At 38.8% G+C, this 121,896-nt stretch overlaps 6 protein-coding genes across 42 annotated transcripts; 4 read left to right on the top strand and 2 right to left on the bottom strand.

Annotated features, from left to right (window-relative positions):
- The first annotated feature begins 541 nt into the window (after positions 1–541).
- plpp6 (phospholipid phosphatase 6) lies at positions 542–13,115 on the top strand. Its single transcript, XM_051875914.1, has 2 exons — positions 542–1,206; positions 8,662–13,115. Exons 1-2 carry the CDS (start codon positions 726–728, stop codon positions 9,027–9,029), a joined length of 849 nt encoding a protein of 282 aa, XP_051731874.1. The 5' UTR covers positions 542–725; the 3' UTR covers positions 9,030–13,115.
- A 3,618-nt stretch (positions 13,116–16,733) lies between these two features.
- si:dkey-239i20.4 lies at positions 16,734–25,270 on the top strand. Its single transcript, XM_051875843.1, has 9 exons — positions 16,734–17,108; positions 17,379–17,519; positions 19,783–19,971; positions 20,212–20,377; positions 20,867–21,009; positions 22,562–22,761; positions 22,870–23,225; positions 24,457–24,529; positions 24,622–25,270. The coding sequence occupies exons 2-9, from the start codon at positions 17,388–17,390 to the stop codon at positions 25,007–25,009; spliced, it is 1,647 nt and encodes a 548-aa protein (XP_051731803.1). The 5' UTR covers positions 16,734–17,108; positions 17,379–17,387; the 3' UTR covers positions 25,010–25,270.
- Positions 25,025–62,741, top strand: si:dkey-239i20.2. 35 transcript variants are annotated; one of them, XM_051875828.1, is made up of 11 exons: positions 25,025–25,430; positions 25,541–25,620; positions 26,404–26,555; positions 26,714–26,902; positions 27,016–27,181; positions 27,450–27,592; positions 27,700–27,896; positions 28,011–28,230; positions 35,862–35,997; positions 61,734–61,806; positions 61,923–62,741. In XM_051875828.1, exons 3-11 carry the CDS (start codon positions 26,424–26,426, stop codon positions 62,350–62,352), a joined length of 1,686 nt encoding a protein of 561 aa, XP_051731788.1. In that variant the 5' UTR covers positions 25,025–25,430; positions 25,541–25,620; positions 26,404–26,423; the 3' UTR covers positions 62,353–62,741. The 35 variants fall into 35 exon arrangements, with proteins under 35 accessions (XP_051731788.1, XP_051731792.1, XP_051731793.1 ...); XM_051875832.1 differs by lacking the exons at positions 35,862–35,997; positions 61,734–61,806 and adding exons at positions 36,404–36,476; positions 36,594–36,784 and having other exon boundaries at positions 28,011–28,366; positions 62,114–62,741; XM_051875833.1 differs by lacking the exons at positions 35,862–35,997; positions 61,734–61,806 and adding exons at positions 29,320–29,392; positions 36,594–36,784 and having other exon boundaries at positions 28,011–28,366; positions 62,114–62,741.
- Positions 62,742–63,640: 899 nt separating this feature from the next.
- On the top strand, positions 63,641–89,361 carry prrc2c (proline-rich coiled-coil 2C). Of its 2 annotated transcripts, none has more exons than XM_051875781.1 (33): positions 63,641–64,018; positions 68,135–68,304; positions 69,795–69,972; positions 70,115–70,227; positions 70,358–70,483; positions 70,645–70,946; positions 71,086–71,165; positions 71,481–71,617; positions 72,759–72,846; positions 72,937–73,108; positions 73,240–73,822; positions 74,403–74,578; positions 74,789–75,035; positions 75,287–75,497; positions 75,621–78,044; positions 78,872–79,032; positions 79,274–79,428; positions 79,597–79,981; positions 80,170–80,255; positions 80,404–80,598; positions 80,946–81,197; positions 81,693–81,785; positions 81,872–81,973; positions 82,151–82,337; positions 82,442–82,639; positions 83,109–83,230; positions 83,365–83,507; positions 83,598–83,832; positions 83,952–84,260; positions 84,641–84,744; positions 86,057–86,204; positions 86,292–86,516; positions 87,486–89,361. In XM_051875781.1, the coding sequence occupies exons 2-33, from the start codon at positions 68,190–68,192 to the stop codon at positions 87,735–87,737; spliced, it is 8,304 nt and encodes a 2,767-aa protein (XP_051731741.1). In that variant the 5' UTR covers positions 63,641–64,018; positions 68,135–68,189; the 3' UTR covers positions 87,738–89,361. The 2 variants fall into 2 exon arrangements, with proteins under 2 accessions (XP_051731741.1, XP_051731742.1); XM_051875782.1 differs by having other exon boundaries at positions 63,642–64,018; positions 86,078–86,204.
- Positions 89,362–89,478: 117 nt separating this feature from the next.
- On the bottom strand, positions 89,479–96,982 carry myoc (myocilin). Its single transcript, XM_051875848.1, has 4 exons — positions 94,905–96,982; positions 91,953–92,018; positions 91,674–91,772; positions 89,479–91,088 (listed from the first exon to the last, which is right to left on the bottom strand). Exons 1-4 carry the CDS (start codon positions 95,371–95,373, stop codon positions 90,301–90,303), a joined length of 1,422 nt encoding a protein of 473 aa, XP_051731808.1. The 5' UTR covers positions 95,374–96,982; the 3' UTR covers positions 89,479–90,300.
- A 5,886-nt stretch (positions 96,983–102,868) lies between these two features.
- vamp4 (vesicle-associated membrane protein 4) lies at positions 102,869–119,026 on the bottom strand. 2 transcript variants are annotated; one of them, XM_051875920.1, is made up of 9 exons: positions 118,841–119,026; positions 116,723–116,855; positions 114,375–114,476; positions 111,649–111,695; positions 111,452–111,502; positions 108,513–108,613; positions 105,577–105,656; positions 104,078–104,129; positions 102,869–103,939 (listed from the first exon to the last, which is right to left on the bottom strand). In XM_051875920.1, exons 2-9 carry the CDS (start codon positions 116,723–116,725, stop codon positions 103,914–103,916), a joined length of 462 nt encoding a protein of 153 aa, XP_051731880.1. In that variant the 5' UTR covers positions 116,726–116,855; positions 118,841–119,026; the 3' UTR covers positions 102,869–103,913. The 2 variants fall into 2 exon arrangements, with proteins under 2 accessions (XP_051731880.1, XP_051731881.1); XM_051875921.1 differs by lacking the exon at positions 116,723–116,855 and having other exon boundaries at positions 118,841–119,025.
- Between the last annotated feature and the right edge of the window lie 2,870 nt (positions 119,027–121,896).

The following is a 121,896-nucleotide window of genomic DNA, read 5'->3' as shown; positions in this document are numbered from 1 at the left end:
TTTATGTATTTTTTTATCATAGGATTCAAACTGGGGCCTGGGAGTGCTTTGGGGGGTGGGGGGGGGTAGAGGTAGAGAAAAGCAATGTAAATAAATAAATAAGTAAATAAATAATGAAAAATATTAAGTCAAATTAACTAAATAAACAAGTAAATTTGATTAAAACAATAAATAAATTTAGATTTAAATAACAAATTAAATAAATGAAAACATTTGATTAAAATAAATAACATTTGTAATATATATGTATATATATTTATATATTAATATGTATTAAATGTGTCGATACGTGTGTTTGTGTGTGTGTGTGTGTGTGTGTGTGTGTGTGTGTATATATATATATATATATATATCAAAACATTTGTAATATAATTTCTTTCCCCACAGTATATAGACTGTAACTTCCTTTCAAATTTTAAGATGGGGGGTCCCTCGTATTAGGATGATAACATTTAGGATTAAATCATTAATTATTTAATGTAATTATTACTGTAAATTTAATCTGTAATATAGTCACATGGTTGATTAATATTTTTTCTCCCAGTGTGCACTGCGCAGAGAGCTGCTGTTCAAAGATGGCGCTGCAGGGTAGTTCAGTCAGACGAGTTCTCTGTTATCACCTGTAAAACTATGACCTGAAAAAGGACGCATCCAAAAGCTATTTAATTAAACAGAAGACATTCCAGTAACATCGGACTAGCTTGTCTTGGCATAAGTGAAGTAAAATGCCTTCTCCTAAAGCACGGAGCAGCTCGGGGCGCAGCGGCAGCGTTCCGTGTACCGGTGGAAACGGGCGCTACGAATTCATTTCTCTGAGCCGAACTCCCCCGCCGCACCTGCTGCAGAGGCAGGGCTCCGATCCCACATCGGCCCGTCTTCGAGCCTCCGAGAGCCCCAACCGACGACGCGGCTCGGGTTCGTCCACCTCTTCCACCGGCGGTCAGCAGTTACCGGAGGAAGACTGCATGAAATTAAACCCGTCTTTCATTGGGATAGCGCTTAGCTCTCTGCTGGCCATCGACCTGTGGCTGTCGAAGCGGCTCGGGGTGTGCGCCTGTGAGGACTCGTCCTGGGGCAGCGTGCGGCCGCTCATGAAGCTTATCGAGATCTCCGGACACGGGATCCCGTGGCTAGCCGGTGCCGCGTACTGCCTGTATAAAAGCGACAGTGCCGCCGGTCAGGAGGTCATGCTGAACCTGCTCATGGGTAATGCGCTCTTATTATGTTACAAACAAATTTTCGTATTCAAAAATTGACCAGGGGTTTTCACTCTACCACGGACCTCCAAAATATGATCATCCACATGCGATGGACCCCCATCCTAAAATTTAAAAGGCAGTTGTATATTTTCAAGCATAAAGACGCAAATAATACCGTTTGAAAAAAATATCATTATGTTTCGATTTCGTTACATTGCTTTTTTATGTGTTGTTTAAATAAAAATGTAATTATTTTTATGTATATATTTGACACGTTATTTAATTTAAAGGGTTAGTTCACCCAAAAATGAAAATAATGTAATTTATTACTCACCCTCATGCCGTTTCACACCCGTAAGACCTTCGTTCATCTTCGGAACACAAATTAAGATATTTTTGTTGAAATCCAATGGCTCAGTGAGGCCTCCATAGCCAGCAATGACATTTCCTCTCTCAAGATCCATTAATGAACTAAAAACATATTTAAATCAGTTCATGTGAGTACAGTGGTTCAATATTAATATTATAAAGTGACAAGAATATTTTTGGTGCACCAAAAAAAACAAAATAACGACTTACATAGTGATGGCCGATTTAAAAACACTGCTTCAGGAAGCTCCGGAGCGTTATGAATCTTTTTGTGTCAAATCATGATTCGGATCGCGTGTCAAATCGCAAAACTGCTGAAATCACGTGACTTTGGCGCTCCGAACCGCTGATTCAACACAAAAGATTCATAACGCTCCGAAGCTTCATGAAGCAGTGTTTTGAAATCGGCCATCACTATATAAGTCGTTATTTTGTTTTTTTGGCGGACCAAAAATATTCTCGTCGCTTTATAATATTAATATTGAACCACTGTACTCACATGAGCTGATTTAAATATGTTTTTAGTACATTAATGGATCTTGAGAGAGGAAATGTCATTGCTGGCTATGGAGGCCTCACTGAGCCATCGGATTTCAACAAAAATATCTTAATTTGCGTTCCGAAGATTAACGAAGGTCTTTCGGGTGTGGAACGGCATGAGGGTGAGTAATAAATTACATTATTTTCATTTTTGGGTGAACTAACCCTTTAATCAAATGTTTTGGTTTATTTATTTAAATCAAAATGTATTTATTTTAATCAAATTTATTTGTTTAGTTAATTAGTTTTTGGATGAATTCAGTCATCTCAATGGCAAAAAGTGTCCCAATCAACCTGAATTCACCCTATGTTTTATACTGCTTTTCTATAAACTTTTCCACAGACCCCCTAGTATTCTCCTGTGGCCCCCTGTGGTCCCCAGGCCCCAGGTTTGAAACCTCTACTATAGACTCAAATATAAAAATCAAACAGAATTTACAAACGCAGTGATGCTTTTGCAATAGAGGTCATTCAGAATTCATGGAGAGAAGGCATTCAGAATGTTTAAAATTAGAAACGTGTAGCCTTTATTTTTTATTCATCTGTAAAAAAAAAAAAAAAAAAAAAAGAATTGTGCTGTAAAGTATAAATAGCCTTTTGGTCTGATGTTTCGTTCCTATAAGTGGATTTTTTCCTTTCCTCAGATCCTTGTGTATATATCATGCAGTTACCATGTTTACATGTTAAAAACAGCTGAAAAAAAGATATAATTTTACACAGACCAAGTCAGTGACCAATTCTATCACAGTTGTTCGATGAGATTTACTTCTTATGCTGATATACTTTGGAAACTCTGTATTTTAAAGGGTTAGTTCACACAAAAATAAAAATTCTGTCATTCATTAATCACCCTCATGTTGTTTCAAACCCGTAGGACCTTTGTTCATCTTTGGAACACAAATGAAGATCTTTCTGATGAAATCTGAGAGCTTTCTGTCCCAACATAGACAGCTACACAGCTAACACTTTGATGCCTCAAAACATTCATAAAGAGATCGTAAAACTAATCCATATGAATTGAGCGGTTTAGTCAAAATTTTCTGAAGAGACTCGATCGCTTTATCTGATAAACAGATTGAATTTAGCCTTCGTAGTAGTATAGTGTTTCCCACAGGATTTTTGTGTAACTATGGTAGGTGGACCTTGGTCCCTCTAGGGGGTTTTGAGGAGATTTTATACATTTTAAAGTTAAATTCATCAATCTAGAGCACTTTGAGAGTTGTAGAGCTCCAACTCATATTTAGTGTGCAAATTAAACAAAGAAGAGTCTGTGCATTGACTTTGCTTGTACCTGAACTTTAAAGGGTACTCAGCCTTTTTTATTTGTGATATAGTGTCTCAGTCTACATTACACTAGGCTACATAATAATAATAATAATAATAGTTATAATATTATTTCTGTGACAGTAATAGCCATATATTGTAAAACAAATGCACTGAAAAATAAATGAAACTTTCATAATTAGTTTTGTCCTAATTTCTATACTTAAAAGAGATAAACATATGACCTTTTATTTTGACGGAAACTGCAGTGGAGCTTTTATTTTGGCGGAGGAGAACAAGTTTACAAACTAAACGCTTCTCATTACAAATGCTGTAATCGTCAACTATGCAAATGTGAAAATAATGCGTAACTGGTGCCAGCTACGTTCCCAAATGCACGCTAAACTCAGTACATGTAGAGATGGAGTTCACCGCATTCATTCACTGTGAACTGAGACGCGGAGCTGATCGTGTAAGTGAAGTGCGCAAACGGACAGTCTTTTTTGCGATTTGATGAGGACACAAAGCCTTATCACGCTTTCGATTTTAGTTTGTTTGACAGCAATGGCGCAAAACATGACATTAAAGACCTTTTATGTTATTATTAAAAGTTTAAATATTTCTGGCCGCCACAGTCTAGTTAATGAATGGGAAACACTGAAATCTTCTTGTGGCGGTCAGTGTTGATATTGTGGTGACAAATAAATCAATGTATGGGAAACACTGTGGTAATTGATGACAGAATTTTCATTTTTGGGTGAACTATCCCTTTAACATTGATTCTTGGTGCAGTGTCTTGCCTCATAGACTAAGATAGTCCTCACTGCAGAACACGAGATCCAGGGGCGAGGTTGGATCCAGATCCAACTCCTCCCAATATATATATGAGAAGTGTCTCGCTGCAGCCTGCGGTGGACATCCAACCCGGCACACATCCAAGTGTGACGTCAGAAGCCAGGCCTATGCCGCCCTACAGCCGATTCTATTGGTAAGATTTTATTGGTCATGTCAATCACAGTACTGATTGCCTCCACCAAACACTGATCCCTAAACCTACCCGTCTCCACCCCCTGGATTTGGATCCAACCTCGACCCTGGATCTCGTGTTCTGCAGTGAGGACCTACTGCATAGACTTGCATTAAAGGGTTAGTTCACCCAAAAATGAAAATTATGTAATTAATTACTCAACGTCATGTTGTTCCACACCCGTAAGACCTTCGTTCATCTTTGGAACACAAATTAAGATATTATAGATAAAATCCGATGGCTCAGTGAGGCCTGCATTGCCAGCAAGAACACTCCCTTTTTCAATGCCCAGAAAGCTACTAAAAACTTATTTAAAACAATTCATGTGACTACAGAGGTTCAACCTTGATATTATAAAGCGACTAGAATGCTTTTTGTGCGCCAAAAATAACAAAATAGCGACTTTATTCCACAATATCTAGTGATGGGCAATTTCAAAACACTGCTTCATGAAGCTTCGAAGCTTTACGAATCATTTGTTTTGAATCAGTGGTTCGGAGCACCAAGATCCCGTAATTTCAGTATGTAAGCTTCATTATGTCGTAAGTGTTTTGAAACTTCAGTAGTTCACGTGACTCTGGCAGTTTGATACACGTTCCGAACCACTGATTCAAAACAAATGATTCGTTAAGCTTCGAAGCTTCATGAAGCAGTGTTTTAAAATTGCCCATTACTAGATATTGTTGAATAAAGTCGCTATTTTGTTATTTTTGGCGCACAAAAAGTATTCTCGTCGCTTTATAATATTAAGGTTGAACCACTGTGGTCACATGAACGGTTTTAAATATGTCTTTAGTAGCTTTATGGGCATTGAAAAAGGGAGTGTTATTGCTGACAATAGAGGCCTCACTGAGCCATCGGATTTTATCAAAAATATCTTAATTTGTGTTTCGAAGATGAATGAAGGTCTTTCGGGTGTGGAACGACATGAGGGTGAGTAATTAATGACAAAATTTTCATTTTTGGTTGAACTAACCGTTTAATGTCCATGTGATATTCGGTTTGATTTTACGAATTGAGGAAAGAGTCAAAATGATTTAGCCACTAATCTTTAAAGACCAGCTTCAGAATTCACATTTGAGGTATATCATTTTTTTGTAAAGTCATGACATGGCCACCCATATATCTGCATCTGCCCTTTTGTTTAGTCACAAATATCCATCTTAGGCTGGCTTCTCTTTTGGTTTCTTAAACACTTTTGCATTCCCCATTCTTTTTGGTCCTTTTTTCAGGCTCATTTTCTTCTCTGATGTAAGAAGCAAATCATAACCCACTTACTCTCCTCCTGCTTTCCCTATGAAACATCCCTGATCTTTTCTTTTGGACCTCTCTTTCCTTCAAGTGTTTTCAGTGCCAGGGGGATCTGCAGGTGAGGCAGTTTTCCGTTCATTCTGGCTTTTCTTTGTTGATGTGGCTTATTGGCAACCTGTTTGTTGCTGCCAAGAGATCCAGATTTATTAATCGTGATTCTCAGCAGTATTTTCAGAGGAAAAATGGAGTGATAATCACTCACTTACCGATCCCGCTACGGCAGTTGTGTCATTCCACTGACCCCCTTGTTGCTTTGACATCCCATTCACTAATGTTGACAGGGTTTAAAACTACAAGCTGGATGGCCTACTCAGCTTGTGTCTGACATACAGAGATATGTCCTGCAGCCATGCTTGATCTCTATCCAGAAGTAATCTGTCACAGCTCGTCTTTTCACCAAGTGATTCACCCAATTTAACATCTTTTATGAAAGATTCATTCATCCTGGTAATCACAAGCCTTGTGTTCAGAGACGGCTGTAATCAATCATAAAGTATTTTGAAAAGACCTTTCCACTCGTCACTGTGGAAAAAATGTCTTTCATATAAAATCAGGTGTAGTTGGCCATGATGAGTGAAATGGTTCCCATAAACAGGACCTACTGAAAATGGGTCTGTATATCATATTCTCTGTTGTTACAAGAGTACCTTAAAATATATCAATTCAGTCAAACACGATTGATCAGCTGTAGAGCTATACAACACAATAAACAAATGACATTTGCTCTAAGAATTAGTGTGCATTAAAAGCTGCACTGTAAAAAATTATTTTCATGATTTATCACAACATTTTTTTTGTCAAATCAACTTAGATAATTAATGTGGTTCAGATAACAATATTTTGCATTTCTGTTAATTAAACCAATCGCCTTCATTGTATTAACTCAAATTTTTAATTTCAATGAACTCAAAATTTTAAGGCAACCAGGTCACTTACTTTTTTAAGTTGAACCAACAATTCTTTTTTTACAGTGGGGGTGTCATTACAATACTTTCCCTCCAGAGAGAGAAAATTAATACACTGCTTCATTAGCTATGTTTCCATTCTCGCATTTTGCGATATTGCATAAACGCTGGTCACTGGATGGAAACACCAAGATGTGCATAAATCTTAAAAATGCACATAAAAAACATATGTGCTCATTGGAAACACATTTACCGAATAAATGAATCAATGAGCAACAACAAACTCACGTAACTTTGCCTCAACAATGGATGTGATTGGATAACTGGACCAATTTCATTGTACAGCTTCTCAGATGTCGGTGTGGTCATTCTGAAATGCCTGAGCCAAAGTCTGTCATCAAAATGGCTGGGTGTAATTATTAATGAACTCCCAGAAATATCTCACACCACTGTGTTCGCAAAAACCAGGCATCAGAATGGCTTGCTCTGAGGCACAAGTCATTTATAATGAATGTACAAAGAGCCACAGTGGCAGAAACTTCCATTTTTATTACAGATATTTTGCACCAATTTTTCCAAGAAGTGACCATTTTGTTCTGTTGAACACGTGGGATGGAAACAGTGCTTTATTCGCAAATGTTTTATGCGATATTCCAATTTTGTGCAAAAGTTTAATTTGTAGCTTTGGGTGGTAACATAGCCATTGACTACAGTGAGTGTGCTGTGTTATTTAGAGAAAGGCAGTAAAGATTGTATGTGTGTTATTGGCAGATAAATCATATTAGGAGCTTGCTGCTGATATTGTCATTGCTGCATGGGATTATCATTTCTGAACATCTCTACATGCAGAAATACCAAGATCTCCAATGTATTTCTGGTATTAATGGTGCTTGCTATGGAAATTAGGGCAAAAGCAGTTATATTAGTCATAGATGTGCATTTAAATTCGCAGAATGTGATTCAATAAAAATATAGTATACTGTAAAACTGATTTAAGAACAAATGACTTATGAGCCATATATTTTCATAAATAATTAAAAAAAAAAAAAAAAAAGTTTCTGGTTTGAATCGGTATGAAAAGTAATTTACATCATGAACAGAAAGAGAATTCTTTCCATACTGTAAGCACAATGATACCCAAATGAATCTGAATTGAATTGCATCAAGCACTTGTGAATCGAATCAGGAAATCTGTATTGATACCCAGCCCCAAGGTTTTGGCCATTAAATTATCCATCTTCTGCAGGGGTTCCCAAATTACTCGATCCACTTAAAAGTAAAATATTTACTTGAGGTACCCCCCGAGATTTCAAGCTAATATTTCAATAATTTAACATATTGACATCCAGACACAAAGAAAAAATACTCCACTGCTAATGAAAATAGTTACTTGCTTTAAGGGTATTCACTCTTTACAAGAACCAACTAACACGAGTTACAGTACAAATGTTGTAAATCTTCACTTTCAAACGTTCAAACTCTTAAGGTTTTAATATGTCAGTATTCTCAAGCTTTTATTTTGGCAGAAGATTGGTGAAATGTAAATTTCTGTCCTCAAAAATGATGTGCATGTGAGTGTAAATAAAGTGAACCTAGTGTATGCTGCGCTCCCAAATGCACGTTAAATCAGAGATTTGTGAGAAGCAGCATTTACTGTGAACCGAGCCGTCTTACAAGCTGCTCAGAAACACAAAGCGCAACTGAAATGACTATGTAGTTCTTTTGATAAGCTATATCACTATTTGTTTTATTTCGATTAATTGTGCAGCCCCATTTGTTTGTTAATGTTGCATTTGTTGCAAATCCTGATCTATGTAATCTAATATGGGTTGCAGATTTTTTCAATATAAATATAAATAAGGCATGTGCAAAAATACATATTTCCGGAATTGACTAGTCAGTCTATTGTTTGAGCAGTTAGTTGACTGATCGGCTTTAAGGAAGCCTGTAATATTTAGGTTGGATACGGGTTTACCTCACTTCAATCTAATCCAACAATTTCTCAGCTGTCCAGTTTTTCTTACATATATGTCATTTTCTATTTCAGCCTTGGTACTGGACCTGGTCCTGGTCGGCGTGGTGAAGGCTGTAGTGCGGCGCCGACGTCCTGCCCATAACCGTATGGACATGTTTGCCACATTTTCTGTGGACCGCTATTCCTTCCCATCAGGCCATGCCACACGTGCTGCAATGTGTGCCCGATTTCTGTTGGCGCATCTGGTGCTGGCGGCCCCACTCCGTGTTCTTGTCCTGCTCTGGGCCTCTTTTGTTGGTTTTTCCAGGGTTCTCCTTGGACGCCATAATGTAACGGATGTCGTGTTTGGTTTCTTCATGGGCTACTGGCAATATAATTTGGTTGAGGTTCTCTGGTTGTCTCCGGTCATGTTGCAAAGCATGATTGGACACCTTCACTGAGAAGTTAAAGGGTTAGTTCACCCAAAAATGAAATTTCTGTCATTAATTACTCACCCTCATGTCGTTCCACACCCGTAAGACCTTCGTTCATCTTCGGAGCACAAATTAAGATATTTTTGATGAAATGTGAGGGTTTCTGAACCACACATAGGCTGCAACATCATTGCACCTTTTGAGGTCCAGAAAGGGTTTTCTCTTCCCTGTCAGCCTCCTACACAGTTGATGTAGTAAACACAGTGCAGCGCTTCTGTGTTCTATGTCAGAACGGTATTGGCTAGGTCCTGCGTCAGCATCAAATGCATGACGTTGCTGCCTACGTGTGGTTCAAAAACCCTCGGATTTTATCAGATATCTTAATTTGTGTTCCGAAGATGAACAAAAGTCTTACAGGTTTGGGACGACATGAGGGTGAGTAATTAATGACAGAATTTTCATTTTTGGGTGAACTAACCCTTTAAGACTGAAGAAAGGGAGCATTATTTGGAGGATCTAGACTATTCTACAGTGTCTGTCAAGTTGCTTTATGTGAATTTACCACGTTTTGTGTGTCTGCTAACTTGAATGTAAAAAATTAATCTCGCAGATCATCTGCCAGGAATGTTCAGGTTCATATTAGATTCCATTGAACAGATAAACGAGTTGAAGTTGGAGTGTTAGGGAGCAATGAAAACAGACATCTTATTTTCCGCCAATTGAAGTTTTTATGCCTCTCACTCTCTTTCTCTACTTCTTTTGTGTCAATTAACTACTTCTTATGAACCATTTGCCATTGTGCTCTGCTTTTTTGAGGATTGGTGCTTACCAAAAAAGGATGATGGCTGGGGAGATCTCTGGCTTTTGACATCAATGTTTTTGTTTACAGAATAAAACCTCACCATTGTGATACTACATATTTTTAGCACCTGAAACAATAGGCATCATCTTGAAGATTTTGCCTCCGTTTTAATCAAAAACCAGCCAGATCTCTAATTAATATGAAAATCTCTTCATAAATGAATGTTTAATTAGGCGAGGGAGAGGATTTGAAACATCGGGGTGAATTTCAGCGCAGCTCTAATACCTTTAGGGTATGCGGCGTCCTCAATACATATTCACGGGGGAGTAGTTCTGTTATCTCTGAAGGGTTGTGTAGGGTTCCTAATTGCACTGATCTATCCTCTATAAAAGTATTTTGAGTGTGTTTTAAAGCTCTATTCTGTGTTTCTCTCTCAAAAGAGTGAACTAGTTTGTTCTGTTTTTCTCTGCTTTAAAGGGGACCTATTATTTTCCTTTTTACAAGATGTAATACAAGTCTCAGGTGTCCCCAGTGAAGTTTCAGCTCAAAATACCCCGCATATCATGTTGTAAATGCCCATTTTTTTAGTGTAAGGAAATCATGCTGGTTTCGTGCATGTATCTTTAAATGCAAATGAGCTGCTGCTCCCCACCCCACTTTCCAGAAAAGAGCAGAGCCTGTACAGCTTGTGCCTCAGATACTCTGCCAAAAACTAACAAAACATCTGTTTGGTTTTGATTAGCATCTCAATCGCGACCGTGCTCACGTGACATTGCAGTTCTTCTTCATCATGAAAGTTTATTATCCGAATGCGTTTTAAACTTCTGATATATAGTTTTCTGAGCGCACACATCCGAAGCATGCACACAGAAAGCTGACTGTCAGACAGCGTGTCCCGTGAGCATTAAACTAAGTTCTCTTTCACGTGTTATAGCTCTTAAACTGTCAAATACGCACAAGGTTATGTCAAAAACACAAAGTTCACATAAACACAGTCCATTATGTCTGTGAACATAAACAGCATGTAAAGAAATTGCATGTGTACATTAGATCTGTGTATTAAAGTGACAGCAGCATAATATACAGTACCTACTGCTGTTAATATGAACCAAACAACAAAAGAAAACAATCACTTACTGCTCTTGACTGGATAACTTAGTAGCTTTAATAAGAATGAATTTCTTACTTGAATGCTGCTGTTAAATGCTCTAGTGAGGAGATAAACATAGGCAAGGGAGAGGATTTGAACATGGCGGATTGTGTACAGCTCACTCAGGGCGGGGTCTGTCAGCAGTCGTGGGCAGTGCCTTAAGCATTTGTGACCTCACATCTGCAGATGGCTTGTTCTGAGACACTGCTTATGATTTATGGGTGGATTTTTACCTTTTATAGGGTGGTTGTTTACACACACTGCCGACACATTTATGTTCAAACGCCATGTAAAAGTGAAATTTGCATAATAGGTCCCCTTTAATTGTCACTGTGCTAGCAACTGCTACATTTTATTGCACTTTTTTTGATGCAGTCTTACTGGTCTATGAAGTAGGAGTTTTCTTTATATTTTGCTATGGTCTTAATACATTTGCTGGATTTTAATTGGGTTAAAGCCACAACTGTGATTATAGAGCCATAAATCACATTATATGCTGCAAACTGTTGCCATATATCACAGGAGAATCTGTCATAATGACCATTTGGTAGCATTATTAAGCAGGTGTAAATTGCACCATGATGGCATTAATATTGACTACAGGACAACCTGTGCAAAATATGTAGTGGGGCCGTACTATGGTAACCGTAGCACTTCGATATGCCATTTTACTGAGTGATTGCATATTTATGTACCATGGTTTTTACATGGCACTTATGCATATGTCTGAATGAAACGGTGTTACCATGGTACATGTTTAAAAGCCATGGTCTTACCATAGTGCAAATGGCAATAATGCTTGTTTTCCAACATTTATTTCCCCAATTATTAAAGTAAAATGTGAACGAGGAGGGGTTTTGTGGTTTAGACTTTCTCATTGCCCTTTTTTTTTCTCATGGACTTTTCTCTTGCGACTCAAGAGTTGTTGAAAATTTAAAACGATTCAGTTTCATTCTACTCCACCATTCTTTTTGTGTGCTTTTATATGAAACCCCTTATATAACAAAGTTTGGCTATTCCAGTAATTCTAGTGAAGACTAATCTTAATACAACACGTACAGTAACATTATAGAGAAATCTTTGCTTCCAACATTGCTGCAACAGTTTGAGGAGATTTGTCCTCACATAAATGACTAGAATAGCCAAATCCATTAATTAGAAGGGGGGTGTCCACATATTTTGGCCATGTAGTGTATCTTATTACATTCCACTTATTAACTGGTTATCCAGTATTGCACAGGAAGGATCTCATTTGTTGGAGATATAGTGATTGGTAACTTTATTTTAGTGTCTCTTCGCCCATATTACATGTTACTCTAATTACTATTGTTGTAATAATAATAATTGAGTAATAATTCAGTTTAATTCCACACATGTTTTCCCTCGGTCACCTGATGATTGACACACACTCCATTCAACCCATTCAAAAAGAAGTAACGCACATAGCCTTACTGGAGTAGTTGAAACACTGTCAAGCTGTTTCACTGTCGGCTTTAACCAGTCATAGGTCTTCCTCTTTCAAAGTACAGTGGCATCAAAGATATTTTTGACAAATCCACCCCAAAATTCATTCATTCTCTGAAATATGTCTCCTCTGGCAGCACACGCCCTCAAAATGATTTGCAGTAATAAATGGAGAAGGTTGTGGGTGTTTTGACTGTTTCAAGAGAGCCATATGCACTTTTTTTTTCTTTGCAATAACGGAGTTATTTCTTGAAAGTGCAGTCGTTTGATCATTTGTGCAATATCGCAATACAAGTGACAGATGGAAACCAAGAAATATAAAAAGTTATTTTTAAATTGCAAAAACTTTGTGCTGTTTTGGTGATGTGTTTGTTTGCTAGGGACCATGTGTATAAACTTTTTTTCCCTTTTGGAGATGGAGAGAGAATATGGGAGACATTTTTATTTGATATTTCAGGTGTTTTGGGTATACAGTCATTTTAAATGGCTTCACCAGCTATTTCAAAATCTGACATTTGATCATTGTGTAGTCTTAAGTGAAAAGTAGCAATGTACATTCACCAAAGCGAAAACTACAAGGAATTCATAAGCTTAATGTGGTACCTGCTATGACTGTTCATTATATTTGTGATGTAAAATATACGCTACATTGATCATAATGTGATTGTATTTTCTAAATAAATATGAAGATGTCATGGCTTTGTCTTGGACTTATTTTTTCTCCAAATGTGTAATCTTGTGTGTAAAACTGTAACGCAAGAAAGTCCACTTTTCTTAAGCTTAATCTGTTTTACAGTGAGTTCTGAAGATACAAAGCCCAGTAATACCTTGCAGCACTTGCAAAATATGGTGTTTTATTGCTATAGATGCTTCCATATGAAGATGTGGGACAGTTAAATTTAAATTATATAGAACAAAAAACAAAACACAATCTGGTTCTGTAATGTAATGTGAACAGGATCTGAGACAGAGACTCGGAGACTTTGTTCCAGCTTGTACCAAAATATTTGTTTTCTGCCCATGTATTTTGGTGCATACATCATTTTTGACAGCTCCCATTTTTGGTGCGCCAAAAAAAACAAAATAATGACTTTATTGATGGCCGATTTAAAAACATGACTAGCAACTTCTGCACTGGTGGTGACACCATTCCATAGCCGAGGAGACAATCCTGCCCCTTACTGGGCACTAGAACGTCCGGAAGCCTTCATCACTGCAGTTGAACCTCTCTCCTTGAAGTTCTTGATGATCCAGTGAATGGTTCTTTCAGGTGCTACTACACTAGCATAGACAAAACTTGCATGGATCAATAAACATAACAGGTTCAATAAGCCTCAAGGAAATACAAAGGTGCTGAAAGAGACAGGACCCAAAAGATCGATCTGTCTGTCTGTTCAAAGTGAAATTTAGTAGAATACATGACTTTTTTCACCTGTAGCTTCATATGTACACCACTAGATGTCCTACCTAGTAATAGTCTTCTCTATAACTAATTCTTCATTGCCATGGTTCTGAAAATGAACACCTTGTGAAAATGGTACCAAAAATATATTTAAAAAAAAAAAAAAATTAATGCTGCAGTGACCTCTGCTGGTAATATATAAGGATTACACAAATTTGTAAGGAATACCAATCTCAGTAAAATTGTTTTATGGCTTTCCAGTTTAAAGAGCAAAATGAGCAACAAAATATATTTTCTTTTTTATTTGTTGAATACATAAAGCATTAGTTCACCCAAAAATGAAAATTCTATCATCATTTACTCCCTCATGTCATTCCAAACCTTTATAACTTGCTTCTTTGCAAAAGAATGTTGATAATCAAACAGACTTTTATACTCATGGGCGCTCTGCAAGTGACGTCATGGACTGCCATCTGCCAATGATTATTGGCTTTTGTTTTCACGTGCCTCAGACACTGGTCACACTGATGGCGCAAAAAAACACCACTGGGAGTGTAAAGTTCTGTGCGTAATCTACTGACAGCGCGCAAATTAAACTCAGCCGGATCATTTCCATAATGACGAATGCAATCTACCAAAAGCAGCACAAATTAGTGTCTGGTTCAAGACATGCCTTTTTTGGGTGGTAAATAATGGCGCAAATACCAATAAATTGACTAGCGCAAACCCTAGTAAATTGCATTGCGTGATTCATTTAAATACTCTCCTCCCATAAATTTTGCGTCTGAAAGGGAAATTCCTACAAATGCATATGCAATAAGGTCAACCGCAAAAAATAACCCTGTCCATGCCTTTTCAGTGCTAATTTTTCACTGTGTGTCTTTGGTAAATCCTGACAATAGTTTTTTAGTACCAAAAGAGGGTTTGTGCTGGTGCAAGCTGTTAAATCTGGCCCTAGATCCCAGTCAGTATCTCATAGATAAGGGCCCTAATCAATTGTATCTTGAATTCATACAGTGGTGGTCAGAATGATTGGCACCTTTTTTAAATATGATCAAAGATGACTGTAAAAATAAATCTGCATTGTTTATCCTTTTGATCTTTAATTCATAAAATTAGCAAAAATCTAACCTTTCATTGAAGGAAAAGAATTGAAAGTCGGGGGAAAATCACATTATGAAATAAATGTTTTTCTCCAAAACACGTTGGCCACAATTATTTGTACCCTTTTATTCAATACTTTTTGCAACCTCCTTTTGCCAAGATAACAGCTCTGAGTCTTCACCTATAATGCCTGATGAGTTTGGAGAACACCTGACAAGAGATCAGAGACTATTCCTTCATGCAGAATCTCTCCAGACCCTTCAGATTCCCAGCTCCATGTCGGTGCTTCTTCTCTTCAGTTCACTCCACTCATTTTCTTTAGGGTTCAGGTCAGGGGACTGGGATGGCCATGGCAGAAGCTTCATTTTGTGCTCAGTGACACATTTTTGCGTTGGTTTTGATGTTTGTTTTGGATCATTGTCCTGATGGAAGATCCAATCACGGCCCATTATATGACTTCTAGCAGGGACAGTCGGGTTCTGATTTTTTATCTGTTGGTATTTGATAGAATTCATGATACCATGTTTCTGAACAAGATGTCCAGGACCTCCAGCAGAAAAATAGGCCCACAACATTAAAGATCCAGCAGTATATTTAACCGTGGGCATGGGGTACTTTTTATCCATGTGTGCACCTAACCCATCTGGTGGGTTTGCTGCCAAAAAGCTCTTTTTTTAGTTTCATCTGACCATAGAAGCCAGTCCTGTTTGAAGTTCCAGTCTTATCTGACAACTGAATATGCTGGAGATTGTTTCTGGATGAGAGCAGAGGATTTTTCTTGAAACCCTCCCAGACAACTTGTGGGGATGTAGGTGCTGTTTGATCATTTTTTTAGGCTTTCTGAGACTCAACTAACCTCTGCAATTCTCCAGCTGTGATCCTTGGAGAGTCTTTGTCCACTCAAACTCTCCTCCTCACCGCGCATTAGGACGATTTAGACACACGTCCTCTTCCAGGCAGATTTGTAATTTATTTTTTTGTGGAAATGGGGATTTTCAATGCTTTAGCTATTTTCTTACAGCCACTTTTTATTTTGTGAAGCTCAACAATCTTTTTGCTGCACATCAGAACTATATTCTTCGGTTTTACTCATTGTGATGAATGATTAAGGGAATTTGGCCTTTGTGTTTCCTCATGTTTATACTCCTTTGAACAGGAAGTCATGGCTGGACAATTTCATGTTCACGATCACCCTGGTGTGCCAAAAAAATTTTAAATATGAATGGGAATATACAGTACTTCAGAGATATTTTACTCATAAAAAATTCTAGGGGCGCCAATAGTTGTGGCCAACGTGTTTTGGAGAAAAACTTTTATTTCATAATGTGATTTTTTTGCCCCCACTTTCAATTCTTTTCCTTCAATGAAAGGTTAGATTTTTGCTAATTTTATGAATTAAAGATCAAAAGGATAAACAATGCAGATTTATTTTTTCAGTCATCTTTGATCATATTTACCAAGGGTGCCAATAATTCTGACCACCACTGTATATGTTCCAGACTATTATAGAAAGAAATTAGTTGGCATACATTTGATTTTCAATCTTAAACACTGATTTCTGCCAAAAAGTCATCAGAATAAGTCATATAAAGGGTTAACATTTACATATATCACCCCACCCTCTAAAAGCCTTTCAACTTATTCGTTGTGGCCTTTCAGCTTTAGTTCAGGTTCTCATGTGTGTAAAACATGTGATCTGTGTCATTATTACCCAAAATGTTGGAAAATTAAAGTGTAAAAAAAGATATGCATTTTATTGGTATTTAAATATAGGAGACCTCTGCATGTTTAAAATGTTAGTTTTATTGTTAACACCAGGCTTTAGACTATTTGTGAAAACCACTGAACTCATCTTCTGTTTTATGATAAGATTTATGACAACACTCAAAAGATAAAGACTTGCATGTCTGTGATAATGAGAAATGACTGAACATTCTTGATAGTCCTGAACACCTAACCTACGCTTTTTTCTTCTTAATTATTCATTCCAGTTTGATCCACCTTAAACCAGTGCCAGCTGAGACCACCCTCCTCTTTGAGACTTCAGATCGTCTCAATTGGTTACATAATAGGCTGATTTCAGTGAGACGGTTGCAGGGAAAGCTGCTCTAACTAGGAACAGAAAAAAACATTTTTTGGCATTTTTTTTTTCTCTGAGGGCTTGAGACCATCTTCAGTTAAAAGGTAAGATCTCTCTTTTTGTCATAAGAGTCAAGCTTGCAGCATATGTTTAGACTGGTGTCTATCTTTGCGTCATCATCTGTTGGCATGTGATTTTTTTTTCTTAATGATTAACCAGTAAATGCAGCACATCCATGCTAAACATTTTGAATGACTCCTGGAATACCTTATCAAATACACTTCAGAATTAACTAGAAAACACTAGTGTAACAGTGTGTCCTTTTTAATAGCTGTGTGCATTTTCACATGATCTTGTCTTTTCTTCCTATGCAGACTGACAGCATGGCTAAGCGTGTGGCTGTGATTGGAGCAGGCAGCTCTGGGCTGACCGCCATCAAATGCTGTCTGGATGAAGGGCTGGAGCCAGTGTGTTTTGAGAGCAGTGATGAAATTGGAGGACTCTGGAGGTTTAAGGTTGAAATTAAACTAAATTTTAAACATTTAATGTCTGAAACGAAACAGCTTAACAATAAAGGTTAAGTGTGTAATTTCTGTGCCATCTGCCATACCACTCAGAAAAACAATGACTGATATAATGATAATTGAAAATAATGATTTTTAGCACATTCTCTATTCTAAACAAAACAAGATTAGGAACCATTAGCCCATGCCTCAATTTTTAAAACACTACCACTACCATTCAAAAGTTTGGGATCGGTAACGTTTTTGAAAAAAGTCTCTTATGCTCACCAAGGCTGCATTTATTTGATTAAAAATACAGTACAAAAAGTAATATTATGAAAAATATTATTACAAGAATTTAAAATAACTGTTTTCTACTTTTATATAATGTAAACTAAATTATTCCTGTGATGCAAAGCTGAATTTTCAGCATTATTATATTTACAACACAAAAATCCTATTTTTCCGGACAAGCAACCTTTTTACTCATACAAGCACATGACAAGGCTTAATGTTTATACATTTTTAGTTGTGGTGCTTCTAAATTTTTGCTGGTGTTTCTAACTTTTTGAAGTTGGGAACACCAGTGCTACCAAGTAAAAAAGTTCATTTCGAGCCCCGCCTATGGGTAAAAAGTAAATACAGTTGTTCAGGTGTATAATTCACAATGTTATATACCTAATCACTTAACAGTTTGTTTTGATATTACAAACCTGTCATTTTTTATAATAGATTATTAATTTTTTGTTTTAAATTCAAGACAATTGCAAATATAGGCCTTTTATGTTGACTTCAGGCAGTGAGGCAACCTTTTTGTTTACATTTAGATCCTTTAAATGAAATTAATACATGACTAGAACCATACTCACTCTCAGGTTATCTTTTAAACAGAAAAGTTAGCAATGCAGTCGCTGAAGGTCTGAAGGTCATTATTAGTACACCAAGACCTCATGCTGAAAGCTTTTTTCCATTTTAAATATTGACATTCTAACTGTTAAATTCCAGGTAGTATCTCAACATGTTAATGTTCTCATGTCAGCATGAGTGTCGGACTGGCTTTTTAGTCACGAAATGAAAGGCTGCGAGACAGACACCGAGCTGGCCTTCTTGCTGTTGGACTGTTAAGTAATATTAGCTGGCCTGCTATGTCTTGTGTTATTGCACTTGCTTAAAGGGACAGTTAACCTCAAAATCAAAAATACACATTTTCCTCTTACCTGTAGTGCTATTTATCCATCTGGATTGTTTTGGTGTGAATTGCCGAGTTCTGGAGATATCAGCAGTAGAGATGTCTGCATTTTTTGTATATATATGTTGCTCAAAAAAATACATTTGAAAAACTCAACAGCAATGTCTCTTTCCAGAAATCATGACCTGGTTACTCAAGATAATCCACAGACCTTATTGTGAGCAGTTTCATGTAGGACCTATCGGTAGAAATATAGGTTCCATACATGAAACTGCTCACAACAAATCTGTGGATGACTTCTTGACACTTGAAAATACATAAAAAATGAGGAAGACATCAACATGACCTTGGACAATCAAGTGAGAGGTGCTTGGTAGTGTCACAGTCCCTTCAACGTCAGTGGCTGTGGCACAAAGCTGCAAAAATAATATATCAATAGAATAAGAGTAGAATAAGACTCAGCTGTTAATAATCTGCACCTGTAGTAGCACAGAGTCAAACTCTGCGCACAAATCATCCCTTGCTCCAAACGATTTATCTTAGATAAAGCAGTACACATTTATCAGTCAACTAGGCAGACAACGGCTGCTCCATACCAGCTAACGTTACTAATTTAAGATGAATTTACTCTACCTTTGCCCTAATCCACGACACTATCATTTCTCTGGCTGATAATAACGGTCATAATGCCTACATTAAGGCCACAGTTTACTTTACAACTTTATTCCCCATTTATTGGTCACCGCAGAAAAATGCTGTGGGGAGAACCAATAGCAGGGAAAGAGAGAACGCTGTTAGCAATAAGAAAAGCTAAAGTTAACAGATAATGAACACTTTTTTCGAAATGAGGCTCCAAAAACATTTCCGACGGTGTAGCTAATGTCTCAGTTAGCTATGTTACTAACTTAATATTGTACAATTAACACTACTTAAGATGTGATATGAGATATTATTTTTACATTAAACTATTACACACTTCACCTTTAACCAAAAATTTCAAAGCTGGTTGAGGTTTGTTTGTTTGTTTGTTTTTTTCTTATCAATCTGCTAACAAGTGATCAACCGTGTCCCCCTGTTCATTCACAGGAAAAACCTGAGGCAGAACGTTGCAGCATTTATCGTTCTCTCATAGTGAACACCTCTAAAGAGATGATGTGCTATAGTGATTTCCCTGTGCCGGATCATTACCCAAACTTCATGCACAACTCTCTGATCATGCAGTACTTCAAACACTATGCCGAGCACTTCAATCTGCTCAAGCACATTCACTTTCAGGTAAATAACATGACATCACCGCTGAGATTTCACCAAGAAAGATCAACATCCATATTGGTCCTGGAATAACTTTCTTTTTTAATCAATAAGATTTTAGAGTTAGGAGTATTTGTTTGACAATGATGATCTAGGAAATTTATTTTCACATTATTGCAAGTGTGTGTATGTTCTTTTTGGAGTGTTTGAATAAGAATTATTCCTTTTATAAAGATCAGCACTTTGTGGTTTTGTGTATTTCAGACCACAGTTCGCAGTGTGAGGCAGAGGCCTGATTTCTCTGATTCAGGTCAGTGGGAGGTGGTGACCGCAGACAAAGATGGACAAGAGGAGAAACATGTGTTTGACGGGGTGCTTGTGTGTGCAGGACACTACACACAACCCATCAAACCCCTCTCAGACTTCCCAGGTGATCTGTTCATATGATAAAAGAAAGTTAAAAAGACTTTACTCTGCAGAATTCAGCACTGTGTGCAATACTAAATCTCTGTGTTGCTCTATACATATTATGGCTCTATTTGTATAGAAGCATTAATATATTGGGTAACACTTTATTTCGAAGACATTCTACTGACTATAAGTAGCTTTGCAACTATGTCAACTAACTCTCATTAGAGTATTAGTAGACTGTCTTAATATCTGCTAACACTTTACTTTGATGCTCCCCAAAAGACAGTCTGCTAACTGTAAGTAACTTTACAACTACTGTACATAAACTAATTCTACTAACCTGAACCCTAACACCTTAACAGTCTACTAACAGTCTACGTATACTCTAATGATAGTTAGTTGACATGTAGTTGCAAAATTACTTATAGTTAGTATGCCTAAAGCGGACCATCGAAATAAAGTGTAACCATATATGGTATAACGTTTACTGTAATTTTGTCTACTTCAGGTATTGATACATTCCCAGGCACAGTAATTCACAGTTGGGAATATAAGGACCCTGATCCTTACTTTGGGAAGAGAATTGTGATCGTTGGGATTGGGAATTCTGGTGGAGACATTGCCGTGGAGCTTAGCCGAGTGTGTGAGAAGGTATCTAATGTTTTTTCCAATATATTTTTTACAGATATTTTCTCAAGTTTTAGAGTCTCAGCACGATCATAATCAGCATATAAATGGAGGGGGCGCATCCCACCAATAAACAAATTAGTGATTGAGTAAAACGAGTTCATTTTATGAACCAATTGACCCTTCACATTAAATAATAAATATTATTCCAATGTTCTGACAGCAAAAGGGAAAAAGATATTTTTCAAAAGAGGAAAAAATAAGAGAGCGATGGATTACAGTAGAATCAAAAGGTATACAACCAAACTGTAATGGATCCACTAGAGGCAAGTCTTGACAAACCCAAGTGCAGTTTATTTTACACAACCATGAACTAAATACAAAAACAAAGACTTGACATGACATGGCATGGCATGGCTTGGCAAAACTAGAACTAAAACAGAAAACTCACAAACAGTGGTTACACGTGACAATACTTGACAAAGAACAATGGCAAACAGGAGGGCTTAAATACACAGAGACTCATGACATAACAAAACACACCTGAAAGCAATGATTGAACCAATGAAAACCTAACACATGAGACCAAGGGACTCACATGACATGATCACATGGGGACATGGGAAACACATGACAACAGGGAGCACATGGCAAACATGGAAACAAAGCAATGAAAACATAACAATAAGATTGACTAAACTAAACCGTGGGGCATGGGCAATGCTGGCAGGCTAGGTAACCTCCTGGGCGGTGCCGGCTGTTCAGGTGGCCATTGGAGGTGCAGGCACTTCAGGGGGCCAGAGAGGCGTGGCCTCCGTGGCCATGGCAAGGTATCTGTACTATCTAGATAGTCAGCTTGCTGATGAATTTCGTTCAAATACATGCTATTTTCAATGTGTATAAAACATACAATACTCTTCAAATGATTATTCATGTGTGTAAATATGCACTACTTTAATGACAAGACAAGGTGATGTAGCTGTTGTGGAAAAAATGAATACCAGTCACAGCAGCAATCGTTCTCCCCTCCACCATGCTTAAAGTTTGTGGCCCGCCCAACTCGGGAACTTGGGTATCAAAATTATCTCAGAGTTTCCCAGTGGTAAATATGACTTGAGAGGGTATAACAAGACACAAGATAACAAGACACACCTGGGGGAGACAATCAGGTAGAACACAACATGAAAACTACAAAAGAACTACAAAGATGGCAGACAGAACAGGAAACATGAAGCATAACAAATGTTCAGAGACAAACACAGAGAACATATGACAGCTATCAGCTAATAAATACTAGAGAAAAAATCACATTTATCCTCATAGTAGAAGAGATATACCTCATAAACGAATTTGTACCTCTTTTTGGCTTTAACGGTTTATGTTATTAAATATATACACAAACATACACGTTACAGGTCATAGTCTTAACATTTAAACCATACCAATTCTGAATATGTATTACTTTCTTGGTTCTCATTAATATTCTGTAATTCGATAAGTTCAATTGCACTCTAGTCTATCCACTAATTCAGTTTTCCTTTCTCACCCTACTTTGGTCTCCCTATTCCTCACTTAGACGTTCCTGAGTACCCGTAAAGGGGCGTGGGTCATAGGTCGCATGGTCGGTAAAGGGCTTCCTTTAGATATGACGATGGTTAGACGAGTTCGAGACCTGATTTACTGCCTCCTGCCTAGACCTCTGCTCAACTGGATTGGCGAGAGAAGCCTAAATCAGAGACTTGACCATAAACTGTATGGACTACAGCCTGAGCACAGGTGAAGGGCCAAAACTTTATCCTTGATGGTTAAAGTAAAGCCCTGACAGATTATTTCAAAATTAACTCATCATTCACAGTGACCTTTGGCAATCTTTTGTGATTCCAGGATCCTTGACCAGCGTTCTGTTATCAACGATGACCTCCCAGGTCGCATTCTGGTAGGAGAACTGGTGATGAAACCAAATGTGCAGAAGTTCCAAGGATCGACGCTTGTCTTTGATGATGGGACCGTTGAAGAGAAGATTGATGCAGTGATCTTATGCACAGGATATGATTATAAATTTCCCTTCCTCCCCGCCTCCTTAAACTCCGGTGCTGATGGAGATCTGAGACTCTACAAAAGAATCTTTCCTCCATCTCTCGAGCGTCCAACACTGGCCATCATGGGCCTGCTGCAGACCAGAGGGCCAATCACGCCAGCTGTAGAACTGCAGGCTCGCTGGGCCACCAGGGTCATCGCAGGTACAGAGCAAACATGACAGGTCATGAAAATTTCTTTTGAGAGTTATAGGAGAAGCAAATATAAAATTTATAATCAATAAAGGTAGGTTAGCGGTGCGCTAGCAATAGCAAGCTAGCTTTGAAAGCATTAGATCCCACCCTCCCTTCAGAGCGCTCTCCAAAGCCACGACTCCTCCAAAACAAATGACACAGCCAGAGCAGATTCAGCAAAGCATCATAAGAGACGGAGTTAAATTATTTCATGTCTCAAAGCACATAACATTACAATAATAATGAATGTAACTTAGTCTTACAGAGCTCTGACCACCTGACTGCTGCAGATTCTAAGGACATGAGCAGCTCCGAGTAGAATGTCACAGGTTGCCATCTCTAAATTATGGTTACGACATGGCGTGAACACAGCATAAGATCGTTGTTTTGATTCAGGAGAAATTGTAAAAGGCGGCTACTGTTTGTTTGCGGCGCTCAGTGACTTTCTGTCTACAACTCTGCATAGCCTCATTGAATGCGCTGATGACGTGTGATGTCTGTGTAAGCGGGATGCACAGAGGTATGGAAATACATGCGCTGACAGGCATTCGGACCGAATGCAATGATTGGACGAATATTTTTTGGTCCTGAGACTTCCACAGATGATATATGTACATTTTTTAATATTTAGACCACTATTATTGATTGCTATCAGGATGTGAAGAGAGTTCTAACTAGAATAGCAAGAACGTGTTTAAAAAATTGCCTACCCTACCTTTATTCATATATATATATATATATATATATATAATATTTTTGTAATGGATTTTCATAATTTAAGATTAAAAGTCATTAGTTAACATGAACTTACAATAAAACATACTTCTAAAACATTATTTTCTAAGTCAATGTTAATGTCAACATATACTTATTAAAATTAAAAGTTCTGTTAATATTATTTAATGGACCTCAGCAAACATGAAATAACAGTGAACAGTTAACTAACGTCAGAAAAGATTAATAAATACTATTTAAAAAAATGCTCATTGTTAGTTCATGTTGGTTAATACATTAACTAATGGGACCTTATTGTTAAGTGTTACCAATAAATCTGTATATAAAATTTTTTAAAATTATGAAAGCATGGTAAACACATTTCCAAGACAGTTTTAATGTGACTTTCGTATATGATTTAATAATTTATATATGATTATGGTTTGAAAACTTTTTGCATTTATTAATTCTCCTTCTGTTCTTCAAGGACTAAACCATCTTCCTCCAGCTGATAAAATGAATAAAATAATTGAGAAGGACATAAAAGCGAATTTAAAGAGGTAATTATTTATTGACCTTGATGGTAATTCCAAACAGATTTTGGTTTGACAGTTAATCAATACCCATTTTGAACTCTGCTATCGCTCTACAGTTACCCCTGTCCTAAGCTGGCTGCTCTTCAAGTGGACTATATCCCTTACCTAGACACAATAGCAAAGGAAGTGGGTGTCTGTCCCAACATTGCCTGGCTGCTCCTGAGGGACCCTGCTGTGGGACTGAGGGTTTTCTTCGGCCCCTGTACTCCCTACCAGTTTCGGCTAAGCGGGCCAGGGCACTGGAGAGGTGCCCGCCAGGCTATTCTTACCCAATGGGAGCGTGTGGCCAAACCCATGAAGACACGGCCCATTCCAGAACCTTCATCCTTCAGTTTGTTCTTTTGGCTGGGCCTATCAGGAGGGGCTGCTGTGATTTTAGCTATGGCAATGCAAAAGAAGATCCCACACTTCCTGAGAATCAAATCTGCTTCTTGTATCTTATAGATATCCCAGTTTTTGGTAGCTCTGTTTTGCATTTACACTTTAACCTTATTATTCTAATTTTTGGAATTCATTATCATTTATAATACAATTTATTTTAAATCCTTTAATCTTTGAGGAAAATTAAAATTAAACATTACCTTTGTGGTGTAACAAGTCTATATATATATATATATATATATTGCGGTGATAATTGTTGCAGTCATTATCAATGTTATCATTTTAATTTAATGTTTTAATAAAAGAAAGCATGGTAAACACGTTTCCATTCGTTTTAATGTGACCTTCCTATAACATTTTATTTTTTTCCCCCATGAAAGTGCTAAAAGTTGAAGAAAACCCCAAATATAATGTCCATACAATACGGAGCACGGAGTATTCACATTCATCTATGCAGGTCTACAAAAAAAAGTTGTTTGTAGAGGTGCGATCCAACACCAAATATTTGTCAAAATTAAACTAATTCAACGCTATTGACTAGATTTATTACCAGAGTGACGGCCATGAATCTCCGCCTCTTTTACATCTATGCAGGGGTCAAGGGGTGTGGTCAAGTGTTTGTGTGGAGAGACCAACATCTATAAACTTGCTCATTGCTTCACACTAGGCACTAGGTAAGATGGTTCGCCACAAACTTTTATTGACACAAATATCACTCCATTATCGTTTGGCACAGGCGAGTCCGAGTTGTTTGTCCGAATCTGACTGGAATCGTATTATATTTTCGTATGTTCTCTTCTTGTCAGAGCTTTAACAAGTCGATTTCACAAATACACCTCTTGGACACCGCAGTAAAGATAGTTTGCGGTTTAAAATTCAGATTTCTTTTGTTTATAAATCCACAGTGCGCTGTCTTAGACATGTGAATAATATTGCGTCATGTCATTCTTCGTGATATATGAATTCAGTGAAATCGCGACTCTTCATTTTATAAGCCATAGCACCAAGACGGCGGTAAAGTTAGTTTAATGTTTGACATTCGTTTCACATTCGGTTTTTAATACACATTTCATGTTTTCATCTCAAACCAACTCAGTTACACATAAACAAATGCTCTTTGCATAGCACAAGCCTTAATTTCAAACCCTATAGATCAATTAAACAATTTAACTATATGACATTATATCAAATTAATAGTAAAATGTTCAGAAAAATCTCCTCTTTATTGCTCAAGGCTGTTTTTGGAATGATTCATAATTGTAACAAACATAACAAAAACTCATTACTACAACAAAATGCTATGTATAATTTTAGATGTGATGGAAATAACACTAATGGACACTTTGATGCTTTGGAAAATGCCAAAAATCTCTAAAAGAGAATTAAATCATATGGTTTCATATGGAAATATTTCTCATTTTAAATCTCATTTTTCTATCATCTGCATCTGCCTTAAGTCTGACAGTTGTGGATCATCATGGCTAAACGTGTTGCTGTGATTGGAGGAGGAGCCTCTGGGCTGACCTGCATCAAATGCTGCCTGGATGAAGGCCTGGAGCCAGTGTGTTTTGAGACCAGTGATGACATTGGAGGTCTTTGGAGGTTTAAGGTGAGATATGTCTATAATATCGGGCCCACTGAAGTTGTACTTATGAAGAAAAGAAGGGGGCCAAGCACTGAACCCTGAGGCACAGTTCATTGCAGACCATCAATAAACAAGATGCTATGAGATACTGATGCAGTTTGCTTACTGTCTTTCCATCTCAGGAAAATCCAGATCCTGATCGTGCTAGCATTTACCACTCTTTGATTATCAACACTTCAAAGGAGATGATGTGCTACAGTGATTTCCCCATCCCTGCCCACTTCCCAAACTACATGCACAACTCCCTCATCATGGACTACTTCCAAATGTATGCTGAGCACTTCCAGCTCAAACGGCACATCCGTTTCCAGGTCTGGCTTGAAAGCGTATTTGAAGTGTGAAGTTAGAAATATACTGTACCTCATATTTATCTTAGGTTTTTGGGGTTTCAAAGATTCACAAGGTTATGTTTTGTGTTTCTTAGACAAAAGTCCTTCATGTTACACCAAGGCCCGACTTCCCTCACTCTGGACAGTGGGATGTAGAGATAGAGTCCAAGGATGGTCAGAGAGAGAAGCAGGTGTTTGATGCTGTGATGGTCTGCACCGGTCACCACTGTCACCCTCACCTCCCTCTAAAGGACTTTCCAGGTGCGGTACATGTGATGACTAGGCAAAGAGTCTATGTGCAAAGTGCAACAACATAAAGTCAATAAAAGCCAAACTGGGACACTCATAGTAGACTTTAGCTGTACAAGAGTCATTAGGCCTAATCACAGCTCTTGTACAACTGTTGTAGCATTAAGCAGAATCTCAGGCAGTTGTACAGAAATATTGTTTTTCAGAAAGTATATATATATATATATAAAATACACACTTGCTATATTATAATGGATAATTGTTCAAATCCTCTTTTTAGGAATAGACACATTTAAGGGAAAATACTTCCACAGCCGTGACTACAAAATCCCTGAAGAATGGCGAGGGAAGAGGGTAGTTGTGATTGGCATTGGGAACTCTGGAGGAGATATTGCTGTAGAGCTGAGCAGAATGGCCAAACAGGTGATATGCCACAACTACAGTATAAATTATTATAGTGTAATTATTATACTCTTATTAAAGCCTCTGTATTCCACATTGTTTCCCTTTCTTACTTTCCTTTAATCCAGGTTTATCTGAGCACCCGAAAGGGATCTTGGATACAAAATCGTGTAGGAGACAATGGTGTTCCATCAGATATGTTTAAAAACAGAATGCGTGGTTGGATTTTTCAAATGTTGCCTGTTGGATTTATCAACAATATGAGAGAGAAAAAACTTAATAAACGGTTCGACCACAAGCTCTATGGGCTGCAGCCTGCACACAGGTACTCTGAACACTGGAGGACACAAGACTCTGCTGACTTTGGTCCATGAATTTGTCTTTGCTGCAATTCAATTTTTTATAGTGTACTATATAATGTCTGTTGTTTATTTCCCAGAGTTTTCAGCCAACATCCCATGGAGAATGATGATTTACCAAACCGGATCCTCTCTGGTACTGTCTCGGTCAAGCCGAATGTACAAGAGTTTCGTGGATCAAGTGTGGTTTTTGAGGATGGCACAGTTGAGGATGACATTGATCTGGTGGTGTTTGCCACAGGCTACACTTTCTCATTCCCCTTCCTGTCTTCACATGTAATTCCTGTCTCAAAGAACAAGGTATCCCTGTACAAATACATGTATCCACCAGCACTAGAGCGCCCAACTTTAGCTGTGATTGGTCTGGTCCAGCCTCTGGGAGCCATTATGCCAATCTCTGAGATGCAAGCGCGCTGGGCCACACGTGTTTTTAAAGGTATCAAATCATAATTCTGATCTTCTACACAGAAAACTAAGGGCTTTTCTTAATACATATTCATGTTCATATTCATACAATTCAGAACAACAAAGATGTACTTATACTATTATTCAAGATTTCTATCACCTAAAAATGTTGTTTTTCATGAGCATTTTCTCTCTGACATTTAATTAAAGGATCAGCTCACTTTAAAATGAAAATTTCCCCAATATTTTCTTAACCTCAAACCTTCCTAGGTGTATATGACTTTCTTGTTTCTGATGAACACAATGTGAGTTATATTAATAAATATCCTGACGCATTCGAGCTTTATAATGGAAGTGAACCGGACCAACGAGTTTGAAGCTCAAGAAAGTGCATCCATCCATCATAAACGTACTTCACACAGCTCCGGGGGGTTAATAAATTCCTTCTAAAGCGAAGCAATGTGTTTGTGTAAGAAAAATATCCATATTTAACAAGTTATAGAGTAAAATATCTAGCTTCCGCCAGACCTGCCTTTCGTATTCAATTTACGAAAAGCGTAACTGACACTTTTTTCATAAAATGAATATGGAAGGTGGTCTGGCGGAAGCCTTCAGAAGGCCTTTATTAACCCCCGGAGCCGTGTGAAGTACGTTTATGATGGATGGATGCACTTTCTTTAGCTTCATACTCATTGGTCCGGTTCACTTCCATTCGAATGTGTCAGGATATTTATCAGTATAACTCCGATTGTGTTCATCAGAAAGAAGAAAGTAATATACACCTAGGATGGCTTGAGGGTGAGTAAATCTTGGAGTAATTTTCATTTCAAAGTGAACTAATCCTTTAAGCAAAGACTTTTGAGTTACAGTATGATGACATAGTACTTAAAAATATTTTTCAGGATATTCTTATTCTTTCTGTACATGTCAGAACATTAAGTATAGAGTGTTTTTGTACGTAACAAACTGTGATATGCTCACTAGGACTGTGCAAACTGCCTCCAATGAGTGCAATGATGAAGGACATTAAAGCAAAAGAGGAAGCAATGGCTCAAAGGTTCTCCACACTTCATCTCACATGACTATATAACACAGCATTTACACAATTTCTACAGTTATGTAGAAATGTCATCTTAGTGTGTCTTGATGACTCTTAATCACACTGTCATGCAGGTATGTGGCCACCCAGAGACACACCATCCAGGTGGAGTACATCCCCTACATGGATGAGTTGGCTAAACAAGTGGGTGTCCGTCCCTCTATCCTGAAGCTGCTCCTGACAGACCCTAGACTGGCTCTGAACATCATCTTTGGGCCCTGCACCCCATACCAGTTCCGCGTTCACGGACCGGGCCAATGGGAAGGTGCGCGTCAGGCCATCCTGACTCAGTGGGATCGAGTCACCGAGCCTCTGAAAACACGCTGTGCACCGGAGCCGCAGTCACAGCGCTCCTCTCATTCACTCTTATTCTCAGTGTCTGTTGCAGCGCTGCTGTCTGCTCTGTATTACAGCAGGGCCGGTCTGCACACGCTCATAGCAGACCCTTCATCACTCCTGGACAAGATCAGGACTCTTGTCCCATTGCCAGTGACCACACAGTGATCATGAATATGTATCAGAAACTTAACATAGTTTATATGAGATCTAATATCGTAAGTGTGCTTCAATTAGGGTAAATTGTAGTCAACATCATGAAAATGTTATAATTGACACATTACTTATATAAAATACTTGATACTGAATCACAAAGTGCCTTAACATTTGAAACACAGTTTGTGTATAATGAACATTTAATTTCACTGTAAAATAATTGATTTTATGTGCAGTTTTGTATGTAATTATGTTGCACTATCAAACTCTTTTGTTGTGTTAAAATTCCAAGTATTAATGGTGCATCACTCTCAACTGCTGCAGTTGTTAGCATGTCTGTTTAGCATGTTAATTTACTCAAATTTGTTGATATTGAGAATAGTAATGTCCGATTAAATTGTGTTGCTAAACAAATCTTAAAAATCTATTTTTAAAACAATGTAATTATAATATAATATTAATGATATAAATGATTCGTTCCCCTGAGAAATTTACATTCATTCTCAAAACTTTTTGCAGCTTTGAGAAATTTATATTCATTCACAAAACTTTTGCACCCAACAGAGAAAACCCTCAAAACGTTTGTGTTCCCTGAGAAATTTAGATTCGTTCTTAACTTTTACAATCCCCTGAGAAATTTACATTCATTCACAAAACTTTAGTTTTTTATTCACTTCCTGAGAATCAAATCTGTTTCTTGTATCTCACAGACATCCCAGATTAAATTTTTGAGTAGCTCTGTTTTGCATTTGCACTTTAACCTAATTCTTGGTATTCATTATCATTTATAATACAATTTAGTTTAAAACCTTTAATCTTTGAAGGAAATTAAAATTAAACATTACCTTTGTGGTCTAACAAGTCTATTAGCCATAAGTGCTCTGCCAAATTCCCAGACAAAATAATCATCTTTTTTGTTGTTGTTTTGTAAACAGGGAATAGTGTCCTTATCTTTTGACAATCATCACATAAAGTAGCAGCATTTATTAGACTTTTATTATATGCTTTTAAATCATTGTTGACGCCTGAGTCTGGCAGGACTAGTATCATTTTGTGATGATGAACAGCTCAAAAAGATGAAGGCTCTTATAGTTGCAGTAGTAGTTGTTGCAGTCATTATCAATGTTTACTCATCATTTTAATTTAATATTTTAATAAAAGAAAGCATGGTAAACATGTCTTCAACCGTTTAAATGTGACCTTCATATAACATAAAATGTATTTCTTGGGACGTGAAAGTGCTAAAAGTTGAAGAAAACCCGAATATAATTTCCACACACTACTCTGAGCATGCAGTATTTCCATGCATCTATGCAGGTCTACAAAAAAAAAAAAAAGAAAGTAGCGTAGGGTGGGGGGAAACGCCCCCTTTAAGGACTGTCTCATTGTTTTTTTGTTTTGTTTTTTCTGTGAAATGGCCTGGGCCGTTCTGAAACAATCACAGAATATGTACGAGGTGGTGCCTTGTTCTAAATGTATTTTTTAATTAATTTAATTTATCTTTTTTTAATGTAACGTATTAATAATTAATTTAATGAATTATATTAATAGATTTAAATTACTTTTAAGTTATCTCGCGGCCCCCCTGGAGTAATATTTATCATATTACACAATATATTCATTGTTTTAAAAATGTCACCTGTTGCAGTTAATGCTTAACATTGAAACTTCATTACCGTTTCGAAATAATCCATTAAACGAGTTCAATTTGAGCACTAATATTTTCAGTTCCATTCGTCTGCGCGTTGTCTCAAGGCCACGCCCACAACAGGGGAAATATAAATATTCACGTATACTCCAGCCACTGGAACAGTTTTTCACGGGAACTGAATATTACACAACACCGGCCATGAATTTCTGCCTCTTTTACATCGCTGCAGGGGTCGAGGGGTGTGGTGAAGTGTTTGTGTGGAGTGACCAGCATCTATAAACTCATTGCTTCACACTAGGCACTAGGTAAGATGGTTCGCCACAAACTTTTTATTGACACAAATATCACTCCATTATCGTTTGGCACAGGCGTGTTTACGTAACGTGACTCAACGAGCGGGGGGGGGGATGCTACCATTAAAGGAGAGAATATAAATACAAAATAAAGAGTTCGACATTAAGCCTTGTTTTGTGCTTGTCCCTTGGACAACTAAATTGGTCATTTACTTGTCGGAGTAAAAAAGAAGCTTGCCTGGAAAAAAAATAGGATTTTTTTTGTGTGTTGTTAATATAATTTATTCTGAAACAAGCAACATTCTCATCAGTGTTTTATCAGCAGTGACATATTTAAATCTGCATATTTATGTTATTTACCCTGGGGGTATTTTATTAACCTTTATAAAGGGCATTCCCGCAGTCCCGGACAAGTATATGTCGAACCCTGGTAAGCCTATGTGCCGGGGCTCAGCCCTGCCTATAGGTAACACTTTACAATAAGGTTCATTAGTTAAACATTAGTTAATGTATTAACTAACATGAACTAACCATGAGCAATACATTTGTTTCTGTATTTACTAATTTTCGTTAACATTAGTTAATGAAAATAAAGTTGTTCATTCATTGTTTGTTCATGTTAGTTCATAGTGCATTAACTAAATTTAACAAGATTTTAATAATGTATTAGTAAATGTTGAAATTAACGTTAACAAAGATTAATAAATGCTGTATAAGTGTAGCTCATTATTAGTTCATGTTAACTAATGTAGTTAACTAATGTTAACTAATGAACCTTTTTGTAAAGTGTTATCGCCCTATAAATCAATTAAACAATTTAACTATATGACATTATGATATCAAACTAGTAAAATGTTCAGAAAAATATCTTTTTTATTGCTCAAGGCTCTGTTTTTGGAATTGTAAAATCATAATTGTAAAATTATGCAAAAAAAAAAAGGTGTAAAATATAATTTTATTGTGTATTATGAATACATAAAATTCTGGCTATGAAATTAAATTTAGCATGACAAAAATGTTTCAAAACTCATTTCTACAATACAATGCTATGCATAATTTTAGATGTAATGGAAATAACACTGGTGCGTAGTTTCATGCTTTGGAAAAATGACAAAAATCGTTAAATCTCATTTCTATCTATCTATAATTTTCTTTCATCTGCATCTACCTTCAGTCTGACAGTTGTGTATCATCATGCCTAAACGTGTTGCTGTGATTGGAGGAGGAGCCTCTGGGCTGACCTGCATCAAATGCTGCCTGGATGAAGGCCTGGAGCCAGTGTGTTTTGAGACCAGTGATGACATTGGAGGTCTTTGGAGGTTTAAGGTGAGATATGTCTAAGTTCGGGCCCACTGAAGTTGTACATATGAAGAAAAGAAGGGGGCCAAGCACTGAACCCTGAGGCACAGTTCATTGCAGACCATCAATAAACAAGATGCTATGAGATACTGATGCAGTTTGCTTACTGTCTTTCCATCTCAGGAAAATCCAGATCCTGATCGTGCTAGCATTTACCACTCTTTGATTATCAACACTTCAAAGGAGATGATGTGTTTCAGTGATTTCCCCATCCCTGCCCACTTCCCAAACTACATGCACAACTCCCTCATCATGGACTACTTCCGAATGTATGCTGAGCACTTCCGGCTCAAACGGCACATCCGTTTCCAGGTCTGGCTTGAAAGCAAATGTGAAGTCAGAAATATACTGTACCTCATATTTTTCGTAGGTTTTTGGGGTTTCAAAGATTCACAAGGTTATGTTTTGTGTTTCTTAGACAAAAGTCCTTCATGTTACACCACGGCCCGACTTCCCTCACTCTGGACAGTGGGATGTAGAGATAGAGTCCAAGGATGGTCAGAGAGAGAAGCAGGTGTTTGATGCTGTGATGGTCTGCACCGGTCACCACTGTCACCCTCACCTCCCTCTAAAGGACTTTCCAGGTGCAGTACATGTGATAACTAGGCAAAGAGTCTATGTGCAAAGTGCAACAACTTAAAGTCAAAAAAAGCCAAACTGGGACACTCATAGTAGACTTTAGCTGTACAAGAGTCATTAGGCCTAATCACAGCTCTTGTACAACTGTTGTAGCCTTAAAGGATTAGTCCACTTTGAAATAAAATTTTCCTGATAATTTACTAGCCCCCATGTCATCCAAGATGTTCATGTCTTTCTTTCTTCAGTCGAAACGAAATTAAGGTTTTTGATGAAAACATTCCAGGATTATTCTCCTTATAGTGGACTTCAATGGACTCCAAACGGTTATAGGTCAAAATTAGTTTCAGTGCAGCTTCAAAGGGCTTTAAACGATACCAGACGAGAAATAAGGGTCTCATCTAGCGAAACGATCGGTCATTTTCTTAAAAAAAAAATACAACTGTATATGCTTTATAAACACAAATGATCGCCTTGCAAGTGCTTCCACCATTCCGCCTTCCGTATTCTTCAAAAAGCTTGCGCTGTATGTCCTATGCCTTCCTTATTCTGCTTACGAAAAAAATGGAACTGGCGCCGCGTTCGTTCCGTAAGTTGAATAGGGAAGGCGTAGGACATAGAGCAAAAGCTTTTTGAAGAATACAGAAGACGGAAGCACTCGCAAGGCGATCATTTGTGTTTATAAAGCATATACATTTAATTTTTTTAGAAAATGACCGATCGTTTTGCTAGATAAGACGATTATTCCTCGTCTGGTATCGTTTAAAGCCCTTTGAAGCTGCACTGAAACTATAATTTTGACCTTCAACAGTGGAGTCCATTGAAGTCCACTATAAGGAGAATAATACTGGAATGTTTTCATCAAAAACCTTAATTTCTTTTCGACTGAAGAAAGAAAGACATGAACATCTTGGATGACATGGGGGTGAGTAAATTATCAGGAAATTTTCATTCAGAAGTGAACTAATCCTTTAAGCAGAATCTCAGGCAGTTGTACAGAAATATTGTTTATGATTAGTAAGTTTACAAAGTTTTGCAAAGAATGATTCAACAAGCTTAAAAAATAATTCAATAACAAGTCAATGACTATACTAATTTGTTAATTTTATTGTTTACAATATATACAAATTGTATATGCAATGGCAGACTTAAGGAATTATATAGATAAGTTATATTTTCAGAAAGTATATTATATATATATATATATATATATATATATATATATATACTTGCTATACTTTAACAGCTCATTGTTCAAATCCTCTTTTTAGGAATAGACACCTTTAAGGGGAAATACTTCCACAGCCGTGACTACAAAAACCCTGAAGAATGGCGAGGGAAGAGGGTAGTTGTGATTGGCATTGGGAACTCTGGAGGAGATATTGCTGTAGAGCTGAGCAGAATGGCCAAGCAGGTGATATGCCACAACTACAGTATAAATGATTATACTGTATGAATTATTATACTCCTATTAAAGCCTCTGTATTCCACATTGTTTCCCTTTCTTACTTTCCTTTAATTCCAGGTTTATCTGAGCACCCGAAAGGGATCTTGGATACTAAATCGTGTAGGAGACAATGGTGTTCCATTAGATATGATTAATAACAGAATGCGTGGTTGGATTTTTCAAATGTTGCCTGTTGGATTTATCAACAATATGAGAGAGAAAAAACTTAATAAACGGTTCGACCACAAGCTCTATGGGCTGCAGCCTGCACACAGGTACTCTGAACACTGGAGGACACAAGACTCTGCTGACTTTGGTCCATGAAATTGTCTTTGCTGCAATTCAACTTTTTATAGTGTACTATATAATGTCTGTTGTTTATTTCCCAGAGTTTTCAGCCAACATCCCACGGTCAATGATGATTTACCAAACCGGATCCTCTCCGGTACCGTCTCGGTCAAGCCGAATGTACAAGAGTTTCGTGGATCAAGTGTGGTTTTTGAGGATGGCACAGTTGAGGATGACATTGATCTGGTGGTGTTTGCCACAGGCTACACTTTCTCATTCTCCTTCCTGTCTTCACATGTAATTCCTGTCTCAAAGAACAAGGTAGCCCTGTACAAATACATGTATCCACCAGCACTAGAGCGCCCAACTTTAGCTGTGATTGGTCTGATCCAGCCTCTGGGAGCCATTATGCCTATCTCTGAGATGCAAGCGCGCTGGGCCACACGTGTTTTTAAAGGTATCAAATCATAATTCTGATCTTCTACACAGAGAACTAAGGTCTGTTCTTAATATATATATAATGTTCATATTCATACAGTTCAGAACAACAAAGATGTACTTATACTATTATTCAAGATTTCTATCACCATTGTAGTTTTCCACTTTTTTCTCTGACATTTAATTAAGCAAAGTTTTTTGACAATTAGACAGTGACTTTTCGTTTTGTTCTTGTCTTGGTCCTTTTGGACTGGTTCTGAAAGTTACAGTATGATGACATAGTACTTAAAAATATTTTTCAGGATATTTTTATTCTTTCTATTCTTATTATTCTTTCCCAGTTTTACTTTAAGTAATATATGAACATGTCAGAACATTAAGTACACAGTGTTTTTGTACGTAACAAACTGTGATATGCTCACTAGGACTGTGCAAACTGCCTCCGATGAGTGCAATGATGAAGGACATTAAAGCAAAAGAGGAAGCAATGGCTCAAAGGTTTCTCCACACTTCATCTCACATGACTATATAACACAGCATTTACATAATTTCTACAGTTATGTAGAAATGTAATTTTAGTATATCTTGAAGACTCTTAATCACACTGTCATGCAGGTATGTGGCCGCCCAGAGACACACCATCCAGGTGGACTACATCCTCTACATGGATGAGTTGGCTAAACAAGTGGGTGTCCGTCCCTCTATCCTGAAGCTGCTCCTGACAGACCCTAGACTGGCTCTGAACATCATCTTTGGGCCCTGCACCCCATACCAGTTCCGCTTGCACGGACCGGGCCAATGGGAAGGTGCGCGTCAGGCCATCCTGACTCAGTGGGATCGAGTCACCGAGCCTCTGAAAACACGCTGTGCACCGGAGCCGCAGTCACATCGCTCCTCTCATTCACTCTTATTCTCAGTGTCTGTTGCAGCACTGCTGTCTGCTCTGTATTACAGCAGGGCCAGGTCTGCACACGCTCATAGCAGACCCTTCATCACTCCTGGACAAGATCAGGGACTCTTGTCCCATTGCCAGTGACCACACAGTGATCATGAATATGTATCAGAAACTTAACATAGTTTATATGAGATCTAATATCATAACAAGTGTGCTTCAATTAGGGTAAATTGTAGTCAACATCATGAAAATGTTATAATTGACACATTACTTACATAAAATACTTGATACTGAATCACAAAGTGCCTTAACATTTGAAACACAGTTTGTGTATAATGAACATTTAATTTCACTGTAAAATAATTGATTTTATGTGCAGTTTTGTATGTAATCATGTTGCACTATCAAACTCTTTTGTTGTGTTAAAATTCCAAGTATTAATGGTGCATCACTCTCAACTGCTGCAGTTGTTAGCATGTCTGTTTAGCATGTTAATTTACTCAAATATGTTAATATTGAGAATAGTAATGTCCGATTAAATTGTGTTGCTAAACAAATCTTAAAAATCTATTTTTAAAACAATGTAATTATAATATAATATTAATGATATAAATGATTTGTTCCCCTGAGAAATTTACATTCTCAATTTTTACGTTCCCCTGAGAAATTTACATTCATTCTCAAAACTTTTGCACCCAACAGAGAAAACCCTCAAAACTTTTGTGTTCCCTGAGAAATTTAGATTCGTTCTTAACTTTTACAATCCCCTGAGAAATTTACATTCATTCACAAAACTTTAGTTTATTATTCATTCTACTAACTATAAGTAACTCTACAACTACACAAACTTATTCTACTAACCTGAACCCTAGCACCTTAACAGTCTACCTATTCTCTAATAAGAGTTAGTTGACATGTAGTTGCAAAATTAGTTATAGTTAGTATGTCTAAAGCGGACCATCGAAATAAAGTGTAACCATATATGGTATAACGTTTACTGTAATTTTGTCTACTTCAGGTATTGATACATTCCCAGGGACAGTAATTCACAGTTGGGAATATAAGAACCCTGATCCTTACTTTGGGAAGAGAGTTGTGATCGTTGGGATTGGGAATCCTGGTGGAGACATTACCGTGGAGCTCAGCCGAGTGTGTGAGAAGGTGTCTAATGTGTTTTCCAATATATTTTTTACAGATATTTTCTCAAGTTTTAGAGTCTCAGCAGGATCCGAACCAGCATATAAATGGAGGGGGCGCATCCCACCAATAAACAAATTAGTGATTCAGTAGTATGTGTTCATTTTATGACCCAACTGACTCTTCACATTAAATAATAAATATTATTGCAATGTATATAATCAAACACTACTAAACAATTAAATTAGGATATATTAACAAGCATCACTATATCATAGTAAGACTATTAACTAATTCATTCAGAAAATTAGCTATTGTAATGTGGGAGCAAGAAAATTGGCAGAACGAATAATATTATTAATGTGATTTTAAAAAGGATAAGGTGCTATCAAGGACAACACCCAGACTTTTTACCTGTGAAGATGGAAAAACTACTGATTGGTCAATAGTCACAGATTTTGCCAGATTAGACTTCGTGCCTACAAGAAGAACTTCAGTTTTATCACTATTAAGTTTAAGGAAATGAAATGAAAACCAGCTTTTAATTTCAGCTAGACAGCTTGATAGAGAAAGTGAAGGAACTTTCTGAAAATATGTCCAAGGAGCAGTAAATAAATAATAAATAGAAGAGGCCCCAAGACTGAACCTTGAGGAACACCAACGGTAACATGCGATAGTTCAGATCTAAAATTTTTGAGTTGTACAAACTGAGTGCGTACTTCTGAATACATGATTATGAGCTCGTCGCATTCAAGTACTTTGTAGAGAAAGAACAGGAATCATGGAATTGTATTTTTATTAGGAATTTATTGGGAAAATCGTATTAAAGCCAAAATAATATTTTGCACCCCATTCATTGACAGCCATATAAACATTCACTGTGCTATCTAGATAGTCAGCTTGCTGACGTATTTCGTTCAAATACATGCTATTTTCAATGTGTATAAAACATACAATACTCTTTAAATGATTATTCATATGTGTAAATATGCACTACTTTAATGACAAGACAAGGTGATGTAGCTGTTGTGGAAAAAACTAATAATGAATACCAGTAACAGCAGCAATCGTTCTCCCCTCTGCCATGTTTAAAGTTTGTGGCCCACCCAACGCAAGAACTTGGGTATCAAAATTATCTCAGAGTTTCCCAGTGGTAAATATGACTTGAGAGGGTGTTCATATCCAATTTTTAGCTAGGAAACTCATATTTACAATAATTCCCATTGCACGTAAAGGCAGCATTACAAGCTTAACATGATAACAAGACACACCTGGGGGAGACAATCAAGTGGAACACAACGAGAAAACCTACAAAAGGACTACAAAGATCGCAGACAGAACAGGAAACATGAAGCATAACAAATGTTCAGAGACAAACACAGAGAACGTATGACAGCTATCAGCTAATAAATACTGGAGAAAAAATCACATTTATCCTCATAGTAGAAGAGATATATACGAATTTGTACCCCTTTTTGGCTTTAATGGTTTATGTTATTAAATGTAATAATTCTGGAGATGTCTAAATGTCACAGTGTGGCTGTAATAAAGCACACGATAAAGGAGTAAACGACAAAAAAAAACTTTAATTTTAAAACTTGAAATTTATTTAGGGGGAAACCAAAACTCAATGACAATAAAACAGAACATACACGTTATAGGTCATAGTCATTACATTTAAAGGGTTAATTCACCCAAAAATGAAATTTCTGTTATCAAGTACTCACCCTCATGTCGCTCCACACCTGTAAGACCTTCGTTCATCTTCAGAACACAAATTAATATATTTTTGATGAAATCCGAGGGTATCTGATCCACACATAGGCAGCAACGTCATTGCACCTTTTGATGTCCAGAAAGGTCATTACAAATATGGTTAAAGGGTTAGTTCACCCATAAATGAAAATTATGTCATTAATTACTCACCCTCATGTCGTTCCACACCCATAACGCCTTCGTTCATCTTTGGAACACAAATTAAGATATTTTTGATGAAATCCAATGGCTCAGTGAGGCCTGCATTAACAGCAAAATAATTTACACTTTCAATGTTTCTTTTTTCTTTTTACCAATTAATCTGCATATAAAACTTAAAAAAATTATGAAAGCATGGTAAACACATTTCCAAGACAGATTTAATGTGACTTTTTTATATGATTTAATCATTTATATATGATTATGGTTTGAAAAGTTTTTCATTTATTAATTCTCCTGTTCTTCAAGGACTAAACCATCTTCCTCCAGCTGATAAAATGAATAAAATAATTGAGAAGGACATAAAAGCAAATTTAAAGAGGTAATTATTTATTGACCTTGATGGTAATTCCAAACAGATTTTGGTTTGACAGTTAATCAATACCCATTTTGAACTCTGCTATCGCTCTACAGTTACCCCTGTCCTAAGCTGGCTGCTCTTCAAGTGGACTATATCCCTTACCTAGACACAATAGCAAAGGAAGTGGGTGTCTGTCCCAACATTGCCTGGCTGCTCCTGAGGGACCCTGCTGTGGGACTGAGGGTTTTCTTCGGCCCCTGTACTCCCTACCAGTTTCGGCTAAGCGGACCAGGGCACTGGAGAGGTGCCCGTCAGGCTATTCTTACCCAATGGGAGCGTGTGGCCAAACCCATGAAGACACGGCCCATTCCAGAACCTTCATCCTTCAGTTTGTTCTTTTGGCTGGGCCTATCAGGAGGGGCTGCTGTGATTTTAGCCATTATGGCAATGCAAAAGAAGATGCCACACTTCCTGAGAATCAAATCTGTTTCTTGTATCTCATAGACATCCCAGATTCAATTTTTGAGTAGCTCTGTTTTGCATTTGCACTTTAACCTAATTCTTTGAATTCATTATCATTTATAATACAATTTATTTTAAAAACCTTGAATCTTTGAAGGAAATTAAAATTAAACATTACCTTTGTGGTCTAACAAGTCTATTAGTCATAAGTGCTCTGCCAAATTCCCAGACAAAATAATCATCTTTTTTGTTGTTGTTTTGTAAACAGGGAATAGTGTCCTTATCTTTTGACAATCATCACATAGAGTAGCAGCATTTATTAGACTTTTATTATATGCTTTTAAATCATTGTTGACGCCTGAGTCTGGCAGGACTAGTATCATTTTGTGATGATGAACAGCTCAAAAAGATGAAGGCTCTTATAGTTGCAGTAGTAGTTGTTGCAGTCATTATCAATGTTTACTCATCATTTTAATTTAATATTTTAATAAAAGAAAGCATGGTAAATTTTAATGTGACCTTCATATAACATAAAATGTATTCCTTGGGACGTGAAAGTGCTAAAAGTTGAAGAAAACCCGAATATAATTTCCACACACTACTCTGAGCATGCAGTATTTCCATGCATCTATGCAGGTCTACAAAAAAAAAAAAAAAGTAGCGTAGGGTGGGGGGAAATGCCCCCTTTAAGGACTGTCTCATTGTTTGTTTGTTTTTTTTTTTTTGTTGTTGTTTTGTTTTTTCTGTGAAATGGCCTGGGCTGTACCGAAACAATCACAGAATATGTACGAGGTGGTGCCTTGTTCTAAATGTATTTTTAAATTAATTTAATTTATCTTTTTTTAATGTAACGTATTAATAATTAATTTAATGAATTATATTAATAGATTTAAATTAATTTTAAGTTATCTCGCGGCCCCCCTGGAGGATCACTGAGGACCCTTTAGTGGGCCGCGGCCCACAGGTTGAAAGCCACTGTTCTAGAGGTTATTTTGTGAAAAACAGTAGGGGGGCGTTTTCCCCCACTCTACCCTAGTTTGTAGAGGTGCGATCCAACACCAAATATTTGTAAAAATTAAACTAATTCAACGTTACTGACCAGATTTATTGACCAGAGTGACGGTGTTATGTAATATTCGGTTCCTGAGAAAAACTGTTCCAGTGGGTGGAGTATACGTGAATATTCATGATATTTCCCCTGTTGTGGGCGTGGCCTTGAGGCAACTTAAAATATTAGTGCTCAAATTGAACTTGTTTAATGGATTATTTCGAAACAGTAATGAAGATTCAATGTTAAGCATTAACTGCAACAGTTGACATTTTCAAAACTATGAATATATTGTGTAATATGAAAAATCGTCTGTGCTAGCCTGTTGTGAGTCATCCTTAATTTCTTGTTTATTTCGCATATAGCCAGTGTTTCTGTTAACTACATAAACTACATACCTGAGGAGAATGTTTTATTAATCTTGTAGTAAACATAAACATTGCAGTTTGTACTTTATTATATAATTGTCACAGTTCTCTCCTGTCCTGGACTCCATTTCCCATCATCCTCCTTGTTTACACCCGTAACAGAAGAACAGACCCAACCGACCGGACTTTAACAGAAGAAAATGGGTATTTTTCTGATCCTGATTCCCCCAAAGAGCCGCAGACACCAACCCACAGCGGAGGACCATATTTGGACCCTCAGGCAGGACGGTCGCCCGCTGGAGAGGTACGTGGAGGAATTTGCTGAGCTTTCTTGCAAGGTGAACTGGCCAGATGCTATACTTAACACCTGTTTTCTGAGGGGTCTGGACGAGTATACGATCCGTTATATTGAACCTGCATGTTTCTTTTCCCTAGTCGAGTCTATTAATCTGATTCTCTTTTTAAATGGTTCCGAGTTCGAGATTGAAGAGGTTCAAAAAAGATTGTATCTCCCTCGTCCGGCCCCCTCAGAAACACATGCGGCCTGGCCAGTTCACCAGCCGCCGGTTTCCTCCACATACCCCTCCAGTGGTCCTGCCTGACCCAAAGCCCAAACCTCCCAAAAGGAGGGCCACCGCGAGGCCCAGACGGCCTAAGAGGATGGCCGCTGCCTCACCAGAGCCTTCAGTGAAGACTGCCACCCAGCCTGAGCCCTCACCAAGGGAGGCCGATTGGCTCATTGACTTTTGGGCGAAACCAGTTGCTCCAGTTCTCCACAAGCCAGCTCCAGTTCTCCGCGAGCCAGCTCCAGCTGCCCGCGAGCCAGCTCCAGCAGCCGACGAGCCCGCTCCAGCCTTCTACGAGCCCACTCCAGCCCACCAAGACGTTCCTGCCCACGTATCCTTTTCCACCACGGATTTCCCCAAAGAAATTTGGGTGGGGAACTCATGGGTGGGGCTTCTGTGCTGCCATGGCCTTCCAAGGCCCCTGACCCGCCATGGGCGCCCACGGCCCCTGACCCGCCCTGGAGACCTCCGTACCCGTCTGCACCTCTCCCCGAACCTGCATGAAGGTCTCCAGGGCGCCCACCTCCCCTCCCCGGTTGTTCCATCAACGGCGCGAGGCCGCGCCTACCGGGAGGGGGAGGTAATGTCACAGTTCCCTCCTGTCCTGGACTCCATTTCCCATCATCCTCCTTGTTTGCACATCTGCACTCACTTCCTCATCATCTCTCCATCATCACTGATCACCTGCACCTGGACTTCATCATCTGCACACCCTTTATAATGGACTCTCTCCCTGCACTCCTTGTCTGTTCTTATTGTTAGCTCAGTGTGTTTTGGTTGTGTTCTACTCCTTCGTTGAATAAATACCCTATTTGTAGAAGTTTGTGTATGCTGCGTCTCTGCTGCAACTGACACCCGTAACAATAATAAACCTAGTGAATAAACCTTTGAAGCATTGTTCTGATGGCCCAGTCTTTCTTATATAGGCCAGCAGTTACTTCAAGAATATTATTCTAATATTTTTCAAAAGCTTCATTTTGCGTTTGTGATGCATATCATCATCATGTAAAATTACTGTCTGTTTCAGACTGGATGTGAGTGCTGAAGTCACTGGTAGCTCTGGCAGTGTGTGATCTGGACATACATGGAGGCTGTTCTCATTGAGTGCCAAGGCCCTGCCTGTTTTAATATTCTTAGGCAGCAGACATTCACTTAATTTTGCTTTGTTAGAGTTGATGAAAAGCATACAACTGTAAAAACAATCCAAAAAAAAAAACTAAAAAAGATGACATATTTAATTTGTTTACATGCATGTCACATTAACTAACATCAGAGAACAGTGAACATGAAAGTGTGTTGTTGAATTATTGAAATATTAACTTTATTAATCTCAGGGGGACTTCAAGTAAATATTTTAGGTCGACAGAGTTTGGCTGACAAAAACGTTTGGGAATCCCTGTCCTACAATGTTGAAGATCAGAAATGGTATAATTGTATGTATACTTGTAAAATAAGAAGAAATACTTTTGAATATTTTCAAATCTTAAACACGATTAACACATTATGGATTATTCAATTTTGGATGATTTCACTTACCATTATAAAACACATGACATGAAAGTAGGTTGTTTTTCAGTGCAACGTATGGTCAAAGAACAGACACGATGTATGCTTTATATAAATATATATAAGTGTGTGTGTGAGAGAGAAATATTTATTAATATAATATTTATTAGTAGTAGTTATTTCTGTAAACAGTATTTTACTCTTAACTAAATACAACCTGTTTTTGTTAATGAAAACAGGATGTACTCTTTTGAGGGTCCATGTTAAAGGGATAGTTCATTAAAAATAAAAATTCTGATGCCCTCATCTTATTTCAAAGTTGTATGGCTAATTTTTTCGTGGGACATATTTTGAAAAACGTGTATTTTTCATACAATGGAAGTCAGTGGGCACCAAAATTAGTTCTACTGGTTCCCAATGTTCTTCAGAATATCTTCTTCACAGGAGAAAAGAAAACATACAGGTGAGTAAATGATGACAAAATTTTCATTTTTGGATGGACTATACCTTTAATCTATTATAATCGATTAGTACTTGGAGACTAGTGATTCCCAAATAGGTGTGGAAAGATTTTGATGTTGCTTTGTTAAAGCTTTTTTTTTTTTTTTTTTTTAAATAGATAAATAAATAAAATGTGACAGATACAAGTAAATATGTGCAATTGTGTTACTTTAATTACAATTTTACATAATATTCTCTATAATATGAGAAAACAGGAAAAATGTGTAGTTTGGTGTTGATAAAGGAAGTTTGAGCCTTACTGACGTGGCTGTGGAAGCTGGGAAACACTGGCTATAAAACAGATTAAGAATTACACAAATACTCACACCAGGCTAGCTTATATACATTTTATTAGGGCACAGATGATTATTTCAGGCATTGTTGTTAACACTCTGCTGTCACCGAATGGCAAAAAGGCATAGTACAGGCTACTAACCAAAATATTCAAATTAAATCGAAAACCTCACAAATGAAATAAAAATAAATAAATAAATAAAACATAAAGACATCAAATAGTAATAATCTGTACTAGCCTAGACGAGCATGGGTTATTCGCTGATTGTTTGCTGTGTCTGTAATCAATCAGGCAAAACAGCACAGACGATTTATCATATTACACAATATATTCATTGTTTTGAAAATGTCAACTGTTGCAGTTAATGCTTAACATTGAAACTTCATTACCGTTTCGAAATAATCCATTAAACGAGTTCAATTTGAGCACTAATATTTTCAGTTCCATTCGTCTGCGCGTTGTCTCAAGGCCACGCCCACAACAGGGGAAATATCATGAATATTCACGTATACTCCACCCACTGGAACGGTTTTTGACAGGAACCGAATATTACACAACACCGGCCATAAATCTCCGCCTCTTTTACATCGCTGCAGGGGTCAAGGGGTGTGGTCAAGTGTTTGTGTGGGGTGACCAGCATCTACATATATAAACTAAGCTCATTGCTTCACACTAGGCACTAGGTAAGATGGTTCGCCACAAACTTTTTATTGACACAAATATCACTCCATTATCGTTTGGCACAGGCGTGTTTACGTAACGTGACTCAACGAGTCTGACTGGAATCGTTTTTCCGTATGTTCTCTTCTTGTCAGAGCTTTAGCAAGTCGGTTTCACTATTAGACACCGCAGGAAAGATAGTTTGCGGTTTGATATTCAGATTTCTTTTGTTTATAAATCCACAGTGCGCTGTCTTAGACATGTAAATAATATCGCATCATGTCATTCTTCGTGATTTGTGAATTCAGGTGAAATCGGCGTTCGCGACTTTTAATTTTATAATGCTTTTAAGACGGCGGTAAAGTTGGTTTAACGTTTGACATTCGTTATACATTGGGTTTCATCCTTACTAAACTCTTCGTGTCTCATGTTGTCAGCCCAAACACACTCGGGTATACATAAACAAATGCCCTTTGCATAGCACAAGGCTTAATTTCAAGAAATAAAATATATATTAATTAGCCCTATAGGTAACACTTTACAATAAGGTTCATTAGTTAAACATTAGTTAATGTGTTAACTAACATGAACTAACCATGAGCAATACATTTGTTACTGTATTTACAAATCTTCGTTAACGTTAGTTAATGAAAATACAGTTGTTCATTCATTGTTTGTTCATGTTAGTTCACAGTGCATTAACTAAAGTTAACAAGATTTTAATAATGGATTAGTAAATGTTGAAATTAACATTAACAAAGATTAATAAATGCTGTATAAGTGTAGTTCATTATTAGTTCATGTTAATGAACTAATAATGTACTAATAATGTAACTAATGTTAACTAATGAACCTTTTTGTAAAGTGTTACCGCCCTATAAATCAATTAAACAATTTAACTATATGACATTATGATATCAAACTAGTAAAATGTTCAGAAAAATATCTTTTTTATTGCTCAAGGCTCTGTTTTTGGAATTGTAAAATCATAATTGTAAAATTATGCCAAAAAAAAAGGTGTAAAATATAATTTTATTTTGTATTATGAATACATAAAATGCTGGCTATGAAATTAAATTTAGCATGAAAGTTTCAAAACTCATTTCTACAATACAATGCTATGCATAATTTTAGATGTAATGGAAATAACACTGGTGCGTAGTTTCATGCTTTGGAAAAATGACAAAAATCTTTAAATCTCATTTCTATCTATCTATAATTTTCTATCATCTGCATCTGCCTTAAGTCTGACAGTTGTGGATCATCATGGCTAAACGTGTTGCTGTGATTGGTGGAGGAACCTCTGGGCTGACCTGCATCAAATGCTGCCTGGATGAAGGCCTCGAGCCAGTGTGTTTTGAGACCAGTGATGACATTGGAGGTCTTTGGAGGTTTAAGGTGAAATATGTCTATAAGTTCGGGCCCACTGAAGTTGTACATATGAAGAAAAGTGGGCCAAGCACTGAACCCTGAGGCACAGTTCATTTCAGACCATCAATAAACAAGATGCTATGAGATACTGATGCAGTTTGCTTACTGTCTTTCCATCTCAGGAAAATCCAGATCCTGATCGTGCTAGCATTTACCACTCTTTGATTATCAACACTTCAAAGGAGATGATGTGTTTCAGTGATTTCCCCATCCCTGCCCACTTCCCAAACTACATGCACAACTCCCTCATCATGGACTACTTCCGAATGTACGCTGAGCACTTCCAGCTCAAACGGCACATCCGTTTCCAGGTCTGGCCTGAACGCTTATGTGAACTATGAACCTCATATTTATCTTAGGTTTTTGGGGATTCAAAGGTTCACAAATTCTTGTTTTGTGTTTCTTAGACAAAAGTCCTTCATGTTACACCAAGGCCCAACTTCCCTCACTCTGGACAGTGGGATGTAGAGATAGAGTCCAAGGATGGTCGGAGAGAGAAGCAGGTGTTTGATGCTGTGATGGTCTGCACCGGTCACCACTGTCACCCTCACCTCCCTCTAAAGGACTTTCCAGGTGCAGTACATGTGATGACTAGGCAAAGAGTCTATGTGCAAAGTGCAACAACATAAAGTCAATAAAAGCCAAACTGGGACACTCATAGTAGACTTTAGCTGTACAAGAGTCATTAGGCCTAATCACAGCTCTTGTACAACTGTTGTAGCATTAAAGGATTAGTCCACTTTGAAATAAAATTTTCCTGATAATTTACTCACCCCCATGTCATCCAAGATGTTCATGTCTTTCTTTCTTCAGTCGAAAAGAAATTAAGGTTTTTGATGAAAACATTCCAGGATTATTCTCCTTATAATGGACTTCAATGGACTCCAAATGGTTGAAGGTCAAAATTAGTTTCAGTGCAGCTTCAAAGGGCTTTAAACGATACCAGACGAGAAATAAGGGTCTTATCTAGCGAAACGATTGGTCATTTTCTTAAAAAAAAATACAACTGTATATGCTTTATAAACACAAATGATCGCCTTGCAAGTGCTTCCACCATTCCGCCTTCCATATTCTTCAAAAAGCTTGCGCTGTATGTCCTACGCCTTACTTATTCTGCTTACGGAAAAAGTGGAACTGGCGCTGCGTTTGTTCTGTAAGTTGAATAGGGAAGGCGTAGGACATACAGCAAAAGCTTTTTGAAGAATACAGAAGACGGAAGCACTCGCAAGGCGATCATTTGTTTTTATAAAGAATATACATTTAATTTTTTTGGAAAATGACCGATCGTTTCGCTAGATAAGACAATTATTCCTTGTTTGGTATCGTTTATAGCCCTTTGAAGCTGCACTGAAACTATAATTTTGACCTTCAACAGTGGAGTCCATTGAAGTCCACTATAAGGAGAATAATACTGGGATATTTTCATCAAAAACCTTAATTTCTTTTCCACTGAAGAAAGAAAGACATGAACATCTTGGATGACATGGGGGTGAGTAAATTATCAGGAAATTTTCATTCAGAAGTGAACTAATCCTTTAAGCAGAATCTCAGGTAGTTGTACAGAAATATTGTTTATGATTAGTAAGTTTACAAAGTTTTGCAAAGAATGATTCAACAAGCTTAAAAAATAATTCAATAACAAGTCAATGACTATACTAATTTGTTAATTTTATTGTTTACAATATGTACAAATTGTATATGCAATGGCAGACTTAAGGAATTATATAGATAAGTTATATTTTCAGAAAGTGTATATATATATATATATATATATATATATATGTAATGATGGGTCGACAGCGTGAGGATCCATTTGCAGCTTTTATTAAAACACAGCACAGTGCAAACAAGGGCAAGGCAGTTGCGTGAACAGGAACAGGCAGAGATCAGGGCAGGCGGCAAGCAAACAGGGTCAAAGACAGGCAGAGATCGAGGCAGGCGGCGGAGATTCACAAAGGGTAAACAGTCCAAACAGTAACAAATAAACAGTCCACAGGGAAAAACGCTCAGAGATGATCACCTAGGCAAATCAAGACTTCGCGGTGAGATGGTGTGTGTGTGTGACTTAAATAGTGTGTGTGTAATGCGGCGCAGGTGCGTGAGCAATCAGTCTCAGGAATGAGGGCCCATGGGTAATGTAGTCCGAATGGGAAACGATCAGAACTCTGGTGACGGCTCCCTCCGGCGGCCGGGAGGAAGAGCCGCGGGAACTGTATTCATAACAATATATATATATACTTGCTATACTTTAACAGCTAATTGTTCAAATCCTCTTTTTAGGAATAGACACCTTTAAGGGGAAATACTTCCACAGCCGTGACTACAAAAACCCTGAAGAATGGCGAGGGAAGAGGGTAGTTGTGATTGGCATTGGGAACTCTGGAGGAGATATTGCTGTAGAGCTGAGCAGAATGGCCAAACAGGTGATATGCCACAACTACAGTATAAACGATTATAGTGTAATTATTATACTCTTATTAAAGCCTCTGTATTCCACATTGTTTCCCTTTCTTACTTTCCTTCAATTCCAGGTTTATCTGAGCACCCGAAAGGGATCTTGGATACTAAATCGTGTAGGAGACAATGGTGTTCCATTAGATATGATTAATAACAGAATGCGTGGTTGGATTTTTCAAATGTTGCCTGTTGGGTTTATCAACAATGTGGCAGAGAAAAAACTTAATAAACGGTTCGACCACAAGCTCTATGGGCTGCAGCCTGCGCACAGGTACTCTCAACACTGGAGGACACAAGACTCTGCTGACTTTGGTCCATGAAATTGTCTTTGCTGCAATTAAACTTTTCATAGTGTACTATATAATGTCTGTTGTTTATTTCCCAGAGTTTTCAGCCAACATCCCATGGTCAATGATGATTTACCAAACCGGATCCTCTCCGGTACCGTCTCGGTCAAGCCGAATGTACAAGAGTTTCGTGGATCAAGTGTGGTTTTTGAGGATGGCACAGTTGAGGATGACATTGATCTGGTGGTGTTTGCCACAGGCTACACTTTCTCATTCCCCTTCCTGTCTTCACATGTAATTCCTGTCTCAAAGAACAAGGTATCCCTGTACAAATACATGTATCCACCAGCACTAGAGCGCCCAACTTTAGCTGTGATTGGTCTGGTCCAGCCTCTGGGAGCCATTATGCCAATCTCTGAGATGCAAGCGCGCTGGGCCACACGTGTTTTTAAAGGTATCAAATCATAATTCTGATCTTCTACACAGAAAACTAAGGTCTGTTCTTAATATATATATATATATATATATATATATATATAATGTTCATATTCATACAATTCAGAACAACAAAGATGTACTTATACTATTATTCAAGATTTCTATCACCATTGTAGTTTTCCATTTTTTTTTCTCTGACATTTAATTAAGCAAAGTTTTTTGACAATTAGACAGTGACTTTTCGTTTTGTTCTTGTCTTGGTCCTTTTGGACTGGTTCTGAAAGTTACAGTATGGTGACATAGTACTTAAAAATATTTTTCAGGATATTTTTATTCTTTCTCTTCTTATTATTCTTTCCCAGTTTTACTTTAAATAATATATGTACATGTCAGAACATTAAGTACACAGTGTTTTTGTACGTAACAAACTGTGATATGCTCACTAGGACTGTGCAAACTGCCTCCGATGAGTGCAATGATGAAGGACATTAAAGCAAAAGAGGAAGCAATGGCTCAAAGGTTCTCCACACTTCATCTCACATGACTATATAACACAGCATTTACACAATTTATATAGAAATGTAATTTTTAGTATATCTTGAAGACTCTTAATCACACTGTCATGCAGGTATGTGGCCGCCCAGAGACACACCATCCAGGTGGACTACATCCCCTACATGGATGAGTTGGCTAAACAAGTGGGTGTCCGTCCCTCTATCCTGAAGCTGCTCCTGACAGACCCTAGACTGGCTCTGAACATCATCTTTGGGCCCTGCACCCCATACCAGTTCCGCGTTCACGGACCGGGCCAATGGGAAGGTGCGCGTCAGGCCATCCTGACTCAGTGGGATCGAGTCACCGAGCCTCTGAAAACACGCTGTGCACCGGAGCCGCAGTCACAGCGCTCCTCTCATTCACTCTTATTCTCAGTGTCTGTTGCAGCACTGCTGTCTGCTCTGTATTACAGCAGGGCCAGTCTGCACACGCTCATAGCAGACCCTTCATCACTCCTGGACAAGATCAGGACTCTTGTACCATTGCCAGTGACCACACAGTGATAATGAAATATATATCAGAAACTTAATATACTTTTTTTGAGACCTAATATCATAACAAGTGTACTTCAATTAGGGTAAACTGTAGTCAACATCATGAAAATGTTATAATTGACTCATTACTTGTATAAAATACTTGATACTGAATCACAAAGTGCCTAAACATTTGAAACACAGTTTGTGTATAATGAACATTTAATTTCATTGTAAAATAATTGATTTTATGTGCAGTTTTGTATGTAATTATGTTGCACTATCAAACTCTTTTGTTGTGTTAAAATTCCAAGTATTAATGGTGCATCACTCTCAACTGCTGCAGTTGTTAGCATGTCTGTTTAGCATGTTCATTTACTCAAATATGTTGATATTGAGAATAGTAATGTCCGATTAAATTGTGTTGCTAAACAAATCTTAAAAATCTGTTTTTAAAATAGTGTAATTAAAATATAATATTAATGATACAAATGATTCGTTCCTCTGAGAAATTTACATTTGTTCTCAAAACTTTTATGTTCCGCTGAGAAACTTTCATTAATTCTCGAAACTTTTCGCGGCTCTGAGAAATTTACTTTTGTTTTCAAAACTTTTACATTCCCCAGAGAAATTTACATTCATTCACAAAACTTTTGCACCCCACAGAAAAAAAAAACCCTCAAAACTTTTGCGTTCCCTGAGAAATGTACATTCATTCTCAAAACGTTAGTGTTCCCCCTCAAAATGTACAATTTTTGCGTCCCCCAAAGCAATATATTATTTTCTCTCAGCTCATATTATTTCAATCTACAATTATTTCAATACTTTTGTGCCATAATGCATCCTGGTTCTGTGGATGCTGTGTGTTGTTTGCATATGATTATCAAAACTGTGGCGATGAGATGTAGACTAAAACTAAATGCAAGCATTATCTAAATGAACTTTGACCAGAAAATGAATTCCTGCCCCTTTTACAACTCTACAGAGGGGAGTGGTGAAGTGTTCATATTTCTCTTAAGTGACCATCACTCATAAATTTATTCACTCTCTTCTTCAAACGTGGTAAGATACAATTTTATATTGACACTAATGTAACTATATTTTCAGCTGTTACGGACCAGTTTGTTACGTGACTTCAGTGTTTACTTACTTTTTTTTTTTTTAATTTATCCGAATGGATTGCGAATGATGTACATTGTATAATGTAGACTTGTCACATGCAGAAGTTACTGTAAGTGCTTTTGCAAGTCGATTTCACAATACTTTCCCACATATGTTACACTAATGATGACGCAACACAGTATTTTATATGGACTGCGTGATGACAGAGCCATACGTTGTACCACGGGTGTACACTAGACAAATGATTACACAAGATCAGTACCGGACTACCACGTTGCATTATACTTAGGTTCCTTTTCCAAAAAGAAGGGTGCTTAATTGTATCGAAGGTACACTTGTGGTGTGCTTCAAATCTTAAAAGTATATGCTACCTGCAAATAGTATAATATCAAATAAAATAAAATGAACTTAGGGTACACTGTCAAGTTACTTTAAAGTGCATTTTAAATCATGTGTAATCTTTTGTCATGCTTTAAAGAAGTGCAATTATTTGGATGTGTTAACTAATATAAAGACATGGAAAGTAGATGATTATAGAGAATATAAGATATAAGAAACTGCATATTGCATTTATATTCTGGATTCATCTGCTTGCCTGTACGTAGTATGCATCATCAATAAGGTGTATATTGAATTTGGTCTTGCGATATCACTGTCTTATTACATTAGTACAAACCAGTAAAAATGACTGGCTGAGCTTAGAGCTGCTGTACAACCAAAATTAACTCTGTTTGCATCATTGAATTATTTTCCTCTTATCACTGTAAAGCTGCTTTGAAACAATCTGTATTGGGTAGCACTTTATTTTACAGTCCCATTCCCCATGTACATACTATGTACTTATTATAGTAATTACAATAACTGAGTAATAACTAGGGACTAGCCCTGAACCTAACCTTAACCCATGTAGTTACCTTTTACTTCCCAGTACTTTCATAGGCAAGTATACTGTTAGTAAACGTAAGTTCATGTAATGTAAAATAAGTCCTGTAAGGGTGTGACATCATGATGGGTGTGAAAACTATGAATTGTAAACCACAACAAAATGAAGTCCGGCCCTACATTTTTTGGTTCGAGAAGCCGTTTCACTTGGATATGCGTTACAATAGAGCAGAAAAGACTATCGCAACTTCCATTTCATGCCAACTTTAATAGTGCTGGAGCCCTTACTTAGCTGTGGTAACGTCTTATTAACCAACACTGTCATCAAACGCATATGTTTAAAGCCTATCAGACACAAGTTTGAATAGTTTTATAGTTTATATAGTTTTGAACTCTAGGAGGTAAAATCATAGCAGCGTGTTAGATGTCTGACATATAGAAACAAGTTTAAATCTCATTATTTATTTCTACCATCTGCATCTGCCTTAAGTCTGACAGTTGTGGATCATCATGGCTAAACGTGTTGCTGTGATTGGTGGAGGAACCTCTGGGCTGACCTGCATCAAATGCTGCCTGGATGAAGGCCTGGAGCCAGTGTGTTTTGAGACCAGTGATGACATTGGAGGTCTTTGGAGGTTTAAGGTGAGATATGTCTAAGATTGGGCACACTGAAGTTGTACATATGAAGAAAAGAAGGGGGCCAAGCACTGAACCCTGAGGCACAGTTCATTGCAGACCATCAGTAAACAAGATGCTGCAAAAAAAAAACTGATCCATTTTTGCTTCTTGTCTTTCCATCTCAGGAGAATCCAGATCCTGGTCGTGCTAGCATTTACCACTCTTTGATTATCAACACTTCAAAGGAGATGATGTGCTACAGTGATTTCCCCATCCCTGCCCACTTCCCAAACTACATGCACAACTCCCTCATCATGGACTACTTCCGAATGTACGCTGAGCACTTCCAGCTCAAACGGCACATCCGTTTCCAGGTCTGGCCTGAACGCTTATGTGAACTATGAACCTCATATTTATCTTAGGTTTTTGGGGATTCAAAGGTTCACAAATTCTTGTTTTGTGTTTCTTAGACAAAAGTCCTTCATGTTACACCAAGGCCCAACTTCCCTCACTCTGGACAGTGGGATGTAGAGATAGAGTCCAAGGATGGTCGGAGAGAGAAGCAGGTGTTTGATGCTGTGATGGTCTGCACCGGTCACCACTGTCACCCTCACCTCCCTCTAAAGGACTTTCCAGGTGCAGTACATGTGATAACTAAGCAAAGAGTCTATGTGCAAAGTGCAACAACATAAAGTCAATAAAAGCCAAACTGGGACACTCATAGTAGTAGTTGTACAAGAGTCATTAGGCCTTATTACAACTCTGTTGTAAAATTAAGAGAAAACTCTCTCACTTTAATGATGAATAGATTTTTTATATATATATATATATATATATATTATATATATATATATATAATGAATACATTTACATGGCACAAAAAGAATGATTCACGTTAAAATAAACAATATGCAATTACACACTTTAAGTATTATATATGTCACGGATGGCACAGAGACAAGAAGGTTAGATCCAATTGCAGCTTTAATAAAGGTAATCCAAAATCGTAGTCATCCAGGCAAAGGGTCATACCCATAAATTCAGTCCATACAAGAAACAAGAAAACCAAAAACCAAAACAGAGAAACAGGAATTCCAAATGCAAGTAACATAGATTAAGACTCGACGCCAAATGACTGAAACAACAGGGTATAAACAGACAGACACTAATAACATAAGTGACAACAGCTGAGTACAATGAGTGATAATGAGTCCGGGAAGAGGGTTATGGGAAATGAAGTCTGCAGTGGTGAGGCAATTGTCCAGGGTGGAGTGCCCTCTGGTGGCTAACCAGGGCACTCCAACTGGTGATCCTGACAATATATATATATAGTAGCAAGTTGGACCCCCTATTGCCTTCAGAACTGCCTTAAATCTTCTTATATATACATACATATATATATATATATATATATATGTATGTATATATAAGAAGATTTAAGGCAGAATATATATATATATATATATATATATATATATATATACATATATGCTACTGCTAATTCATACACAGACACGCTGTACCATGTACCATGTAGTAAATGTTGTGATTGCTAGCAGATTGCATGTAAAGGACCTGTCTCAGCCTCTGTCTTCTATAGTCTCATGGATGAACTAGTCATATACAGGTGCTGGTCATATAATTAGAATATCATCAAAAAGTTCATTTTTTTATTATAAATTATTTTTAAAAATGAAACTTTCATATATTCTAGATTCCCTACATGTAAAGTAAAACATTTCAAAAGTTTTTTTTTTTAATTTTGATGATTAGAGCATATAGCTCATGAAAGTCCAAAATCCAGTATTTCAAAATATTAGAATATTTCCTAAGATCAATCAAAAAATGGATTTGCAAAACAGAAAAGTTCAAGTATTTTAAAGTATGTTCTTTTGTGCACTCAATACTTGATCGGCAGGACATATTACAGCAAATGACTTGCTCCTAGCACAAATTACAGCATCAGTGAAGTGTGGCATGGAAGTGATCAGCCTGTGGCACTGCTGAGGCACTATTGAGCCTTCAGATCATCTGTATATTGTTGGATCGACTGTTTCTCATCTTTCTCTTGAAAATATCCCATAGATTCAGGTCAGGCATATTGGCTGGCCAATAAAGCACAGTAATATCATGGTCAGCAAACCACTTGGAAGTGGTTTTTGCACTGTGGGCAGGTGCTAAAGTCCTGCTGGAAAAGGAAATCAGCATCTCCATAAAGCTTGTCAGCAGATGGAAGCATAAAGTGCTCCAAAATCTCCTGGAAGATGGCTGCATTGACTTTGCACTTGATAAAACACAATGGACCAACACCAGCAGACGTCACGGCCCCCCAAATCATTATTGACTTCAGAAACTTCACACTAGACTTCAAGCAGCTTGGATTCTGTGCCTCTCCAGTCTTCCTTCAGACTCTGGGACCATGATTTCAACATGAAATGCAAAATTTACTTTTATCTGAAAAGAGGACTTTCGACCACTGTTCACTGTCCAGTTCTTTTTCTCCTTAGCCCAGGTAAGATGCTTCTGACGTTGTCTCTGGTTCAGAAGTGGCTTGGTAGTCCTTTTCCTGAAGATGTCTGAGTGTGGTGACTCTTGATGCGCTGACTCCGGCTTCATTCTACTCATTGTGAAGCTCTCCCAAGTGTTTGAATCGGCTTTACTTGACAGTATTCTCAAGCTTGCAGTCATCCCTGTTGCTTGTGCACCTTTGCCTACCCAATTTCTTCCTTCCAGTCAACTTTGCATTTAATATGCTTTGATACATCACTCTGTAAACAGCCACCCCATTCAGTAATGACCTTCTGTGACTTACTCTCTTTGTGGAGGGTGTCAATGATTGTCTCCTGGACCATTGCCAATTCAGCAGTCTTCCCCATTAGTGTGGTTTCAAAGAACAAAAGATAACCGGAATTTATACTGTAGGGATGGTCATTTAATGAAACTCAAATGTAAATATTCTAATATTTTGAGATACTGGATTTTGGACTTTCATTAGCTGTACGCTCTAATCAACAAATTTTTTTAAAAAACCTTTTGAAATGTTTTACTTTACATGTAGGGAATCTAGAATATATGAAAGTTTCATTTTTTAAAATAATTTACAATAAAAAAATGAACTTTTTTACGATATTCTAATTATATGACCAGCACCTGTATGTATATATCTTTTCCATATCATAGTGGCTAATTGTTCAAATCCTCTTTAGGAATAGAAACGTTTAAGGGGAAATTCTTCCACAGCCGTGACTACAAAAACCCTGAAGAATGGCGAGGGAGGAGGGGAGTTGTGATTGGCATTGGGAACTCTGGAGGAGATATTGCTGTAGAGCTGAGCAGAATGGCCAAACAGGTGATATTCCACAACTACAGTATAAATGATTATAGTGTAATTATTATACTCTTATTAAAGCCTTTGTATTTTTCCCCATTCTTCTTGTAAAATACCCACCAATCACATTTTGATCAATTATAATTGAGAAACAATAAATTTATTTCATTTTAAAAGAATACCGTATCCAAAATTGAAAATCCTTGTTTTCTCACCTTCATGACAATTTATTTTCCACAAAACGCAAAATTTTGAAGGTGGTTTTACATGCACTGCAATGAAGAGGGATTTGAATGCTTTAAAAATGACACATAACACATGTAACGATGGGTCGGCAGAGCGGGGATCCATTTGCAGCTTTTATTAAGAATAGTATATACACAGGTAAGGGCAGAGGCAGAGACGTAAACGGGGACAGGAAATGGTCGAGGCAGGCGGCAGACAAATGGTATCAGGGAGCAGGCAGAGATCAGGGCAGGCGGCAAACAAACACAGTCCAGTAAGCAGGCAAGGATCAGGGCAGGCAGCAGAGAATCACAACGAATAAACAGTCCAACAGAAACAGAGTAAACAGTCCACAAGAAAACACTCAGAGTTGATCACCGGGGCAAATCAAGACTTCGCAAAGGGTGGGTGTGTGTGGGTGTGTGTGGGTGTGGGTGGGTGTGTGTGGGTGGGTGTGTAGGTGTGGGTGTGGGTGTGGGGGGGGGGGGGGGGGGGGGTGTGTGTGTGTGTGTGTGTGTGTGTGTGTGTGTGTGTGTGTGTGTGTGTGTGTGTGTGTGTGTGTGTGTGTGTGTGTGTGTGTGTGTGTGTGTGTGTGTCTTAAATAGTCCAGGTAATGATCTGCAGGTGTGTGTGGCAATTGGTGATTGGTGTGGAGTGTGCATGTGATTGGAAGGGAGGATTATGGGAAATGGAGTCCAGGAACTGACAGGAACAGACGGTGATCGTGACAACACAAGTATCATAAAATTGTCATAAACATAATTTTCTGTTTTTGGTAAACTGTCTCTTTAATTTCAGGTTTATCTGAGCACCCGAAAGGGATCTTGGATATTAAATCGTGTAGGAGACAATGGTGTTCCTTTCGATATGATGTTTAATAACAGAGCAATGAAGTGGTTTCTTGGATTGTTGCCTGTTGGATATCGTAACAAATTGGGTGAGAAACGACTCAATAAACGGTTCGACCACAAGCTCTATGGGCTGCAGCCTGTACACAGGTAGTCTGAACACTGGAGGACACAAAACTATAATTTCACAAGACTCTGATGATGTTGGTCAGAGTTAGTTACAGCGTACTGTTTAATATTTTATTTTGTTGTAGAGTTTTCAGCCAACATCCCACGGTCAATGATGATTTACCAAACCGGATCCTATCCGGTACCGTCTCGGTCAAGCCGAATGTACAAGAGTTTCGTGGATCAAGTGTGGTTTTTGAGGATGGCACAGTTGAGGATGACATTGATCTGGTGGTGTTTGCCACAGGCTACACTTTCTCATTCCCCTTCCTGTCTTCACATGTAATTCCTGTCTCAAAGAACAAGGTAGCCCTGTACAAATACGTGTATCCCCCAGCACTAGAGTGCCCAACTTTAGCTGTGATTGGTCTGATCCAGCCTCTGGGAGCCATTATGCCCATCTCTGAGATGCAAGCGCGCTGGGCCACACGTGTTTTTAAAGGTATCAAACATGACCTCCTGACTTCCTACAAATACTGGGTATTCTTACTCAATCCTGTGCATTATTCATTCATTAAAGCAACTGTATGTAACTTTTTAACCTTGAAATATTAGTTTCAAAATCATTCTGATGGTTCACTGACTTCTTATAAGCCAAAATGGCTTCTGTTTCTTTCCCATGCAAACCCCGCCCCGCCGCAAAGAGCATATTCTGGGAGTATGTAAGTTTGGTAAGCAGTCACAAATTTCCATGAAAAGGGTGGATTCCTTTACAGCAGTACAATAAGTTGCAGTACACAATAAATCACACCAACATAGCTTAACGAAAGGGTATTATCAGTACGGACATCATGGCAGAGACTAAAGGCCAACTCATACTGCACCGACAGACACTGACCAGCGGCATTAGACATCGTCTGGTTTTGTCATATCAATGTTACCCCTGTCAGCATCTGTTGGCATTGGTCCCGCTTGTTTTTGCCGATTGAACATGGTCAATTGGTGTTTGTTGGGTTGTGGAATGTCTGAGAAGGGACATCTGGTGATTGTCCATGTTGGTCAGTGGCCTTTAGAGACCAAAGAGAAAGTTGACAGATGAATCTAAACAGAGAACAAGAGAAAGTGAAAGTGTGCAAGGGGCCGGACAAGAGTAAATCTTTGGCTTTTACTTGTGTCGAGAGCTGACAAGTAAATCTTGCAGCATTTAATTCAATTTCGGTCCACTTTTTTAAGACCATCATTTCAATTTCCACTGTATTTAGAAGCTGTTTGTTTATATTTCATCAGAAGCAAACCCATCTGTAATATTTTAGACACTTTACAAATATCATTTATAGTTAAGAGTTAAGAGTTACGTTAACTTGCTACTATCCGATCGCTAGATTTCATGATATGTTTATACTGTCATGATGTTAGTTGTAAAATTAAATGCTGCAAGACAGATGTGGAGCTGGCCTTCCTGATGCTGGACTAATACACTATATTGCCAAAAGTATTGGGACACCCCTCCAAATCATTGAATTCAGGTGTTCCAATCCTATGGACGAGTCTGGGTTTGGAGATTGCCAGGAGAACGGTACTTGCCTGACTGCATTGTGCCAAATGTAAAGTTTGGTGGAGGGGGGATTATGGTGTGGGGTTGTTTTTCAGGGGTTGGGTTTGGCCCCTAAGTTCCAGTGAAAGGAAATCTTAATGCTTCAGCATACCAAGACATTTTGGACAATTTCATGCTCCCAACTTTGTGGCAACAGTTCCAACATGACTGCGCACCAGTGCACAAAGCGAGGTCCATAAAGACATGGATGAGTGAGTTTGGTGTGGAGGAACTTGACTGGCCTGCACAGAGTCCTGACCTCAACCATATAGGACACCTTTGGGCTGAATTAGAGTGGAGACTGCGAGCCAGGCCTTCTTGCCAACATCAGTGCCTGACCTCACAAATGCGCTTCTAGAAGAATGGTCAAAAATTCCCATAAACACACTCCTAAACCTTGTGGAAAGCCTTCCCAGAAGAGTTGAAGCTGTTATAGCAGCAAAGGGTGGGCCAACTCCATATTAAACACTACGGATTAAGAATGGGATGTCATTAAAGTTCATGTGCACGTAAAGGCAGGCGTCCCAAAACTTTTGGCAATATAGTGTAATAGCTGAATTGCTATGTATTGTGTTTTTGCATTTGATGTTTGGCTGTGTTATAAAAGTTATATAACTGCTAGTTTTCGATCATAAGTCAGCCCAATTCTCAATTAAATTAATTCATTATCACAACTATTCCATATGTTTACCCCTGAACAATATAAATTTGTGTCATCAGAAAACAAAACCATACTGTCTAATATTTTAGACACTTTACAAATATAATTTATATACAGTACAAACAATTTGGGGCCTAGCACCGAACCTTGTGGAGCACCACAACTGACTTTCATTAGATCCGATTTAACATTATTTATTTGCACATATTGATATCTATCATCAAGGTAAGAGCATACGTTAAGAGTTACGTTAACATGCTACTATCCTATCACTAAATTTCATTTTATGTTTATACTGTCTTGATGATAGTTGTAGTTGTCTGTTTTACAGCTAACAAGAAAAAACATACATCCAAAGGCAGTGTGTACCTCCCTGCAAGTGTTATAAAAGACGACAACATTTCTTTTAACAGTCCCATCTCAAGATAGCATGCAAATAAATAAATCTCATACATCAATACATAGCAGGGAAGCTTTTGAAAGTTTGAAAACTTGCAATGCTAACCTATCTCAGCTGTCTTGTAATAGTCTATGTGGTCCAATGTATATTGTGTGCAGTCAGTGTGGCCTGTCATGTCGCCAACATTTAGTTTCACACATTCACATTCAAACACACAATGCATATGTGAAAATGTTAGCAAAATTTTAGTAAAACTACATACAGTTGCTTTAAAGATAATAATAAACCTCTTACAATATTACTAAAGGTTTCTTCCACCTTAAAACATCGTAGTATAATTTTAAATGACCTTTTTTGCCATTTTCTGTTTTTACCTGAAGAATTAAACTGACTAATTTTGCTACTATAGCTTAAGATGTATTGTATTTTCAATTAATTTTCTTTTTTGATTGAAATTTTTGAGTTCTAAAATTAAAGTATGACTACATAACTACATCACCCTTAAAATGTATTAAATTAATCTTCGCTATTTTATTTTTAAAGTAATATATGAACATGTCAGAACATTAAGTACACAGTGTTTTTGTACGTAACAAACTGTGATATGCTCACTAGGACTGTGCAAACTGCCTCCGATGAGTGCAATGATGAAGGACATTAAAGCAAAAGAGGAAGCAATGGCTCAAAGGTTCTCCACACTTCATCTCACATGACTATATAGCACAGCATTTACATAATTTCTACAGTTATGTAGAAATGTAATTTTAGTATATCTTGAAGACTCTTAATCACACTGTCATGCAGGTATGTGGCCGCCCAGAGACACACCATCCAGGTGGACTACATCCTCTACATGGATGAGTTGGCTAAACAAGTGGGTGTCCGTCCCTCTATCCTGAAGCTGCTCCTGACAGACCCTAGACTGGCTCTGAACATCATCTTTGGGCCCTGCACCCCATACCAGTTTCGCTTGCACGGACCGGGCCAATGGGAAGGTGCGCGTCAGGCCATCCTGACTCAGTGGGATCGAGTCACCGAGCCTCTGAAAACACGCTGTGCACCAAAGCCGCAGTCACAGCGCTCCTCTCATTCACTCTTATTCTCAGTGTCTGTTGCAGCGCTGCTGTCTGCTCTGTATTACAGCAGGGCCAGTCTGCACACGCTCATAGCAGACCCTTCATCACTCCTGGACAAGATCAGGACTCTTGTCCCATTGCCAGTGACCACACAGTGATCATGAAATATATATCAGAAACTTAATATACTTTATATGAGATCTAATAACATAACAAGTGTACTTCGATTAAGGTAAAATGTAATAGTGTGAGAAAAAGAAGTAGTATGTGAGATTCTTATATTCTGTGAATTAACTTGCAGCTATCATCGCAAAATAAAAATGTAACAAATGTAAGTTTAATAAATATATTTGTAGCAATTCTTTTTAATTGATAAAAGAAAGGTATAAATTTACTTTTTCAGCACTACAAGCTATTTTAACCATTGAGCATACTCAATTTTATCCAGTTAAATATCAAAATGTTACTGTATTATTATGAACAAATGACCCTATGAGTTGTTGTAGTATTGATGAGGAAAATAAATCAATAAAAAAATAACAGTGAATCTTTTTGAAATGCCCTGGTTTTATGGAAAAGAGCAGTGTCATCATTCTGGCAAACTTCTCCTTTTGTGTTCCACAGAAAAAAAAAGAAATCATATGGGCTTGGTGACAATAATTTAGGGAGAGCTATTCCTTGAAGGAAAAAAAAAACAAAAAACAAAACAAAGTAACATACTCATAAAAGCTTATTGTGTTTCAAATGCATTTAAAAATATAAACTGGTATGAAGCATGTAGCATTTGTGAAAAAATACTGTTAAAAATAAAGTAAAAGAAGGTTACATTTACATTTTTACATATCCAGCTAGGCTTAATGAAGAGATTTAGGTTGGATATCGATAATTCCTATGATTTTTGTTCCAATAATAAGGAAAAAATCCATTGTTTAAATCCTTTTTTTTTTTTTTTTTTGCAATTGTGTATACACAAAGATTTTTTGGGGGGATGGGGGGGTATTAGAAGGAAGAAAGACTATATATTCAAGTTTAATAATTTTTGATATATGTACAATTCTAAGGAAAATACTAATAACAATAATTTTATTTCTCTTGTACAACGTTTTATTTTTTTATTTTAGGAAAATCCACATACACTAAAGAAATGCTCAGGGTCCAAGCCAAATTTAATTCATTTTCTCCAGGAGAACAGTTTGGAGAATATTGTCAATAAAAGAAAATCAAAGAAGAACTGTAATATTTTTCACGAATATACAGTTTTTGATTAATGAATGGTTATGATGTACACTGGTATTTTTGTGTAGTTTTCTAATTAAATAAGATCAGAGAGTCAGTCAGGCTCCTTCCAACAAGTATAAAGGGCGCCATCTGCTGTGTCTTACATGTTAATGACGCATCTTCAGCCGCTGACGCTGCGCAGCGCCTATACGCGGTGACGTCAGACTCTCGTGGATTGGCGCTCTGCCATCTTTGATTGTGAGACAGGCCGCGGCGCGAGCGGGGCCCTCTCTCGAGCGCACGAGACACCGCCAACCGCCTGTTACTGCTCACCTTATACCGGCGGCGCGAACAGAGAGAGATAAAGAGAAAGAAAACGACAGAGAGAGGGAGATAAGTTCTTCTCTCTCTTTTGTGGAGGAGGTTTGTGGGTAGCTAACCGCTCGGCTAGCTGGGACTAGCATAGCACGAGCTTTTGTAATCCACAGCCGGCCTCCCTCTCACACACACACACACGCTCAAACACAATACAAAGGGCCAGGACCCAGACCTTCTGGACGGAATAAACGATATACCTGAAGAGAGAGACGGGACCGGCGGAGACAGGTATGTTAACGGTTGATCAATGTGCTGCTGCTGTGGAGCATGAAGAGAAAAGATTCAGTCTAGCTAATGTTAGCACTGCCATGAGCAACGACAAATCACGCAACCAAAACCCGTTTTCTTGTTGTCTCACACAGGTCAGCATTAATATGGACGGGCTTAGGATATAAATTATTGAAAGATGATAACCGGATAGCCGGAGGCAGAATTTAGAGAAGAATGGGGGTTTAGAGGCCACCTCACAGGGCCCAATTGACCAGCCCATTTCTATAAACGGCTCACTTTGCCGGTAAAATTGGGGGGTATTTGGAAAATTGTTTGATTTGTTAAATCATGTTTGTTGCATCCACACGACTTCAACTCAGTAGGTATATTAATGCATTTTAAAGCTGAAAGGCAAGTTCGCAGGCATGAGGAAGGCAGTAGTTATCCAGTGTCCTATTCTTGGTTGTGCAGAGGTAGGTTATCCAAAGGTGATGCCTCACATGATTATTATAGGTACATCAAACAAAAACATTAAAATCAGTGCATGCAAATGACAACTTCCACTTTACCACATGCAAGATGCACACTGCATGCTTATTCTCCTCCATGTTGACTTGTCAAACATATGCTTGATTTAACCCTATAATTTCTACTGTATCATATTTGATTCATGAAAGCTTCAAAATTCTAAACAAAACTGCTAAAAAAAAAACAATTTTCTAGATGCCTTCTCTGTCTGATTTGATAATTCATACTTTTTAGCAAATAAAATGCCTTTTAGTATAATTATAAAAATGTGTACCTTCAGATCATGCTTAAAAAATATTTATAAGAATACATTTTATATTAATATTTCAAGATGAACATTTACTGGACTAAAGCAACTTGGGTTTGCTTAATAATTCATACTTTTTTTTTTAATAGAAAAAGCATGTTGAAATGTTTAAAATATGCACTTGTATTTTTATTGCATTTTGCTTTGTGTACACAATAAAAACTACACAGCTTTTATCATAAAACTCTTTCAAATATTTTCTTACTTAAGGCCTGTTCACACTGACTATAACTATAAAGTTTTAAGTCATTCTAATCCTATGAGAATAGGGAAGTGACCACACTTTTCCACAAGCTTTAATTTAATATTTTATCTAAATGTTCTGACTGTTTCATATGTCAGGCTTTACAGGATTAAACTTAAAACTTGCCATTAGCAGCTATCTTAGCGGATACTTCATTCTCTTGTGATCCACATCACAAATTACTCATTCCTTCTGTATGCATGCTATTTTTTGGGCCTTGCAACTGTAGATCCATGAGATTTTGTGAGGGGAAAACAGCATTAAACTGAGCAAGTCAGAAGCTTTTGGGGTCAAAGCACAACAGAGTCTTTCAACAGAAGCAGGGACAAGTCAGATTTGATTCATCACAGTGGCAGCAGGAGGGAAGATACTTGTGAGCGTCAGTAGATGAAGACTTGATAATTTAACTTCCACTTAAAGAACTTTACATATTCATAAGAGGAAATGCCACCAAGGACACCATTGGTGGAAACGAGACAAGCCTTGAGGGGTGTTTTTAACAAAGAAAAGAATGAAGCCACATGAACAGCAGATCAAGTGAATGTTTCAAAGCTTCCTGGTAACTGCAGATCTGTTTGAGCTGTGAGGTTTCATATTAGTGCTTTCTTCATTGATTTACAAATGCCCCTCACCAATTTATTGAAAAGATATTGACTTTACTCATCCCTCAGGGTCTGTGGCTCAGTGCATTGATTGTTTGGATGCTCATTTGGGAATATCAGAGGAAAGCAGCAATTGGCTCGTGTGTATTTGGGAGGCAGATGGCCAGGTGATGGGGGTGTGATTGGATGTCAGAGGTTGGGGTTGAAAGAATGAAGACATTTTAATTGAAATCTCCATTGAATCTCACTATCCCAGACCAAGTTCTTCATTACTTAATAGTACTAAGCCAACATCCTACTGTATGCTAGTGTTACTTTGTTTATAAAGCAAGTGAAATGTGTCACAAGCCTGGAATTTGTTACTTAAAAGGCACATTTTCCAGCCTTAATCATTTTGGTCTTAGACATCCAAAAAATGACTCATGCTCTTTAGGGGGTTTTATCCATTCATCTGTCTGTCTCCGTCTCCTGTCCTGGCAGTATGAAATAAAGAGGAAATTGAATGATACCCTAGCCTTTGCATGGTCCTGTTGGTTGAGTTTAGCTATCTGTAACCTTTCCTCCCTCTCCAATATACCAGACAGCTGTATTGATGATGGCTCTTGAGGTCTGGATTGAAGGGAAGTTGGCATTTAACTTCATTGAAGTGTTTGTCTCAGTAAATGCTGATAACTCTAAGTAAAAGATGACTGCTTTCACTTTCATTACCCCTCGTCATGTGACTTTTCCTTTTTGTGCAGCTGGTTTGCATGTTATGTTTATAGTTTTATGCTCTGTGTACGTATTTGATTTGGCACGATTGTTGCCTTTTAACTCTGTCCCAGAGGTGACCAACTGTTAAAAATGTTTGAGATGGTTTCCATCAAAAGTTGCATATTTAACTTGTGCGCAAATCGGGAATATCGCATAAAACATCTGCGAATAAAGCACTGTTTCCATCCAGTGAGTTGAAGAGAACAAAACTGTCTCTTCCTGGCGCTAAATATCACTAAGAAAAATGGAAGTTGCTGCAGTAGATAATAATTTTCGTATATAATAAATTATTTGCACCTCAGAGCATGCAGACGAAACGCAATAAACGCTGTTATGTTATCTTGCTTTCAGATGCCTGGTGTTTGTGAACACAATCGTTTGAGGCACTTCTGGGAGGGGAATTAAACCGAACCACTTTGCTCAGGCGTTACAGAATGACCTAAACGACATTTCAGATGCTGTGCAATGAGATCGGTCTACTGGTTAGTCCAGTTATGCCGTCCCATTGCAAAGTCACATGACCTTTTTTGATGCGCATCAAGGAATTTATTTGGATAAAGTGTTTCCATCGCTGTTTATGCGCATGGTTTTGTATTGCATAAATTTATCCGACTCATTTGAGTGCATACGTTTTTTTTTTTAATGCACATTTTTAGAATTTATGCGCATCTTTGCGTTTCCATCGTTTGTTATTTTTATTTTTTTTATGCAAAATCCCAAAATGTGCATAAAAATGGGTGGATGGAAACAGGGCTATTGCTTCAGCATTCAGTCTTATGTTGATTCATATTAAAGCTGTGAATTTCTAACAGCTTCTGAGAATTTGTTAATTTATTCTGTTCTGAATAGCGCTATATATATATATATATATATATATATATATATATATATATTATATTATATTATATTATATTATTATGAAGATATAGTGTTGCATTCACATTTCTTAGTGAGCAGACCAGTATTGTGGCTGTGCAGTGAATCTAATTGTGTATGGACATGTTGAGGTGACCCTGTTGCTTCTACTGTGCTGTCTTGGCGTAAGGCCTCACACCACATCAATTATGAATGGAGCCCCATGTGGCTCACGGTAGATTGCTGCACCCCCTCCCTTACTGTCAGTTCACTATCTACACTCACATCAGCATGGCAACGTGATATGCATCATCGATTTGAGCCATTGAGATTTAAAGATGTCGAGTTCTAACTGCCTTTGCAGTCCATCTGCTTCAATGACACGCAACTAGTAATAGATAGACACTGTATATTGGCCAGGCAAACTAATTGGTCGATATTTTGAAATTATTAGTGTGTGTGTGTGTGTATATGATATATTCAGCACAAGATTCTGCATCAAGCAGAATCTTAATTTTTAGTTATTTTCTGCAAGTTAGTGTCATCATGGCCTTAAACCTCCCAGTTTCAAGCACTGAATTTAGTCTAGTAATGTTTGTGAAACAAGTATAAAGGCTATCATTCGCAAATGCAGTGTTTGGGGAGAGTTGCTTGCACACATGCACATTTTTCTGCTTCTCTCTGTAGTTGCTTAACAATGGCTCTTGGTGTTGCGTTGTAGCTTGCTCTTAAGCCTGACAGGAAATATAGCTTGAAACACTTAAGAGGTGCAGGTAGATATTAGAGAAAGTATCTGGTTTTACTGTCAGCTCACTCAGTCTTTCATTTCATGGTCTCTTCCTAAGGGGCTGGTTCTGAGGGGTGAGGCCGCAGGACCAGACTCAATGAGTTTCCAGCGAAATGTCCGAGAAGTCAGGGCAGAGCACCAAGGCAAAGGATGGCAAAACAAAGTATGCAACCCTTAGCCTCTTCAACACATACAAGGGCAAGTCTCTGGAGACCCAGAAAACTGCAGGTGAGTCAACTGAGCATCCTAACAAATTGTTGGTAATTACCGAGATCTCTGTAGTGGGGTGAATCTCTCTCATTTCACCTCAAAATTAAAAGCAGTAAACTACATTTTGCTTTTAAAAAATGAAGCAAATGGAAAAAAACGTTTGCATTAAAATGAATGCGATAACTTTTAAAGCATTAGTCCACTTCAGAATTAAAATTTCCTGATAATTTACGCACCACCATGTCATCCAAGATGTTTGTCTTTCTTTCTTCAGTCGAAAAGAAATTAAGGTTTTTGAGGAAAACATTACAGGATTTTTCTCCATATAGTGGACTTCGCTGGGGTACAACGGGTTGAAGGTCCAAATTGCAGTTTCAGTGCAGCTTCAAAGGGCTTTACATGATCCCAGACTAGGAATGAGGGTCTTATCTAGTGAAACGATCTGTCATTTTCTAAAAAAATAAAAATAAAAAAATTTATACTTTTTAACCACAAATGCTCATCTTGCACTACTCCGCGATGCGCCACGCATTATGTAATCACGTTGGAAAGGTCACGTGTGACATAGGCGGAGGTCCCGATCTAGTGTCTACAAAGCGAACGTGCAAAGACTACGTCAAACGCCCTTTACAAAATAAAGGTAAAACGATGTCGGACAATTGTGAAGATGGAGGAGAAAATGAGATGGAGTTTTTCGCCCTACCGGGGTACTTCTGCCTGCGTGGTGCATCGCAGAGCAGTGCAAGATGAGCATTTGTGGTTAAAAAGTATATAATAATTTTTTTTTTTTTTTTTTTTTTTTTTTTTATTATAAAGAAAGTGACAGTCATTTCAGTAGATAAGACCCTTATTCCTCTCCTGGGATCATGTAGAGCCCTTTGAAGCTGCACTGAAACTGCAGTTTGGACCTTCAACCCAGTGAACCCTGGTGAAGTCCACAATATGGAGGAAAATCCTGGAATGTTTTCCTCCATAAACCTTAATTTCATTTCAGAAAAACATCTTGGATGACATGGGGGTGAATAAATTATCAGGAAATTTTAATTCTAAAATGAACTAATCCTTTAATGTTAACTTTTAATACAGACAATGAACTACATTTATTTTGGGGTGAAATGTAATCTTGCCACGATTTGAGACATGCACATGACATGCATAGCTCATGATAATTTGCACTCCAACTCTTAGTATAAGAATTGTTCATTGAGAAGAGTGTCAAGTGATGCAGTGGAGTCTTTGAACTGTCGTTTGAGCTCCCCAATCAGCCTCCTGTGCATTGCTGGATCAAATAAGCAGCCTTTGTCCACTCAGTCACCGCTGTGAATTCCTATGAGCTTTAGCAGAGAGAGTGCCCAAAAACACTTGTTATAAGGTTATTGCTGTTATTAATGATGTTCTTGTTAAAATGACATTGACTTTTTGGTCAGAAAACTATAGTTTCTTTGCCTAAATCAAAAGATTAGTATGTTATTGTTAAGGCTAATGAAATGTATTTTTTTCCTCCTTAGTTGCCGCCAGACATGGGCTCCAAAGTTTGGGCAAAGTTGCCGTTAGTCGACGCATGCCCCCTCCGGCTAACCTGCCCAGCCTGAAAGCTGAGAACAAAGGCAACGATCCCAACGTTAGCATCGTACCCAAGGACGGCAGCGGATGGGCCTCCAGACAGGATCAACCAGGAGACGAACGGTAAAACTACACCCTCTTAAATGATAGGTGTATTAGTTGTAAGATTAGTTTAGGACGTTATAACACTCTTGTTCCAAACATACTCCTCCAGATTACTCCTTTAGTTTCCTGTGTTTCATTCACACTTCTCTTATGATTGTAGGCAGCAAGAGACCCCTCCACCACAGCCCAAGCCAACTGTGCCCCAGACCTCTGATGCCCCTTTGGGAGGCAGCCGCTCCTGGGCCAACAGCAAACAGTCTGGGCAGCTGGACGGTAAGCCTCCTCTTCTATAAACCATTTCATTTTTGTTAGAGTGCTCCTTATCTAAACATTTAAGTAGCAGAATTATTGAAATTATGAGTTTTGAACTGCTAATCCAAGTGCACTGTCACTGTATGTGCAGGAGCTCCTCGGATGAGCAGTCAGTTCCATCAGGAGTTTCCGAGTCTGCAGGCGGCGGGTGAGGTGGAGAAATCAGGTGATCAGGAAGATGAACCCTATGGACCGGGCCCCAGCCTCAGGCCTCAGAGTAAGACCATCATCCTTCCCATTCACTCACAAGCTTTATGTAACATCCCTGATGCAACAGTTTGAAATAACATTCAGCAATTTCCTAATGATAAAAATCATGTGCAAATCAATATCATGTGCACTCCCTCACTTTGGTCTTTATTGTCCATTACCAACCAGATGTGGGTAGCTGGCGAGAAGGTGGAGGCAGGAACTTGAACGTTGCTCCCAGCTCCTCAGAGACTGACAGTAAGCCCTCTGAGGAGTTGGGTGTGGGTAGCGGCACACCATCTCCCTCTGGGGACTCTGATGAGGCAGGAAAACCCTCTGCTGGTGAGGGCAGAGAAAAAAGGGATGCCAGGGACAGGCTCCCACCTACTGCCCCTCAGCATAAACTCAATGGTGGCCAGCAACCACCGGGAGCGGGAGGGATGTCATCTCAGTTCCATGCTGCCCAGTTCAGGAGCATGATGCCGCCATATGTGAGTAATTATTATTTAACCATTGTTTATCCTTTCTTCTACCTTCTGAAATGTGGCATGCTGCTGTATATTTTCCTGGCTGGTACTGATTTTGTGAAGTGCATTTGGCAGTGCTGTTTTAATGTGTGCATCTTTTCAGATGTTCAATGCTTACCCCCGAGGGCCCTTTCCTCCTGTACAAGGCGGCTTTAGATACCCTGGACAACAGGAGATGTCTAAGTAAGTGGTCCCTTAAGGTCTGAAACCAAAATTAACTGGCTCTAGATGCAGGAGCTAAGGCTGAAGGATGGTGTTACTTTGTCCTTCCTTTTGTTTCCATAAATCTTTTTTGTCTCGAGTATTTACATTAGATAGTGCTAAAGTTTTTTTTTTTTTACTTTTCTTTCTGAAGCTAGGGTTAAAAGGGAAAGTGAAAGCGGAGGAAAAAAAGTTCTATTGAACAAGACAAGCAATTTGGAATTTTTGGATAATTACAGGACATTGGGAGCTTTGTAAAGTATTGCTTTCTCATGTTTCTCTCTCTCCTCCACTTAGGGGTCCAAGGTCTGGAAGACCCCCACAGCCTCCCTCTCAGCCATGGCTGCAGGATCCAGACAGGCCATCAATTGTTAGTGCCACTGAATTAAAGGAGCTAGACAATCTGGACACTGATGCTGATGAGGGTTGGGCAGGTGAGAATGACCATTGGATAGCTTTTTTTTTTCTTTTTCTTTTTTTTCATAGGGGTTTGCGGCGTAGGTGGGGGAAAAAATCGATTTGCATATGAATTGCAATTCCATCTTCTACTGATTTGCATCGATTCGCAAATTTCAGCGTTACACTTCACAGTACTACTTAAACCTATTGGCACATTAGAGTGTTAATAATAACCACAATAAGCCGTGAAAAAGGACTTAAAAATGCGGTGCTCACACTGACACACAGCCAAAGTGCGAGCACAGATGCCGTCTCTTAAATGCACGTGATCTCGAATTCAGTTCTCTTACACAGCTTATTGCGCTTGCGTGGTCAAATACACACAATTATGTCAAAATGCACATTGTGTGGAGTATTCATGTAAGCACAGTTTATGTCCTACGTAAACAGTTAGAAAATCGGATGTATAACAGTATGTTAGATCCGTGTATTTATTCCTAAAGGACAGCAGCCTTATAAACTGTTGCCGCTTGTTTCATCACTTTTGTATCTTTAATATGAATCAATTTATATTTAATTCATACAGTGAAGACTATACAGTGATTTATTTTTACTTTTTTTTTTTTAAAAAAGGATTTTTTTTATTCAATTTCCGTAGTATTTCTTACTACACGTTAAATAAACCTAGGCTATGGTGCCTGAAAAACCTGTAAAATTTTTTTTTTTTTTTTCTGTTGTATTTGTCCTATTGTTTGTTATTTGCTTTGTTCCTATTTTTAATATCAAAAATAAAAATAAAATTTCCAGCCTTGCTTTATTACAGAAGACTGCCAGTCATGTTTGTAATGATTGCAGTCAGCTTAAATGGTATTTGTTTTATAATATTGGGTTGACTAAAATGGGGGAAAAAAACCTAAATAAATTTCAAGGTTCACAATTAATTCAGTGGGATTTTTTTCAAGACCTATTAAACAGTCTACCACAAAGGAAAAGTAACACAAAACAGTAAACTAGAATCAAATCTAGAATCAATTAGAGGTTGCCATAACATTTTATATATATATATATATATATATATATATATATATATATATATATATATATAATCATCTCAGATACTACATTTTATTTCATATTTAAACCATTGTCCATCGAGTCACCATTTTTGGTCTTTAGGTGCCCAGATGGAAGTTGACTATACTGAGAAACTGAACTTCAGTGATGATGAGGAGAACCATTCAGCTAAGGAGAAAGGCGATAGCTGGTGAGCACTCATCTATGTATGAAATAAGTTGCAGAACGTATTTGGGCATAATGAAAAATGGTCCTATAAAACTTTCTTGCTAAAACACAGGGAGTGGATGACTAAAGTTGATCGTATGCGGTCAAGAAACATTGATGTACAGGAGGGATGGAAAGAAGGAGCAGAGGAGAGGAGTGACAGCAAGAGCTCATGGATGGAAAGTGGAGATCACAGGGCTCCCTCCCCTGGCAATATTGTCCATTATAGCAAGACGGACCAACAGGTATGGCGTGCACTGGGACGGTAGTCTCTGATTTGACATGAAGTTGGCTGACAACTTATTTTGCTATTTTTGCTTCATTTTTTTATTTTTTTTTTTTTGTCTAATTTTCAACAAAAACAAAAATTGTGCAGGGACAAACTGTTGGACGTTCTGTGGGAAGTGGTGGCCCACGTGTTACAAAGCTGCCCACTACAGCACCCCCTGCTGGTGAGGAGGAAACGGAAGCATGGCGACAGAAACGGAAGAAGCAGTCAGAGCTCTCGGAAGCAGTGGAGCGTGCTCGCAGACGGCGTGAGGAGGAGGAACGGCGCATGGAAGAACAGAGACTTGCTGCCTGCAAAGAGAAACTCAAACAACTGGAGGAGAAACGTCGACCTTCAACTACAGAAACTACTAAACCAACTACGCAAGCTCACGGTGATCACCAGGACGTGACTGAAACTGTGCCTAAACTACCTGCTGAAACTCCACCCCCTCAGCCTCAACCACCACCTCCCCCTGCACAGCAACCCTGCCTTCCCATGCCAAACCATGAAAGGACAGAGCCAACTGTGGAGGAGGTGCCACAATTTGTTACTCGGCAACCTAGCCCTCCTGTTCATAGGACTGCCCCAGAACCCCAAAGCAAGGTTGATACTGCTGTAACTGAGGAGGTGCATAGACAGTTGGAGAGACAACCAATGAGAGACTACTTCAGTGCTGAAGAGCCCAGAGGTAAATGGATTGAAAACATCATGTGCGGTTGATGTGGTTTTGCTGGCATAGTTCACCATCAGTATGAAAGTGGTGAATCCTAAATGATGTTTAATTTGCATTTTTGTATGCTCCCCTCACTTATTACACAGTGCATTTCACATAGAGTTCTGTCTCCAAAAATTTTCCAGTTCGCATTCTTCGCGTGTATGGCAATGCATCTGTGGCAAATAAATGCAATTGGCTTTCTATTGGCAATTGGCCAACTTTTGGTTGTAAATCTAAGGAATCAAATAGTTTATTGTACAATGTTAAAATAGACCAGTCAGGGTAGGGTGTAAAATCTTGTTTGGACCAAACAAAGCAAGTGTGACAAGAACCTTAATTAAGCTCACCGGGTTTGATGCATACAATAAATAAATTATGAGATGGACTTTTCCTGTATTGTAGCTCAAATAATAGAGCATGGCACTAGCAACGCCAAGGTCATTGGTTCCGTTCACTGTCGCATTGGATAAAATCGTCTGCCTAATATGTAAATGGTTATTCTAATGCGGTGTGCTAGTTGTAGATTTAAAATGGTCTTTTTTCTTTGTTTCAGTTGAGGAGCCTCAGTTGTCTTTGTCTAGACTGGATCATTCTGTTAATGAAGATGCACCTCTTCCGTCTCAACTGGAAAATGAGGGAGACACGGGGACTGCTGTTCGCCCTTCTGTCACCTCTGGATACTCAAAACAGTTCCAGAAGTCTTTGCCACCCAGGTTCCTTAGACAACAGGTGCTCACACAGTGTCCTGGCTTTGTTTGTTGCCTTCTTCCTATAAGCATCAATGTTAGTTTGAACCCTGTAAAAGATGAAAATGTACAGTTTAAGGTTACTTGGCAGATATTATTTGTAAACTGGAGTTCTTTGTAGTAAATCCTGCTTTAATGTAGTTGTAATTTTTTTTTTTTTTTTTTTTTTTCTCCCTTCTCTTAAATTCTTTAGGAACAGCTTAAACAACAACAGTGGCAGCAACAACAGCAGCAGCAACAGCAAGGTGGAGGGGGTCCGGTCTCTCCCTCAGGGGGTTCTGTACCACCTCAGCACAGATCCCTATACCAACCTCTTGGCCCCCACCACCAACACCTAGCCTCGATGGGCTTTGACCCACGCTGGCTAATGATGCAATCTTATATGGATCCTCGTATGATTTCTGGACGGCCACCAATAGACATGCCTCCTATGCACCCCGGTATTTCTTGCAAACTGAAATTGTTTCCTTTCCTAGTAACTTGGTAACAAACCCAAACACTGTGAACTGTTTATAAGATATAGTAACATTTTCTTTCGATGTTGTTTTATCTTATGCTGTTTCACTTCCTCATTTATCTTTTAAGACACATCTCCAGGTTTAGGATTTTGAAAAACATTATTTCTGACAATTTCATTTGTTTTGGAGCATTCTATATGTGCAGTCGTAGTAACTTTATTTCACATCATCAGGGAGAATGCCACCTAAGCAGCTGGTACGACGAGAGCCTGCAGACAACAGCAGCTCTGGATCAGACACTTTTGATCATCTGACCCGACCAATCAGAGAACATGGAGTTCCCAGTGAGCCTCGAATGGTCTGGGGTTCTGACCCATATCCCCCAACAGAGCCCCTGCCTTCCTCTGCCACCGCTAAAGGTCGAGAAGATGGCAAGGAGCCAAGGTGAGAGACTGCAGTGTTTTAAAACAAAAATAGAAGAGTTCTAGGTATTTCCCCCACTGTTAGCACTTTATCAACAAGTTATTTCTAAGATGTTTTTCTGTTGTTTTGCTATTCCCCTCTTAGATTGGATGCTGGTCTGGAGCTGGATAGAGGTCTATCAGGTGTCTACCCTCAGGACCATAGCCCACTGGAGCCCCGGGGCAAAAGCGACTTCTTCAGGGATTCATCTGAAACCTTATCTGCTTTTAGTCGTATTACCGAAGAGGTTCCAAGTCTCCTACAGACTGACAGAGCACCAGTCATCCCTTCCTTTGAACCTGAGGAGGTTAACCTCTCCGGTGCAGATGAGGTTGAAGCCATTGGACAGGCTGTATTGAAACGGAGTATCTCTCAAGGCTCCAGTCACTCTTTGAAACTGGAAGAGCCCAGATTTGAAGGACTTACCATAGCACAGAAAACCCTAGACTTCCCTGATACTGTGGAAAGACCTGAGGACAAGTCCAGAAAGGAGCCTTTTGTTCAAGGGTCTGTGATCAACAGCCGTTCCACTCCTCCTGTGGCTAATGATGGAATGCACAAAACTGAAAAGCTTATCTTACCTGCGCCCAGCAAGCAGAAATCAGAAATGCGCTGGGGACCCCGTGGATCTGGATCCGGTAGGAGAGAGGGTCCTGGAGGGGAGCGGCCAGTCAGGAGATCTGGACCTATTAAGAAACCTGTACTGCGAGACATGAAGGAAGAGAGGGAACAGAGAAGAGAGAAAGAAGAGCAGCGAGGTGAGCGATCCAAAAAAGAGGGCCCTACTTCCAAAGGTGTTCCTTCAGCTGCTGTAGAAACGTCCGATGGACTAAAGCCCTCTGGTGATGGGAAGAAAGTAGTGGTAGAACCTGAAGTAGGAGTAGTGACTGGTGGAGCAAAATCCAGAGATCTTCAGACAACGGTAGGTTCTACTGTCTCAACTGCTGCTGAAGAAAAGCCAGACATGCCTTCAAATAATGACAAACGTCCTGAACCCAAACTACCCTCTCGCAAAGAGTCTAACCTCCCTCCCAGAGCTTATCGCAGAGATGAGAGGGAGCGAGAGAGAGAACGGGACAGAGAGAGGGACAGAGAGAGGGATAGAGATGTAGAAAGAGAGAAAGACTGGCCATCTGATTATAAAGGCCGTGGTCGGGGAGAGTACTATTCCCGTGGCCGGAGTTACAGAGGCAGCTATGGTGGGAGGGGCCGAGGTAGCCGTGGCCGAAGTCGAGGGGACTACCCATACAGAGAGCCACGGTCACGTGCAGACTTTCCATTAAGTGCCACAGGTACGGCTGGGTTCCGCTGCCGGGAAGAGAGTGAAACCCGTAGTGAGAGCTCAGACTTTGAAGTCTTGCCCAAGCGCAGACGCAGACGAGGCTCGGACACAGATTCTGAAAGTGAAGGCAGAGAATCTGCCAGTGACACTGGAGCATCAGATCGCGAGCCCAGCACCAAACCAAGCAGACCGCTTCGCCGTGAGCTGCCAGAGTCACAATCCTCTAAATCTGCCTCTGGATTTGCAGCTGGACATATTTCAGAAAAACCTGGGACTCGGAATGAGGATGGGCGACCTAAACCAGGTTTTCTGTTAAAGGGTGAGGCTGCACGCCGGGGAAAGGGAGGTTTGCATAGCAGGCGAGGTGGTGGCAGGGAACGAGGTGGCCACAGATCAGCTCCTTTCCGTCGGGCTGCTGTCAAAGAGGGCTCGCAGTGGCCCTCGAAGCCCATGGAGACCTTTCGGCCAGAGGAAGCTGAGACCTCGCGCACTGATAGCACACCATCCGAACGACGGCACACCAAGTATGACAACAAGAAGATTGGAGAAGGTGGACAAAGCATGAGGGAGAGGCCCCGGAGACCAAGGGCTGCCCGTCCTCCCAGACAGGACAAGCCCCCACGATTTCGGAGGCTTAAAGAACGTGAAGCAGCTGTTTTTGCTGGTGAAGCTACTCCTGGTATGCCAGCACCTACATCTGTCTCCCCGACACTGTCTAAAGCTCCTGGAACTCTGGTCACTCTGCCCGAGGGAGTAGTTGATGCCACTACAGCACCTTCTCTCACTCCTGATGTGACTTCAACTGAACTTTCTGTCACAGAGACAGTTGTTCCTGAAATGGGAGCTACTACTGTTGTTGCTGCCGGCAGCAAATCACCAGACTTGTCCAATCAGAACTCTTCTGACCAGGCCAACGAGGAGTGGGAGACGGCCTCCGAGAGTAGTGACTTCAATGAACGGAGAGAGCGAGAGGACAAGAAGCAACTTGAAGCAGCCATGACTGCCACCACTTCCTCCTCCTCCGCTGTGCCCACACAGATCTCTGGGGGACAGAACAAATCACCCACAGATAGTGTGGCAATCCCAAAACGGGAGTTAGCCTCGGCATCAAAGAGGAGCTTCTCCAGCCAGCGACCTGTGGATCGACAGAACCGCCGGGGAAATAGTGGGCCTAAATCTGGTCGAGGCTACCCTGGAGGCAAGAGCGAGAGAAGGGGAGGATCTGGAGCCAAATCAGGACGCAGGGGGTGAGTCCTGAACTGCGTTGTCCCAAGAAGTAGAGTCTTGAGTTTTAATCTAGCAGTTTATAGGTGAAATAGCCTTCATATCTGTTGTGCTTTAAGGCAAGCACCAGTTTTACTTGGCTTATACTTCAAATCCAGTCCTGCTCCTTGACGACCACTGTGCTGTAGAGTTTAGCACCAACCCAAAATTAAACATCTGAACCAGCTAATCATGTCTTCAGTATTATATGAGAAATCCAGGCAGGTGTTTAGGCTAGCTGGAGCTAAACTCTACAGGATGTTGGCCCTCCATGAACAGGAATGGACACCCCTGCCTTCAATTAAGAATTACATTTCATACTACTCCCTCTTTAAAGTAACTTGAAAATTGATATGCCCCAAATTAATCAATATTGAGTCAAAATTAATCAAATCTAAATTGAATCACAAGCTTTTTAATCGAAATCAATTCCAATTATGAAATGTCAATGCCCAGCCCTAGTGTAATAAATATAATGTTGTTGTTTGTTTTTTTTTTTTTTTTTTTTTTTTTTTTTTTTTTTACTTGAAGCAAATGTTGTCTTTTTCCTCTATTTTCTTGTCAGAGTGTACCAGAATGCTTAGTTTTACATGTTAATATCACAATTTTCTCCTGGGCAAGCATGCCCCCAGGCCACCCAACAATTTAATTTGTAAACTTGTCACCTTTTTCATCTCTTGTGAGTTTGCAGGTCTGAATATACTTCAGTCTTTCATGGCTTCCTGCTTTATTAAAGCATTATTGGAAACATGTTATTTGATTCTGCCTTGCTCTGTTTTTCTGATGAGCTAATATTTTCTGTTCCCTGCAGTGCTGCTGCTCAGAATGCAGAGGCTGGTCAGGCTGGTACAGGTCAAAAGTCTGGGAAAGAACCAGCACCCGGCCGCCGGAAAGAGGAAGCAAAACAAGCTGTCAAAAAACCCAAAGAGAAAGAAAATGCTTTGTCTCAGTTCGATCTCAACAATTATGCCAGTGAGTGTTTAAGATTTTTTGTCTATATTGCACCCTGTTGTAACCTTTTTTCATAGTAGTTAATAGACATTTTTTTTAGTGACACTAACTCTGGCATTTTTTTTTCGCTAACTAATTCATACCAAGCAATAAATTATTTGTAATTTTTAATATCATTATAATAGTATTATTATATTAGAATTACTAAGTCTTAATATTGGCCAACTGAATGTTTGAAACTTATTTGTCCTCTTTTCCACAGGTGTAGTGATCATTGATGACCACCCAGAAGTGACGACGCTGGAGGACCCTCAGTCAAACACAAACGATGACGGCTTCACAGAAGTTGTTTCACGGAAACAGCAGAAACGTTTGCAGGATGAGGAACGGAGGAAGAAAGAAGAGCAGACTGCACAGGTGAGAAAAGGAAGGAAAGTCATTCATTTAGCCCAATGTATTGCATGCATTTCACCACGGTAGTTGACACATTGCCATGGTGCAATGTATAATTGGTGCATTGTTATCACATGGTGCAAAGCCAAAATCTCATTCCCTGTCTTCTATGTCTGACCAAATGTTGTGCAGAACTGGAGTAAAAAGGGCTCTGGAGAGAAGGGCAGGGGAGGTGGCGGTTCTAAACTTCCTCCGCGTTTTGCCAAAAAGCAGCAACAGCAGCAAGGAATGGCAGCAGGGCAGCAGCAGCAGCAACCATCAGCCCCAGCTCCACAGACCCAGTCTGTCCTGCAGCAGCAGCAGCCTCAACCACAGCAAGCTATCTCTGTGTCACAGCACAACTTGCCTGCCTCTAACCAGAGCACTAGCTCGCCCCAGCCTCTTGAGGGTGCTGTAGCACCTCTGGCTCCTCCACCTGTAGACTTCTCTGCCAAGAGTCAGACACACAGCACCCTGGGTACTGAACTCTGGGAGAACAAGGTGGCTGGCTCCACCGTTCTCTCTGATGTCAAAAAACGTAAGTGTCTCACCTTAAATCCATGTTTACTTAAACCGCATACTTTATTTATTAATGTTTGTTGTAATAGTTTCTTGAAAAATAAAGAAATTAAGAGCTGTGAGTTTTTCTTCGACAAATATTTGTTCTTTGATTTAATTAACAACAGTTCTGTATCTGATGGTTGTCCCATTTCTCTTCTATTGTAGTTGGACCTATCAGCCCTCCCCAGCCTCCCTCTGTCAGTGCCTGGAACAAACCCCTCACTTCATTTACTGGGACCGTTACACCTGAGGTGTGAGAAGGATATTTGAATATTTCATTGAGAATTAAACATAGATGTTATCCACCAGGTTGATGTTGTAACAGGCTAACCAGCACCATTTTTAATATTCTGAACTTTAGTAAGTGCTGATGATTGATTGCTGATGTGTTTGTTTTAGGGTGTGAAAGCGGGCGCAGACACTGGGGTTGAGTTGGGCATGGACAGCATCCAGTTTGGTGCCCCCTCTTCAGCAGGCAGCACTGACAGTGATGGAGTGCCCACCCTGCTAGAGAAAACCTCTGATAATAAACTACCTGAACCCAAAGAGCAGAGACAAAAACAGCCCCGCGCTGGACCTGTCAAACCTCAGAAGGTAGTCATGGCTTTTGTCTAGAAGGACCCTTATATACAACATGCAACAGCGTTTGCATCACATAATGCAGCATATTTCCAAGTGAAACAATATTTGTATATTTGTGAGAGATGTGGCACAATTTTAAAATGGAATTGTTTTAGATCATGAGAATTGGGCTGTAAAATGTGCTGTTGTTAAAGCAAAAGGGGGACATACCAAATACTAAGAGATTAAGAGATTCTTATCAAATTGATATGCTGATATGTAAAATAGAAGCTTTTTCATTAGTGATCCCAGACTTTTTAGACATGTGTCTGTATAGGTGAATAATGAACGTCATTTAAAACTCAATTTCTCCTCCACAGTTACCTGACATCCCTCCTCCGGAGCACAAGGAATATAAACCTGGACCCATCGGTAAAGAGCGTTCGCTCAAGAACCGTAAGGCTGCCAAAGATGTGCGTCAGTCTGATGGAGAGGGCCTGGATAAAAGTGGAACTGGAGGCAATCGAGACAGAGACTCCAGCTCACCTACTAAAGACAAAGTTCCTGAGCTGGGTGGAGACATTGAGGGCATGATCACTGCTCCATCAGCAGAATACTCCAGCAGCTCTAAGGTGCAATATAATATCCTGCTCCCTCAGTCCTTTAATTTATACACTACTGTCACTTATGATAAATTTAATACATCCTTCCTGAAGAGAACTTAATGAACGGTAAAGACATTTTGTTAAAAATGTCTTTCAAATAAATGCTTTCTTTTGAACTTTATATTTATCAAAGAATCCTGAAAGAAAGGGAAAAAAAAAAAATGGATCACTGTTTCCACAAAAATATTAAGCAGCACAACTTTTTTTCAACATTGCTGCTCAAGAAATGTATTAAATCGCATAGAAAATAAGATAAACTAGCAATTCTGAGAGAAAACATTATGACAATTGTGACTTTATATCGTGCAATTCTGAGAAAAAAGTCTGACTTTTGAGAGATAAAAGATAAAAAGTCGCAATTACTTATTAATAATTTCATGGCGGAAAACAAGCTTCCATACTAGTGTATATTTTGTTTGTCTTATTGTTTTTTTCCTGACCGTCTGTCTGTTTATTGTGCAGGAATCGGTGACTGACTACACAATCCCGTCGTCCTCTTTAGCTGACAACGTCCCCACTGCAGGGACCAAGATGGAGGAGAGCCTTGTGACCCCTGTTAGTGCTTCAGTGCTGTAATCGATCTTTGTGTGTATGTGTGAAGTTTTTCTGTGTTCTTAACGCTTTCTTGGTTGTTGGTTCAGGTGGCTCTCCCGCACCCGTTACCTATTCAGCGAAGAGAAGCCCTGCAGCAGAGCTCCAGCCTCGCCACAGTTTCTCCTGCTACTGTAGACCTCACACTCAAAGTAAGACACACACTGATTCACTAATCAAAGTTATTAATACACAACAATGTTAGTTTTTTTGTTGTTGTTGTTGTTTGTTAGTTTCACCATAGTCATAAATCATCATAAAACATACTCTACCCAAGTATGTGAATGTACATGTTACCAAAAGCATCTTTTCAAACTGTTTTTCTGCAGATGGAATCAGCACGTAAGGCTTGGGAAAACTCGCCTAGTCTGGGGGAAAAGAGCTCTCCTGTCACCTCCTCTGCTTCCCCCATCACCAGTGGAGGAGGAGCAGGCAGTGCCTCCTTCAACTCCTTCTCCAGTGCTTCAGTGCCTCAGATACCTGTGGCCTCTGTCACCCCCAGCACCTCGCTGTCCGGTAGTAGTTCACACTTCATGCTCTGACCCTTTCATTGGTTGTGCTGGTAAAAGCATCTTAAATGGACATTGGCAGAATTTTAATATTGGTCCTCTGTTACACAGGATCCGCGACCTACACAACGTCCTCTCTAAGCACGAAGAGCACATCAGCCTCTGACCCTCCCAACATCTGTAAGGTGAAGCCCCAGCAGCTGCAGAGTTCAGGAATGTCCAGCACTAACTTTTCCCAGCTGGGCTGTGCACCTTCTCTGTTACCGCAGCAGCAGACCCCACAGGTGTTCGTATCCCAGTCTGCAGCAGGTACTTTTATTTATAGACACCCTCATGTATTAAAAATGCAGTAAGTGTAATATTGTTTCAATAAAATTACAATTTAAAACCTTTGTTTTAATTCTGTGGTGGCAAAGCTGAAGACATTACTCCAGTCACACAATCCTTCAAAAATCATTCTAATTCGCTGATTTGGTGCTCAAGAAACTTCTTTTTCTTTTTTTTTTTTTTTCTTCTTTTTCTGTGATACTTTTTTTCTTCAGGGTTCTTTGTTGAATAGAAAGCTCAAAAGAACATTTTTATTTGAAATAGAAAATGTTTAAATGCATCCTTGCTGAATAAAAGTATTAATTTCTTGAAAAAAAAAAAAAAAATACTTACTAACCCCAAACTTTTGAATGGTAGTATTTAAACATTTCCATTTTTTTTAATGGTATTTCTATTTCATATTCATCTCCATGTAAGTCTTTGAATGTGTGATCAACTTCTAATCGTGTAGGTTCTGCAGCCCAAATCCCGGCTTTCTACATGGACACCAGTCACTTGTTCAGTACACCCCACCCTCGATTGGCTCCGCCCACTATGGCCCAGCAGCAAGGCTTTCAGCCTGGACTCTCACAGGTACCACCCACCACCAGTGTTCCCCTCCAGCAGGATCAGCCTGCCAAGTCATTATCTTGGACAAATGTTTCTAGTAGTCTTATTTTCCAGAAGTTGAGGTTGGTTAACACCCTGTTATGATTTGTTCCCTATAGCCCACAGCGGTGCAGCAGATCCCCATCCCTATCTACGCTCCTCTGCAGGGGCAGCACCAGCACCAGGCCCAGCTGAGCCTCAACACTGGACCTCCGGTGTCTCAGCCTCAAGACCTCTTCAGCTCCTCCTTACAGCCCTACAGGTACTGCAGACTGCTTTCAACTCTGCAGCAATTTTATATGTAATATGTTATATTTCAATATATTTACCACATGCTGTCTTTCCTTCACAGGTCTCAACAGGCATTCATGCAGAACAGCATCTCCCAGACGTCTCCCATGATGCTATCTGGGACGCCACTGCACAGTTACCCTGGAGTGCAGCCCCCAGATTTGGGCAAGCCTCAGTCCAACCTAGCCTTCCAGCAGACCTCAAACACCCAACACATCCCCATCCTGTTTGAGCCCCAGATGAATCAGCCCTCTGGTATGGGAGGATCACAGCTGATAGACACGCACCTACTGCAGGTCAGAATTTAATTCCGGCTGCTTGTGGCCTATTATATTTTCCTCCTTTCCACTTTTTCAGCCTGCCATCACCTTGATCTAAATTATGCTTTCTTTTGTGTGTGTGTGATGATCTGCAGCGTCAGGGAATGAGTCAGCACTCAAACCTGTACTCTGGACAAGTCCAGCAGCAGAGCAGCTACTACAGCTCAACACAAAGTCCCAGCTCTGCCCTACAGCAGGTGACCGTTCCTGTGCCAGGTTCACAGTTGTCTCTGCCCAACTTTGGCTCTGGTGGTGGTCAGCCGCTCTTGGCTTTGCCTCAGTCCCTTCCTCCGACCCCTCCCCAAGGCCCGCCTCCCAGCCTCAACCGCCAGCCCCCCAGCAATCCGCCCTACCGTGGCCTTATTGGCCAGAATACACACAGTATGATGCAGCCTTCCAATAAGGTTTGTGCACAAATGCCCATTCACTGATAGACATGTTTTCTTTACTTTTTACTTCTGTTTATTTTTAAAGTTGTTGTACTTCATATGTTTAATTTACTTGTAATAATCAAGTTAATGACTGTAAAACAATCATATGTACTCATGTTTGCTGCTTGACAAATATTCATTTTAGACCATGTTGTATATTCCTTCCATAACTTTTTATTTTTTTCAACTTGTATTTGAACTTTAAAGATGTTGAAACTGTTTAGGACACCACAATACCATAGACATTGGTGTTGTTTTAAAACCTAGTTCTTTCCTTATATCATAATTGCAGGTATGCCATTACTGTATCACACATGGGACATATTGAAACGTGCATGCTTTATCTGTTGTAGATGTGTGAGATGGATCTGAAGCTCTTCAGCGGTGGAATGGATATGAAGCCTGGAACTCCACCTGTCAGCGCCAGAAGCACTACCCCCACCTCTAGCCCTTATAGGTGTGTATCTATGCATGCAAAGCCATCCAGCTTAAGGCCCAGACAAATTAAGCCGACATCAAAGAATGAATAGTGACTGAGGCCCTGTTTACACCTGGTATTAAAATCCGTTTTGGTCGATCGGATCACAAGTAGACGAGGGAGACACCTGGTGTTTTAATTGTCTTTTGTCCACTTTCTACCATTTCTGTCGTGATTTCTTCGAGGGGAGGGTCTATGGGTAGGTAAATGTATGGGCTTTTTCAGATCTTTTGATCTAATGGACAAAATAAGCTCATGCAATTTACATATGAGCAGACCGGAGACGAATGAAAAACACATGGAGAGCATCAGCTTGCGTTTCTGCTCTGAGAGCCTTAAGATCAGGCCGAATGCTGTGAGTGCGTGTTAGAAATCAGGAATGTTTATTTTTTTTCTGAAAAGTTTCTTATGCTCACCATGGCTGCATTTATTTAATCAAAATACAGCAAAAGTAATAACTTGAAATTCTATTACATTTATAAAGAGAAATGTTTTCTATTTTAATTTGTTTTAAAATGTAATTTATTCCTGTGATTCAAAGCTGAATTGTCAGCATCATTACTGCAGTCTTCAGTGTCACATGATCCTCTAGAAATCATTGTAGTATGCTTATTTTGTATGCTTTTGATCTTTTTATTCAAAGAATCCTGGGGGAAAAAATACCACATTTTCCACAAAAATATTAAGCAGCAAAAACTTTTCAACATTGACAATAAAAACCATTATTAATTGAGCACCAGTAATTAATAATAACTGAACACCAAATCAGCAGTTCAAATCAGAAGTTGTTTTAAATTGTAATCATATTTCAATAATACCGTTTTTACTGTTTTTGATCAAATAAATGCAGCATTGAGCATAAGAGACTTTTCAAAAATGTTAAATCTTAATACTTCAAAACTTCTGACAAGTTCTGTACAAACATTAAAAAGCAAAGCAGCACTTGCTTACTGTTTTTCCCTCTTGACTTTGTTGCTTGCTTGCTTTCGTCACTTCAGTTTTTCTCCTCATGGGTTGGTTCGCTAGGCTGAACAGCCAATTAAAAATTATTTTCTCTCAATGATGGGCTCTGCTGGCAATTCAACATGCTCTATTGGCCGAAGAGCTGCAGACAGGGTCTGACTAGTGTCAATGGTGTAGAACGCACCAGAGCAAAAACTAGACCAACAGATGCTCAATTACAGCTCATTGGCTGAAAAATAACTTTCGGCTTGGTGTGTCATGGCCCTTTTGTGCACTGGATGCATATCCATTATCTGTTGAGGGCACATTTTATATGTTTTTTGGACAGCTTTCTTGTTTGTGTTCTCAGGGCGAGCTCCACAAGCCCCAGTAGTCAATCTAGCAAGATGAACAGCATGCTGTATCCCAAACAGTTCCAATCGGGATCTGCAGGAATGCGCATTGCTCAGCACTTCCCAGGACAGTTTAACCCACAGGTCAGCTACTACAAAGTTTTTGGAAATCTTAATTCGATAACACTGCTTGAGTATTAACGGTGGTTTCCATCTCTATCATGTGTACAGATGTTGTCTCAGGCCAACATGGTGTCTCCGTTGGTGCGTCCACCCCATGCAAACTCCTTTCCTGGAGGGGTGCAGCGTTCACCCATGGGTCCACCCATGTCCCCTAATCTGAGCGGGGGTCTGATGCCCCATCCCAGACCTCAGCACCCTCCACGTGGACCTTCTGGTCCCCCATTAGCACCCCGTGGAACACATGCTGCCCTAAAAGCAGAACAGGACCTTAAGGTGAGCCTTGTGAATACATGTGAATACAAGTCAAACTGGGGTTTTGATTTGTAACATTGCGTGTTTTTGACGTCTTTCCGAGGTTGAAACACAGCGATTACATTGAAACATGATACATTTCAGTAAGCTTATTGCGATTTATTGGATGGGATGCACACTTAGTTTTATTCACGCATCACCTTAAAACAGCAAAATTGTCGGTAAAACTGATTATCGGTCGATCACTACTAATATCCAGTAGGGATGTGACAAGATCTTGTGCCATGAGATCTCGCGAGATTAAAATGTGACTAGATTTCTTGGTGAAAAGCTGTCTCAGTGTGAGATTAAAATTAGGATGGAACATGTCACTGCTACATTTACATTACTACATTGTTTTGTTTTTTATAAAAATAAAAAACATTTAATTCAGTTGGATAACAGTCGCTTCAATCCCATTCAGTTTATCCAACACGAGCTGCAGCACTGTACATAGTGCAGCAGGAATCAATTCACTGATGACATGAGTAAGTGATGAGATGACTGACAAGACCATGGCGGAGGATTTGTTGCGCAACAGAGCCTAAGCATTCTCATATGAGGTCAAAAGTTCTCATATGAAATAATACAGAAAAGAAGCCTTTTAACTGCAGTCTTTTTACTGCATATGATAATTCATACTCAAAGTAGAACTGAAATGAAATTCATTACAAGATGAATAGTTAAAACATTTCAAATGCACCTGCAGACTATTTTTCTAGTCATGTATTTCATTATTGAGGATTTCTTAAATACTGTGTAAAAAATCTTGTCTCGTTCTCGTGAGCTACCCGTCTTGTCACACCCCTAATATCCAGTCATGTGGCCTTTTGAATATTGTTGAGGGCAATTTGGGGCTTTTTGGGGTCACAAAAGGTTGAGAACCACTTCTTTAGAAGTATATGAGGGCACTTTCTATTTTGGCTTTAAATGTTGATCTTTCTCTCACAGGCTAAACAGAGAGCTGAGGTATTACAGTCTACACACAAGTTCTTCTCTGAGCAACAACAGCTCAAAGCTCCAGTAAGCAAGCCCACCCGCATGGAAGGAGCAGGCAAACCCACCGACAGCATCACTTCAAATCACCAGGGGGCGCCATCTGACCGCACAGAGTCTGACAAACCTGCACCTCTAGCAACAACCAAACCCATCCGGACGGGTCCGATCAAACCGCAGGCCATCAAACCAGAGGAGGGCAAATAGTCGTTATTGCTTCAGAAAGGGCACATGGATGGAAGGATGGACTGAGAGGCCGGAGGCTTGGGGGAGGGAAGGGAAGGGGGTACGACGTCCTACAGCACCTGAAAGCGGTAGAGAAGTGTAGGCAAGTAGAGTAATGGAGGTTAATCTTACGAGGTGCTGTGCATTTCTCACACTTACTGTGCCCTCATCCTTTTATCAGTCCATCCATTCTCTCCGCTGTGGATGGCATTACAGAGAAAGTGCCCCTCCATTGTGTGAACTGTGCATCCCCAGTGAACAATGAAGGTAGACATCAACAAAAGTTACACTTGCTGCTGAGAATGCCCTTTTTTTTTTCTTTTTTTTTTTTTTTTTTTTTTTTAAATAGCAGTTTGATTTACTTTTCACTTTCACATTTCCTCATGTAGAGAAACACGTTTTAGGAAGGCAAATATCTCCTCTTTTTTTTGATTGAAGATGTTTTCACCAGTTTATTTTGTTGTTCCTGATGTTCTCGAGCAACAATGTTGAGGTTATGGCGATAAAGATGCAATGAAATGTCTACACACACACTCACATATAATTATAGTGTGTGTGTGTGTGTGTGTGTGTGTACGCTTCACTCACACTTACTTTCTCTTCAACCATGTGTATTGGCCTTAACAATACATAGAACATCATTTCAGCAGATTAGGAATTGATTACCAACGTATCTGATTAATTCATCGATTGCAGTCTCCACTGTGAGCCTTCCCTCTTGCCTTCTCAGTCAGTAATCTACGCCTGCAAGAATTGAAGATTGCGCGTTTGCGTGTGTGCGCAAAATAACCGTGAATCTTTAGCCAAAGGTTAGGCGTCAAGAGACATGAATACTTTTAGATGAATATATGATTTTGACAAAGACGGTTCAGCTTGGTCAACAGATAGAATTATGATGGAAAATTTTCTTTTTTGTAAACGGTTCCTCCAGACCAGGCCTATGTTTGATATGTCCTAAGCTTAAGCCCCTCCCCTTTTCTGTGAACAAGGACAGATGTAGACACGCCCACTTCTATAACTCCAGTCTTTCACCTTCCAGCCTCTCCACACAGCTCCCAACCATGCTGCTGACCAACTCTGACTCTCCTGACCAATCACTGCAGAGGAGGGGTGGGGTTTGGGTTGGGGTGAGTGGTCAAGCAATTTAGGTTCAGTGCTAAAGAGCTGCAAGTTTAGAAAGAGGAATGTTTGAGCGTAAGGCAGCCAAACTCAATGGGGGGTTTGGGGCAGGAGTGATGCAAGTTTTGAACAGAGGTTCCCAGATGTTTTGGACTACTCTGTTATGGTGACCACAGGCCTGAGTATACAAGGTCTTTCTCCAAACCACTCCTCTTGAGTTGCTATCGCAAAGAAGGGGCTTAGAGTTGAACAAGGGTTTCAGTATGGCCCCCCATTTCTTGTTTGTTTAGTAGGTATGAGAAACTACAAACAGAAGGGGAGGAGAGGGAATTGATTTTTTTTTTTTTTTTTTTTTTTTTTCTCTTGATTTCTGTTTTGTTTTACTTGTACAGGGGTTAAATCGCTGTATTAAAATATGTAAGGTCTTATTTACATTCTCCTGGTTTGGTTACAGAAACTAATAAAATAATATGCTGTAAAAAAATGAGCTGTGGTCATGATGTTTTAGTTTTTTTTGGTTTTGAGGTGCCGAATTCTTTAACATACCTTAATTCATGCAATATAAGCCAACACCACTAAAATTTAAAAGACAGGCACACAGATCAACTTTTGAAATCTTTATTCTCATAAGTTAATACACTTCTATAGCCACAAGATCTCAATCTTAACATCTCAAGCAGCACACGAGTCTTGAGGCAAATTCAAAAGAGAAGGGAAAATATTCATCATATACAGAGTTAGGATAGTATGATTGCATAAGGATTAGAGCATGTACACAAGCAAAGGTTTTGTTACGGTTTAAGTTGCATACCTCTACAATCTGTGTTGAGAGGCAGGCTTACTGTAATTAATTGTATGCCATTATATTTCCCCCCTTCCTTGAATTTATTCAGTGCCGTAAACACAAAAAGACAAGACATTACTTACAAAGGTAGAAAAATAATTTCTCTATTAACATGTTAAGTGGACAAAATCAAAAATGAGGACTTAAATGTGGCCTCAATTTATTAATGATACATTTTTTATCATGATACATGATTAGATACTTTATCCATTTGGGAACTTGTTGGTCAAAGGAACATCTTTTTAAGATAAGTCCACTTAATGTGAAGATGTGCAGTGTAGTCACTGGTATAATTAATTTCTTTAGCTGTTTTCTTGGAAAAAAAAAACAGCTTATATAAAATTATATTATCAGGAAAATGTTATTTTCTGTTTTCATTATATATACGTACTATTGGTGCTATTATTAATGTGACCAGCATAATTATGGTTGAATCTTGTCCAGTTGCCTTTTCACTCTAGATTGTCTATCATTGTCAGTAAATCCAACAATAGGTGTCCCACTGGATGTTAAAATATTAAAATATTGCAAAATGCGTCTATAAGCTGGGGTGATATGGAAATTTACGTTGATGGCTTCACTTTACTCCTGCTTGCCTAGTCTCACTTTATAAGACACAATGTAATAGTTATCCCAAGCATATAGCTTTCTCTGTCCTGGGTTGTAGTCTACCATGCTGTTGTAGCGATAGCGGTTTTTGAACGGCACTGAGATTGTTTTACCCTGGCTGGTTGCAGTGTCATACATGTAATTTACGGTGGTGTTTGGTGAGGTGTAACTAGCAACCGTGTACAGCTTGCCACAGATCATAAAAGCATTAGCTACGGAAGTCTTGCGGATTTTAGTCTCCCAGGTGCCCTTCACCTCCAAGTTGTGAGGGTCCAGCTGGGAGATCACAATAGCGCCCTTGGCTTTGTTGGTGCTGTATATGGCCCATAGACCATTCTCATCTACTGAAAGGTCAATGTCTGTGTAACCACCCCAGGAGTAGGGGAATTGACCATGGAAGCCAGCATGGGGAAGATCACGGCGGGCAGCAATGCTCTCGGAGAGTAGATCATATCGTATAAGTGTGCGGCTGAGCCTCCGTTGGTAGTACAAGGAGCCTTTGTACATGGTGGCTCCTGTGCTCTCCACGGATTCTGGCAAGAGGAGGACTTTGGTAGGAAACCCACGAGACAGCTGGTCCATGTTTTCATACCCGAATAGTTGACGGATGTCAGACCCCACGGCATCGATGCGCCATACCATCTCTGGACCATAAGGTTCCTTAGCTTCTGGGTCTTGCATCCAGACACCATATTTACCTGCAATACTGTCAGCCTTACGGTGCACTTCAGGATCTTCTACCCACACCAGGTCACCACAGCCTGAAAAAAAATCAAGAGATTGGACACTTGTTGGGAACACTGGACTGCCGCAATGACAGGTTGAAAGGAGACGCCAATAAAACGAAATCTGCTAAATATGGCTAAAGGTGGAAGAGAGGACACCTTGTCCTACCATTCCTACTAGTGTAAAAGATTAGAAGCATACTTACCCTTTCCTAAAATACCCTGTAAGAGAGAGGAACTGGGGGAAGGGATGCTTGGCAGAATTCAAAGGACTTCTTGGGAAAAACCCGAACCTTGATGTCTTTGTTTAGCAACATGGTCGCATCAAGTGATTCACATTACCATTTTGGCGCCTTACTAAACATACACACTCCTTTTATAAGCTAGATTATTTTAGACTTAAATGAATCGGTAAAAATAGCAGTATTTGTGTTAGTGCTGTCAGCAGGAATGACAGCTATGTGCACAGTATCATTTTTTCAGGCACCTGAGATGAACAGATGTAGGGGCATGGGGCATATATATATATATATCAACATGACAGTCCAGCTAATGTCAGAGGACATCTAGATAGTGTCTTTATTTGATAAAGACACCCTAGGGTTAGGGTGTGACTCTCACCTGAGATGTCCGTTGGACCTTCCAGATTTGGGGCAGACACCTCAGTGACCACAGCTGTCAGCTCTTGATATCCTGGATTTGAGAATTGCCATGCAGGATCTAGGAGAGCAAAAAAAACAGAAATACTCAAATTGAGACATGCTTGTGAAGGTGTTGAGGTCTACATTTGTCAAGCCTGTGGCATAGCAGTAAGTAACAAGAATATCAAAGAACTTGATCATTTATGTCAGTGCAGTTTGTTCTTTGCTTGAGCTGCTATACCCTTGTTATACCCCCTACCTCTTAAACTGCTTGTGTCTCTTTGTGTATTCCCAGGGGTGGATACCAGGTGGGAAAGTGCAGAACCTAAAAGGCAAAGACACAATGTCAATATGCTGTTATGGTCTGGGGATGTTTGCTGTCCCTTATTATCTGGTATCTCTAGACCACAAATGTGTAGATAGTCCAATCAAAAGGTTATAATCAGCTCTAAAGTGAGATCCACTGGTATCCCAGAGTACCATGACGGAAGACTAAATGAGTCAAGTTGGACAGACTTATAGGCTTGGTATTGATCCTAAGTTGCCTGAGAGAGGTATGTTTGTTGGGATGCATGGTTTTGGGGGACTGGCAGCTCTACTGACAGTCAGGAATCTAACAGAAGGAAATAAACAGCCTTGAGTAGATTCCCAGCTGTCCCGGAGCCTGCCAGACTCCAGACCTCCCATTACACATCCGAAACTCAGACATGCACTCCAGCAGGGTCCACATACTTCCTGGTTAACAATCTCAAACAAAAGCGAAGAAGAATTTTTTAATGTAGTTTTGTTTGGTCCTACTAATGATGCAGAAAGGACCTGAACAACTCCCACACACATTATCCTCACTTCTTCCATTTTATGCCATTTTACTGGCTAAATTACCTCCGTTAGGCCCTATGACAAACTATGGTGCCACATTATCATTAATATCTGATCATGTGCTTACATGTTTACAGGCTTTTATAATGGCCCAGCTTGGAGACGTGAACATCTGAAGCTGACTTTGATTGATTGCTGTGACGAGAGTTAAAAAGGGCTGCTGTTGATGATGATGATAGCTTGCTCAGACCTGCAGTGGGAAGGTCTGTAGTTACTATCCTTTATCCCTGTAATCAACACATACTCACGGACACAGGTCTATGCATCACTACAAGGCAACAAAAGCATGCAATTGCCAAGGTTTGTTTGCAGGTGTTTGTGCTTATCTGTATATTGTGCCTAATGGTTCCCTGAGAGATCAAGCAGAACTTCAAGAACCTTCTAGACCAGCTGGTAGCATGTTGCAGGCTAATTTATTTGCAAGAGCCTTAACATCTTGAAGACTTTGGAGGGGTTTTTTTTGTACTGTTTGAATGCTTTTGAGTTTTGCAACTCTAAGCTGTGAAACAGATGCCAACTCTTATTATAATTCTAAACGAGAATTCCTTTCATTTAAAACATCTCAGTAAAGATTTTCAAAACATTTCAATCTCCAGAGTCACGCAGTCGTATGTTCGTACTTAATGAGGTGACACTGACAACATTCATATGGCTGAACGGAACAGCGATCCTGATCTGTTTACATGTTCAGTTAGGCAGCTTCACTGCTCTGTAATTTTTTCTCATTAAAATGTTTTACACTATGAGTAGTACTTATAAAAAAGTATAAAAATTGTTAGTCCAAGACGGCTTCCATATCAGCCAGAGCAATATAAATAAGTAATAAGTGCATGCCTTGCATTAAGCAGTGTAATTAAAGTGTCCACTGGTAAATTACTGTTTATTTAGCCCCTTTCTGTGCTTGTGTATGTTTGCACAGTAGGATATTTAGGGTGCGAATAGATTATGAACCGGAAAGCAAAACTGAATCCAAGAGGGTGAGGATGTGCAAGACGGATTAACTGTTTTCTTTTCAGTCTCAAAGAGCCAGAATCTGTCATCCTTTTGCAAAGAGGGTCTCCACAGTGCTTCTCTCCTCTGTCTTGTTAAACTTTCATGTTTTTTTTCACATGACATATGGTGATGTGAGGAGCTGTGGTGCTAGTCAAAGGTGTAGCTGTGAGAAGCAGAACTAATGTCAATTATGTCAGGATATGGACAAGAGGAACTGACGGGGAAGAATATACTGTATAACCTTTATAATACAAAGTTCATTTGGGACTTTTTTGGTGTAAGTTATTTGATATTACCTTCTTTTTTTTTTTTTATAGAACTGTGGTTATATATTAATTATTCAGTAAATTTCAATAACAGAATATGTCAGTAAAGCTTAACCAAGACATGTTTTTAGAGTACCAACATCAGATTTAATCCAGCACTTACAACCCCAGCGGGGATCAGTTACCCCTGACCTCCACCCCTCCTCATGCAACATCAGTCAGGGGTCTGCTGGGAGCTGTCAGTAAGACTTTACTGCAGAGTTTTAGCTGTTTTACTGCTTCAGCAGCTTGCCCCCAACACCCTCATGACTCTTTCAGTCTTTCGCTCATATGTTGACCTGCTCTTATAATATATGACAGGGGGATGTCACCTAGTTCAACTCTGATCTATCTATACCGTTCAATGCTGCTTTAAAATGAACACAATGACCTGCACACCTATCCCGTCCGAAGTATGACTCACACTTCCAGGCAGGTATAATGTGGAAATACACACATAAACCAAAAGATCTGTTTCAAGGTGCCAGTGACTCTAGAGTAGCATGCCATATGCTCACACCCCCTGCTTTCCCAGACACCACACCTGTTTACAAGTCACGGCTCAGTTGCATTTTAAACATTTCAGTAATCACAAAAGTAAGATTACAAGTTAGTGCATATTTTGCTTGAGCATTTTCCATCATTATATTGACAAAACAAAGTGTGAAAGATCACTAATACCTACTTTTATGATGAATTTACACAGTCATAAAAACGTGCAACAATTGCACCTTTAGGGGTACAAGAGCTTGTCACTGGGACAATACCCTTAAAGGGACACTTTTGTACTATATTTATCCCTAAAGCATGCATTTTAGCACCTAAACCCTTTGCGAGTAAATAAGGTACAAAGGTCTCCCTTTGAGGGTACTGCCCAGTGAAAAGCTGTTGTATATCCCGAGCAGAATTTTTTTTAAGGTAGTGAACATTTGGCTAAGGGGGCCAAAAGATCATTTTGGTTGCGTGAGATGAACCTCAACAAAAGATCCCCTGACAATTTTCTTTACAAAAAGTGCTTGGCTGACACTACTCACCTGATCCTGGTCTGAAGCTGTTGTCATTTTGCGGCACTCTAGGAGGCACGCAGGGTCTGCTCCTCAACCTCTCAGCCTCCTGGCGGAGCTCTTCCATCCTCTGCTGCAGGTCCTGAACCTGTCTGTCCAGTCTTTGCTTCTCTCTCTGGAGCTGAGCGTTCTCCCCCATCACCTGGTTGTAAGAGTCCTGGAGGACTGACTGAGATCCAGAGCTATGTGATGACTCTGACACGGCTTCCCCTCCTACGAGACGGGCGACCAGCGCCTCTAGCAGCCCCAGACGGGACTTCAGGGCCTCCATCTCAGGACTTGAACCTGGTGATGGACAACTGGCCTCTGTAGGGCTGTCCACCGTGAAGCTGTACTGGCAACGGCCATTGCCGGCATTCGCCCGACGAAAACTAGCACTGCTCTGAGCCTGGGTGCCCATGAGCAGGCAGGAAACACACAACACAGCCAAAAACCACATGTTGAGGTGGATACCTGGAAACTTCTTTACTCTTCTTTCAGGAAGGTTTACGCAGAGGTGACTCTACTCTTTCTGCGGATCACTTGTCTGCCCTGTCCTCTTTAGCTCCGGCACTAATCTGTTCTTTCCCTTTCACCTCACATGCGTAACCGGAGCTGCTCACTTCTCTGGCGTTCCACTAATGACCTCTCACCTGAGTCTTTTCAATCTTTTCCTCTCGGTTGTGCAAAAGGTTGCCTTTGAAGGGCTGGTCAGAGTGTCTGGTTTTGATTGGTGGTTGATGTCTGCGATCCCTCAGTTTGTCTCTTCAGGTTTGGAGGCAGTTTGTCTGAGTCCGGGGCACATTACACTGGGACTTATTTATACAGTCAGGGAGGAAAGGGAGGGAGGGAGGGAAGAAGTGAGAGACTCAAAGAGGGACGGAAGAAAAGGAGGGATGCTGTGTGCTTGAGGGATTGCCCCAACAAAAAGATCCTTCCAGAGTTCTTTCTTTGCCACCTCCTCTTGGAGGGCATATCGGAGCATGTGTGGAATGGTTTGTGTACTGTTTGTTTAGCTTTGTGAACAGGGTTATGCTCAGGCATTTTCCTACTGGGTACTGTAATAATTACATATGTAATATGCCTACCAAACTCATTAGATGTGTGTGATTTTCAAGGGTAACTACTGGGGAGAGCATACCTTTCTGCTGCTTTCTAATTCGGGTGTTGCGGTGTATGTGGTCCTATCGGTTTGCTGCTGGTGATTCACAGCCAGGGGATCTCGCTGTGGGGAACCCAAGACAGGCTGTTAAGAGGGGGTATATTTGGATAGAGTTACCCCAACCGGACCCAGTCCATGGGAGAGGTCCACAGTATTGGTTTACATGTTGAGCTTAGCTAATGGGGTCAGAATGTGACGCAAACAGTAGCAGAGGTCAATGCATGTTGGAGGTGTTAGTGATCTTGTTGATGGCATTTGTAACACTTTAACGTAACACGAATAACAGCTTCAATCTTCAGAATCGTGCTTCCTTGCCCATTTCTCGTTCTGTCGCCAACCTTCACAATGCCTCGCTATTTAGTTTCCTTTTTTCTCATTTACTTATGACATCCAGCTGTCATTTCCACCACTCTCTCCTCCACAGTTCATCACCTCACTCTTTCAATACGTCTGTCACTTGTTGTTTTTGTTAGTATACTTTGTAAACTTTGGCTCAAAACACTTTCACACTCTTTTATCTATAATGTGGCCCAGATGGCTGAGGACTGGAATCTTTCTTCATGGTGGCCATTTGTTTTGTTTTGTTCGAATGTGCATGAGAAATCTCAATTTCTTACCCGGCTAAGAAATTTAGTAATACAAATATCTGGTATATTCACATTATTCCTTGTTTCTCACAGTGTTTATAAACATTCTTACTTAATCCTGAGACCATTAGTCTTGTTTTCTTCTGGTGAAACGTTAAAGAATGGATGTTTTGTATAAATGTGTCATCCATTCTATACAAAAAAAGTAAAGGTAAGATGGCCAATCTGCATTTACATGCAATGATACAAAGCATATCTAGTTTAGCATGTACATGACGAATATTCATCATCCAATATTATATTAGGGAAAATATATAAAAATATTGCCTAAAATATTGTCAACTGTACAACATAGTCCTTAAATTACATTTTAAAACAGGGATGTCATCACAAAAGTGGCTCTAAATTTAGATTTAATTATTCTACTCAATTAAGAAAAAGTTACCAATCACCAATTTTAAAATTCCATTAATTATTTACATAATAAATATGTTTAAAAGGGCTTTCAAAGTTACTGACATGCAACTATTTCTTCTTACAAAACTGTGTTGATGTGAGTAATGTTATCTAATGGTCCCAAAAAGTATTATACAGATCACATTTAAAAAAAGATATGAATTTCACTGTATGGATGACAAAATATGAAACCAAGTTGCCAGATCATTTCTTTTTAAATTTTTTTAGCAATTTGCAATGACTTTTATCAAAAAGGTGCTAAGCTGGTTTTTAGTAGATGTCAGTTCTCTTCAAGTTCGCACAGCTGTCTTAGAGTAACCACAGTAGTTCATCACATAGGGTGAATTCAAGTTTATAGGGACACTTTTTCCAATTCATCTCAACGGCAAAATGTGTCCCAATCACTCTGAATTCACCCTACTGTATGTTTCAGTAATATTTGACATTCAAGTGTCCAAATACTTTTTTGTCTTGATTTTGAATATCTATTGTTTTATAATCTTGTTAAACGTGTTTTTGTGAAATGTTTTGCTTGAAAAGGGTGCTTGAGGTCTTAAAAATAAATGTCACTTGGTTTAATATTTTGTTATATAATGTTATGACATCAATACATCTTAAATGTGGCCAAATACATTTTAGGGCTGGAAGTTTTACATCTTACTTTTATTTTCAACACCTTTGGTTGTAACCTTCTGGCCGTTCTTCGGGACCACCATCAGAGCTCTCAAATTTCACCTTGCAGGCTTCATTTCATCTATTACCACATCAGATTTATGGGAGATTGAAGAAAAGAGACATTTACCAGAAACACTGTATATTTACAAGACTATGCCTGCAAACTATATCCAACTAAATCCTTTATGTCAAACACTCATTCTGTGGCAGTAACTTGAGACACTGACAATGAAGGATGTTATAGAATCGAAGTTTACATTCCTTTAGTCAATGCAATTCTTAAACATTCCCTCAGTATATCCAGTTAATATCTGCAATCCTATTCATGTCATTTACAAACTCCATACAGACATAGGATACTGATTTATGATATCTGTCACAAAAGAGTACTAAACATATAATGTGTGACCTTTTGTTTTCAGTATTGAACAGCAAGTGCAGCAAGTTCAGAACGGTAAATCTGCAACAAACCCTTCAATAGTATTTATTGACTGAGCAACTTGACCGTGGAGAAGGTGTTCTTCTGCTCAAAAGCTTTGCCTTATTTGCACCAGTTTGGTCACGTCACTCCATAAAACATTCTTCCAGAACTCCACAGGTGAATGAATGAATTTTAGCATATCCAAGTCAACCTTTTATTTTCTTCTTGGTCAAGACTGGCATTCGGCAAGATATCCCAACATGAAGGCCTTGTGTTCTTCTTGTACTCTTCATTGAAATGTTTTTTCCTCCTTTCATCAGGTCATCTAGCAAGTTTTGGCAGTAAATTGAGGGTTTTTCTCATTGCTCTGATCAGACATTTTATTACCCTTAACGATGTTGTTCTTTTTCCCTCAAAGTTTTTCATGCAAAAAATGACTTTGTAATGTCTCCTTTATGTTTGTGAAGGATCTAAGACTATTTTGAATGGGATACACACACACACACACACACACACACACAATTAAGACATCTTGCCTGGGGAGAGAGCGGAAGAACCTTAGTTACGCAACTAATGAGAGACGCTCTTCATGGCAGCGATTAAAGACTGATTGGAGAATTTGCTAACGCAAAACAGAACAGCATGGCCCTCCAACAAAACTCTAGTTAAATAGTTCCATGCATAAATGCACAAAACGTTATGACACCTCAAGTCATGCGTCTTGGATCAGATTTACAAATGACTTGCAAAAAAGGAGGGACATGAGCCATATCTAGAGACCAGAATATCATACAGACTTTGGCAAGTTAGTAAAACACCCAGAATTTTCTAGTAACCACATGACTACATGCTTTAAAAAAAAAAAAAAAAAAAAAAAACTGAGAACCTACTTACTTTTGCACCTGCAAACAGTACTCACATTACCTGGTAAAGTGTAAAAAAACAAAAGTCTAGTTATTATTTGTACTTTTCCTTTCTGATACATTACGACTTCACTGGAAGTGAGCCATACAGGGATGGGGACTGATGGGAAATAAAAGGAATGCAGAGCCTTGGATACTGGAAGCTCATTGATATACCAGTACGTCTGAACACTCTTTGTCTAAAATTGGTTACTACAGATGGAGTGAAGCCATCTGCCATGAACACATGGGAACCAGAGTGCATGACTGAGATGAGAAGAACAGACAGAGATATAAAAATGCAGGAAAAGAGGGATAAAAGACTGAAAGCAAAGTAATTCAGTGTGAGGAATGTAATGATACTTAAAGGGGAATGAAAACAGATCTAAAGGAGTAAAACTCAGCTGGTGTTTGAATCAGACCTTTAAGAGCTGACCAGGGAGTTGATTTTCAATATTAAAGAAGGAAATACAGTACTTAGTTCTATAAAAAGACTTAATAATAAACCATATATGCAAAACAAAACTATTAGTGAAGACGAGAGATTTACCTTGGTAAGTATAGTTCAGGTCACCAGAGTTACGCTATATATGTATATAAATGCACTGAGCTGCTCCTCATGTATATTAATTGCCACACATGAGCCAGGAGAGGTCCTCAAGTAAAACCATAAAATGCACAGCATCTTTTGAAGCATCATCAAGTCATGAAAGTTAGGGGCCATTCTATGGAGCCCCTAAAGAGACTATGGGAGGAGAAATACTATATTTTAATACTATTTTTCGCTTGCGAATGAACAGTTTCTGAAGGGAATGCAAAAGTTTTGCGAGAGAACAAAAATGTATTGTGATCGAATGCAGAGTTTCTTGGGGAGAGCAATACTACTGCAAGAGCAGTAGGGTCACAAAACCATTGCATTCCACCGAGAAATTTTGCATTCGCTCACAAAACAATTGCGTTCCCCCGAGAAACTTTGCGTATGCTCGCAAAACAATTGCGTTCCCCTGAGAAACTTTGCATTCACTCGCAAAACCATTGCGTTCTCTTGAGAAACTTTGCGTTCGCTCGCAAAACCATTGCGTTCTCTTGAGAAACTTTGCGTTCGCTCGCAAAACCACTGCATTCCCCCGAGAAATTTTGCATTCGCTCGCAAAACCATTGCGTTAGCCTGAAACTTTGCGTTCGCTCGCAAAACCATTGCATTCCCCTGAGAAACTTTGCATTCACTCACAAAACCATTGCGTTCCCCCAAGAAACTTTGCGTTCGCTTGCAAAACCATTGCATTCCCCTGAGAAACTTTGCGTTCACTCGCAAAACCATTGCGTTCCCCCGAGAAACTTTGCGTTCGCTCGCAAAACCATTGCGTTCCTCCAAGAAACTTTGCGTTCGCTTGCAAAACCATTGCGTTCACCTGAGAAATTTTGCATTCACTCGCAAAACCATTGCATTAGCCTAAGAACTTTTGAATTTGCTCACAAAACCATTGCATTCCACCGAGAAATTTTGCATTCGCTCACAAAACAATTGCGTTCCCCCGAGAAACTTTGCGTATGCTCGCAAAACAATTGCGTTCCCCTGAGAAACTTTGCATTCACTCGCAAAACAATTGCGTTCCCCCGAGAAACTTTGCGTATGCTCGCAAAACAATTGCGTTCCCCTGAGAAACTTTGCGTTCGCTCGCAAAACCATTGCGTTCTCTTGAGAAACTTTGCGTTCGCTCGCAAAACCACTGCATTCCCCCGAGAAATTTTGCATTCGCTCGCAAAACCATTGCGTTAGCCTGAAACTTTGCGTTCGCTCGCAAAACCATTGCATTCCCCTGAGAAACTTTGCATTCACTCACAAAACCATTGCGTTCCCCCAAGAAACTTTGCGTTCGCTTGCAAAACCATTGCATTCCCCTGAGAAACTTTGCGTTCACTCGCAAAACCATTGCGTTCCCCCGAGAAACTTTGCGTTCGCTCGCAAAACCATTGCGTTCCTCCAAGAAACTTTGCGTTCGCTTGCAAAACCATTGCGTTCACCTGAGAAATTTTGCATTCACTCGCAAAACCATTGCATTAGCCTAAGAACTTTTGAATTTGCTCACAAAACCATTGCATTCCACCGAGAAATTTTGCATTCGCTCACAAAACAATTGCGCTCCCCCGAGAAACTTTGCGTATGCTCGCAAAACAATTGCGTTCCCCTGAGAAACTTTGCATTCACTCGCAAAACCATTGCGTTCTCTTGAGAAACTTTGCGTTCGCTCGCAAAACCACTGCATTCCCCCGAGAAATTTTGCATTCGCTCGCAAAACCATTGCGTTAGCCTGAAACTTTGCGTTCGCTCGCAAAACCATTGCATTCCCCTGAGAAACTTTGCATTCACTCACAAAACCATTGCGCTCCCCCAAGAAACTTTGCGTTCGCTCGCAAAACCATTGCATTCCCCTGAGAAACTTTGCGTTCACTCGCTAAACCATTGCGTTCCCCCGAGAAACTTTGCGTTCGCTCACAAAACCATTGCGTTCCCCCAAGAAACTTTGCGTTCGCTTGCAAAACCATTGCGTTCACCCGAGAAATTTGGCATTCACTCGCAAAACCATTGCATTCCCCTGAGAAACTTTGCATTCACTCACAAAACCATTGCGTTCCCCCGAGAAACTTTGCGTTCGCTCACAAAACCATTGCGTTCCCCTGAGAAACTTTGCATTCACTCACAAAACCATTGCGTTCCCCCGAGAAACTTTGCGTTCGCTCACAAAACCATTGCGTTCCCCCAAGAAACTTTGCGTTCGCTTGCAAAACCATTGCATTCCCCTGAGAAACTTTGCATTCACTCACAAAACCATTGCGTTCCCCCGAGAAACTTTGCGTTCGCTCACAAAACCATTGCGTTCCCCCAAGAAACTTTGCGTTCGCTTGCAAAACCATTGCGTTCACCCGAGAAATTTTGCATTCACTCGCAAAACCATTGCATTAGCCTAAGAACTTTTGAATTTGCTCACAAAACCATTGCGTTCCACCGAGAAATTTTGCATTCGCTCACAAAACAATTGCGTTCCCCCGAGAAACTTTGCGTATGCTCGCAAAACAATTGCGTTCCCCCGAGAAACTTTGCATTCGCTCGCAAATCCATTACGTTTTCTTGAGAAACTTTGCGTTCGCTCGCAAAACCATTGCGATAGTCTGAGAATTTTGCATTCACTCACAAAACCATTGCGTTCCCTCAAGAAACTTTGCTCTCAAAACATTTTGAGCTCTTTGTGAGCGAATGCAGTTTCTCTGTGGAACGTTTCTCAGTTTCTTGGGGGAACAAAAAACATTTGCGAGAGAACGCAAAAGCATTGACAAATCATTTTTCCTCCATCCATAGAAACTAGAGACACATTTTTTTTGTTTCAAAAGAAGTTGAACATCATGTAACTTGAGCACTGTATTTTTTAAATGCTGTGTCATGCCCAAGACGATGCAAACGAAGCAAGAGGCAAGTGAGTCTGGCAAAAACAATGGAATGCAAAAACAATGTGAACGGCCCCTTGTGATCTTAATTTACTCTTTTCAGCTGTAATGCGTCGTGAGTGAACAAAGAGAAATGGCTGATTGGCTGCGTTTTCTGATTGCCACGTCCCCTTTCTGTGTTCGGTGTGGACCGTGAACAGCTATATTGCTTCTCACTGAAACCCTAATGTATCGCACCTGACTTGAACACACCATGTCCATCAGTTTTCCCGTCTAGCTCATCTCTCTCTGCAGTGAATCAGATCAAATGCCCTTTAAAATCACTTTATTTCAAATGCAAGATTATTTCACAGTCTCCCAACGGGAAGTCAATGCTGACTTACATTGGGAATAGATATTTACAAATAAATATAACAAAAAAAAACAACAGTCATTAAAACAATATGGATTGAAGTTTACAGATGGGTTCAGGTTACCTTCAGTAACAGTCAACCAAATCATCATCACACACAACTATTACATTACTGACCAATAACAAGCTGTTAAAATTACACCAGTGAAGATAACTACAATTTTTACATAAACCATTTTACAAGCATGGTGAGCTGTGAAAAAAAGCTGAAAATAATGCCTTCATATTAAAATAATATGAACTCAACACAATTAACCACGATCAATTAAAACTTTGTTGCCAAAAATGAAAAAAAATTTGAGCAGGTAATAGCAGCAAATATTAAGTAAAATTACTTGTTGCCTTTCAGACTATACCCAATGTTTTGTCCATGTTAAAACTTACAGAAGTTATACAGCCATGATGAGATCACAGCCATGATGCAGCGTGACATCATCAGGTTTCCTATTTGGCCCCGCCCACCTGAGAAGACAGTATTTCATAGACCTACCTATGTGGGAATTAGACCCTGTAATTGTTAAATGTATGTGCGCATCATGGTGTAAGCAGAACGGCTCTAACGTATAATTAATTATAAAGAGGACATCAAAGTACTACCAGAATGCTGGGCTAAAGTTTTTTCTCTGTGTATAGTAAATCTTTAATTTGTCTTACTGAATGCATATACAACAAAATAACCATTGTGTTTGTGCGCATACAAGAGATTGGTCTGCACCTGTGTTGTGCCTTCGTTGTGAGAGCTTGATATGTTGTGCTGTCGTACACGCACAAAATAAACTCTGCCCCTGTTTGTTATGTTTCCAGGCCCTGCCAAAATAGGCAAATACAGTGGGCAGCCCAACCCTGTGCAGCGCCCCCTCTGGTACGGAGGAATGACAGTAGAAAGATGAGGGAGAGGAGGGAGGATGAATACATTATGCCTCTAACCTCCTGGCCAGACACTATTTATACCGCAAGATCACAGGAACTGCAAAAAAAGAAGGATGCAAATTCAAGAGAAAGAAAACCTGAAGTTACATACTCCTCAGCATTAAGCAAATGGATTGTACCGAGTTCATGCTTGCATAAAGAAGAGTGTGTGTTTGTGTGTGTGGAGCAGACTTACTGATTATGATAAGGAGAAGGATGACCACTACCAACGCTACAATCATTTTCATCTGGGGACAGAAAAAAAAAACAAGATATATAGGGTAAACAGGTCTAAAGTATTATTTACTTTTATTTATAAAAGTTTATTTACTTTTATTCCACACATTTTCATTAAAATGTTCACTTTAAAGGGTTAATTTACCCAAAAAATGAAAATTCTGTCATTAATTACTCACTCACAAACATGTCGTTTCAAACCTGTAAGCCCTTCGTTCATCTTCAGAACACAAATTAAGATATTTCTGATAAAATCCGATGGCTCAGTGAGGCCTCCATTGACAGCAAGATCATTAACACTTTCAGATGCCCAGAAAGCTACTAAAGACATATTTAAAACAGTTCATGTGACTACAGTGGTTCAACCTTAATGTTATGAAGCGACAAGAATACTTTTTGAGTGCCAAAAAAAAAACAACAAAACGACTTTATTCAACAATATCTAGTGATGGGCGATTTCAAAACACTGCTTCATGAAGCTTCGAAGCTTTACAAATCTTTTGTTTCAGTGGTTCGGAACGTGTATCAAAAGTCACGTGATTTCAGTAAACGAGGCTTCGTTACGTCATAAGTGTTTCGAAATTTCAATGGTTCCTGTAACTTTGGCAGTTTGATACGCGCTCCGAACCACTGATTCAAAACAAAAAATTTGTAAAGCTTCATGAAGCAGTGTTTTGAAATTGCCCATTTTGGTGCACAAAAAGTATTCTCGTCCCTTCACAACATTAAGGTTGAATCACTGTAGTCACATGAACTGTTTTAAATGTGTCTTTAGTAGCTTTCTGGGCATCTTAAAGTGTTAATGATCTTGCTGTCAATGAGCTCACTGAGCCATCGGATTTCATCACAAATATCTTAATTTGTGTTCTGAAGATGAACAAAGGTCTTACGGGTGTGGAACAACATGAAGGTGAGTAATGACAAAATTTTCATTTTTGGGTGAACTAACCCTTTAAAAATCACAGAAAATTTTAATTTAATTTTAATTTAAGTAACAACTTCTTACACTGCTCCCTAATCATTTAATACAGCTTTACAGTAGCAACAATAAATATTTATTACATGATATGATTAATATTTTTTTAAAATATGATGACTTCATTATAAATGAAAAGTTAATAAATGATATTGAGCATCTGATCATGATCTAACCAAGTCAAGTCAACAAATGGAAAGCCCAGACTTTTTATTTATCAAGTCAATTATCGTGCAAACCTAACACCATACTTCACATATTCTTCAGTTATTAAAAAAGTTGATTTAATTACTTTGAACAAAATTTAAAATCTTTAACAAGACTCATTTTCTCCAAAAGATGTGTGTGTATGTTCCATAGTGAAATGTGAATGGTTTAGAGGAAAATAAAATCAAGTTTAATAGTTTCTACACCCATGGAGTAATTTTATACAAAAGCAAAGGCCTTTCAGATATGGTAGATCATCCAGGATAGAGGCTCACCTTCATGTCTCTCCACCACATCCTTCTATGGAGATGCTTTGCTCTACTGCTGAACGCTGACGCATTGTCCGATAGGCTTTCTGAAAGTCATGTGACATAAGAGAATCAGTATTAAGGTTTACTTCCATGCATGCGTGTTATTATGTAATGAGATGCACTCATAACCAACTGAGACTGTTTTATATGAATTATCTTTGTCTCCTAGTGATGCTTGTTGACTTTCATGATGCCGTTTTGAGATGTTACAGCTCTGCAGCATGTGGGACCAACTAAAACACGTTCAGCTTTATTAGTGCAAAAACAAGAATCAAATCTGATCTCATACCAGCTGCCATTCAACAATACCACAGAGGATGACTGTGTGAACAGCCAGAAAGAACGCAGGTTCCCTACTAAAACAGATGCATTAGTTTGCATTTAGCCTTAAATATTCATGAAATCAGTCTATGGATTCACCTTTAGGACTAAGCAAACTAAACAAGGCAACAGTATTGTTTACTTAATCATCTATCCATCCTTATACATGATGCACAAAGGCAGCATTGCAGGCAACATATGGAAAACATTCCCCTTTGTGAGTGACAATGTCTTCCAGATGCTGCACTAAAGCTACTTGATCTTCATTTGCAAACAAAGAGATGTTGTTTTGAAATGGAAACAATGGATACAGATACTAAAGTCCCTTTCACATAAACAGGGTCACCCAAAGCTTTGACGCACTTGTCAACAGACGCGTCACGCTTCATTTGGACCTCCACATGCAATTTCAGCAAGGCAGCAAAATGCGCGAAGTGTAGTAAACAGAAAAAAAAACGTACTTGAGCTCAGAACAGTCCTGTTTTGATTTTTATACCGACATTTCCTCTGAGGAGGCAAGGGAGACAGTATCTCCTCAAAAAAACTGGATAAGAAAATAATCAATATTATAAAAATAAAACAACGCAAAAATTACAAAATTTATACTAATTTTAATAAATAGAACATTACATAGTTAGTGTAAAAAAAATAATATAGAATTTTATTTGGTCTCTTTTTTATGAAATGTTTTTTTTTTTTTATGTTTTTTTCTAACCAGGAAAATTAAGTGTAACAGGGACATACATTTATATTTGTTATATACAAAAAAACGAGGACTTTGCCTCCTTATTTTAAAACCCCACCGCACACCACTGCCGACGTAATGATACATGTACTTTTTCTGTAAGTTTAGCGGCATACATGTACATTTTCTGCATTTTTTTTTTAAGTTCAGCAGCACAGAGGGTCAAAGTTTTTTTTTTTTCAGCTTGATGCCATCCAAGCTTTTATTTTTAAATTGTCAGTTTAAATTTTCATTTTTATTCGTTTTTTTTTTATTTTCTTTTTAAATATTTCAATTTAGCTTTAATTTAGTTTTATTTCAGTTTACATTTTAGTAATTTTACACTTCAACTTGTTTATGTTATATGTTTAAATATGTTTTTTATTAATGTATTTCAGTTAGTTGCGAAGGCAACATTTCTCTTTTCTTGGTTGCACTGAACAATAAGTTTCCATTTGCTAACATTAGTTAGCTACATTAGTTAACAATGAACAATACGTCTACATCATTTATCAATCTTAGTTAATGTTAATTTCAACATTTACTAATACATTATTAAAATTAAAGATGTATTTGTTAATATTAGTTAATGCACTGTGAATAAACAATGAACAATTCATTTTTCCAAACATTAACAAAGACTAATAAATATTAAAACAAATGCTAATTGTTAGCTCACATTAGCTAATGCATTAACCAATGACCTTATTGTAAAAGTGTTACCCATTTTTTAAGTTTTGTAAGCTATTATCTAATATTTAAATTTTATTTTTTCAGATTTGTTTAAATTAACAAAAAATATTTTTAATAATTTAGTTTTAGTTAACATTAACAACACTGCTTTAAACTTTCCTCCACTGAATCCAATGCACTGAGGAACACTGACACTGTGGCACTATCACAACATAATTTCATGTTACGTAATATTTTATAGTATTAAGGTATCTCAGCATCCCAAGCAGCAAAAACAGACCCACTGGCTCAACCAGTGGAAACCACCTTTGAAAACTCTGAAGCATGGAAATTTCACATTTTACCTTTTTTTCCTCTTTAAATTCAAATCAATGCAATACTACAAGATCTGCTCATACTTTTGAACTCTGAACACAGTGGCTCCTGTTATGAAAGGTTCATCAACATACACGTCTCAAAGTGCTTTCAGGAGCAGACACGTGCCTTTGTCATGGGGGAAGCTGAGCTTGAACCAGCTTCAGTTCACTTGACTCCAATATTTAATGTTATGAGACTAGTAACTAATCTCAGATCAGCCCGGATCAAACATTTTCGGTTTATTTTTCACATCTGGGCCTGAAATAAGAAAAATAACACACCACTTTGTGGGACACAGGACATTTTACCCACTCTGCTGACCATATGTCCTCTGGCAGTTCCCAAACGGAACAACAGAAATGGGACATGACTCACTAGGATCAGGTATGATGAAATCTAAAACTAACAGAAGGGTTTATTCATGCGGCATTGGGATTCAATACACTTTCCCACAGTTCTCTAGATCAAGTTTGGTCAAGTGTAGTGAGCTGTTGACTATGTTTGATTTGGAATAATATTTTATTTACATACGACTTCCCAATCTATTCATGTGCTGATAAGCGTTAGCCCTGAAATGATTCATATATGCTTTGCGAATCTTTCTCCGATTCTTTTCATTTCCAACTGAATTAAAATTGGGTGCTAACATTTGAAATTTTGCATATTTCCACCCACATCAGAAAAAAAGATCTGTTGTTCAAAAACTGATATTTCGAGAAACATTTTTAATCATTTTAATCCCTTGAATCCAATAGAATCACCAAGTGCCTAAGGATTCATAATGTGCTGTCCACATCCATCTTACCAGACTTATCCTGCAACTCATCCAGACGTTCCCCACGTTCTATCACTTTGGAGATGTTCTCCTGCATGACGTCAATGACCTCATCAACTTGAGACTGCACCCTGAAGGCCACCAAGACAGAGAAGACAACATGAGAGAACAATCTGGTGCTTCCATTTGATTCAACAAAACATTTGAACATGTTCATGTCTGTGTTTCTAATATTTTGAAGAGAACCCTTTCTTCTTCTGTAAACCTCTCGAGATATCATTATGACTATGATCTGTTGACCCTGCAGTGTCGAGAGGAGGTGAGAACGTTTTGCTAGACGTGGTCTAGACACATCCAAATAGTTTGAACTATTTGATCTCATAGACGCGACACACAAATACGCACTGAATAGCTTGTGAGGTATTTAGCTGCTCTCATACACCTGGCACAAGGGGCTGGCATGGCTTTTGGAGAAGCAGCCTACAAATGAACTGAGAACAGGATGTTTTGCCCCTTGCTTCTATGCTTGGATGCCTGCCTAGTACACACCATGATTTGCACCAAGCAGCCAATCGTGCAGGACCTCGCTCATCTCTTGCACCTTGGGACTGACCTCTTGCACAGATACAAATGAAGTAACAGCAAGAATCCAAGAAGTTCACGGAAAAGGTAAGAAAAAAACATCAGGGAAATTTCACCTTCCAAGTTTTCCCTATTAAATTCCATTGTTTTATGCGCTACTCCGCCGTGCAGCACATGGTTACGTAAACCTGTGGCTGGTCGCATGGGGTAAAGCTCTGCAGGTTTCCTTTGGGAGAATTACTGCAGCATATTAGTATGTACCAAACTTCATAACAAAGAACAAAGAAAAACTCATAGTCCGCTACTACAGCTACGTCAGGAACTGAGGATTTTTGAATATTGGGAGTAGCTGTTTACTTTTGCCTGCAAATATTATGTTGTGTCATAGAAACCCAGATGGTTACAGTGCTTCCCTTCTTCTCAGACAGGAGGTGTGTTTGTGGGTGGGTGTTTTCACAGATGTCATTATAAGGAGTTATATAAACTGTGCAGTCAATAACTGTGATTTCCACAACACCCTGCCAGTGGAAATTATTAGATATCAGTCGCCACATTCCTAAACTGAACCCATTCTTCTATTTGGAAATTCCTAATTGGTCAATTCTGAAAGTGTCTAGTGTCTCACACAGATTAGGCTACAGACATCAATGGTGCATCAATTTGTGCGGCTTGAGAGCTATTGCTTTTCAACAGAATCAGACATAGTTTTCACTTGCCAGATGATAAAACACTTCCCACAACAAAAATTCCCACAGATACACACTGAAGGAAGGACCCGAGCTATATCTAGACAGCAGAACATCATAAACACCTGGCGGTGGGCTCTTTGGACCTCAGCCCGTAAGCACCCCCGCCCATCCCCAGCTGCAAGTGTTGTAGTCAAGAACAACTTGTTCGAGATCAAGACCATATTTTCTGGGTATTTGTCCTCGAGTCCTTGTTAAAGAGCATATTTTCATAGTCTCAGTCGTGACTTGGATTCGACTCTCTTTTGGTCTTGGTCTTGACTCAGTCTCGAATGAGCCCATCTCGACTACAAAACTGACAACTGCTCTATGGGTATATGTAGATAGTGACAGTCTTGGAAGCATCTGTAAGAATGTGTTTGTAGTAGAGCTGCCCCCTAATAGTCAATTAAACATTACTCGACAAAAAGAGGAAAAATTTTAATAGTCGGTTAGTCGCAGAAAAAAAACTCCAGAAGAAGTGGCGAAGTCATGAGTCCGTGAGGGACAGATCATTAATGGTGGGTCCTTGTGGTAATTACAGTATGTCGGGCAGGAAATCCAAACAATCGCCTATCATCCATCGACCTCAAATATGGTTTATCATTTGAAACATGTACTGTAAGTAGTAGCCACTTTACATGGCCACTCGCTCTAACGTTAACCTAGATAAATGTGCGCTATTATTAGCCGCATATCCAAGTGTTTGTGCGGAGTGTGGAAGCTGAAGTATAACACACTTACAGCAAGACATGGAGGTGCCAGCGTGATCACTTGCTATTTTTACTGATAACAGGGAAACATCTTAAAATACTCCGTCATTTTTGGTCATAAAGATAAGAGTAATACTTCATTCAAAACTGTAAAGTACTTTTTAAACTCACAATAACAACAAAATCTTGTGCTTTTGTAAAATAAGAAAAACAAACAAAATGCGCTTCCTGCTGTCTCGGTCTCCGTCAACTGGAGTGCGTCACAAAAACGTCTAAAAAAATATTGGCTACTTGTCTCACAGACATAAGAAATATATCTATAGAAAGCTTGAAATGTCTATTTTTAAATGAACCAATTCAAATGGAAAAGAAACACTCTCTGCTTATCTAATCTGTATTAAAGTTTCATTTCTCTCTATAGACATGTTCACTATACTGCGAAGATAGCGAGGCAGCATCGTCAACTTCATCTTTGCAGTCGACACTGACTCAGAAAACTTTTTAAAATGTCTCCTTGCTATTTTTCCGACACATTCATAATCATTACTTTTGCTGGTGCTGTGCGACAAGCTTTATGTGTGCGCCCTAGCGCGGAATAGGCTATACATATTACGCCTATATATATAGCCTATTAAAGGCTCATAATGGTTTAGTATTCCCCCAGTATTTAAGTAATTAAATTAATATAAACTTGCAATTAGTCGACTAATGGCTTAAATGAATGACTACTAATTGAAGAAAGAAATATTTACTCAGGGGCAGCCCTAGTTTGTAGTTTTATACCATTCAGTATTGTTTTGTATTACATCATTTTCCATTAAAATTGTGTTTATGAATGTATTGAGTTTACACATGTAGTTTTGAGAAGAAAAATGTTGGCAAGGCGTGTAAAAAAGTGGGCCAGCTAAAAAAAAAAAAAAAAAAATGAGTCCTACGAACTCATACATACTGCCTAATTTTGTCATTTTGGCCTCCAAATCTTGGTCCTGTTGGTCCTCTCCTGCAAAATAAATAAATAAAATTCAATTTCAGTAACCAAACAAACTGTCATAAAGAGCTTTCCTGTTAAAGCTGAGTGCACACAGCAATTAATGCTCAAAGATCTGTTTATTTGTCAATGGTGATTGTGCAAAACTACAGACTTACAGGAAAAAGTCCTCCTCTTCATCTGAGTCTTCCTCCAGTAGATTCCTCTGCAAGTTAAGAAGATCAGGGTGTCAGACTGGTTAGAACTGGTGCAGAATGGGTTTTATATAATATTCCGTCTGAACTGAGACCAGGTGTTTGACGTAACGGTGAGCAGACTGAGACTCATAAAGATCTTATTGTGAAGTATACAGTCCTCCACCAGACGTCAAGGACAACAGAACACTCTGAAAGGCACAATATGGGCACAGCGTGTGACAACAGTATTCCTGGAACGGAATTCACCTGGAGATAAATCCGTTCAGAACACAAACTCCTATGAGCAGACATTTCTGATGCACAAGAGATATGAACCCCATGTGGTCTGCATTTGTGCCATCTGATCTCTGGCGCAATGAATCACAGATCAGGAGGCATCTAGTTGACCTTCCATTAGTTTTGTTGTAACATCCATGACTGATCACATTTAACAAATACCTCACCAGATCATTTCAACATCCCGATGACTAATGTTATATAACTCTCCATAACTGCATCCAGACCTGTGACACTCCTCTAAAATTCCATCTGGACAATTCCATGCTAATGTCAACCTTACCATGGAAAAACAAAACGTTTACCAAAAGAAATAAATAGTGTGTTTTACTGTAGTAAAAAGCTATAAATTTAAATGGAAATGCATGGTTTAAAATGACTCTAACAATCAATGACTCTTGAGATGATGTTAAATCAGTCTAAAACAGATACTTGAATGAGTGGTGAAGAGAATCACAAATCACTATCTTCACTACTGATATCATCTGTGACCTGCTTCAAGCTAAACTGCATAGCCAATGTTTTTGAAGGGAATGTCTTTAAAAAACCCCCAGTAAGGTTTGATTTCTATATCTTAAATGTATTGTCCAACAGATTAATTTAATGTAGCAAAAATCACTCTTTTGAATCAGTTTTACAATGAATCATGACTTATTTGCAATAAATCTATTTGAATTGAACTTAATCTGTTTTGCTAGCCATAAAATGTGGTAGGAAAATAATAGTTTGATCATTTAGACAAACAAATGGAACTGAAATATGATAAACATTTAACATTTCATATTGCTGCCCAACATCTAGGGTAGTTCATGAGACATACCAATATTTCAGAGTCAAAGTCTGGGAGTTTCAAAGCATTTTTAGGATTGTTTCTCAATGTCATATAAATGTTGCCGTTTCAAGAACTACGATTTTTTAAGAGGTTGGGTTTTAGGAAAATTCATACAAATGATTCAGTATACAGGAAATTAGTAACTGACTTTACTTTTCATGTTATGACCGCAAATGACACTGCAATTGCTCATTTCAAATTGGCCCTTTACTAGGGAATATTTAAAAACAAGAACCAGGTCTTTTCAGGGGTCACGGTCAGTGTTACATAACCGGCACGTGGAAAGCCACATTCATCTATTACACATTCTTGCTCTCTCACTGCTGCGGAGTTCAAGCTTCTATGCGAGGCAAATTAGAGGAGGCTTTTCTTTGGATGTGCTAATGTCTTAACCACCCAACAGTTTCTCCCAATCATACATCAGTCGGGAGTTGTACCCAAGTGAAATACACAAGGTTATCATATCCTGACACTGACTTATGGGCTTTTGACTGTAAGGTCTGGCAGGGTTTTTAATGACAGACTCTCTAGGACTGGCAGAAGATGGAGGCACTGAATGTTAATAATGAGACTGGAACCGACAGATTCTTGGGAAGGGCGCAGCTAGTTTATTACCCCCTGCGTGAGCTAATGTCAGTTACGTCATGGCATTAGTCTTCACTTTACATCGACTTTTCTGTTCACTGCCTGGTTTTGTTAATCAAATATAGATTTATTATTAGTGGTGCTTGATATGTTCGTTTGACTTACATTACCATTCAAAAGTTTTTGAAATAAATCTCTTATGCTCACCAAGGCTGTATTTATTTGATCACAAATACAATAAACCACAGTACCATTAACACCTTTAAAGGGATAGTTCACCTAAAAATGAAAATTATCCCATGATTTATTCACCCTCAAGCCATCCTAGGTGTATATGAGTATCTTCTTTCAGACGAACACAATTGGAGATATATTTAAAAATATCCTGGGTCTTCCAAGCTTTATAAAGGTAGAGAATTAATATTTTTATTTAGCATCCTTGCTAAATAAAAATATTAATTTCTTTAAAAAAAATATGAGCAATCTTAATTATTTTGACTGCTGGAAAGTAAAATAGCAATGCAGCATCGATTTGCCAGGGCCAAAAACGCTCTTTTTTCATTTAAATAATCTAGTTAACATATGATGTTTGTTTATTTCTGCAAAATAATGTTCCATTTTATTATAGTTTTTCTGTTTATTTTTCTCTACATCTGTTTAATTTTTCTTCCACCAGTTTATCCACTGCTATTATGACATGTGGTAACTGCTTGACAGTGTTAAGAACAAATTGCTCTCTAAAGGGTTGTACAACACAGAAGTTGAAATGTAGTTTGTGAGTGTGTGTAATAGCATGAAAGGTTATGCAAGTTCTGTAGAAACTGAGAAACATGAAGGGAGAGCTGTTTACTCTTGTAAACAACACAAACAGATCACAGGGCACAATGTGGCCATAAAAGTGCAGAGATGTGCAGGTCTGGCTCTGATCAGTTTTAGACCACCTGTACTTAATCTATATGGTAAAAACTGACTCAGTGTTACCTCAGTGACTTACCCGCTCACTGCGAATCGAGCCAGTGACTTCCTCATCGTTCAGATGCCGTTTGAATTTGGGGGGCATGCTGGGGTCGAGCTGCTCCTCCCTCTCTGGCTCCCTCTGCAGGCAAACACAGGAAGCACAGCAGTGATTGACTAGATTTATGTCTTCTTGTGTGACTCACTGTTTCATTTTTCTCATATAATAAAATAATTTCAGCTCAAATAATATTTCATGTCCATCTGATGTCCAGTCAGCCAGGAATTATAGCAAAATAATTCTATTTTGGGCCTATTTTGAAATTATAACCAGGTGAATGTACATTATAACAGTTATAAATTGATACATTTCTTCTTAAATGTTATTACTGTTGTGCAATACAGTTAAAATTAGGCTGTGTTTGGTTGACTTTTGCTATACACCAATCTGTGCATTATCACAATAAGTGTGCATTTATCAGATATTTAAAGTGACTCCTCTAATCAGATTTTAGAGCTGGAACTATTTGTTCTTAGAGTCTTAATTTAGACCAGACTGTGACCTAAGTGAAAGCTCAACTATAATGACTACATATCGGAGCAGTGGTCTGTTAGTTGGTTCATTAGACTGAACTTTAAACCATAAAAGCTGAACTACTTTTAAGTAAATCCGTCGTAATTCAGACTTGGGCAGAGACCACCCCGTTATATTTAACTAGTCATGGCGGGGATCGATCAAGACACAACGACTGTAATGTGATGCTTGCAAACATCAAACAGAGCAGTTAAAGACAAGCACCAGGAGTTGATGTCAAAGGCATAACGTTCCTCAATGAGTATTTGCTTTATATTCACACAGCAGTTGTTAATTTATGGTTAAACCCATTTGGTCGATCTTTTACAAACCTGTAGCCTATAGCTTTGAAGTCACAGCAGGTTTTCGTCTAGAAACTACCAGACATATAAACTTTACCTATGGAATAACAATGACTGGCTCTCAAAGAGACCTTCTGATAGACAGTTTTTCCACAGAGCTAGAATTAGAACAACTAATAAGGAAACTGATTTTGAAATTGTATCTTGCCAAATGATATGCTTATGTAACCTTGATAATGCAATGTTTAACTAAACACATATGTGCTACAAAAAAAGACAACAATGTTGCACAGGGACATCAAGGAAAACTAAAGTGCTGCAGTGATGGTGTATTTTTGTAGGCCAACCCAGAAGCAGCATCACCCTGGTTCACTTGACAAAAAGCCAATAGATTTTTCCAGTGGATTTTGAGTTATTGCAGAAAATAAGCTCTGTGACCAACAAAAGCATTTAGCAAACACCTTTTTGCTCACAAGTGGGATATTAGTGATGTATTTTATATAATAAAACATGAAAATATCTCGAGCTTGTGTTTGCCACAGAGCTATTTTCAAGCATTTCACAAAAACCCATTCAAAATTCCCATTGATTTCAGGACGGTGTAACTTCTGAGCAGGGAAGAGACAAGGATCTCTGTGCTTTGTTTTAAATAAACAAAACAAGAAGATGATCCAAGGAGAAGATAACAAAAGAAATAATCTAATATGGAAACCACAAACATGAGACCTTTGCAAGCAAAGCAAAGACAACAACCAACAAAAACTGAAGAAACTAAGGAACAGATATACAAAGGATAATGATGAACTAAACAAGACACAGGTGAGGAACATAATCAGTAACCATAGAAACAAATGAGAGCATACTTAGAAATCAAGAAAACAGAAAATATACACAGGAAAAGATAAACCAGGAACAAACAAAACAAAATGAATAAAAAAAAAAAAAAAAAAGAGTCTTTGTTACCAGAGACGTGACAGATAGAAGCAGAAGTGCAAAAATGCTAACTCATTTCCTGATTTTAGGACTCCTGCATAACCCTATTGATTGATGACTCAAATTAATCAGTGAAGCAATGAACTTGCTAAAATGAATCAGATTTCCTGACATAGGACATTCTAAAAGAGTGTTTGACTAACGTACAACACAATGTGACATAATAGACTGATATGATAATAGTGTCATACTACACTGATAGCTTGTTACTGGAAAAGCAAAACAATTTTAACAGCCAAGCTACTGTCATGCTACTGATAAATTTAGTTAGGTTGTAGTTAAATGTGGCAGCTTCGCTAGTTTTAGTTGCTCCATAACACACAGTACTTGAATGAAGAACATGTGGTAAACGTGTTCCTGTAAATAATAAATGACATAGGTGTGTCTCCATTGTACTTTTAAAAATAATCATGAAACACATTTATGAATTCTTGCTGTTCTTGAGAAATATTAAACTAAAGCTGCTTCCTTCCTCCACCCACTGGACAATACTCTCAACCCAAACTCCAAGTCTAGTACCATTGAGTCCACTGTCCTCTGCTCTCTGACTGCTCTCTGCTTCTCTTGCTGGAAGAGCTGTAGGAAAACGGCTTCTCCTTTATCCAGGAGTACAGCAGAGTGTTCCAGAAAGCAGGAAAAGGGAAAAGAGAAGCTGGGGACAGGGAACGAGAGGAAGGGAAGAGAAATGGGGTTTGAGAGAAAGAGCATGAAAAGGTAAATAAAAGATGCCAAGACAGAGAAATAAGGACATAGCATCTAACCACCATCCACTGTACCATGCAGATATATTTATGTAGATATATACTTCTCTATAGACTCATTAACTTATACAAGTTAATTTCAGTGCAAAGATACTAAAGTGTGCAGATAAGCCATAAATTAACCTTACCGTGGTGTTTTAAAGACTGTCATCATTTACTCAACCTCCCCTTTGTGTTGGGAGGAACAGACTGAAATTTAACTTACTCATTGAAAACCTTGACCACATTGTCTTAGCTCTCAAAATTCACTTGCGCTTCTGCATATTCAAACTTGGTGCTTCCCAATCAGTTATGAAGCACATGGGAGGCAATGGTGTTGTGCAAATTTCAATAAGAATTCACGCAATCAAGAATTTTGCATATAGCAAAAGATTTCCCCAGGCAAAACTTTTTTTTTTTTATAAAATGTTTTTTTTTTTTTTTTTTTATGTATTAAAAAAAAAAAAAAAAAAAAAAACAGCATACAGATTTGGAAAGACAAACTGATTTGGAACGAGGATGGATGGATGGATGGAAATACTGATACAATGGATGGATGGATGGATTGATGGATGGATGGATGGAAATAGTGATGTGATGGATGGAAGGATTGATGGATAGATGGATTGTAATAGTTATATGAAATACTGATTGATTAATTGATTGATTGATTGATTGATTGGAATAATGATACGAAATATGGATGGATGGATGGATGGATGGGTGAATGGATGGATGGAAAAAGTGATATGAAATCTGGATAGATAAATTGTAATAGTTATATGAAATATTGATTGATTGATTGATTGATTGATCGACTGATTGATTGGAATAGTGATACGAAATATGGATGGATGGGTGGATGGATGGATGGCATGCCCATTTCAGGTGCATAAAAAACAAGTTGGGACTGAGATGATAGTAAAGAAAACTAAAAGCAGAAATCTGGCCATCATGATACAAATACAAACAATACAAACCCACAATGAACTTCACAAACAATCACACTGATTAAACCTTCACATGCGTCACATTGTTACGGAACAGCTTCATAACAGACAGCTCACAAACAATACTAACAGGTTGGGCATCATTCCAGTGTTCTCTCCATCACTGCCACAAAACGCTTTAGAAACACACAGGTCAGGGAACGGCTAAAAGAAACACTGAGATCACTAACAGATGATGGAACTTACATAATTCATGGAACAATATATCCTTAACTTGCTATCAACAACTGTGGATTAATCAGAGACTGTTTGAAAAACTGAGTCTAAACCACTGACACTCACATTATCACTGAGCAGAAAAGATATAATGAAACAGAAACTGGAAGACTCAACATTCACTCAGATTTGAAAAATACGAGACTGGAAAACAATAAGTCCTTCATTTATTCATTTGACAAAAATAATTTGACAGGAATTTTACAGGATTCAACTTAGTTAGATCAGGAGGTAATGTGCATATGGGCTTAAGAATAATCAAAATATTAAGATTAAGAAACCAAACAACTCCTAAGTGAACTAGTTTTCATGCAAACGTTCAACTGACCACATATTAGCAATAATTTCTAATAAAACAGCTGATGTTCCTGTCCAGCACCTGCTAAACAGAGCTGGATGCTAGTCATCACAACCATGTAAACATACTGACCCTAAAGGACGCTAAAGGATAGAAGCAAATCAAAAGACATGGTTTTGGGAAAAATAACAAGCATGAAATCAAATGATCGTGTTTACATGAAGATTTGTGGAGGAATGGAAACACTGAAGTAAAAGCAGTTGGAATGACAGCTAGCATGGCTGCTAACACCTCTGGCTAAATCACTGACCGCTACACAGACACACAAACACACGCACAAAGGCCTCAAGAGTCACATCTCCGGCCAGTCTACCTCAAGAGATCTTGCTTTTGTCGATTCCTGTTTGGAAGAACCGCGTCTGTGTGTTAATAATCCCGCTGACTGTGTCTGATCTGAACCTGATCACAGTGACGCGTCCTGAATGATGTCTCTCGCTCGGCTCTGAAGCGGAAGTCAACACAGCTGGACGGATCCTGCTTCCTGCAGACACATCATCATTACGGTCATCACCATCTTCATCTTCTAATAAAATATTAAAACATCATATAGTAAAAAAATATATAATCATCAACACGTTCTTCATCATCATTATAATCTAATCCATCAAACAAAAATAAAACATCATCACCATCTAATAAAACATAAACATATCTCAATCAAGTAAATAGCCTACAGGCTTGGTGAGCATGAGATTATGTTTATCACCCAAACAGGGTTATTTTCTGAAGGTCACTTTAGACTTTTCATATATAAGAGTCAAGTTTAGGTTGATTTTTTTATTTATCAGATTCCCCGAAACTGATCAAACAAACACTGAAAATAAATAAAAACCGAGGACACGAGAAAATTCATGGAACATTTGGAGCAATAAATTTGTGAGCAGGCCCGGAATGTGTCCCACGAGCTACAGGAGGCATGATCTGTAAAACAGGCAACCTTGAGAAATGTTTCACATGGGGATAGAAGGTGCTTTGCAAAGTGAAAAGATTATGTGATGTGTCCAGTGTCCCCAAAAAAGGCTTATTTCCCTTGTAAGCATGCTTATAGACATAAAGGTGAAGTTCTTCTGAATGTGTCTTTTAATCAAAACCTGATGTGCATCTCAATCAGCTCCCTATAGACAGTAAATCAGTATATCGTGACCTCAGTATATATGACCTCGTTGTACAATGTCACTACTGGTATTTATGAACAACAGCACAACTGGCATTTATTTTTATTTTTTATTTTTTTTTAATGTTATTTAAAGTGCATTATGACAATGTCCCTTTAAAGGGTTAGTTCACCCAAAAATGAAAATTCTGTCATTAATTACTCACCCTCATGTCTTTCCAAACCTGTAAGACCTTCGTTCATCTTTGGAACACAAATTAAGATATTTTTGATTAAATCCGATGGCTCAGTGAGGCCTCCATTGACAGCAAAATCATTAACACTTTCAGATGCCCAGAAAGCTACTAAAGACATATTTAAAACAGTTCATGTGACTACAGTGGCTCAACCTTAATGTTATGAAGTGACGAGAATACTTTTTGTGCACCAAAAATCAAAATAACGACTTTATTCAACAATATCTAGTGATGGGCGAGTTCAAAACACTGCTTCATGAAGCTTCGAAGCTTTACGAATCTTTTGTTTTGAATCAGTGGTTCGGAGCGTATCAAACTGCTACAGTCATGTGAACTATTGAAATTTCCAAACACTATGACGTAACAAAGCCTCGTTTACTGAAATCACGTGATTTTGGCGCTCCGAACCACTGATTCGAAACAAAAGATTCGTAAAGCTTCGAAGCTTCATGAAGCAGTGTTTCGAAATTGCCCGTCACTAGATATTGTTGAATAAAGTCATTATTTTGTTTTTTTGGTGCACAAAAATTATTTTCGTCGCTTTATAATATTAAGGTTGAACCACTGTAGTCACATGAACTGATTTAAATATGTTTTTAGTACCTTTCTGGATCTTGAGAGGTTTGGCGACATTGCTGGCTATGGAGGCCTCACTGAGCCATCGGATTTCATCAAAAATATCTTAATTTGTGTTCTGAAGATGAACAAAGGTCTTAGGGGGGTGGAACAACATGAGGGTGAGTAATTAATGACAGAATTTTCATTTTTGGGTGAACTAACCCTTTGAGACAAGTCATTTAACTCGGTGGCCATCTTTGAAACGCCTCTCGGAAATGCAAGTGCAGCTCCCATCTCTTTGAATGGAGAAACATCAAATTCTTCAAAGCTGTTCTCCAAGCTTTCAATTAAATTTCATATTTGAAATCACCACTGAAATCTGACAACAACTGTCTAATAAATGTTGTTTCTAAACGCTCGAATCATGACAAAAAACAGCATTTTTCAGGCTGAATCAAGCTAATACACATGCGCAGTCCTAAGTGCGTGTCTCTATAGGAAGAGCTTGTCTGACTGTTTCAACCGGAGCTTCTAACCAGTATTGCCAAGTCCGCGGTTATCCCGCGGAATTGGGCTACTTTTACACCATTGCCACGGGTTGTTTTTCATGTCCGCGGGTTGAAGCGACCCCAAATAACATGATATTTAGCCCCTGGAATGCGAATTTTATCAGGGGAACCCTGCCAAAAACGCGGATTTTACCCCCCAGAACGTAAGTTTTACCGTGGGACCCCACCCCCCCGAAACACGATTGGGCTAGTTTTGAGTAGCAATTGGGCAGGTTTAACCTCGGGCAGGTTTAACCTTGGGCAGCACTTAACCTCATCTTAATTTAAAAAAAAAAAAAAACTGTATACCTATCCTTTCACTTCCTCTAATCCCTCTCTATTGTAGCTTATGATACTCTGAGCATTACCTAAGACTTGTATTGTGAGCACTTTTTGTGTCTATTTGCCTCGTCATGACGACTCGCTTGTTGTATCCCTCACTTGTAAGTCGCTTTGGATAAAAGCGTCTGCCAAATGAGTAAATGTAAATGTAAATGTAAATGTTTTGTTGTGAAAACCTGGCAACTTTACCAATCGGCGATTGGCTCGTCTTTCTATATATTAAGTCTTATGAAAAATACTTTGAATGTTATACATACCTGCAACATTTCAGCCTTAAATTAATTATATTATATTCAGAACCTGTCTAGCAATGTATATTTATGCTGAAATAGTATAACAGTTTACTTTTTCAAAACATCTATTGCATATAAGTTGGCTCACGTAAATTATATTTTACACTTTAAGGGAAAGGTGCATTCAAGTCCTCCTGGGAAGCTTAAAGAAAATCCCGAGCTTCCCACTATTTACGATTTTGTGGTGGCGTTCATGTGCATTCAGCTCGTAAATACAATCTTTTCAACATGACTTGAATGCACCAACAGTGAGCATTGATGCTCCCTGGTTTTCACGG

This window comes from Ctenopharyngodon idella, chromosome 20, assembly GCF_019924925.1.
Source record: "Ctenopharyngodon idella isolate HZGC_01 chromosome 20, HZGC01, whole genome shotgun sequence".
NCBI classification, from domain to species: domain Eukaryota; kingdom Metazoa; phylum Chordata; class Actinopteri; order Cypriniformes; family Xenocyprididae; genus Ctenopharyngodon; species Ctenopharyngodon idella.
This window is presented reverse-complemented; position numbering and strand designations above follow the sequence as displayed.

Bases quoted from the DNA above. Each gene is read 5' to 3' on its own strand.
- si:dkey-239i20.2 (XM_051875805.1), top strand. From the start codon at position 53,847: ATGGCTAAACGTGTTGCTGTGATTGGTGGAGGAACCTCTGGGCTGACC. The intron at 58,966-61,733 runs GTATCAAACATG...TATGCTCACTAG, and splicing joins GGCCACACGTGTTTTTAAAG to GACTGTGCAAACTGCCTCCG. The intron at 61,807-61,922 runs GTTCTCCACACT...ACTGTCATGCAG, and splicing joins GAGGAAGCAATGGCTCAAAG to GTATGTGGCCGCCCAGAGAC.
- si:dkey-239i20.4 (XM_051875843.1), top strand. From the start codon at position 17,388: ATGGCTAAGCGTGTGGCTGTGATTGGAGCAGGCAGCTCTGGGCTGACC. The intron at 17,520-19,782 runs GTTGAAATTAAA...GTTCATTCACAG, and splicing joins GAGGACTCTGGAGGTTTAAG to GAAAAACCTGAGGCAGAACG. The intron at 22,762-22,869 runs GTGAAGGGCCAA...TTGTGATTCCAG, and splicing joins GGACTACAGCCTGAGCACAG to GATCCTTGACCAGCGTTCTG.
- plpp6 (XM_051875914.1), top strand. From the start codon at position 726: ATGCCTTCTCCTAAAGCACGGAGCAGCTCGGGGCGCAGCGGCAGCGTT. The intron at 1,207-8,661 runs GTAATGCGCTCT...TTTCTATTTCAG, and splicing joins CATGCTGAACCTGCTCATGG to CCTTGGTACTGGACCTGGTC.
- prrc2c (XM_051875781.1), top strand. From the start codon at position 68,190: ATGTCCGAGAAGTCAGGGCAGAGCACCAAGGCAAAGGATGGCAAAACA. The intron at 70,484-70,644 runs GTAAGACCATCA...ATTACCAACCAG, and splicing joins CCCCAGCCTCAGGCCTCAGA to ATGTGGGTAGCTGGCGAGAA. The intron at 81,198-81,692 runs GTGCAATATAAT...TTTATTGTGCAG, and splicing joins AATACTCCAGCAGCTCTAAG to GAATCGGTGACTGACTACAC.
- myoc (XM_051875848.1), bottom strand. From the start codon at position 95,373: ATGTGGTTTTTGGCTGTGTTGTGTGTTTCCTGCCTGCTCATGGGCACC. The intron at 92,019-94,904 runs GTGAGTAGTGTC...TTTGCCTTTTAG, and splicing joins CAGCTTCAGACCAGGATCAG to GTTCTGCACTTTCCCACCTG. The intron at 91,773-91,952 runs GTAGGGGGTATA...TTGCTCTCCTAG, and splicing joins AGACACAAGCAGTTTAAGAG to ATCCTGCATGGCAATTCTCA.
- vamp4 (XM_051875920.1), bottom strand. The intron at 111,696-114,374 runs GTAAGTCACTGA...CTTAACTTGCAG, and splicing joins GCTCGATTCGCAGTGAGCGG to AGGAATCTACTGGAGGAAGA. The intron at 108,614-111,451 runs GTATGTATGAGT...GGTGGCCTTCAG, and splicing joins CAAAATGACAAAATTAGGCA to GGTGCAGTCTCAAGTTGATG.